General features: G+C 41.1%; 5 protein-coding genes and 1 long non-coding RNA gene across 44 annotated transcripts in view; 2 read left to right on the plus strand and 4 right to left on the minus strand.

Annotated features, from left to right (window-relative positions):
• LOC121690036 overlaps window positions 1-216 on the minus strand; it is a 2,082-nt gene extending 1,866 nt beyond the window's left edge. The window contains exon 1 of the long non-coding RNA XR_006024975.1: window positions 100-216. This is a non-coding gene — a long non-coding RNA (uncharacterized LOC121690036). The remainder of the gene's footprint in view (window positions 1-99) is intronic.
• A 4,784-nt stretch (window positions 217-5,000) lies between these two features.
• Window positions 5,001-20,781, plus strand: dnajc15 (DnaJ (Hsp40) homolog, subfamily C, member 15). 2 transcript variants are annotated; one of them, XR_006024963.1, is made up of 7 exons: window positions 5,001-5,304; window positions 7,110-7,161; window positions 7,609-7,682; window positions 10,985-11,061; window positions 15,500-15,570; window positions 15,643-17,156; window positions 20,239-20,781. XR_006024963.1 is itself a non-coding variant. In XM_042070290.1 (6 exons), the coding sequence occupies exons 1-6, from the start codon at window positions 5,233-5,235 to the stop codon at window positions 20,307-20,309; spliced, it is 417 nt and encodes a 138-aa protein (XP_041926224.1). In that variant the 5' UTR covers window positions 5,042-5,232; the 3' UTR covers window positions 20,310-20,781. The 2 variants fall into 2 exon arrangements, 1 of the variants encoding a protein (XP_041926224.1); XM_042070290.1 differs by lacking the exon at window positions 15,643-17,156 and having other exon boundaries at window positions 5,042-5,304.
• Window positions 20,782-24,004: 3,223 nt separating this feature from the next.
• Window positions 24,005-85,494, minus strand: enox1 (ecto-NOX disulfide-thiol exchanger 1). 2 transcript variants are annotated; one of them, XM_042070091.1, is made up of 16 exons: window positions 85,348-85,494; window positions 65,871-65,953; window positions 63,014-63,159; window positions 62,769-62,900; window positions 60,908-61,045; window positions 51,888-52,055; window positions 50,275-50,481; window positions 49,907-50,140; window positions 45,279-45,491; window positions 43,751-43,857; window positions 38,276-38,393; window positions 37,020-37,192; window positions 34,077-34,238; window positions 27,986-28,088; window positions 25,409-25,494; window positions 24,005-24,832 (listed from the first exon to the last, which is right to left on the minus strand). In XM_042070091.1, exons 4-16 carry the CDS (start codon window positions 62,776-62,778, stop codon window positions 24,701-24,703), a joined length of 1,851 nt encoding a protein of 616 aa, XP_041926025.1. In that variant the 5' UTR covers window positions 62,779-62,900; window positions 63,014-63,159; window positions 65,871-65,953; window positions 85,348-85,494; the 3' UTR covers window positions 24,005-24,700. The 2 variants fall into 2 exon arrangements, with proteins under 2 accessions (XP_041926025.1, XP_041926022.1); XM_042070088.1 differs by lacking the exon at window positions 65,871-65,953.
• A 5,786-nt stretch (window positions 85,495-91,280) lies between these two features.
• Window positions 91,281-95,895, plus strand: lacc1 (laccase (multicopper oxidoreductase) domain containing 1). 3 transcript variants are annotated; one of them, XM_042070186.1, is made up of 6 exons: window positions 91,282-91,565; window positions 92,082-92,225; window positions 92,479-92,657; window positions 94,364-94,529; window positions 94,905-95,130; window positions 95,379-95,895. In XM_042070186.1, the coding sequence occupies exons 3-6, from the start codon at window positions 92,508-92,510 to the stop codon at window positions 95,560-95,562; spliced, it is 726 nt and encodes a 241-aa protein (XP_041926120.1). In that variant the 5' UTR covers window positions 91,282-91,565; window positions 92,082-92,225; window positions 92,479-92,507; the 3' UTR covers window positions 95,563-95,895. The 3 variants fall into 3 exon arrangements, with proteins under 3 accessions (XP_041926101.1, XP_041926110.1, XP_041926120.1); XM_042070167.1 differs by having other exon boundaries at window positions 91,281-92,225; XM_042070176.1 differs by having other exon boundaries at window positions 91,281-92,225; window positions 92,479-92,651.
• A 6,763-nt stretch (window positions 95,896-102,658) lies between these two features.
• Window positions 102,659-118,793, minus strand: tfcp2l1 (transcription factor CP2-like 1). The gene is given in 16 exon segments (XM_042070143.1): window positions 102,659-103,291; window positions 103,740-103,791; window positions 107,647-107,789; window positions 108,042-108,124; window positions 108,848-108,938; window positions 109,242-109,281; window positions 109,283-109,336; window positions 109,466-109,517; window positions 111,127-111,224; window positions 112,574-112,684; window positions 113,828-113,980; window positions 114,421-114,527; window positions 115,352-115,457; window positions 116,803-116,876; window positions 118,062-118,213; window positions 118,574-118,793. Coding segments are annotated over 16 exon segments (1,410 nt in total). The 5' UTR covers window positions 118,630-118,793; the 3' UTR covers window positions 102,659-103,253.
• A 572-nt stretch (window positions 118,794-119,365) lies between these two features.
• The window catches only part of clasp1a (cytoplasmic linker associated protein 1a), a 127,215-nt gene continuing 102,401 nt past the window's right edge, over window positions 119,366-144,179 (minus strand). For 20 of the 35 annotated variants that reach the window (XM_042069736.1, XM_042069701.1, XM_042069693.1 and 17 more), the window contains 11 exons: window positions 143,157-143,300; window positions 142,803-142,909; window positions 141,766-141,891; window positions 140,172-140,319; window positions 139,266-139,512; window positions 136,636-136,692; window positions 135,571-135,755; window positions 134,376-134,504; window positions 132,423-132,629; window positions 131,220-131,336; window positions 119,366-122,759 (listed from right to left, as the gene is read on the minus strand). In XM_042069736.1, coding sequence (XP_041925670.1) covers window positions 122,673-122,759; window positions 131,220-131,336; window positions 132,423-132,629; window positions 134,376-134,504; window positions 135,571-135,755; window positions 136,636-136,692; window positions 139,266-139,512; window positions 140,172-140,319; window positions 141,766-141,891; window positions 142,803-142,909; window positions 143,157-143,300 — 1,554 coding nt within the window. In that variant the 3' untranslated portion in view covers window positions 119,366-122,672. The remainder of the gene's footprint in view (window positions 122,760-131,219; window positions 131,337-132,422; window positions 132,630-134,375; window positions 134,505-135,570; window positions 135,756-136,635; window positions 136,693-139,265; window positions 139,513-140,171; window positions 140,320-141,765; window positions 141,892-142,802; window positions 142,910-143,156; window positions 143,301-144,179) is intronic. The other 15 variants (XM_042069855.1, XM_042069796.1, XM_042069979.1 and 12 more) reach the window with 2 other exon arrangements.

Consider the following 144,179-nt stretch of genomic DNA (forward strand, 5'->3'; position numbering starts at 1 on the left):
ACCTTATGCTCATTAAATTGCAAGCCATTCGAGAACAATGCGTTTCAACTGTTCCAAGACTATCAAATCACACAATTGCTCAAATGTGTTGACACTTACGGAGGAACACCAGCGGTTAAAAAACCCAATTTTTCGCCAATTTCTGATCTGTTGACTATAGAACTCCAGGACTTAAAGGCACACTATGGGGGTTCACTCTTTATTACGACATCCCGTTATTACGACAACCCTCTATTACGACATACCGTTATTACGGCATGCCTCTATTTAGACATGCCCCTACTCCGATTTTTTTTAGTACCCCTATTCCGACATTACCAATCCTCATTTTCAATTTATCTCTGCAGTTCCTGTATCTTATCAAATTCCAACATCCTAGATGCATGGATGAGCTGTAGTCTAGTCATGTCATCTGCACCTGCAGCTACATCAACAATCCACCCGCCATCCACTCCAAACAATGTTTTTCCCAATAATTGATATCGGCACACATTTCAGTCAAAACCTCAGGTGATTTTGAACTGGCCATGTGAATAAATGTTACACATTATGTAAAACACAGGTAACTCTCCTCATTTTATTCTCTAAGCTCTCGGGGGAAAACGGTCGGAAACTCCATGCATCAAACAAACTCTGTGTGTGCAGGCCACCTATATTAATTAATTAACGGCCGTCAATCAATGGCCAATTGCGCAAAGACGGGCAGAATTCTTACGCCCCAGTAAGCCACTTCAGTGAACGTTCAAATAACCCCCAGAGTTCAGTGTCCATCAGGGTGTTCAAACTGGATGTGCGATATATTCAAGTTGCTTAGCCTATATTGCATTTTAGAGGACAATGATAAAGCCATGTGCAACGCATTTTGGCTTGCCAGCAGGTTGGATAAACTCAATTTACTAGGCTACACAATAATGTAGGCTAGGAATATATCTTTTATATGTCATGCGTGCAGTTGTTTAATTGCACATAACATGTCTGCATATTTATTTAGTCTTCTTTCTCTCGACTCTAGGCTAGCGCATGCATTATCATGGCCCTATAATTGTGCAAAGACAGGCGGGATATCCGACGCTCCTTTTACAGTAAACCACTTCACAACGAACGTTCAAATAACCCCAGAGTTCAGTGTCCATCAGTCCCAACATTTAGAAGCATTATCCTGTTCAACGGAGCTGGTGTGTGTGAGGCGCACTCTTGGACTCCTTGAGACGCGACTAACCTTTCGGTTGAAGTTATAGGCTATTATAGAATCCAATCCTGTTGCCCCTGCTATTTATCAATGTAGCCTTTTATTGTTTTTTTGCCATGAATCATCTGAGCTGTGATGAAATCGTGTGTTGTTTAAAGTTGGGATTACTGTAGGCCTAGGCTATACTGCCCATATTGGAATAAAAAAAATAAAGGCCCACCCTAGGCCTACTTTGCAAAAGTCCACTCTGTTGAAAAATCCTGTTAATGACCTTGTGTCGGAATGGCAGGATGTTTGAAAAAAAAAAGGTCAAGTGTCGCTACTCCGACAATGGGAAAAGAAATTGTCGCAGTAGTGGGACGCTTGAAAAGTAATGTTAATGCCGCCACTTCGACAATTACACGCCAATGTCTAAGTAGCGGCATGTCGGAATAGCTGAATGTAGCCCACACTATGCAGGTTTTTTAGCTTAATATGCAAGTTTTTTTAGCTTAATTTACCTTCATTTACCAGCTTCAGAGTCATTGGAATGGTAATATGACTTTTTTCGGGTTGAATGGTGGCCGTCTCGCTTCCCTCTAGCGCCTGTGAGCGGAAAAACCACCCTTGCAACTGTGGGCCAGCGGGCCGACGGCCTCAGTGTCAGGAAGTATAACGAGTGTAACGAATTGCTTTACTGCATTCAAATACACATACACGCCAGGCATCGGCTAGAAAAAGGTAGCGATGGAGTTTCTCAGCCATTTGTCATGACAGACCAAACGAAAAATAAGCAAAAACCAAAAAAAACAGTAAGGAAATTGCCAATACTGCATAGTTTACCTTTAAGCCCGCAGCACCACTTCTTTAACTGACCTGTAACTCCTCCACTCAGTCACCTACAAAGCAATATATGCATCTTGAGCTCGGCCCGATAAAACAGTCTGGAGCAACATGGTACGCTTCGAATCACCCCAACCCCGCTCATCTGCAATGCCCTCAAAAAGTGAGAAAAAGATGTTGGGATCACGGTCACTAAATTTGGGTAAAAACCTAATCATATTGGAAAGGCTCCTGTCTATGCCATTAACACCCGAATCGTTCTGTATTCTCCCTTCAGCAATAGGTCTTAAGCGCTCTCTTTGGATGTCGTTTTCCCTTTCCTCCTGTCGGGTCACGTAGTTTCATCTTTTCATATTCACACTCACGCTCCTTTTCCCTTTCAATGCGCTGTTGCTCTAGTTCATATTCCCAACTTTTTTACGCTCTGCTTCTATTCGCTTCAGCTCCACTTCACACTCCTGCTCACGTTCTAAACGCTTTAATTCCAACTCTTTCTCACGTTCTGCTGCCTTTTGCTCCAGTTGTAGTTTCAAGAGCTCCATTTGTTGCTCAAAAGTTAAAGCATTTGCCTCAGAACGCGACCCTTCATTTGAACGGGTAGGAGTAGAGGCCGCTGTTGGAACTACAGGCTCAGGGGCTAAGCCTATCTCTATAATGAAATTGGTAAACATATTTACCAATTTTGATTTTACCTGATCTTTTAGTTCTTGTTTCTTTAACTCTTTCGGCAGAGTCTCATCAAATTGGTAATGCTCAGCAACTTTGCGCAACTGAGCTATAGTTAATCCATCCAAATATGCCTCCGATGGAAGCGCAAATATCCCGAAAATGCCTACCAAATCAGATTTTTCTTCAAAAAACCATGGCTCATACGAAACAGTGTACAATCCGCCGATAACCTAACACAGGTGCAGATAACCACCCCAATAACCCACAAGACTAGAGCTGCCCCGCATCTAACTGAAAACCACAGCCCTGAATATTTCCACTGCCTAGTCTTCAGTGTGCCCTCATGCAATTGAGTTGCAAGCAGCGCGTTCGACACACCAAACACAACAAACAAATACAAAATAACACCCAAGCGTAAGCGCTCTTCACCTTGCGCAGGGTTTCACATCTGCTCAGGTAGGCTCTAACCTACCATCCCCCCAATTAGCAACTAAACTACACCTGCGCCAAATTACCATGCATACACGTCTTACCTGCAGCGAAACGTAACAAAAGCTGCAATTAGCCCCTAAATGGCTCTCCTCCACGGCAAATCAAATAACAAAACCTCAATCAATTAGATTGCCAACCGAAATCTCAGTAAATTACCAAATGCTAACTTGTCAATTGAATGTATCAAATAAACAATTTCAGCGTGAGTCTCCCCAATTTACAATTAACTGCACAGGCAATTTACGCCCATCAGTAAGGCCAATTCAAAACAGTTTACTTCACGGAAAATTAAGTTACCTTACCAAATAACGGAAAAAATCCCGGACGAGCCCCCATATGTGACATGCTGGCTCGATGCATGAAACATGAATGGGGAGGCCACACGCTGATTCCAAAATAATCAAGATCATTTATCAATTAAAGGTAAAGTTAACAGAGACTAAATGTGACCCGCCATATGAAAACCAGCAGCAAGATGGCCTAGACGAAATCGGGCAAAACACAATTTAAGCTTTTTTTTTTCAAATTAGTGATTTTCGTTTTTTTGCACAATGTGCAAGTTGAAGGCATGAAGAAGCCACTCAATTGAAAAATATAATGTCACTGCTTTTGACTCCCAATTATTTAATGCAATGTTTTGACCCTGCTGGGACTTCTGCAGGCATTGAAGAGATCACGAATAAGTGCAAAAACAATGGGGGTCTATGGAGCTAAATGGCTAAATTTGTCTATTTCACCTGGTTGTCGTTGAAAAATCGAAGATTTGATTGTGGTTTCTGCAAGCTCAATATGGATTATAGGTCAAAAGTTGAATGAACGAGTACTCACGTCCTTTCGATTTCTTACAGGTTGGGTCGTTGTTGCCCACAACACACTAGCTTTCTGCCGATGAATGACGTCATTGACACATTTGAAAGGCTTTTTAGAACAAATAAGTGACTGAAAAAATATAATACTCAGCGGTGTGTATTTTCTCTGCCCCCTCTTTCGAATGCAACATTCAAATTTCTGGGGAAAAATTATATCCCGAGAAAAGTGGATTTTGAGAGGTACAGCTCCATAGACCTCCATTCATTCTGCACTTATTAGTGAGCGCCCTCACGTGGAACCAGAACTGGAACTGCAACCAGTTCAGAAACCAGAAGTTTCCTGAGAGTGGTGGTTCTCCCCTTATTAAGGGGCTATCACATTGTACACGGTATGCGCTGCACCCGCCGCTAGATTGCTCTTGGTTGAGGTAACGTCCCAAAGACTTTTGTTCTGCTTGCCGCTGGGCTCAGCGCAAAATACCAATGACTTACAGCGCGCCGCAGTCAAAGTTAAACCTGATTGAACTTTGACCGCGGCACGCGCAAGAGCGGCAAAGCGGCAAAATGCTGCACTTTGCTCAGCGGCAGACCAGTTCTTGCGCGCGCAAGCCATTGCATTTCATAGCGCATGCCGCGTGTAATGTGATATTATAAGTGTGAATGGACAGAAAATAACAAAAGTGACTTAATCAGTGTAATGGCATGTTGGCATGTAGGCTATGTGTGAGAGTAAGATACTGTGTCTATGGTTAGATCGTCGTGGGTGTGTGTTTGAACTTGCCGCTTGTTGTGGCGTTCTCATGAGCGGCTGCGGAGCCGCGGCTCTCCGTAAACCGGTTCTGCGCATATGCAAATCCCACTTTTCATGCAGTGCAACTTGTTTTCTTAGCCACACAATTTGAACAGTGGGCAATAAGGTAGAAATAAAATAGCATTGTAAGGTGTATTTTCGATATGAATGTCTTATTTAGATATCACATTTTGTAACACATCGACGTTTTAAATGAATAATTTTCCTCGAATTGAAAACCTGATGTAGGCCTAAGATTGGTAAGGTGTGACTTTTATTTTGAAGGATTAGCGAATGGCAGCCATATTGGAATTTGTGTTACTGTAGCTAGTTTCACGCTGCTGCTGTTCCAGTCGGACACAAACTGAAGTTGAAACGATAGGCTAACGATACGAAAGTGATATACGTGTTGTAGCGAATTTGTTACAGTCTGTGGTTGTAGCCACTCTGTGGTGGCTGTAATGGAGTCTGACATGCTAAAATCTGCAGAATATGCATCTATGCGCCCCGAAACTGACATCGACAAACAACTGGTGAGTATGAAGTTTGGCTACCGTTAGTACTGTGAGTTCGCAATTCTGATTATGGTCAATACAGGCAGCCGGTGTCATATAGCTAGCGTCGACACTCTGGATAGCGTGTTTTGTCTTAAATGTGGCAGTTAACCAACCTCGTAGAGGTGAGAGAGAGAGGGGGTTGCAGCAAACATAACCAAACTAGAAATTGTACGTTTCCAGTCTGCTGTCCCCGTGTCGTTCCCACCAAACCACATGGTCGCAGTCTCACGGTTTTAACTCCCGGCCAACTCTACCTACGTACCGATAATGAAAATTAATACATTTGCTGTTTCTCTGCTTGGAAATGATCCAAGCATGACACAAAAGCTGTGTGGTGTGTGCTATAAAGATGGCAGAGGTCAAATGAAGGTGGCCTATTGCCAATTTGCCTGGGATAGCCTAGAACTGCTTGTGTTCCGCAGTGACAGATTGAATAATTCCTATTGTGGGGTAGGCTACTACGAAGCGCGCATACCCAGGCTTTCTTTGGATATAACCTGGATCGACAAATACGAAACTCGCAATCAGAGTTAAATGGTACTAGGCCTACGAAATTAACGAATTTGTCAAGCCAGGTTTTCCTCTTTAGTTTCAATGCGCGTGAAAGCGGCGTTTATCGCATAATTTTACTCACCTTTACAAAATGGATCTATAGCGGTTTATTTCATGCTTAATGCACTCCTATGATGAATTCAAGCAACAGACCATTGCTAGGGGCAACACAGTTGCACATAATAAGGCTAGGGGTGTGCTGGCAAAAATCAGCCGATCGTGTAAATTAAAAGATTCTGCATGTTGTCTGAAAAATAAATATGCCACAGGCTGAATTGTTCGCCATTAATTCCAATAGAGTAATGGTGATTTCAAAATGCAAAAGCAATGTCCAACTTGCTTTGGGGAAATTAATTTTATTCTATAATCTAGGGAATTCACTTTAACTTCACCCTATGCAATAATTGTATAGCTTTATAACTTTTCAACAGCTGTGAGGGAGAGGCGGTGGCGTATATGGAAGATGAACAAAATTTCTGTCTATTGTAGGCCTATTTTTTCTAAACAAACACAAAAGATTTATTGAACAAAGAACTTCCACAAAAAGCAACATAAAACACTTCCTTCGTAGAGGACACCTAAAACATATATTAAAAATCCACCTACAAATGAAACAAAAAGATTAAAGGAGCTTCTAAATTATTAAATGCTTGTTCCATGTAAACAGACTAAATGTCAATTAGATTATTTAGTGTTCATGTAAACAGGTCGGTTGAAATCTTTAATCAGATTCATTTCAATCGGATTGAAATAAAAATGTGACATGCACACATGGCTATTGATTCCAATGGGAAAGACAGCTAGTCACACGTTACATCTAGTTATTGATCAAAGTAGTGACAACTTTTTTCCCCTTGTGAATATTGCACAATTTCTGTATAAAAAGACCTGATGTTAGAGAGGTTGGAATAATTTCCCCCCAGAAGTAGACCAAAATTACATTTCACTACACAGATGGTAGGCTTTTAAGCTATGTGTGTCTTTGCCCTAGAACATCTGATCTTACGTCAAAGTAATTTTACAGTGTGTCTCCTGGGTAACATAGAGGTACCTGGTCATTTTTTCAGATTTTTTTGAGACCTAAGTGCGTGGGCCCTGGTTGAATTGACATGGAATGACCCACTTGCTGGAAAAAATAAACCTGTAATATTTTACTGTTGGGCTGTCTTTACTGTCATTGTGCCAAACAATGGGTGCATGCAATAAGGCATATTTCTTTTCACTTTCAGGGTAGAACTCTTATAGCTGTCGGGTTGGGTGTTGCAGCCGTGAGCTTTGCAGGTAATGTGCATTAGAGTAATTTAATTGATGGGCTGAGATCTGTCATTGAGGGCTGTGATAATTCTGACTTAATTCTTAATCAGATCAACATTTTGCCACTTTTTGAGGTATGCTTTTATCAGGCAACTAATTTTAGTGTCATCTTCAAATTCATGTTGATGGTATGAAGGACAGATAAACACATGTGTCATTCCCACCAGCCATCCAGAATATGCACTATGTAGTTTTTTGTTCTGGCTAGGAACATTACACAAATGAAAAAACATTTCACTGCACTTCCAATGCTAGCCTTTAGACCAGTGCTAGCTTTTAGACCAAAACCTCCCATGTTGGTTTAACATTAGCCTTCCCTAATGCCAGTACATTCTATTGTTTGTTGTGAGACACATTAATGCAACCAAACATGCCCTGAATTAATGTTATTACTGTCTTGTGTTAAATTTTTAGGTCGTTATGCATTCCAGTTGTGGAAGCCTCTAGGACAAGTCATCTCAGAAACGGCCAAAAAAATTCCCACTTCTGTAAGTACAAAATATCAGCCTTGACTTACTGTATCTTGTCTGCCATTATTTGACTTATTTTGTCTGCCATCTTGTCTGTCAGTTAGTTTATCAATCTGTCAGTGCTTGCAAAGGAGCGCTAGATATAGCCTATAGCTCAGGGATGTCAAAGTCAAATACATTAGAGGGCCAAAAAACAAATTTGCTACAAGCCGAGGGCCGGACTGGTTCAATGTTTATTAAAACATTAAAATGACTGCACGTAACCTATTAAACCAATGAATAATGACTGTGACTGAAGTGCGGGCAAAGTTTGCACAGAAATGTACGATTTTTCCCATCCTCACCGACCTTGTCATAAAACTTGTTTAAATGAACATACGATGCCTCCTTGCTGCTTTGTCGTCTGCATCAGCCCTTCTCAAACTTATTTGACCTGAGGCCCATTCAAGGCATACTTTGGGGTCATAGGGCCCACCTACATGAACCCACCCCCTCCTCCCACCCCCCATCAAATTATCATAATGATATCACAATTATTATTATTTTTAGGCTATACTATATTGCTATACATGCACTTCAAAACAGTCAATGTTTAAAGTGCTAAGATTGTTCACAAAAGTTTGTGAAAACATGGACATCCGAGTACTGCTTTACTAATGTAAAATATAATTAAGCCTACAATAGTTTCATTGTTTTTGCATTGTTGCATGATGCTTGCATGAGAAATACTTCTCAAAACAACAGCAATTATATGGGTGCCGTTGTTTTGGGATGTTTCCCTCATGCAAGCATCAAACACTGATAGAATATATATATATGCTATTTAATTTGAATGCCTGAATGTAAGGATTCAGGAAACACAATACCAGCTTTTGTGAATGGTAAATGGCGGATCAGATCATGCGTAAATCACTGATCTGGAGATCTTTAACTAAGACTAATTAATAGCTTTTGGCTGACTTTAATACTTAATGCCAAACAGTGTTTTATATAGTCTGTGCTCTGTTTTTTATGGAAGTTGCATAAATCCACGTCATTCTATTAAATGTCGTTTCATAATTAAATAGCCTTCCAATAGGTTGAAGCTTAGCTTTGCTACCAACGTGTACACGCATGCATTGAATAAACGCTCATACCACGACTTAATTCTATGCCTCAATGTTTGATGACACCAAACAAGTATTTCCTAATTGCGGAAATGTTTGTTTTCTTTTTCTGTCCGCGCGCGGCTCCTTGATCAATTGCGCAGCAAATTATCAGATGATGGCCCGGGAATAATTTCACTCTGCAGACCATTGTCCACATTGCAGACCGTGGCCCATAATTTGACAAATGGTGACCTGCATGCTGCCATATTAAGGCCTTTTTACGGTGTATTTTAGCCGGGTTTTCGCGTGGAAGGCTCTGTAGAAATTTGGCACCCTATTCAACGAAGTTAAACTGAAAGAGCGTGCCGTTCACAGACACCAGAATGAACAAGTTCACAGTAACGTTCATCAGGCAATACAGTACGTTCAGTTCACGTTCGCTCAAAATATGAACGAGTTCAGGCACAACACTGGGGAGGGGGGTAGCTGAAAGTTGACATCTGCCCTGACTGAATACTGATGAATAATGAAGCCGAGGCCCACTTGCGGCGACGCAGAGAGTTTGTGCGGGCTACCGTTGCATTGTGGGGAATGGAGTATTGGTGAGTGCAAAACAGCAGCCGGCGGCCTGTGGCCTGCGGGCCGGTTCTAATACTAATCAAATATCATCCCGGGGGCCGTAGATAATTCATTCACGGGCCGGATCCGGCCCGCGGGCCTTGACTTTGACATGTCTGCTATAGCTCTAATAGTAGTTAAGAAAATGTATGCGGGGGTTGTTTTACTCTACTTTTTCACCACACGTGTTTACATCCCTGGTCATAACACTTATGACCCCATCAACAGGTAACAGTGGGACATGTAACAGCCTTTTAGCACTGGATACAGTATGTGCAGCTCTCCACTAGGCAGTGCTGCCTCTTAGTATCACTTCTGTTTGAACTTGGAGATGCACAGCATTTGGCTTTTCTGTTCCTCTGTCACCTTATCCATGTATTTGCCATGCAATTATTTTAAGTTATACGTTTATTATAAGGTGAAATTAATCTAATTAATTGTGTAATGACATATCTGACATATTTGTACTACTGTCATCAATCAAAGATTAGGTTCAGATCAGGGCTTTGAACCGGTTCAAGGAACGAAAACGAAAACCGGGAACTTTTTGTATTTTACAGGGAACAGGAACGAAACCGGAAACGTTATTATTTTTTATGTTCTGGAACAGGAACACTTATTTTGAAAAATAATGGTAACCGGTTAATACCGGTTTTATTTCGTTCCCCAAAGTTTTCGTTGCCTAAAAAAAAAAGTAATTATTTTCCTGCGCACGTTACCATGACGGCTGAGGTTCACTTCCTGTGTGACATCACATCAGACATTCGCTGACTGTATGGAGAGAGAGCGGTGGATTACAAAGTCTCCACTCCACATTTTAAATAAGGGGTAAATTACGATCCATCGTTAATTAAAACGTTCATTCCAAACACAATAACAATAGCTATATTTGTCGACTCCACGTTAATGATGGACTAGCGAACATTTGGCTAAATGGCGCCAACACCTCTGTTTGCCTAATGCACAGATGGCTTGTTACGGTATGAGTAGGCCTACTGGATGGCCTTTCCCCCCGACAGTTGGAATTTGTTGTTGCCCCAGTGGCATAACCACGTGTCTTAATAATGTTGTTACGTTTGTGTGGACATTTTCTCTTTTAACAATAAACTACACATTTGAAATAATTGTAGGCTTATTTAATTATTATTATTAATAATATAATTATTATTATTATTTAATAATGGTTGTAATATTATTACATTTGGTTTAAGCTGGATGAGAAAGATGTGACATAATTCTATAGCATTAAACAGCTGACAGGAACGAAATTAACTGTTCCGGGAACAGTATTTTTTTGTTCTAACCGGTTCGGGAACGTCAATTTATTGGTGGAACTCATAACCGGAAACGTTATAATTCCGTTTCTGTTCGGAACGAACTGATTGGGAAAAAAAATTGGTTCAAAGCCCTGGTTCAGATAAACCAAATGTATCTGAAAGGATTTTTTTAAAATCAAGTTTGTACAATATGCTCTGGTGTTTTACTCTGACTACCTGCATCATGCCACGCAACATCCTGCTGAAAATGTTCCATTGTTATTTAGATGTGGTGGGGTAGTGTGAGTAGCTGACATACATGTGAACGCTCCTCTTATTCTTCTGTTTTCCTCATCAGTCATTCTCTACATACTACAAAGGAGGGTTTGAGCAGAAGATGACTAAGCGTGAAGCCAGCCTCATCCTTGGTATTAGGTAAAAAAAATCACTATTGATAAAATCCAATATGTCGGATTATCCAATATGACTTTATGGTGTACATTGAACTCTGCTTGATCTAAGGGTTTCAACAGTATACCTTTTGAAAATCAGGCATACGAGTAAGAAGTTACAAAACATATGTCCAACTTTGACCTGGTGGTGGCGCTAGAGCGCTCTAGGTGCAGATATGAATCTTGGTGAAATCAATCATGGGACTTTCTCAAATCAGTGTCTCAAATTTCACAACTTTTTACTAGACGGTTCTATGGGCTGCCATAGACTCCCATGGTGGAAGAAAGACGTGTAGGATTCTATATAATATATATCTTATAATAATAGGAAGAGGTGCCTTCGCAGCTTCACATATAAATATTAAAACAGGTTTTTCCCACTGCCTATTAGAAAAACTAAGATGAATTAATTGCTGCCATATGGCAACTCTATACAGTAGAGGGTTAGAAGGCATTTGCAATGTATCTATGATACTTGTGAGAATGAAATACGTTAAGACATGATTTGACATGACATGATGTGTGGTGAGGGGGGGAAGCAGGTAGCTACAGTGCTACACTCTGGGGACATGTCAGTGTCCCTTACGTTCATGCCCCCAAAGTGTAGTGCTGTAGCTGCCTGGCTGCTTTAGCTGTTGAAACTAGCAACTGGAGCTAGGTAAAACCGGTTGTTTCCATTTTTTTGTACTGACAGTACTCGGTGACCTTGAGAAACGGAGAAGTATAACTGGATTTCTCCTTAAGAGTACATATAGTGATATATGGAAACTAACTTATCAATTCAGGTCATGTATTGGGTTCTTTGGGAAACACACTTGGGTCATTCTACGCCAACTCGGCCACCCATGTACATGACACCTCTCAGATTTTGCTGAAAAGCGGTGAATATATGCCTTATGTTACCAAACAAAGGAATCTGAAGTTTCAGGTCAATAATAACAGTTTGCCTGTGGCGTCCATTTGAATTCCGGGTGCCACGGCCCTAATTGACACATTGGAATTTGGAAAAATGTCCAAAATGGTGCATTATGAAGAATAAAATTCATATTATGGAGCTTCATAGTCAAAAATGTTATTTCATTAAAAGAAAGAACAAATATGTATCTTTATCTGGTATAAATCCCATTAGGATCATCAAGTGCTCACATGGTCATTTGGGAGTCCAGGGTTTCCCGCAGGAAATGTGTTAGTCAAGGTGGTAGGTCCTAGGTCCTGGGGGGGGGGGTTCTGGTATCTTGCCGTCGGTGGGGGTGTGTGGGTGTTGGTGTCTTGTTTGTGCGATACACTACAGACTCTGTAACAATTATTTATTAAACACTACATTATAAATAAATAACCAGTTTCTCAAAATAACAGTTAACAAAGAACAAAGTAACAACACCAAACAAACTATACAACAGTATACAAATATTTCAAAATATTTGTGTAATTTGTGCAATTTTAACAAAGACTATTACAAACTATAGAACAAGTGCAAAAGAAAGTGCAAAACAACAAAATGTGCAAATGTGATCAGTCACTACTTATGGCAGAGCTGACAACTAGCATTGTTACAAGCCACCCTCCTTGGCTTTAAAAAGATAATTTTAAGGGCCCTTTGGTAATTGCACTGTTTTACTATTGGACCATTAATGCTTATCTTCATGCAGGCTGTCAGACTGTTGACCTGCAGCCTGTTCCGCAAGTCTGTCCTGATCTATACACCGAGAGTGAATGAAGTTTAGATCATTTTATAGTTTTGTGTAATATGGATGGAATTTGAGCGCGGAGCGCTTTTTAATTTAGAGGCCGGAGTGGCCGCTCTGTTCCGCTCCCATACCGCTCACACCATGAGTCTGAGGCATGCCCACTAATAAAACCAAGACCGTTAAATTTCAAAGATAATTGGCCATATAGCCTAAGTTCGTTGATGGGGATGGAGTTTAGATTATTTATTTCTAAATAATTTAGAAAGCATACGCGTAGGCACGGATGGGCCTGGACGGGCCTAGGCCCGTCTATTGTCAGTCTTGCGCGTCTGACTAGACACGCAAGTCAACACTGCGAGCAGGTGACTGTTTACTCGGCCGCTTCTCCGGTCAAATTCATGTCAGGTCAATTTAGCTCCCGGTCCCAAAGAACTAAGAGCAACGGCAATATATTTCACTCAGAACATTTATTTTAAAAGACTGCAACACTGATAGTGCAACAACAAACAAGCTTGGCAACGTTAACTAAAGGGATCAGTCGGGATTAATTGCCAAAAGAACGAAAATGACAAATCACGCAGTCGGCTAAATATTTTAAACTTGCGCCAAACGGATGAACCCAGCATCGGTTCGTCGCATAAATGAAAACACAAATTGAAGCAACAACTTGATCATTGGACAACCCTACCACAAAACCTTTCCATAGGCCTGCAACGTTTATGACATAAAAAGTGGAATATGAACGCATTTCATCACACCTGACAATTAAACGGAGCTGTGGCTGTTCGCGATTTGACTGATTTTTGAGAACGAGGAGCGAGATATTTGCACCGCTCAGCTCCGCTCACTATCTCTGATTCGGAGGCATATCACATATGTAAAGATTATAAAATCTGATTATTTTTCGATTCATGACTCGTTTCTTCTTATTTTTTAATGCGTTCTGCGGAGAAGGGAGATTGGCGTTGGTCACGGTTTGGAATGAAAGGGAGAAAACGGGACAAAGTGACACTGTTTTTTTTTTGACGACGTAGTTAAGGCGGCAGGCTTGTTTTGCCAAGGCGGCCGCCTTGACTGCAAAGTGCTGCAGGAAACCCTGGAGTCCAAATATGGGATTCTAAGAGTCACCTCTGCCGGAGAGGGTTTTTGGACCCCCATGAAACCCCCACCAGTGGTACCATACCCTTCAGATAAATTTTGGCAAGAGCAAGGTTCCCACATATAACAAATAATCCTGTTTAGAATAAATATGATCATTAATTGTGGTGCTACGGCCACCCAAAAAGTGAAAAATCACACATGCCGTCAACATTTTGTATGACTTTGGTGACCCACCTCTCACCCAAACAGTAAGGAATGTTGATTCTGCCTCCAGAATTGTGTAGTACAGGCTACAGTGAACTACCACACCAGTTTCCAGCCTTCTACCACTATTAGAACAGACGTTATGGGCTTCCAAAAATGGCAAAGGACGAAATGTGAAATTCCAATGTGTCAATTAGGGCCGTGGCACCAGAAATTCAAATGGACGCCACGGGCAAACCATTTGAGATATTGACCTGAAACTTCAGATTCCCTTGTTTGGTAACATAAGGCATATTTTCACCGCTTTTCAGCAAAATCTGAGAGGTACCATGTACATGATACCCCGATATTGGCTGTTTTCACATGGAATGACCCACTTACAACTTTTTAAGAGGCAGTTTACAGTAAACACTTTAGAAGTGATCATTCAACATTATTACAAATACCCCGTTACTGAGGATCAAGTGCATTTGTATGATGTGTCATAGACTATTATAAAAGATAATGAATTTTCAAACCTGTACCAAAACACATTTTTATTCAAACATCAAGTCTGCCTCAAAATACAACAGAGAAATCATGAACTCAAAATGTCATTGTGGGGAAAAAAAAACAATGACTGCGTAACAGTGCAAATCAGACCTTTCAGAATAAGGATAATAGCCTAACGTGTTGGTCTTTACTGTCGCGGTGTTGGCACAGTGTAGCTTGCTGCTAGCATGTAGTCTAACATCTGCCTCCCCTCAATGAGAAACACCAAACTCTCTTCTACACACTTTGCAGAATGCTTTCATCTCGTCGCTTAAGGCTTTGTCAATCCACGGGTACCTCCCCACCCACTCCTCCCGGTACCTGCATAGACGCTTTTGCTTTTTAGCGGCGTGTTGGGGTTCCGGTACATCAGCCATGTCAAGGAATAAATTAAAATTAGCTAAAATCAGTGCATATTCGCGCCTAATTATAGAACGTCAAAAAAGAAAAAAAGTAGCCGGGGCTGCATCCAGCTGCCGTCGGGGGCTGCATGCAGTCGACTCAACCTCTCTACGGACAGTTTTTAATGTTTATCAGAAAATAACTACTCACTATTCTGATTGAGTATAATTTTCGGGACAATTAGGGCTGGATTCGGGATTCGGGATAAACGCTTAGATTTCGGGACTGTCCCGAATTGCTCAGGACGTCTAGTCACCCTAGTAATACTTAATCATGTATGCCGAGCTCAGCAGTCTGATTTACTTATAACTAAATTTAGATTTTTGATTGACAATTCCTGGGACACCCTGACCTCCAGCGCACACTTATTCTGTCTTAAACAGTAGTTTTTATTTGCTGGGAAAATGTGAAAAATAATCAATCTAATAATTTCATGCTTTCACCACTAGATGGAACCGTGCTCCTCTCTCATATTTTGCCTACTCTGTTCCACAGTCCAACTTCCACAAAAGCAAAGTTGCGAGAATCTCACAGGAGGATCATGGTCCTGAATCACCCAGACAAAGGTGTGTTTTACTCACATATTACATTATGGTTTACCAACATGTCCCAAATAACATTCTCTCTGTAAATTACAGGTTGAAAGTAGATGCAATTTGAAAGAAAAGTCCAGATTAAACAGCAGATCATTTGAGTATCGATGATTCCTAAATGTGCAAATATTTAAACGTTATGCTTCCTCTGTGTGTTAAGTCCCATATGTGGTAAAGTCAGAGTACTTAAGCCAATTTCTACACTGTTGTGGTGTAAATAAGCTACAGTAAGCAGCTTAATGGCAATATATTTAGTTCTCCACAGCTACGTTCTACCCTTACTCCATGCACTGAAGACATACATGTAGCATGGTATTTTTACAGAAGGGCTTTTAAAGCCCAGTGTCATTGTACACTTTGGAGAATAGAAATCCCCCCACTGAAGTTTTTCAACCAGCTTCTGTCTTAAACTGTCCTTGAAAAGACACATTCAAAAGCGTCCCAGTGGGATGCCATTTAGAAATGATAGCATTGACAATAGAGCTGAAAAGGGGGAGGGGTTTGTTCAAATAACTGTTGGCTTAATCAGCAGGTCTTGTATATTGCCCCTTAACTGCTGGAAGGCTATGGCTGGCTAGAGTGTTGGCCCGTTTTATCTTGTCAAGGTTAATAATCTCCCCCTCCCCCGCTCACTGAGCTGAGAGATGTCTATAGCATGTGCTAGCCGTAGCCATTACTCCATATCACCGTCTGAATTTCGCTCACTGAAATGAGAAACTGTTTCAAAGATAAGAGCTTGAGGGAAGAGGGAAGCTTCCTGCAGTGGAGTGGGGGGTTGGGCCTTGGTGGTTGGGGACCAAATAAATGTCTTCACCTCCTCCCAGCACTGAGCTAACGGAGAGGCCAAATGTAGCCTTCATATCACACACAAACCTCTTTTGTACCATTTACAGCAGTGTTAATGTAATCTTCATATCATGTCACACACACCTCTTTTGTACCATTTACAGCAGTGTTAATGTAATCTTCAGATCATGTCACACACACCTCTTTTGTACCATTTACAGCAGTGGTAAAGCTCCCTTCTTTTTACTTCAACTTCATCGTTATTTCCTGTGCAGTGTGTAGGGAGGTAGATGGATGTTGGGATTCTGATAAGACAGAGGACCAATTGTTGGAAGGGTGCAGGTTTGGGTTGTACACCATTGGCTTTTGGAAATATGGGTCCATAGACATTTACCTCTCCAAGAAATTGCAATGAATAGGCATGGGATTTATAATCTGAAAGGATTTCCTCTTTAATAAAGCTAATTTTAATACTGGTAAAAAGTGTCATTGAAATGGTTTGGGAGTTTTTGCTGCCAATATGAAACTGAATGAATAATGAACAAGTCCTCAATAAAGTAAACTCTGTATTGGCTTAACATTACAGCACTGCATCCATGTTTAAGAGTGTTCTAGGGACATATGATGGGCATAGATGCCTTCTCTGCCTTTTCTCTTTTCTACAGCACCTGCTTGCTCTGACACAGCTAATGTATAACCCACTATGCCCCTGACCTGAGCAAAGCTGTGGAAGAGGTTTGGCCAGTTTGGTTGTGCCTGACAGAAACCCATGCGTGCGTGTTTTATATTATAAAATTATAATTGTAATTATTATTTAATATATATTACATTTATTTAAATGAATATAACTTAACAGAGTAGGTTAAGTAAAGTCAGTAGTGGTGTTGGATTTGGAAGTGTAAGCAATCAGTATAATGTGGTGTAGTGAATAATCAAAGCAACAACCAAAACGGTGCGGGAGAGATGGAGCGGCGCTTACACAACCTTAACACAACAAACACACACACACATATATCTCGCACACATAAAAATCACTCACAGAAATGTAAAAATTAAAGAACATGTGAAGTGATTACAAAGGTCTGGTATGGACAGATCATGTGATGCATTGACCATGATAAGGTGCTATGGTAGAGAGTGTGCAATGGAGGCAGTGCAAAAGTGAAGGGATTGAACAGTGCAATAACTTTGTTATTAAATATTAACTATGACTAAAAGACAAGAATGTAAACCCAATAGAATTGCTTAACAAACAAGAAAAAGAATATACTTCAAGAAGAATATGTAACGGAATAAGTTATAAGGTTGTTCAGATTGTGTGGAAGGGCTAATATAGCCTATAGTATAGTATATAGTGGACAGCAGACAAAGTGATATGATGGTAGGGGCTGAGAGAGACTACCCTGGAAATCCAGAGTTCTCGCGAGAGCACAATGGAATTGTCTCTGCGAGACACTCTGGCAAAAAGCAATGATTCACGTTACCTTTACCCCAACATTCCAGAAAACCAGCTAAACTGATGAAGACAGCACTGCAACGTTGGAGGACCGTACACATTGGTCGTAGTGTTATCCGATTGCGTCAAAGTCAGAAATAATTCAGAGTAAACATGGTCTAGTGTTATCCAATTGCGTGCAGTGAGATTTTTAAATGCATGCTTGTTGCCGCCCCTCGAGTTGGGCCATTACATTGTTCTTTGCCAGACCCTTAATCTTTCTAGATTATCAGGGTCTGGATTTTCCAGGCTAGAGAGAGACAGGCTCATGCTGAAAAGTCCATTTCTCCCCTCTCCTGTGTGGCATTGAAAAGTTGGATGGCCCTGGGGACTAAGGACCTGTTTGTTGAGCATGACGGTGACAGACGTCTGCCACTGAACTTGCTTGGTGGTTGGCGGTCATTGTCCATGATTGCCAGAATCCTGCTCATGGTCCGTTTCTCCACAGTTGTTGTGAGTGACTCTAGCTCAATGGCAACAACAGAGCCAGCTTTCCTTACCACCCTGTTCAGTCGCCCAGCGTCCCTTTTCTTAATGCTGCCTCCCCAGCACACCACAGCATAAAAGAGGACACTGGCCATGACAGACTGGTGCAGTCATTGAATGACCGCAGTGTCCTCAGCAAGTAAAACCGACTCTGCCCTTTCCGATACAGTGCATCTGTGTTGGCTGACCAGTCCAGTTTATTGTCCATGTATATCCCCAGGTACTTATATGTGCTGACCACCTCCACATTGACCCCTTCAATGGAGACTGGCAGCATAGGTGGGCTTAGATCTCCTGAAATCCACCACCATCTCCTTGGCCTTTGTTGCATTCAACTGCAGAAGGTTGAGCCTGCACCATTGCACAAAGTCATCCACCAGGTTCCTGTACTCGTCCTCCAGTCCATCCCTGATACACCCCACAATTGCAGTGTCATCCGAAAACGTCTGCATGTGGCACAGGGGCGTGCACAGACATTTTGGGGGGCAGGGGCTCAAGAGAAAAAAGGGCAGTTCTTATCTTTTTCCAAATAAAAATGCTTTAAAACAAGTGGGTAATATAGTAGCAAATCTCAATTTATTGAAATACCATTATACTCATGCAAATATTTATTACGCAACATGTTTGATGTTTACAAAAAAAATCAGATCACAAAGACACAAATGTCTTCTTTATTATTAGTATTATACAATTCCTCCTTTCACATAAGGGAGGGCTCTGTATCATGTATTGTTGGAGATCTATTGGCAAAGAACAAACTAGAAGAATAAATAGCCCTAGTAATTAGATAAGGGGCCTACAATCAAAATTATGCAGGCACATGATGCAGGCTCTGCTTGAGAGGGACAGGATTCAGGAACTAAAGACAGGCCCATCTTCTATTTCTCATGTCACGTTACCCCAAGCATTAAATCACGTCACTGCTATATATATATTCTGTTATAGTCTGGAATTCACATTACTAGGCTATCACCGCAAGTGCATTCAAAATGTTTTTGGCCAAGTTTTGTGTCGTCCCCACATTTGCAAAATTGCTTTGATCTCATTTACCTTCGTTGCTACCAGTTGTTTTTTTCCTGCATCTAATCACGATTAAATGCACATTTAATGACACATCCACTCTCCAAGTTTCATTTTCGCTGTTGTTGCGAGCAAATAGGCTACGGTATGGGCAATACTTTGAATACAATCAGCTCCAGAAGTGAATGGATTTTCCTTAGCCTGTGCTACACCTTTCCACCAAGTTGTGCAAAAATTGTACCCGCAGTTATGGTGATGTTGACAAACATGCGTAGCACATGGAAGCTCTTGATAGCGTATGCCACTAACGCCTATATAAACAATATATTTATGGAATAAAACTAGATGGGTACCTTGGATTAGCAATGCTGTTTATTGTTAAACTGCAATTATCTGCAGCCAGTGGAGGGCATTTAGCCTACCATGCGTCCAGACAATATTGTGTGTCTGCCCTAATTCTGAAGCAGTGGCCACCGCTACAAAATGAAGAGGAAACACTGGGAAGAAAGTTAATGTTTTAAATAGGCTACATCAATATAATATGTAATATGTGAAGTGAAACTGGATGGGCCATAATAACCTCTGACTAGTTATTAGGCTACTAGGCGCCCTTAAAAGCAATGTCAGTTCTTGGCGGCTCAAGCAACTGGCTACCCTATGGATACATCCTTAAAGGTGTAGGTTACTAATGTTACATGTGCTATATACTGTAGATAGATGAATCTGGCTCATTTAGATCTAGCCTATCCAAAGTATTTGTATTTTCCTTATTCCTTGTGAAGTCTTCATGAGAGGTGTTTGGGTTGTGAGATGGAAGCTGACCATTGATGGGAAATTTGTTTTTCTTCACACAGGTGGATCTCCCTATTTGGCAGCAAAAGTCAATGAAGCAAAAGACCTCCTTGAGTCAGGCCTACGTGGTTGACTCGTTTTTGTGCTGTCTTAAGGTTGAACTGAATTCGAGGACCTTATTCTTATTTCTAATCCCTATTTCCAACAACTCTTTGCACCAGTTCTCAGTAGCACCAATGACTGAGTGAATACAGCTTGTATTAAGGATGGGGTGATAAGTACTGTTGATGTTGAAGGGGCCAATGTGTTAAAAACGTTTTCATTGTGTATCAAACTGTCTGCTTTGTTGTATTGTACTGAGCGTAAAGGGTGAGTTCACAGGCTCATTAAACCCATTACATGCTGCCTCAGAGGTTGCTATTGAATGATGTAATGTTGAAATGGCAGAAAAGTGTTGTGCACATCATATGAACTCTACTGTCCAGGCATATCTGTAACATTGGCTATATACAGTCATTGATGTGTACACGCATGCACACCTATTTATTTGCATGAGGTAGATTTGATTTGTATTAGATTAATAAAATGTTTTAGATGGTCTTTAATTGCTAACTTGCATATTCATCATTATTAACAGAGATATAAACAGGTTACTGAATACTTCAGTAGTTCCGCAGCTGGTTATCCTTTGGTCATATAGCTCTGGGTTAGACAAATTTAAGGACACAACATAGCACCAATAAAGGAACACGTGTTAACACTTTGAGTGCCAAAAACGCGATGGTGCGTTTTTAGCTTTTTTTATTTACGAAAATAGACACTGTAACACACCTTATGTGCGATTTTGGGACTGAATAGAATAGAACATTCTATCTGGACATTTTATCATAACTCTGCTTTTGATGGTTGCTGCTTTGGGTTGAATCAATGACGCACGTCAGGTCAAAACCAGGCCATTTATTTTGTGGGTTTACCACTAGGTGGCAGTCTCGCTAGGTCACTTCCCGGAAACTACACTTCTCAGGTGCTGAAGGGGAAAATGAAAAAGTTGAAAAAGATATTGCAACAGGTGCATTTTCGCCAGACAACGCTGGATGAGTCTAACCTGACTCGCCAGATGAATTTCGTTCCGCCTAGCTCCACTCATCCATCTGGGATCGATCCATTGGAGTGGTGTTTCAAAAAGCTGGACCTTATCAAAAATCCTTGCATATGATTGGATAAGCCACTTGTCTGTCATCTTTTGACGTGCTACTTCAACCACTCACATCGAAGCCAACCCGTGACGCTGAGAACAGTCTCACAGTCGCTTCTACGCTACGTCACATCTATGAAACTCCCGCCCTGCGTTCTAAAGACTCTACCATAAAATCTGGTGCCGAAATCACTCTCAACAAGCGATCCCAGATGGATGTGAGTGGAGCTAGGTGGAACGAAATTCCTCTGCCGAGAGTCAGTAGAAAGGTGGACTCATCCTAACCTAAGACAAGATGACTGACTACGACAATCAGGGGAGACCACACTCCAGGTCAAAAACATTAGAAAGAGTGACTGACCACCTTGCTGAGGAGCATCTGAGGCATCTCCACCCCAGGCCAGGCCGAGCGGAGTGGCTGATAGGCCGAGTCACGCTGGCAAGAGGGCGATAGCGACACAGACGTTACCGACCAAGAGGAGGAGGAATTATGGAGCCCCACAGCAGTAGAAATGTGGTATTATTGTTTTTAGCCCCCCCCCCAAAAAAAAAGACATTTGTGGTTTTGTGAACAGAAAAATTATATTTATCTTACACAAGTCCTTTGACCCAGAAATGTAAGTGTCAGAAGAGTGACAGGCTCAAACAGCGCATATTTCATAAAAGACGCTTTATCTCCAATTCTAGGGGGAAAAAACTGGAATTTTGATGAAAACTAGCCAGTGTTTAGCTTGGATAGGAACAAAGGCATGTAGAAAAATATATAAACAATCATTGCCACCCCTGGTAAAGAGGAATTAAAAGTCCTTTTGATGATTTAGCTTAATATCTCAATGAAACATGAGGAAAATCCAAAGTGAATTTTTTTTGTGGAAAGAAAATCTCTTTTTAAAATATGTTTTTAGAGAAAAATAAAAGTGCCACAGTTATTTACACCTAAACTTTCTATTTTTATTTAACTTAATCATTTTAAGTTAAATAAAAGTTAAATCATATCTATAAAGGTTGAAGCAGTAATCCATGACTTTCTGTTTCACTGGACCTCTGGAATGGGAATGACTGAAAAAAATATATTTCTTACCTGACAATGCCCATATCTGGCTAAAGAAAAATAATTAGGAAGTCTCAATTAACTGGAACTGCACAACCGTTTTTGCCATATGCACAGAGAGGGTAACAGCCAAAACATATTAAAAAACATAAGGATCACTGTTGTAGTCACTAAAAAAGTAGAATCCTGAGCTCACCAAGACTAAAAAAAAAATCATCAGAAGCGACTTCCATGCTAATAGATTATTTAGAAGGCATGCCAGGTAAAGCCTTGCATATCATTTAATTACAAATGTAAGTGGAGTTTGCTAAATGCTACTGGGACTTTGCCCAGAATCCTGCTCTATGGTCAGATTAAATTAAAATTCTCCCAGAAGAGCATGCTCCCCAATCCCCTTATGGTTGGTTTTATCGTTCACACTTTTTTACCTTTTGCATCCATGTTTATAGCTTCAGCCTCATCACATTTTAACCAGAGCTTTAAAGGAGAATTCCGGTGTGATATTGACCTAAAGTGTGTTGAAACATGATCCCGAGTGTGAACGTATGTCTCATAGCCCATCTCGGCTTGTCCCCTGCACTCTAAAATCTGGCGCTAGTTAGCCAATGCTACCAACAGCTTTTTCAATGGTGGTGCTTCGGCATCGGGCTAGCCATGCAAATAAATCACTGTTTTACACCATTTACGAGGATCAATGTATATCTCCACACTTCATTGGTAGACTTCCGAGGGCCCTGACATTTAAAACGAGACATTGAGAACTTTGAAAAAGCACTGGTAGTTTACTTACAAGACGATTTATGTAGACAGTATCTTCATGAAGTTTAGCATTTGCAGCCATCTTGAATTTAGTCACGATAAGTCGAGCAACAAGTAAGAATGAACAGGTATGATAAGGGATCAGATTCCAAAAATAATTCAGTGGAAATGCATGGATTCCAGTTTCCTCCAGTAGCAGCAACCGGAATCCATGCATTTCCACGGAATTATTTTTGGAATCCTACAATCAACACACTTTAGGTCAATATCTAAGAGACTTTTGTGTTGTGTTTCTACAGTCATGAAAGAGGGGAACCTGTGGAGATATGCAGTGGCAGTGGTTAGTTTAGAGATTCATGATTTCAGGGGAAATAAAGGGTGTCAAATTTCAATAAACTTTTGAATGTTGACTTTTGACTACCTGCATTGTGTATACTGTACATGTAAAAGGATATCATTTTCTATTTATTGCAGTACAACTCTGCCATATAAGATCTATTCATAGTAATCCGGTTTAACTCTCAAGACATTTGTATTAGTATGTGTTGACACAAATTCAATAGCATAGTCTTTGACATAAACATCTAAGGAATCATATTTCAACACATTTTTGGAAGGAATATTCCCTCCTCTTAATGAATAATTTACTATTTGTTATATTCTGAACACTTCGTCAGTTCTGGATGCTGTTCATGCAACCCCAATGTTTATCAACTCTAGATCAAATATGGATCTAAATTAACATGTCTGAAAAAAGCTGTGAGGGGGATTTCAACGAAGATGTAAACTGCAACCAAGCTTTGAACTCAGAAAAGGATGCCAATGAAATGGAAATGTCTCAGATTAAAAACACTTTATTGTGTTCTTGGATAAAAAACAATGTTTTTATTTACAGATTGTCAACAACCTATTAGAACACATTAGAATACACATTAGAATGAGTACATACAACACAACATGTAAGACCAAGGCATGGTGAGTTCTGAAATATTCAGGCAAGGAAATTGTCCACCTACCGAGACGATATTAGGGGCACCTTTCACAATATGCTGCTGCATAATGTAAAAATTTGAATAGCACATCTTAAGGGTTATTGTTCATCATCTGTGTACCAAGTGTTCCAAGCTTGCAGACGGTGTATTTATAATGAAATTCTACCTTATTCATTGATACCTTCCTCTGGCTGTAGGAGACTGTTAACAGTGGAGATACATAACTGGCCTAGAAGTCTGCAGAAAAAAAATGCAGTCAAATAAATCTGTCCTGATTTCTTGCAAATAATTCTCCTTACACCTCATATTTGCTGAATGTTTTGTGTCTCCAAAAAGCCAACTAGCTAGCCTTTGGGTGTGGCTACTCTGGCATAAGGTGTTGCCATGATGATCTGATGATCACCTCTACATCTTTTATTTTCCGTGGATTCTTAAAAGTCCAGTAGGATTTATACTTTTTCACCACTGATTCTCTCAGTCCTTTGTTGTGAGTGGTATGGGGGGGGGGGGGGGGGGGGGGGGGGGTGCTATGCCGAGTTCAGGTACTCAAACCCACAGAACTTCCAGCGTTTCTCCAATGTTGCACCCACACCGCTGAACTCCTGTTTGAACATATTTGGTAGTCGCAACATTAGGCGCTCAAGTTCCCGTGTGGAGATCTGTAGATATAGTAGTGAAGAACACTTTAAATAAAACAAACAGTGCATTTGACTTATCCCTAGTCAGCCCATAGGGTGAGGCTAAGGTGTGAAGTGAAAAAAAGCAGTTATACTCAAATGTAGTTTCAATTCAGCAGAAAAATGATGAGCATTGACAAAGTGTCAGTAAAATTTGTCAGCAATTATGCTAAATGAGATTAGGTCAAGGGGGAGCTCCTCTTCAGTTGCTCTGAGTCCAACCAGCTGTGTTCTCATCCTTAACATGCTAAAATCTACTGGTATTCACTTACGTACAGTTGAAATGAGAATGAGTCTGTAAATCTGATAAAGGCAAGCCTACTGTATGTCCCAGTCAAAATCCTGTTTAATCATTACATACAAACACCGTAATTGTTTTAATTTTCAACTACTCTAATTAATACTTGTTTTATCTTATTTAATGTGTTATTAAGGTATGTCTCACAACACACAATGTCACTGCTATTATGCTTTATTTATTTAAATTACATTGTCATGATGTTTCTCTCAAACAATCTATTAGATTGTTCCTAAAATTATAATAATAAAAAAACATGCCTTTGTGTCCAACCTCTGGATATATGACCACAGATACTCAATATTGGCTCCAAATGGGTGAACGTGGAGGAAAGTTGATATAATTCCTGCAAAGACAGAAGGGAGAGAGACCCAGATACAGTGAATGTGTATGTTTGAGCATTCCAATCTGCATGTTGCAAGACTACCCTCACAAATAAATACAGCCAGGACAAAAATGCTGATCCAAGCAGAAATCAGCACTTAAATTGAAGACTTTAGAGCGGCCCAGCATAAGGGAATATAGGAGGACCTCGGAGAGGGTAAAAAGCCAATTTTTTTGTTGATTTATGTGGTTTAACACTATCAGTTGTAGAAAGGTCTAATTCAGTTCACTCAATAAGGCTATGGCAACCATTTATCCCACCCCTTGGATTGAGCACTGCCAATGGTGAGTTCCCAGACCTTACATCTTGATGTGGGTCTGGTCAGGCTAGAAAAACATTTTAATATGACAATGCGGTGGCTGAATTGAGGGGTGGGGCTATGTCGTCATTAAAATTGCCGGTTTTGCTATCTACTTTCTAACAAAAGTTAACAGGTGGTTTCAAAAAATCCCACTTCAGAACAAAAAATATAGATTACAGCCTCCTTAAATGCCAGGGTCGTGTAGACACAGGGCCTAACCGATAAAATAAAGTCACCGTTTAAAAAAAAAACAGCGTCGTGTAGACGGGCCCTAGGTTAGCATTATCAGCACCACAGCGCAAATTAAGTTCGATAGGCTACTCATGCATGCAAATTAACTAGTTTGTTCTTACCACAACAAAGTCAATAGTGGAGATAAAATTCGTTAGACAGGCTATCAGCAGTTATTCGTTAGACAGGTTATCAGCAGTTAACAACATGCATGTAAGAGCCTAGGTGGTAAGGTGGCTGTGTTAGAACACAGCTGGGTTTCAACTCGCGAACACTACTCCCCTCCCGGAATAAAAAATATATGTTTACAATATGTTTATATAAAGTGATTTTTCAGCAGGGCATTCAAGTGGTTGGATTAGTAATACCACAAGGAGGGCTAATCATGAGAGATCAGACCATGGGAAGAGAAAGAGAAGATAATGAACAGAAATGACAAGATTTATTTAAATGAATTTTTAAAAAAAAATCTATTTAAAGCTAGCGTGGTTGGGAAGAATGTCCAGAGATTTTCCCAGTTTATGTTTTACAATCAGGTCAATGTATGCCCTTGCCTTTTTTATTTTGCTCTGCCCGAGGTTCCATGTCCTCGGCATCTACACATGTAGCTTGTTCCTGTCTGTGAGTAGGGTGATATTGCTGTCAGAACTACACTGAGAGATCATTTGTAATGGGCCTCTGCTGCCAATTCCAGGTGGGGCTAGTGACGTGTCTGGCAGAGATGAATATCTCCCTTGTGATCTTCCAATTCCCATTTCATATCCCACTGTCCCAACCCTACTTATGTGGCCCTCTGGGTCATCAGCCACAAAAAATGTTTCCAGGAGTATCCCAAGCACACATCACAATAACAGACATGGACCTCTCAAAGACTACTTTGAAATTTAAGTCTAGGCTGGTCTTAAGACCCTCAAAGACATTGTCCTCTGATAAATTTGACAATTACTAGGATGTCATCTTAGGGTGGGCATTTGTATTTAGGGTTGGATTTAAGGGCATTCTGGGAAACTAAATTTAACATGCATATATAACATCCAAATCTGACTTGTTTGATTATAGAATTAACTGACTTTATTATTAATATTCTTTCCATTGTACAGCCCCCATTTGAATATTTTTGTACTTGTGCACTTTTGTACCTGACAAATGAATTTCTTGAATCTTGACTCTTTTCATTTGATGAAGTCAAAAACTAACAAACTGTCTAGAACCACAGACAGACATGAAACTAAAGACCTGAACATGTAACATTATAGACACTATAGAAGTATAGCTAAAGCAAAACATAGCTTTTAAAGTCACAATTTCCAATCATAAGGAAAATATACGTTACCAACTACACAGGATTGTCAAAGCAATAGCACTTTATGACCAAATAAAACCTATAAGTCGTTTATTTGTCACTATCAGCAAAACATCTTATTAAAGCTACAAAGTTTTTTGTACCTTAAAATAATGTTTCCAAAATTGTTTCATCAAAATGGTTCATCAACTCGTAACAGGTTGAACGGCACTTTTGCATTCGCTTCACGGCCCTCTATCGGCTATAACCGCACTATGTAAGTTTGCCAGATCACGTAGAGGATCTATATTTCTAAGGAATGAGACAAAAGAAACTAAAAATTTGACTTGCTTCTGATATCGCAATACATCATATTTTCATAAAATCTTGCAACACACTCTACCATGTCTGTGGATTCTACCATGTCTGTACCACATCGTTATTTGCAAAGCCGGTGCTGGATAAACAAATGGCGTGCGTGCGGCACTAGAAAAATGCTTTAGTGTTGCTTTAACACTGCTAAAGGCTTGCTAACTGATTAATTGTCTTCTGATGAAAAAGACACCAATGTTGTGTTGTGAAAGGGTGGATACAAATGAAGAAAATTGGTCTGCTGGTTTTATAAACAATACAATTACCTAGCAACAGAGCCTCCTTTTCAGATCTCAAAGGGCCTCGGATGAACAGTTCATGGTTCTTGTCGTGCTGGTGGTAGAGGATGTCTGCACATCCGTTTACTGCCTATTTAGCAAAAAAGGAAAGATGCAGAACAAATAAATATAACACCAATGTCACAATAACACCAATGTCAGTTGACATTCTCTTGAGGAGGCTGTTCCAAATGCAAATCCGAAAGTTCCAAGTGCATGAGTTGCAGAGTGTTATTTAGTGAAGGAACGAGTTGCCAGGCTGCACAGTGCAGACAAATGTGTGCGGAACACTAGACGAGGTTACAAACAAACAGTTTTTCTTTTTTTTAGCAAGTTAAAGATTTTTATTACAAAAATTGAATGTTTGCAGCAGATTTGCAGCAAACTTGTGAGTGATTTGTGGGAAACAAATGAGTTCACTAGAAAATATTGCCAGAAGTTTGCTAATGTAAGCCGTTACAGGCAAACCTCCAGCAACAATGAGAAGTTTGCCACTAGTGGCAAATGTGTTTGCCAGTGATTTGCCACCACACTTATAATGGCAATAATAATGGCAAACCTCCAGTGAACTTCTGGTGACAAACCTAATTTGAATATCACATTCCTGCAATATTGCCAAAAGTTAACCGCAACTGTAACCTAATAACCTAATTTGCATGTGAAAATATGACCTTGCAAATTTGCGACAACTGTTCGCCAGAAACCTGAAATTTCTGTAAGGGTTATCTTTTTATCATTGACCTTTTTTGATAGCCTGGAAAATCCAGACCCTGGTAATCTAGAAAGATTAAGGTTCTGGCCACGAATAATGAAAATGGCCCAACTCGAGGGGCGGCACCAAGCATGCATTTGAAAATCTCACTGCACATTACTCATTTCTTTACAATCATTACTCATTACTCATTGCCAGAGTGTTTTGCAAAGATAATTCAAATTGTGCTCTCGCGAGAACTCTGGATTTCCAGGGTACTTTTTTGATTTATCAAAAGTAGTCTGACAGCCATATTCAGTTCTAGTCAGAATTTGAGTCTGATACTGCTCCATTGGGTCATGATTATGCCTTATGTTACGTTATTGTGCTGTCAATATCTTGTACAACAGACGCGATAGCGAGATCTAAATGTCTAGCTTCTCTAGCGACAGGCTTTTTTGTTCAACCGAAGCATGCTTATTGTGATGTGATAGACTATGGACTGCTCATTTGTTCATCATTGTACAAAAGCCCGCCCCGACAATTTCATTGGTGCGGTTGGTTCGAACGGTTTTAGCCTAATGGTACACTATGAAGTAGAGGTCTGCGGGACCCGCGGGTCCCGACGCAAAAGAGTACGGTGCGGGACAACTTTTGAAAGCTCTTTGCGGGAGCGGGCGGGATGAGAGAGGTGCGTTCGCGGGTGCGGGACAAACCGATGATTCACTGCACTCCCGCAAATTAAATATGTGCGTAAAATTAAATATGGAAATGATTAAAGTAGGCTACTGTTCATCACTATAGTTCAGCTGGATGTTCTGTTAGGCAGCATTAAAAACGGGGTTTAAGCATAACTGACGGATAGCAGGCCTATAGCCTATATTGTCGTTTACGTGGGTTAAATTTGTTCCTGCTGCTCATTGTCAAAACTCAAAAATCGAAAGCATGACAGAGGAAGAGGGCACCAGACTAAGCCTACATTCAGAACCAAGAAAGTGACATCTGGAGTCTTTCTCAGGTGTGTGTGCTCCTTTCGTGAGATAGAAAGAAAAACTAAATAGGCTATCCCTCCTGCATGCGGGCTTTAGCGGGCGGGAGCGGGACATCATGTTACAGATGCGGGCGGGAGCGGTGTCACTCCCTGATGTGAGTCGCGCGTGCGTCACTTTGCTACTTTGCGACTACCAGTGCTGTTAGCCACAGAATAATGACATTAGCCTACACAGCAGTAATGTATTATTTAGCGTAAGGCATCACATTTTCACGGCATGATCTCTAATGTCAGTTCTAGATTAGAGGCTGAAGTAGCCTGCTAGCGAGAGACTTCTGTAATATCAATAAAAATTGACCTACATAACGAAGTTTGTTCACTGCTGGCAAGTAACCAAGTAAGTAAGCAATCAAGCACAACAAAGACTGTCACTTGAATGGCGTTTGCTAACGTTAGCAATCACAAACAATCTTAGATAGCTAAAACGTTTTTGAAACAGAAAAGTGAATTATTTTATGAATTTCAGTCGGATCCCTTGGCGTTATGCCGTAAAACCTATCAATCTGAGCATGCGTGACTCACATCGGGTAGCGACTTACATCGGGGAGTGACAGCGGGATTAAAAATGACACATTAATGCGGGAGCGGGACAGAATATTGCGGGAGCGGGACTGAAAAATCAGTCACGCGCAGACCTCTACTATGAAGGTTTAGGTAATTTTGGCCGTAAAGCTCCCTCTAGAGTTGAAATATATTTATATTTTAGTCTGCTGTTCTATATAGCAAACTTCTCACAACGTATCCCCCGTGTACATGCTAATGCTATTGTTGTGGAGGTGAAGGATTAACAAAGAACCTCCGAATAACTATTTCTACTGACAAAGTAATGTTTCACGATTCTCGCAATATTTGTCAGGTCGCCGTTCTTGAAGTTGCATGGCTGTTTTTTTCGGTAGCGACATTCTACATCTATGCTGTATAGCTATGCCAAGTGAACGATTCACCTATTACAAGTTTGTTTACCATGTAATTGGCTTCATAAAGGTGAAAATCTTGCATAGTGTACCTTTAAGGGTCTGTAAGGAACATGTGGTTTAGCCTGTGCTGCGTCAAAATCCTAGCCTGGCCTCCGTCTGCCTACGTACTTCCGCTCGATTTCTTTTCCTTACAGTACTCCGTCTGGAATAGCTCTCGGTTCACTTTGTTTACTTCGGCAACTTGTCTCCGAACCAACCAGCGAACAGAGGGTGTTCCTGAGAGTGATTACGAAAGTTGCAAGCCTATCGTTATTGTTGTGTCCCCCGTGGTTAACTTACGTCATTACCAAACGTTAGTGATTGAAACTTCATGATTTCAAACTTCAGACAAGCGTCCACCAACCAGGAAATAAACGTCTACCAATAGGCCAGATTCTCTGCGAAGTCAGAGAGTCTGGTATCCAGGCTATCAAAATCCAAGCCTTATTGTTATTTAAGCCTACACAATTCCTCACTATACTCCACCTCTTTCTAATGTTCAAACGTCTTCTTCAGTGACATCCCAAAACATTATGGAGGCAGCACACACAGTGGGCACTAACAAGTAGCAAAGGACAGGCATGACAGATGTAGGCTTCTGAGTAGCCTAAGCATATGTCCATACATCATGTAACAAACATGAAAACGGTGAAACAATCTAATCTTAAAAAATTATCTGTGTGGTATATAGTTTGCTGGGGATGTTTACATTCAGGATGTTTACTATTTTCGTATTGAAGTGAATTAGCCTAATGTAGCCTAGGCTAGATCCAACATTTAAGTAGCTGTGACATGCCTGTACAATTACCTGACATCACCAAATTAGAGTATATATCAGAACTATTAACTTGAACAGAGAATGTTCGGGAAACAGTCGGAAAAATCAAATAAACGATCTTAAGATGAATCGTAGAAAACCCTCGTAAGTGCGTCTATCCATCGTTATCGGGAAACCGGGCCCTGCCCTCACAGTTGTCGCTTCAGTTGCTTGCACTAACTGAAACATGGATTATACCAGAAAACACTGCCACACCTGTAGCGCTGTTGACCAATTATGATTGTTCACATACCAGCACCAGAGTTGGGTGTAATGCATTACTGTAATCACATTACATTTGTCAGTAACGAGTAACATGTTACGGCGGCATGTCACTCGTATGTTGATACTGTCAAGTGTTACCGATAATTAGTGTCCTTAACTCATTGAATGCCAAGCTGTTTTCGGAAGTTTTGTCCTAGAGTGCCAGCAATCTAGACCATTGTTGATGATTTTTGTACAGCCACAGCATATTCTGTGTTATAGCTATGAACACATACAATGGCTCGTTTAAAAGGTGAGACTTTAAGCTAGTGGGTACAAACCGTGTATTTCTACACGCCTCTGTTCCTGAGAAATCCCAAGCTAAACAGTGGCTAGTTTTCATCAAAATCGCTGTTTTTTTCTAGAAATGGAGATATAACATCTTTCATGAAATATGAAGTGTTGCCTGTAAACTTTCCGGAAAGTGATCAGCGAGACCTGGCGAGACTGCCACCTAGTGATAGACCCACGAAAATGGCCTGGTTTTGAGATGACGTGCATGCGTCACTGATTTGACCCAAAACGGCAACCGAGTTATGATAAAATGTCCAGATAAAATGTCCAGATTGTGCGTTTTCATGAGTTTTCATGAGTTTTCGATCGTCATATATTTCATTTCCATTCATCACAGAGTTCCCAAAATCACATATAAGGTGTGTTAGAGTGTCTAGTTTCGTAATTTAAAAAGAAAGCTAAAAACGTAATATTACGTTTTTGGCACTCAACGCATGGGAAGGAAAAACGTAATATTACATTTTTGGCACTCAATGAGTTAAAGGTTGGATTTTTCCTCATTTTATTAATTAATATCAATTTCCAGATGATTTTTTTATTCCTCTTTTTAGTCAACTTTAGCATGTGTATTTACAGGCTATGTAAACTTATGAGCACAACTGTAAGACATGAAAATATTATCACATCAAACTTTCCCAGATATGGGTAACCCAGACTGTCCTGAAAAAGAAAGATATACAGTAGCATGTAAAAAATGCCCATTACATTACAATTAGATTTGCTGAACAACACAGGTTACCACTTCTGCATAATTTAATGGAGTGGTGAAATGCATACTATTTTTGACTATTTCTGAACTGTGAAACTCAGCACATATGCTTTGTGATTGTGCGCTTATTGCAGTATCATCATAACTATTCCACTTGTGTGTGCATGGTTAAAATTCTGAAGTGCAAAGTAGTTTAGGCTACAGCAGAAATATTTCCATCCATAAATAAAAAATAAACAAGTCTAACCTCTGAATTTCTTTTCAAAGTGTACCAGATTGATGCATCGCGGACTTCCCTAGTATGACAGCATTGGAGGAACACAAGTTAAGACCATATTTTAAAATTTGTTACAAATGATGAAGTTCCGGCTTTGCTGGCTGAAGCGCATGGAGTTGTGCTGAATGTCCTAAGTCTAGTACCTCACAAGTGATGCTGCTGGTTGCTAAGATGGTGCTCAGTTTATTTTGACTTTGTATCTCGAAATTATTTTCACTTTATGTCTGTTTTTTTTAAGTGGCTGAATGGGCTTCCATAAAAAGAAGACACAATAAACCGAAATCTCAAAATGTACTAGTAGCCTACATGACAGAAATGTTGTGCCTGTGTCCTGCCTTAAACATTAGCTGCATCATTATGATTGTAGGCTTCTTACCCAATAACTAGGCCTAGTTTGTTCTTTGCCAATAGATCTTCATCAATACATGATATTCGGTTATTAAGTGATGATGCAATAATGGGATAATACATTTCTGGCCGCTCATTTTTCTCCATAGACAGTAAATAAACTATGTTTTCTTCTATTCAGAGTAGCCTTTAAGAAAATCGTCATCCTACTACTCACTTGTTGCCTCAACCTAATAAAATCCTATTTTTTTGCGGAAGCCTAGACGTTACCCCTGATTGTATCATCGGGCTGCACGTCATTACCAAAGTAATTGTTGCTGCTGTCACCTGGTCGTGTTGCTTTGCAGTATCCAATATAAGGATAATCAGACGGTTGTACCTAACCCAACACGCCACTCAGCTCCTGGTACACACTATGGTTATCTCACGCCTTCTGCGACACCCTCCTCGCCTTCAACTTGTACAGTGAAATCACTACAGATGGTCCAGAACGTTGCAGCCCGTCTGGTCTTCAATCAACCAAAAAGGACACACCTATACTCTAGTAAGTTTTGATAGATGCAGTGGTAATTCCAAGCCATGGTCTCCTCTGCACTGTAGCTTGAATGTTATTCTCTTGCTGTAAGTCGCTTTGGATAAAAGTGTCTGCAAAATGAATAAATGTAAATGTACCTTATCAGATCGCTCTGTGTCGGCCCCCTCTAGACAGTCCATGTTGTTGAGGAGTTTCTCCCTGAGCGTGAGGACTTCTGCTTCCAGGCATCGATGTTCATCCTGGGCCTGCTCAAGCTCCAGCTCCTTACTCTTTAGCTCCTCTTGCAGACTGAGCAGTTGCTGAGGTTAAAACAATAAAGGCAACAGCATCATCAACTAGAACTCATGCAACTCCGAGGAATTACACGAGGGCATGCAATCGGCTGGCTAGGGTGTTGGTGGGCCATTGAGCAGGCTGCTAGCTAGCTGGTTGGTAGGGTATTTGTGATACCTGCAAAGGTGCTTTTGGAGTAACCAAATTTGAATCAAGCGAGCTGAATTAAGCACACAAAAAGGTAAAAAGAATAATAATAACTAGAAAATGTAATTCTGAGGAAGTCATAGTTGATGATAACTGACAGTTGGAATGGCTGAAGAGTTAAATAGTTGGATAGTTTAAATTGTTAAATTATTTAAGAGGGAATTATTGTAGTGAGGACTTTTATTTGGAAACAGTTGTGGGCAGAGCAGGAAACCGTTCGTGGGAGTCACAGTTGATAACAACTGACAGACAGTTTGAATGGCTGACCAGTTACAGTTTTTCTCAGTCGCTTTGGTGCTTTTCTCACATCACTGTTAACATTTGCACAGCAGTTAGTGCATTTCTCAAACCAATTAGTGCAAAACTGCAAAACCTAGTGGAATCACAAAAGCATGTCACTTGCACAAAATGGATAGACCATTCCTCAAAAGCAAGTATTCATGTCAATGAACAGTGTCATCAAAATGAGAAGTCTTGACACCATCGTTTATGAACAAGATAGTCAAATGGCTTTGTCATGTTTTCATTATGACAGTTTATTCTCTCAGTGTTTTCTATTGGGAACTCAGTGACACTACCTAAACATGCTCAAGACAGCACTATAGACTGCTTGTACAGCCATTTGAAAACTACAGTAAAGTTACACATTGCTGTAGTTAGGGGAGTACAAGACCCTAAATACATACATTTCACATTTTTGCTGTATATGCTCTTTGCAATTCTACAGCATTTTGTGACAGAGTTTGATAAATAGTTCAACAATTTTGTATGTAATGACTCAAGCAATGAAATGAAGACTGTTAATTTTATTGGTACCGACTATTCAGCATCAATTTTATTGGGAACGACTATTCAGCATCAATAAACAGTTAATTTTTGACTGACATGACATAAGCAAATGATAATGTTTTATTCCACTGCTTGGTTGAATTTCCCATTGTCCTACGTAATTTAGAACGACCATTAACCGTATGTTATTTGCACACCTATGAAGTAGATCCATTTTTTTGGCCGTACCACACTTGTATATTAATTCGCCGAACTCGTTGTCAAGTTTAAATGAACCGTCACGTTGCATTCGAGCTGTAAAATGCAGACGTTCAGAACATAGTAACATTGTAGCATATGACGGAGGTGGCTTTTAGCTAGATGGATGACAGCAGGCTAGGTAAAATAGGGATGTTTCAAAGCTAAAGTTCATCAGAATCTTGGGATAGGCCTACGCCCGCTTGACAACGGGAGAGATAGAACTAATGACTGGCCTTTGGCCGTAGCAACTATCCATTTAGAACTAGAACTTTAGAACGGCAGTTTGTCCTGCAAGTTGAGAAATTAGTTGATGTGTGTCGGAAGAAAGTAGTTCTACAAACAAGACAGTTTTAGCGATTAAAACGTTTAAATTGTAACAGGAAATGAACACAACGCAAGTGGCAACAGTGGAATAAGCGGGATAATGTACTCCACGGTGGTCTGTTCACAGAAGTTAGGCCTAATGCACTTACGAGGTTTAAACGGCCCTCCACTTTGCGTCGGGCCCATTTTACAACCTCGACCGTGCATTAACTTCTGTGAACAGACCACCGTGTCGTCCATTATCCCTTACATAAAACAGCAGAGAATTGTATGAAAGCAACTGATGCATGTCCAAAAGCATTTGCAATTTGTTCAGAGGAAGGAGAAATTGCTACTATGATGTGCACAAATGACTAAATGTTATGGAGGTTGAACTATGAGAACTTTCATTCTGATCTGAGAAAAGCACCAACAGGGTTAAAAAACAGTTGGATAGTTTAAATTGTTAAATTATTTAATAGGGAATTATTGTAGTGAGGACTTTTATTTTGAAAGTTTTAGGCAGAGAGAACATTTGGCGGGAGTTATAGTTGATGACAACTGACAGTTGGAATGGCTGAACTGTTCAATAGTTGAGTAGTTTAAATAGCTAAATTAATTAATAGATGTGCATAGGTATATAGTTTAATGGATGATGATAGACAGATAGTTTCATGGATGAAGTGAAGAAAAAGAAGTGAAAAAAAATGTGAGGAAGAGAAAAGTGAGCTATCTAGTTCAGTGGAGAGAGAGACACAGAGAAGAGGTTCCTTTGAAGATGCTGCAGTCAGTGAGAGAGCATAGGTGCAGTTGATTGCATTCTAAGTCGTTAATAGCCCTTGAAATGTGCCTTTATATCCTTGTAGAATGGAGAGACACAGAGAGAGTTGGCCTAGTTGAGGAGAAAGCAGTTGATACAGGTGCAATGAGTTTAATTGGCTCTGTAAGGGGGCCTAGTTGAGCAGTTGATGGTAAAAATCAGTTTTATTTTATTCATGGGTTTCACCAGGTCCCTTTCCACAGGTGTATTAATCAACCATGCAGTTGATTCATAATCTAGGTGCTGTGGAAAGGGGCCTGATGAAACCCATGAATATTTAATTAATCTAGAATATATAAAATATTCACTTTTTAAATAAATTAGGGGGAAAAATAACTTTTCCATGATATTATAATGTTTTGAGTCCCACTTGTATGTCAGTGTATTTGTATGTGCATTATTTTTTGTCATTTAGAATCTCTGCTGTGAGTATCAAATCAGGGATCACCTGTTGCATGCTCTGCATGGTCTGTTGAAGGAAGTTTAGCTGCTGTTCTTGGGTGTGATCCTCCTCATTGCGGTAGGATTTGCCGTGTTCCTTCTTGAGCAGTTCCACCTCATTTCGATAAGCATCCAGCTGCCATCGTAGGCTGTCATTCTCCTCCTTTAAAGCAGCTACAGCTGAGCACAGACAGACAGACAGACAGCAACACAGCCAAGGAAACAGGGAAAATGGACAGAATTAAAAAAGAAAAGAAGGAAGAAGAGACTTTATATGACTATGATAACATGCAAGTACTGTTACACATACACTGAGGGTATTGAAATGAAATCAAAATGACCATTAACACATACTGTACACACATGCACACACACACACACACACACATTTATTAATTTAGTAGATGCTTTTATCCAAAGAAACGTACATATGTCAAATATATTACAAGGGACATTGTCACCAGAGGAATTTGGGGTTAAAGGCACTCTATGCAGTTTTGGCAATTTCTTCGCTTTTTTACAATTACATAATTGCAAAAGGGTTCTTGACTGTTGTAGAAAGAAATGGCTGATCTTTAATGCTATATCTACATTGCCCATTATCCATACATTAACCATTCATCCAATGTTCCAAAGGCACATTCTGTTTACTAACCTGATATCATTTTTTTTAAAGGCTAACTGACAAGACATTGGAGAACCCTTTTGCAATTATGTAAGCACATAATGTAATTTGAAAACTGCTGCCCTGATAAAAAAAACAAAAAAACAATGCAAATGATCTCAGCTGGTATTCTGTCTATAATGGAGTGGAATGGAAATTTCTAATGACCCCACTACTTTTGACCGGTGGTGTACATGTAACCAGTGTTAAGAGATGCATAGACCACTCTAGACCAAAACCTGAGGCTTTGAGCAGAAAGTGGATACGTCAACAATATGTCTCTTAAAGAGGAAGCCTGCCCTTTTACACTCGCAACACAATCCACAGCCATGAATTGTACACACACACACGCACACCTAGCATACCTCCACACATACTTCGTACCCACTGACCTTGATTACACATCAGGTACACTGTACAGTCACATACACTATACAACACTACAATATGTTTACAAAATATTTTAATGAAATTGTGTAACTGTGTCACAGTACATCCATTCAATGTACTTTAAATATATATTTTACTCTCAGTGTGAAGTCACAATTAATTTGAATAAACTACAGAGACATGTGATAAGAAATTGTGCAACATTTTACCCAAGTCATCAGTGCGAAATCTCTTGGAGGGGTTTTCTTCAGAGTCATCATCAGACATGTCCATCTCTTCCTCTCTGCGTATTCCCATAATTTCTTCACTGTGAGCATTCCTCAACTCCTACAATGACCAGAAAAGGTGCCAAAGTATTTGGTATGTGACTGTTGTTATAAATTACCTTTATAAATAGCTTTTAAAATGAGCAAATAGCAGTAATGATAAAAAAAGATAATGTGGATTGCATGTGTGTGGAATTTTCCATTAAAATATTGTGTGCCTATGTATGCATACAAAAAACATATAATGTCAGTATTATCATAACATTATAGACATCCATTATGGTATACATAATACAGTGTGGTCACATTTACAAGAACATTGTAAGTTAAGTCACATTTATTTGTGAATCACAAAATACATTTGTGAATTGTGTGCCTCATTTGTGAATTAAAGGATAATTCCGGTATTTAGCACTTTAAGTCCCTTTTCTGGTTTGTTTTGGATAAACTAGAGTGGTGGACACCGAAATTTTGACGACGGGTCCTGTCTCGACTTTGCTGACTCGTTTTGAATCGCCTTTGACTACTTCAGAGTGGCTGCCTATGGGCATGCACAAACATGTCCTTAAAACAACCCTTAACGTTCGTTTTCAAAACTGTGCAACTCACCGAGTGGTTAGTGGTGTTGGTTGATGTTCCAAAACAAGTAGTGTATACTACTACAATACAGTTTCTGTTGTGTTTTATTTGCCATTTTGTAAAATCCCAATGATTTCTGTTGGAAGACTCATTGCACGTTGATATTACTGCGCCACCGGAAACGGAAACGGGGGCTGTTTACATTTGGTTGGTCTATGGTTTGGTTTGTGCTGTTTACATTTGGTTGGTCTTTCAGCGAGACCTTCTTTTACTGTCTAGGCTTAAGGCTCAAATATTGAGCGGTTGTGAGGTATCTGAAAAAAATTGTTCCACAATAGCAAATAACACGACTGGAAATCATACATTGGGCCGATATATTTGTTTTTAATAATCAACAAACATCACTAACCACTCGTGAGTTGCACAGTTTTGAAAACAAACGTTAAGGGTTGTTTTAAAGGAAATTTCCGGTATTTAACACTTTGAGTCCCTTTTCTGGTTTGTTTTGGATGAACTAGAGTGGTGGACACTGAAATTTTGACGATTGGTCCTGTCTCGACCTTTCTGACTTTGAATCGCCTTTGACTGCTCAGGGTGACTGCCAACAGGCATACTGTAGTAGGCTACTCAAACATGTCCTAAAACAACCCTTAACGTTCGTTTTCAAAACTGTGCAACTCACCGAGTGGTTAGTGGTGTTCGTTGATGTTCCAAAACAAGTAGCGTAGCGAAATACAGTTTCTGTCGTTTTATTTGGCATTTTGTAAAATCCAATTGATTTCTGTTGGAAGACTCATTGCACGTTGATATTACTGCGCCACCATCTACCACCTGTATGCTTCAGGTTCAAATATTGAGCGGAAGTTTATACACGTTTGTGAGGTGTCTGAATAAATAGTTCCACAATAGGCCTAGCAAATAAGACGGCTGGAAATCATACATTGCGCCGATATATTTGCTTTTAATAGTCAACGAACTCCACGAACCACTCGGTGAGCTGCACAGTTTTGAAAACGAACGTTAAGGGTTGTTTTAGGACATGTTTGAGTAGCCTACAGTATGCCTGAGCAGTCAAAGGCGATTCAAAACGAGTCAGAAAAGTCGAGACAGGACCAATCGTCAATTTCGGTGTCCACCACTCTAGTTCATCCAAAACAAACCAGAAAAGGGCCTTAAAGTGCTAAAAAATGGAATTTTCCTTTAAGGAAATGTTTGTGCATGCCTGTAGGCAGCCACTCTGAAGCAGTAAAGGCGATTCTAAACGAGTCAAAAGTCGAGACAGGACCAATCGTCAAAATTTTGGTGTCCACCACTCTAGTTCATCCAAAACAAACCAGAAAAGGGCCTTAAAGTGCTAAAAAATGGAATTTTCCTTTAAGGAAATGTTTGTGCATGCCTGTAGGCAGCCACTCTGAAGCAGTAAAGGCGATTCTAAACGAGTCAAAAGTCGAGACAGGACCAATCGTCAAAATTTTGGTGTCCACCACTCTAGTTCATCCAAAACAAACCAGAAAAGGGACTCAAAGTGCTAAATGCCGGAATAATCCTTTAAGAAACTAATCTGACTATACAATATATTTTAAAGATGTTTTCTAGCATTCAAATTGGTGTTGTACATTTAAAGGTGCTCTAAGCGATGGTTTGTGTTTTTTAGGCTAAAACATTTTGTCACTTACTGCAAACATCACCTAACCAACCGCTAGCTGTCTGTGTCCTGAACACTGTAAAAAAACGCGATCTCTGTGGACAGCTCCAAAAACGGCAACAAAAACAACCTGGGCAAACTGTGAGGGACGCAGCCGTGTCCTCACACTCACGCCAGAGCCTACCTGTCGGTAACCCCTCCTCTTTACACTCACTCACGTTTCTTAAGTTTGTACATTTATGCATTTATATTGTTGCATTACGCATACATACACTACATACATCCTACATAACATCTTAACATCTACATCCCAAAACATCCGAACATGCCCACGTTAAAACAGTTAAAACCGACACATTTGATTTCGTTACACATTCGAACTTTCTTAAAATTCTTAACATTACATGGTCACTAAAATGAGTGCACGCATTTGGTTGATTATGTATTATTTACGTTATCACTTTCAGGTATCGCCAGAGTATCGCCAGAGAATGTCTAATAAGGGGAGAACTGCCACTCTAGGAAAACTTCCGGTTTCTGAACTGGTTGCAGTTCCTTTTCTGGTTCCACATGAGAACGCTCACAAATAAGTGCAGAATGAATGGAGGCCTATGGAGCTGTACCCCTCAAATCCACTTTTTTTCGGGATATCATTTTTTGCCCAGAAATTCGAATGTTGCAGTCAAAAGAGGGGGCAGAGAAAATTCAAACCGCTGAGTATTATATTTTTTGAGTCACTTATTTGTTCTAAAAAGCCTTTCGAATGTGTCAATGACGTCATTCATTAGCAGAAAGCTAGTGTGTTGTGGGCAACAACGACCCAACCTGTAAGAAATCGAAAGGACGTGACTACTAGTTCATTCAACTTTTGACCTATAATCCAGATTGAGCTTGCAGAAAACACAATCAAATTTTCAATTTCTCAACGACAACCAGGTGAAAGAGACAAATTTAGCCATCTAGCTCCATAGACCCCCAATTGTTTTTGCACTTATTCGTGATCGCCCCTAGCGGAACTGCAACATATTGCAGGTACAATGGAGTTAATAGGGAGTGATCCGGCTCTCCGTAAACGGGCTCTGGTATCATTTCACTAATTTATGTCGAGTCTGGCCAACTTGCCGGGTGCGTCAGGATGTTGTCTCCGGGTGGAACATTGGGTTGTCAAGACGGAGCCAAACGTTCCGCTGTCTTCAGAGCGCTCCAGCCAAGTCCACCTTCTAGTCTAGTCATGGGGAAGTTTAGTTTGGATTTGGGATTTTCTGTCTCTTTTTTTGTATTACATAATTTTGTATTTCTTTATTTATTTCATTTAATATAGTTTATTTCATCACATGAATTATTTGGGTTTCTTTGAAATGGTTTTATTATTTTACAGTCTTAATTGATTTAGTCATTTCCCCTTTGTGATAATTATGGTTTTGGTCACTAGTATTTAAGTTTGCCCTTTGAGACAGTGGTTAGGGTATCTTGTGTTTTGTCTGCTTAAGTTTAGTTCTGTTTAAATTCCCTTATTTTGGGCCCAGAACCTCTATGTTATTTTGTCAGAGTAATTTTGAGAAATAAATTCTCTTTTTTGGTCAACCTTTTGCCTCTGCGTCCCATGCCGACTGCTTGATCCCTCACACAAACCTAGCTCATAAAAACATAACAAACTGCAAATCACAGACGAGATGTGCTTAGGCTTAGCTAGGAGAGTTTCAATTGCACTGGAGCAGCACGGGAGGGAGGGGGAGGAAGCCTCTTTGTAATATATTGTCTTCTGTCATGCTTGATACTATCTTTTGTGGCTAAGTTTCATGTTTGTCTGTTGATGCTTTATGTCCTACATGTATATCTACAGTACATGTATGTATTGTTTCTGTCCTTTGTATGCTGTCCTCCTATACTTAAATGAGCTGCCCAGGGATGCAAAAAGAATTTCAGCACAAACTGACAAATAAAGTTGTTGTATCGTAAGTAGCAAGCTAGCTCTGTTTTGTTTGAAAGTCAACAGAAGTGACGTTACCCAGCATCGCTTAGAGCACCTTTAAACATTACATCATTTCTTACCAATCCTCTGAGTCAAAAAAGGATAAATTCTAAACAATGTGCTCTGCTGTGTGTCTATATGATCCACTATTTTCATTGGGGCTTCTGAACTATCCCATCCCACCCCCAACCAGGGCTGGAATGTTTCCATCTTGGAAACTACAGAGAAAAGTCTGGTCATATACTGTACATCTACATGGGCATATACATCTACATGGGCATATACTGTACATCTACATGGACATATACATCTACATGGGCATATACTGTACATCTACATGGACATATACATCTACATGGACAGAAATACAAAAACAACAACTATTGGCCTTATTCTGAATAAGGTAAAAATGCTGCATAAAAACTCTTATTCAGGTTAAAATTTGACTATTGCTGACAATGTACATTTATTCATTCTTAGTTCAGAGAAATGAACTGCTTTTCTCTAATTCAAGTTCAGAAAAGAATAGATTTTCTTTAATCATAAATACAACACAGTACAAATAAATACATATATGCAATGCAGTGGCATCTGTTATGATTTTGACCGGCTAAAAATGTTAAATCTTCAAACTTTAAAGCTTACCTCTGGTCGTAATGGACTCTGAAATGGAATGATGCCTTTCATTGACTTGTCTCTCCAAAATGAAAAAGCACTGCATAGTGCACCAGAGACTTCACTGACTTTTGGTCCTCACAGACAAACATTCTTTGCAAAGTGCTTATGGATTTTCATTATCATTTGTATATAATACAATGAATTTGTTTGTATGTCAAACACATACATTACATGCAGACATATAAATAATTCTTAATTTGGGGAAGCAAAAAGGGCACACACTATGTGTCGCAAAGGCTTTTTGCAAGTGGGTTAGACAATGTAATCCCACCAGACCCTGGAACAAAATTTTTTCAGAGATATTAATTATTAATATTACTATTAAGCAGTAGGTTAATAGAAGTGATGTCAAGGCTGGAACATTCTTCTGGTCTTACATTGTTGTCAGAAGATGTGGAGTACTTGGTATACTCATCATGCATCATTTTGGCTGTTCACTTGTGAGGGCCACAATAAGACTAGGCACACAAACATGTTCATATCATCTATTGCCTTAAGTCTGTACTGATGTCAGCATTATGAGAAGGGAATAAAAAGTACCAACCTCACATTGCTTTCGCCAAATGTCTATGTTCTTGCGCTGTGCTTTTGAGAAATGGTCCCATGCCTTTTGCCGCGAGGCAGCCGTGAACACAGCCGCAATCTGCTCAACTTTGGTGGATAAGGCAGACAAGACAAGCTGTTTATGTAGAGTTCTGCACTGCTATTAGCTGGAGGGAGACACACCAGGACCCCAACTCAAAGTTCTACAGCTGGGGATCCTGGGGCAACTCTGCTCCACTGTACTTACAGTGCATTGCCTGATGGTATACTCTCTTCAGGACTGAGGATTGCACAGGGGATAGAAAGGTTATGCAATTGTCTGCAGTTGCAGAATGTAGAATTTTGTGTATTTACACAATTGTTTTAATCTTGACTGATTCAATCTGTATTCATTTACTATACTTATTTGATGTATAAATGATACTTTAAGTGAAATGAAGCACAATTCATACATTGAATTTTAAAATTTGATATATATTTGTAACATGACTGTCAATATAATAACCTTTACACCATGTTGGTTGTTCTTTTGTGACAACATTTGAAACTCAACAGTGCAGTTTCTAGCATTCTGGAAATTACCAAAATGTGGTCTAAGTATCAAATATGAATCAAATGTAGCTGTCTATGACCTGTCCAATCTTTCCTTTCTTATATTGCTGTGGTCAGCTTTTAAAAAAAAAAAAAAGTTTTGAAAATCAGAAGTGCTGAGATAGAATAGATAGATGTTTTTAATAAATGCACATTATCTGGACAACACTTACTGTACGCTTATGTCTCCACCTTAACCCAATGAAACACCAGTGGATTGTCTCCAGACCAACATACTGTATTCTAATACCTGGCTATCAAAATGGATCATGACATCAAATGATAAAGTGGCTGAAACTGAAAAACATTTCTCTTACAGCTGACCAAAACAAACACTTACGAGAAAAGGGCTTGCAGAAGTATGATCATCATATGGTGGCCTACCTGCAAACTGACTTGAGCGGTTCCACTCCTGTGGTCATACTGATTCCAGTTTTACTGTACTTACCCTGAAGCTTTTGTCTGAAGCACTGTACTTACCCTGAAGCTTTGTCTGACCGCTTGGAATGTCCTACAGAGCTAGTCTCATTGCATTCACGGCAACAAGTTTTATGTATTTTATGGAATGGCGTGTATGAGAATGCTCTAGATAACATGTAACAGATAACATTGTAGATATTGTGATTGAGATGTTAGAAATGTCTCTCACAGGATATGACTGACCAAACAGCAGGTCTGTTTTTAAATACAGATATTGAAGTCACTCTTCTCAGCCGTTGTCGTGGCAACAGAAGCACAAAATCTCATGGCAGCTACTGACGTTATAGCAGTGTGGTGGAGTCTATGCAGCTACTGAGGCTATAGCAGTGTAGTGGAGTCTAGGTAGCTACTGAGGTTAAAGCAGTGTGGTGGAGTCTATAGCTACTGAGGCTATAGCAGTGTGGTGGAGTCTAGGTAGCTACTGAGCTTATAGCAGTGTGGTGGAGTCTAGGTCTTACATTGTGTGAGGATGGCCAGCAGGGCGTTCTTGAAAAGCTCCTTGGCCTGTTCCAGTTCTTCCTCATGTTGGGCCTTTTCATTCATTAGGCGCCGCACGTGGCTGTTAGCAGACTGGATCATTGAGTAAAATTGGTTGGCAGTACGGCGGTTCACCTCACCCCGGTCAATCCATGTAAAAAGCACAGCTGTAGCATCACTGAACTTGTTGTCATCTTGAAAAATAAAAAAACTTAAATGATATCATATAATATTTTGCAATATGATCCATTTTATACAAAACAGCTATCACAAAACTGAAGCATGAAATATTACCATATTTATATTTAAGTGCACATTATACATAAGAAGTTATTGTTTCACTGTTTTTCACAGTGAAGTGAGTGGCCATACGGTATGCCCATACATTTTAGGCTGTTGTCACGTATATCAGCTAACTTTCTGGGCTTGAAACTCAATGCACGTATAGTCACTATTATGATTAAATTGATTTGACGCGCATTCCGAATTAAATCAAAAGCTTTTTGCTGTCTGGCTATAATATGTGTCTACACTAGGGGTGGCACGGTTCGGCTCGGTTTGTATCACGGCTTTAGGGTCACGGTTTTTGGTTCTGCACGGTTCTTGTTCTTATTTTTTATTTTACTCTTTAACACTTCAGAAATACCATACTTCAGCAGAATTAGTTATATCATGTAATCATGCACAAACTGAAAGAATTTGACTTGACTTCAAGCACATCATTGAGACCATCTCTGAGGAAAGCTAGGTGAGATTTTGATACAGCAAGAGTGAAGACATTGATCATTTCAACATACTTTTCATTTATTTGGCAAAAAAGTAGAATGTGTTATTGCTATCTACAGCCTTTTCAGCAAACTAAGACTGACTGAAATATTACAGAATATTTTATTTCTACACATGGCGTAGCCTACCCGAGCTATGCAAGATATCTTCTAAGCCACCACATAACCTTGACAAGCCCTGTAAATGCACCCTTTCTCTCCTCACTCCTCTAGTTTCTCTCAGCAGGGCTATTTGCTCACTGAAACTGAACTTTAGATCGTCCATGTGAAAAGGACTCAACACACATTTTAATGATATTTTATTTTCGAGGGCTTTTGACATCTGGGGTTATTACGTTACAGTAAAATAAATTATTATTAGCCTACTACATGTCTCCCCTGCACGGATAAGGAGTAGGAGCTTTTGACTCCCTTAAATCAGTTTGGAGCAGCATGTAATAGGCAGACTTTTTACATACATTCACACACATTTTAATGATATTTTATTTTTGAGTGCTTTTTTAGATTATTACCTTACAGTAAAATAAATGATTATTAGCCTACTACACCCTGCACAGAGGAGCGGAGGGGCGCTCATATATCCTCCTACTCCCCTTAATTATTGCAAATATAGACTTGGTTGCGATTTCCAAACAGTTATTGTGAGGGCTGCTTTGTTAATGTTTGGGAAATTGAGTAAGGGGCTGCAAACGCATAGCCTAAGCTGCTGAAGTGCTGTGAGGGCGCGGCAAATGAACTTCAGAAACAATACATTTAAGCTCACAATATTCAGACCTGCCCATCCTCCCGAAGCTCCCGATTAGCCACTCCAGGCCTGTACTAGCATAATGAATGTTGCACAATGCTTGCACACAATCGCCAGCCTCGAAATCCAGACCCAAATCCAAAAGATTAAGGGTCTGGTATTGAGTAATGAAATGAGTGTGATTGGAGCAGCTCGGCTACAAGGGCATAGTTAATGAGCATCATTACTGAATGCAAGTCAAGTCAAGTTTATTTATATAGCGCATTTCATACACAGAGGTCATTCAATGTGCTTTACATAAACAAAACCAAATAATAATAACAAATAAAAGCATAGAAGGGCAATATAGTCAAAGAATAGTTCAAAAGGTAAAGATCATAATAAAAAGAAAACATAAAACACAAGGTAAAATCATTTAAAAAAGAGAATGATTAAAAAGACAAAATAAAAGACACAAGGTAGAATAATTTTCAAGACAGATTCAGAAATTATAACTCAGTGCAGTTAGCAGAAAGCATCTGAGAACAGTTTGGTCTTAAGTCTAGATTTAAAACTGGCTACAGTTGAGGCCTTTTTAATGTCATCCGAAAGTTGGTTCCAGAGCTGAGCCGCATAGCAGCTAAAAGCTGCTTCATGTTTAGTTCTAACAGCAGGTTTCACTAACAGGTTTTTCTCCTAAGACCTGAGAGGTCTGGAGGGTGTGTACTGCTGAAGCATGTCTGAGAGGTATTTAGGTCCTGCTCCATTAAGTGATTTATAAACAAGTGATAAACAACTTACTGATAGCCAGTGCAGGGACTTAAGAATTCGAGTAATGTGGTCAGTTCTTTTAGTTTTTGTGAGAACCCTAGCTGCTGCATTTTGTATCACCTGAAGCTGTTTGATAGTCTTTTTAGGAAGGCCTGTGAAAAGTCCATTGCAGTAATCAACCCTGCTGGAGATAAATGCATGAATGAGTTTTTCTAAATCATCTTTTGACATCAGCCCTCTAAGTTTGGCAATATTTTTGAGGTGGTAAAAAGCTGATTTAGTTATCGCTTTCATGTGGCTGTTGAAATTTAGATCACTGTCAATTAATACACCAAGATTTTTAACAGTATCCTTTGCTTTCAACACTTTTGTGTCAAGGACAGTGGCAACCCTAAGTCTTTCCTTCTTTTTTACCAAATATAATTACTTCAGTTTTTTCTTTGTTCAGCTGAAGAAAATTTTGAGACATCCAGGTGATTTGTTCTATACACTGAAACAGTGATTTAAGGGGACCATAGTCGTTTGGTGACAGAGCTAAGTATATTTGTGTGTCATCTGCATAGCTATGATATGAAATCAAATTATTTTGGATGATTTGTCCAAGTGGGAACATATAGAGGTTGAATAATAGTGGCCCCAAGATCGACACCTGAGGAACACCACAAGTCAAGGACATTGGTGTTGAGGTACAGTTTCCAATGGCAACAAAGAAACTCCTTTCTTGTAGATATGATTTCAGCCAGTTAATAACTATGCCTGTAAATCCAACCCAGTGTTCTAGTCTGTGTAATAAAATATTGTGATCAACAGTGTCAAATGCTGCACTAAGGTCCAATAGCACTAGGACTGATGTTTTACCTGAATCTGTATTGAGGCGTATGTCATTGAAAACCTTGATGAGAGCTGTTTCAGTTCTGTGATTTGCCCGAAAACCTGACTGAAAGTAATCAAAATACCCATTTGATGTTAGGAAGGTGGTTAGTTGATTAAAGACTACTTTTCAATAATTTTGCCAATAAAAGGTAGATTGGATATGGGCCTGTAATTGTTTAGCATGGAGGCGTCCTGGTTATTCTTCTTGAGAAGTGGCTTTACAACAGCTGTTTTCAGTGACTTAGGAAAAATGCCAGACAGCACTGATGAATTTACCATGCGAAGGACATCTGCTGCTATAAGGTGAAAAACAGTTTTAAAGAAATTGGTTGGCAGAATGTCTAAGCCACATGTGGAAGAGTTGAGCTTCTGTACCGTTTTTTCAAGTGTGTCATTCCTCCTCCTGCCCATCCCTGATGCACCCCATAATTGCAGTATCGTTTGAAAACTTCTGCATGTGGCATGACTCTGTGTTGTAGCAGAAGTCAGACGTGTACAGGGTGAACAGGACTGGAGAGAGCACAGTTCCCTGTGGAGCTCCGGTGCTGCTGATCACAGTGTCCCAGTGTCTTTCCACTGTCATCATAGGTAAAATTAAATCCAAAATGTTCCCACACACCAGACTAATGTGACGTTGGTGCATCCTCCAACTCCGGACTGCCTTCGTTATCTCTCCCACTTGCCATTTCTACATGTGACCCGCAACACTCCACACCTCCGCTTTCACACGAAAGGGAAAAAACTGTCTGAGGTCACATATGGCCATGAGGCTACATTACGCATGCCATGAACCGTCAAAACCGTACGATGCACACATTCCCCGAACCGAGACAAGCAAACTGAACGGTTCAGATTTTTTTCATGAACCATGCCACCCCTACACATACTGTATGCTTGTACATGTGCCACCCCTAATCTACACATACTGTATGCTCGTACATGTGCAGCCCCTAATCTACACATACTGTATGCTCGTACATGTGCCACCCCTAATCTACACATACTGTATGCTTATACATGTGCCGCCAGCTCTGCCCCCATTGGTGGGCTTTTTGCTATCTGGGTGTTCTACAAACCAGGTTATTAAGTAGTTCTCTGTCCAAAACTCTGACATGATGCACTGACTGACAATGAGTCACAGAAGCTGTGAACTACAAAGATTCTAAAACCTTACAACTATGATTTGTCACAACAACAAATCTTTTGCAATCACATCAGACAGCTTACAGAGAGTTGCAATGATTACTTCACTCCACTAAAAATCATCTCAGTGATTTTGTCGTCTCCAGAATCATTTAATTGGTGTGAATTGGCATGTATACCCTTTGTTTGACTACACTGCCAAGACATGTCTTCAAGTAATGTATCCATTGAATTAGCATTTTTTTATGAGTGTTATTATTGGTCTTATTCCTATAAATAAAACAGAGATTTATAGTCCTGTATGGTGATTTACCTTTTAATCCTTCTGACAATATGGTTGCCTCATGCTCGGAATAGTGCATGATGGGAGGGGGAGAGGGAGGTCTCAGGCGATCCTCCTGGATTTTGCGCCGATGTCTCTCTTCACGTGCAAGCAACCTCTGCTTACATTCCCACTCATATAGGTCATCACGTGCTTGGGCAAAGTCGACATGTATGCGGCCAGAGTCCTTCTTGTCTGTGCTTGAACCAATACGTATTCTATATCCTAAAAGACAAAACAACAACCAATCCTACTGTTTTAAATAACTACAATTAAATGGCAGCAATGGATACCAATGTTATGATGCTAAAGCTTCATGCTATGTGATGTTTCAAGAGTTCATCAAAAATGTAGCATACCAGACAGATAAATTGCTTTGTCCACCATGAACTCCTCACTGAAGCGGATGTGACAGAAGTTTTTTTTGCTCTTTCGGATAGCCACAATTTCCCCACACTGGTCAAAAACCTCCCGAATGACTTCTTCACTGGCATTCTCTGGTAGCCCACCGACAAACACAGTTTTACAGCCAGGAGGTCTTTCTCGTGTGGATGGTGGAGGCAAATCTGGAAATATACACAACACGGGAGATTTGAACCTTTCGTCATTTGGTCTAGAATAGCTTTACTGGTATGATTAAAATAATGGCCAATCTAATGCAGTCCTTTCTGACATAATGACTCATCTGCATCTCATTTTCTGCATAAGACAGACACACTGTCTAGTGGTCACAGAGGATGACCATGAGCTGACTGAATGAGACAGAGTGGAAGCATCAAAGTCCTTTACAAAGGTTAGGTACACATCTTTTAATGATTTTAAAGAGAAAGGGGTATTTAAATAGTGCAAACCTGGAATTTCAGCAAAATGCACGTCTAGCACTGACACTCTTGTCATATTTATTCATTTATGTAGCCCTGCTTTTTAAAAGCAATTTTTGGTCAATGACTGCCAACAAAGTAGCCTACTGCCAGCTGACGAAGCTCTCATTTTAAAACATTACTGAGAGACAATCAAGTACAAGTACAAGTACAATCAAGAAATCCTGCCACTGAATCCAAAAGTATGTTTGACATTATGTACAAAGCTTATAGGCTACAGTGGACTAGCATGTTGCAGGGGCTGCTAAAAACACCGACAAACAACACACTGAAAGCTCAGCCAACCACAGCCCTTGTTGTCGAACGCACCGTCCGGTTTGACCGCGGAACGCCACAGCGGACTTATGCTGCCCTCAAGCGGCTGCAGTTGTACTTACATTTCACGTAGCTGCGTGAATCACGTTTTTTGTGAGTGAAGTGTCATTTTTAACTAGTACCCACTGTATAACCAGATAAAAAAGCTCCCTTACACTGGTACCAACAAATACTGTACCAACAAACACCAACTAAATTCTTTTGACATTCCTCTTTGTTGCTGTGGCCGTTTATGATCTAATCACCAACATAACTTGACACACATAAACCCACACTCACACACTCACACACACACACACACACACACACACACACACACACACACACACACACACACATACACACACACACACACTTCAAGCAGTTCAGTATATTGTTGTCTTGTTGTCTGTCTTGAATTGTTAAACACTGATTGAGTAACCAAGGGGAGAACTTGTAAGTGTGACTTGCAGTTTACAAGGAGCTGCTAGAGTAGGGCATGGAGAAAATATGGGAAATTAGCTTTATTTTCTTTGCAACGGTCATACATTGTACCACTACGGTAGACTAAATCTAGTTAGTCACAAGCTTGCTTGCACATTTAAAAAGCTTTGGTATACTATACTATTATTTGTTGGAGTTACACTTACTCTCTTTATTGACTTTACTGATACACATATAGAGTTAGGCTGGCCTGAGGCAAGGTACACCTGCCATTTTGTGGAAAGTGTACATTATATGTTGTGTTTATCATGAGTTGTGTTTACATACAAATTTGTAATCACAGTTTGTCTTACTGGGGTTCTGTGGGAAGAGAGTACAGCTCTTGCAGTGAATGATCTCTTTGATGACTGGAAGTTCGAGTGGGGCAGGTGGAGGAGGAACCAGGCTTATCCCTGCCATCATAGGGTTTAAAGGGGTGATGATGCCGATGTTGGGATCGAAACCCTGGATACAGATAGAGTCTGGGAATCACAAAGACAGATTAAAGCTTTTGTTTTGAATTCATTAACCCTAAAGAGCAACATGACAGAGCTGCAGAGAACAGAGACATGAGGGTGGGGGGGGGGGGAGAATAAAAAGGCAGCAAAAGAGATATGGTGGAATGGCCATTGCAACTTCATAACAGTAAAAAGATAAGAGAGATAAGAACAAACTTGTATCACAATTTTATTGCACTAATCCTGGCAGGATTTTAAACAGAGCAAAAGCCCTATATACAGCTCTGGAAAAAATGAAGAGACCACTGCACATTTTTCTGATGTCATCCTAGGTTGCTGAGTGACATTCGAATGAGTTGACAGTCATATTCAAAATGAAGAGACCACTGCAAATCTGAATATAATCGTCAACTCATTTGAATGCCACTCAACAAGTGTACGATGACATCAGAAAAATGTGCAGCGGTTTCTTCATTTTTCCCAGAGCTGTATATGAAAAACAAACCAATTTGGTAAAACTAATCAGCTATTACAATAGATAGAGGGTCCAGTTTTGCCTCTGCCTATCTAAAAACAATGGCAATACATTTCTATGTTAAAAAAAAAAACATTATTAGTATTGACTTAAAATATCTTATAAGATTATTTGCCACAATCAAAACACTGCTTACACCCATGGGCTAAAGTACCTAGTCATCCCTGGTCTAAAAAGCATTTTTAGCTAAAAACACATTATTTACACTATTTGCTCTGCTACTTCCTTTTCCAGTCACATTATCAGTGTGGAAATAAAATAAAGTTACAATAAGTTGAGAAAAACTGTTACATGTGAGTGCATCCTTTTGACTAGATTCTACTGTCTTTGATGTGATGTAAGGCTTTATTTGAACAAGCTCACACAAATCTATGAGTCCATGTATCATGGGATTTTGAGCTTACATAAATTCTGAACAAAAAACCTGCCTATGTGCTCATTTGTTAAACTCACAATACCATTTTGACAATAGAAGCTCCAGTGGCTTGGAAATCCTCTATGTTTAGAATGTAATGTGTTTGCTGTGGAGCTTTACAAATCCTTGAGGATAATACAGTGTTAAACCTGAGTCACAAACAAAATGCAAATTAATTCTTTGACATTTACCATCTTGTAACTATTTAGTTAAAACATGCATCTACAAATAGAAATTGTGCTCGATTGCTCCCAAATAGATTCTATAGGTGATTTTAAGCTATTTTTAGGGGGTCTCATTACATCTCAGCACCCCTGAAAAATTGTGCTCAAGCTCTCTGACTTGCAATGAGTTCAGTTTCACATTTAGAGGTTGTGTCAGCGATGGCGGGGTAACGTCACTTCTGACGTTCAAACAAAACATTATCATGCGTTCTTTAGATTGTGTAATAAGTAAGGGACAATGGCCACCGAGGTGTCCCGTTATGTGAAATTAATGGACGAGGCGGAGGCAAATAACTCCCCGACGCGCAGCGAAGCGTTTAAAAAGAAGCCGTTCAGTTTGTTGTACAACTATCTTTAACCCTAACAGTGTGTGAGCGACCGCGGCAGCCAGCCCACCAATTGGGATGTGAGCTTGGGGTTGTAGGTGGAAAAGGAGGTGCAGGAGAGGTTTTCAGCGTGTAATACTATTTATTAAAATAACCAAAAGAAAAACTTGCAGGAATAGCAATAGGCTATTATTTAACAACAACAAAAAACACTTTCAAACAAACAAACCAAAAATAAGTTGAGCATTCCAGTTCAGTATTCCAGCCATCAACAATCGCAGAGCATAAAGCTAAATATCTACCTCACAACAGGAGAGCTGCTCTCTCTTTGCTCTCCAGGGGAACTGAGCTACCCCTCTTAAATAAGCCTACCAATTGGCCTAAATTAGCCTAAATGAGGATATTGGCTCAAACCACCCAAATAGGTAACCACTTTCACTGAACACTCACTATTAACAAAATAACTAACTATTACAAATATATACAAAATGACAATGGTGCATATTACTACAAAAATGTTAATTGTTAATTACCATAACCAATATTCCCCACATACATAATAATAACAAGAAGACAAACAGACAAGGCAAACACCCATGTATCATAATGCCCCACTCCCTCCCCCTGTGGGATGTTGGTAAAAGCACTGTCCCAATGCGGAGCGCGCTTCCGCAATGGGACAGTAGCTGGGAAGCCGAAGCACCAGGAAGTGTTGTGAGTGGTGAATGTTAACCGGTTTACAGGCGTTGTACAGCGAATGCAAATGGTAAATGGAATGACAGTGGGTACCACACTATGTGTTTAAGTTACCGGGGACAAAGAAAGACATTATTATGACCGCCGCGCAGCGAAGACACCCTCTGAATGCACACCCTCTGAATCCACACCAAGTTTCATGGAATTCCGTTCATGAGGGGCCACACAATAAATTAATTTATGTTACTATACACCAACTGGCCTGTAGGTGGCCGGAGACAGTTTTCTGTGAATATCTCGAGAACCGTAGGGCCTAGGAGGTCCACCTTTTTTTTGTATGTTGGTCTTAAGGGGGCATGTCAACCCATCCCATTACCACTTATTTCATTTATAGCGCCACCTAGTTAAAAATTAAAAAGCAAAAAATTAGGTGTTTTCATCACAATATCTCTGGCTGACATGGTCAAAACTGCACGAAATTGAAAGTGTAGGATCATTATGACACCCTCCGAATGCATGCCAAGTTTTGTGAACTTTCGTTCATGGGGGGCCTTACAATAAAATAATTTATGTGTACATTTAGTGACCGTACACCAACAAGGATTCCCGGGACACTGAAAGACCGGGGTACACGAAACTTGGTGGGCATGTAACCCCACATGGATAGCATGGAACCATCGTTTTTCGTTTTGATCTGTAGCCCCCCCGCTGTACTGGACCCCCGAAAGGAGGGTAGGGCAGACACAGTTTTCTGTGAATATCTTGAGAACCGTAGGGCCTAGGATGACCAATTTTTTCCGTATGTTTGCCTCCAGGGATCATGTTAACCCATTCCATGTGCACACATGTGCATAAACAGATACACATGCACACACATACATTCACAGTAACCATACGTATGACACATACTCACACAGTAGACATATGTACGCATGCATGCACATGCACAAACACACATACGCAAGCAAACACACAAGCACGCACACACACACACACACACACACACACACACACACACATAGACATAAACGTGTACACGCACACATGCACACAATTCAAGAATTTCTCAGAATTATGAACAGGCAAGATGGGGGTGGGGTTGTATAAAATGAATTTTACATGTGAAATCTATGAACTTATCATGTTTTGGTACTTGTTGTCTAGCAGATACCAGTGAGAATTGAGTGTGGATAATGCAATTTAGTGAGACAGTTAGAATCATATAGGCCTTTCAGCGTGATTTATTTTTGTGGAAAAAATGTGCTGGACTGGGCGGCGGTCATATTTTGTAGCGCTCTGCGGTACATCTAGTTATAATTAACGCCGCTTTTGGCAAAACTAAAGAAAAATCGCAGCAGACCAAACATTTGGTCTGACGCATGAATGAACGCCAAACTGGCGGCAAAACTCCCGACACTAACGATTAGACAAAACTGTAGGCCTACACCAAACACACTTTACACAACATGAAACAATTGGCTACTTCAAACAAACACAACTACGCCAGGGAGATGTGGCGGGTGACTGTGTGCGTATGGGTGCATGTACTGTATGTGTGTGTGCAACCGAGTGGAGTCTCTCCCTCTCTCGCATTTTAAGTGGCGCACCGAAACGTCTTTAAAGTCCGATATAGGGAGAAGGGGGAAAGTTCAACTTCTCACACAGTGGACAGTTAACTTGTTTACAGTTGATACCATTGTTGCGAAGCCTGCTTTTCAGGCTCAACCGTCATTCTACTACGGTTGTTATAGTTACCATTCAATAAGCATTGATATGGACAGGGCCGGAGTGGGGCCACTTTTCAGCCTGGGAGTTTCACGCCCAAAACCGGCCCACTTTTTTAGTGGTAGTGGAAATTAGATAAATAAAGCAACATTTCAGCTACTATCCTGTAGTTTTTATTATAGGCTACCAATATTCCACAAGGATAGGTTGATCAGTTAACAAAAACAGGAAGGAAAAAATAAAGCATTTGAAATGTAGCCTATTCCACAATTCCACTAAGAGGCATATTGAACTTGTTTTCATGTTTTTCTGCATGGGTCAGCTATCATGTTGTTTGGTGATTTGCTCCTTTACTACACCCACTTCTGAGCAAACAAGGCATATAGGTTGATCACGTAGCTACTGCTGTCATATACTGTTCTTTCTTACATAAAATAACTTTAATCAGAAAGGGTTAAAGCGGAGCGAGAGACGCAAACGTTCGATAATTTCCGCGTTCGATTATTGCAAGGGGGAGGGGGGGAAATCCCCCTTTATGCAGACCAGAGTGAAAGCTGCACTAATGTCAATGGAGACTTGTGGAATTTTACCAATAAATTGGTCATTATGTCTTTCTGGATTTGTTGAGGGTTTTTTGGAACATTTTGTCATAATCTGTAAGTGTTTGGGATCATTTCAAGCCTAAAAGTGTAATTTTTTAGTGTTCGGATTTGTAATAAAATAACTTAATATCAGACCATGCTGCTGCCAGTTACTGTCCAGTTGTTAGCATGCTAGCTAGCCTCTTAGCTAAGGTAACATTTTAAACGGAGAAGTGTAATTTCTTTGAAATGACAACTAGCTGAATAACATTACTGACATTAGTTAAAGTAGATAGTTTATACTCAAGCGAATTTGGAACAGTATATTAAGTTTAAGCGAAGTCCTTCAACTACTAGTCTACTTCCTTCGCTCGGAAAACTGAAACTGAAAAATATATAAGCAGCACAAACCAGCGCGAAATCATTTCCAACCGGCGACAGCACGCGAACCCTTTCCTCCTGGTTTTATGTAGTTAATAGCAGTTATTTCAGGAGTAATCGTGTAAATTATAGTGTTTTGGTATTAAATGTTATATTTACCATCGTGTATTTTATATCGTGTGTGTGAAAGCGGTTAACGTTAACGTTAGCAACATTGTGCAGTGCTTCGTATCTGACTGCCATCCTGATGCATGGTCTGGACCACCATATTCAGTTTATTAACTTGCTGTGAATTATTACACAGAATGTTCATTAAATGTACGAAGAAGTATTTCTAGGTTAATGATTGATGATATGGCTCGTACAGTATGAAGGCTACAGTAGCCTAGCTAATGTTAACTAGCATTACCAACCTCCCTGCAAAACTCACCACACAACTTTGTAGGTTTGATAGGTCTTGTCCCTCATGCTGGCCCATACAAAACCCACAAGCTGACCCTCGACACACAACAGTCAATAATGTGACCCGATTTAAACTGGTTTTCACCCCTTTGGACACTGAAATATTCACGGGGGCATGGACAGTTTGCTAACCATTTTACTGCAGTGTCTACCCGGTGGTACAGTAGCATCCAGCTTTGCTATCAGCTAGCTAGCTAGTTCAAAGGTTTAAGTTCTTAATGGGGATATACAGGGCTTTTTATGCCTCGACTAAGTTGATGTTTCATATAAACAACAATTCATGTTCATAGAAACAACAAGGTCACTAAAACATAATATATTTCATCCCTGTATTGCAGCATGTAGGCTAATGTTAGCAGCATTATAATGACATTCTAATGTCTGAAAGGCTAATGATTAGCCTATCGGCTACCTAAAAAGTTAAGTGTTCAAACTAGCATTTGCAGTGTTCTATTTGATGGTGTATTGGCCCTGACTAAGTTCGTGTGATATATAAACCACAATCCTTGTTGATACAAGTACCAATGTTCGTCTAGAAAGTTTTTATTCACATTAAGATTTTAGCCATAGGCAGTAAAAGACTCCGCCATCTTTGTCAATAATTTTCGCTGATAAAGCAGAGCCCGTTTATTAGACATTCTCTGGATAAAGTTTAAACTATACTTACAACCGGACCCGCGTCACACAGAGCAGGTTGTTTGCGCCATGCCCCTTTTGAGGGGAAAACATTCCCTCAGAACAAGCCAGAGTGAACCGGTAGACATGTACCAACCACACAGCTAAGAACCCCTCCCTGAGTTTCTTTTGCCTACAATGTCCTCAAAAAAAATACTGACAGAAGAAAATTATGACTACAAGCCATAAGAAGAGAAGACCGTATGACACTTCTGGTCACTGAGTGGGGTTGTTGCACCACTTCGTACTCGGGAGACTGAAGGGACATGTTTTTATATTAATTGAATTAAGCTTTTGTAGATATCTTTCACGGTCAACGACCGGCAAAGTGGTTATGTATTGAGTGGTCATATTGATTTGTGGTATTTTTTGTTATTATTTACTCCTGCGATTTCTGTACGAATTACGTTTATTGACCCTAATTTGCGTTGGAGTTAATGAGAGGGGTTGTTTGTTTTCCCCCCGAAAGGGGCGGGAACGTTTGTCACGAGTCAAGTTCCCGGATGTGCCGGTCTAACGTATGACCTTAACGGCCTTTCCACCAATCAGAGGCATCACTGTGGGATTGTTCAGGATTGTGGGTAATGAAGTACTTATCCAAGACATCGCGAATAAAATACATTTATCTCAAAACGAGGTTAGTGCCCCGTGAACTTTTGGCGTCTATATGAGCATACACAATCGCTTAGTACAGCTGTAGCTGGTTTTGAGTCTACCATGTGCAGTTAAGTTTTTATGGCTTATACCCGAATTGTCAATGGAGAAATTGCATTGAATTCTTACTTCCGGAAACTCCTGTGGGCGGGACTGTGATGCTCTATGGGGATCGAATCCTGTCTGCATAAAGAGGAGTGTCGATGACATATTGATGAGCGTACTTGCAACCGGCCAACAGCAGCGGCATAAATAACCAGCGCACACCCGATATAAATAAATTTTCTCCAGACTGGAATGCTCAAAAATGCTAAAAATGTACCTGAAATGTTCAGAAGGGTTTGAGGATCATGAAAATGTGCCCGAAATTCACATTCCTAACTCTATAGAACCAAGACCTTAACATATGTGGATATGACTATTTGCATACTATGAAGTCTATGAATCGCCATATTTGATGATACTTACAACCGGACCCGCGTCACACAGAGCAGGTTGTTTGCGCCATGCCCCTTTTGAGGGGAAAACATTCCCTCAGAACAAGCCAGAGTGAACCGGTAGACATGTACCAACCACACAGCTAAGAACCCCTCCCTGAGTTTCTTTTGCCTACAATGTCCTCAAAAAAAATCCTGACAGAAGAAAATTATGGCTACAAGCCATAAGAAGAGAAGACCGTATGACACTTCTGGTCACTGAGTGGGGTTGTTGCACCACTTCGTAGGCTACTTGGGATACTGAAGAGATGTGTTTTTATATTAATTGAATTAAGCTTTTGTAGGTATCTTTCACGGTCAACGACCGGCAAAGTGGTTATGTATTGAGTGGTCATATTGATTTGTGGTATTTTTTGTTATTATTTATTCCTGCGATTTCTGTACGAATTACGTTTATTGACCCTAATTTGCGTTGGAGTTAATGAGAGGGGTTGTTTGTTTTCCCCCCGAAAGGGGCGGGAACGTTTGTCACGAGTCAAGTTCCCGGATGTGCCGGTCTAACGTATACAAAAAGTCTAATATTTTAATTAATTTAATAGCCTATGTTGCTTGTGAATAGGTTGACAACGCTACAACGTCCAGTATTATCCCAATAATTACATGGCTATAATCATGGCTCTCTCTTTACCAGTTGCCACTTATGTCTGTCCTCTTCAAAAAAAATCTGGCACATTTGGCAGCATTTTCCTCCAATACTTTTCGTCTTTTTTACCTGGCCCTTTCAGTCCCTCATTGCCTCTTTCTACCATCCATCCCCCCTGACGCTTATTACTACGGTAGGGCCGGCCCGGCTGGTATCTGAGAAAACTTTTTAGAAAATACTTTTTTTTTAAAAGATTATTTTTTATACCTGTTTTTAGTCAACTTTACCCAAGGTGCCAATAATTCTGGAGGGTACTGTAAATGTTGTGTATTCTTTTGTCATTTCCATGTTGAAAAATTACTAGGGGATTTCGCCTCTGTGTTAGCCTGACGAGCCAGACCCACATTAAAATGTAGGGTCTGGACACTCACCGTTCGCAGTGCTCAGTCCGAGGGGCGGGATAATCAGTTGTCTTTCAAATTCCCTCTGCACGCAATAGGACAGCGGCAGCGCTATGAGTCCCATGCGTTTCCCACCAGCAGAGCTAGTTGGCTAGTTCAAACGTTTGCCAACTTAATAAAAGCTTAACTCGTGTCACACTGTTCACCAACAGCAGCATCCATCTTATTTGTTTTCAAGTAGCAGGGAATTCAAGCCAAACCGTTGCAACTCTGCCATCAATCATTATGTTAAGCCCACCTAACGACTCTATACACAATTTCATTGGCCTGATTCAGTTTCGATTTCTGGAGCTCATAAGCCAACGGAGAGTTGCTAGACTAGCCCTGGCAGCAAGATTTCTAGGCTACCTCTGTGTCACTTTATTTCCATAATGAAAAAGAAAGTCTTGAACTACTTCTGAAAGTTCACAGTTACCCTGATAAACTTAAAGAAGTTGAATATAAATAGGAAAATGCATCTGTTGCAATTTGTATAAGATTTTGTAGGGGTGGCAAATATTGTGGGCAATTATGGGCAAATATTTATTTTTATCATTATATATCATTATCAACAGAAGTGACATTACCCAGCATCGCTTAGAGCACCTTTAATATGGTCTTGTTTCTTTTAACTTTCATAAAACACTGTCCTGTGGCTTCAGCTACTTGACGTGAGGCTTACCTGATACTAGTTGCTGTCCAGTTAAGCTCATGGGTACAATGCCCAGGTTGCTCATGGCAGTGGCCCAGGCTCCTGGGTCTGCAACAGGCACACTGAGGTGCCTCTGCTCTGCACCTACATTTCCAACCCCATCTGCAGCTGTAGGAGGGTGGAGATGACAATAACATCACGCAAAAGCATCAGAAGCCATCTTGGAGGACAGAGACTATCAAATGAAGTGATAGAGTCAGATGATAATCAAAACTGAGAGGAATGTCAGGTACAGAGTCAAACCCATCTTGTAGAGTGACAATGTTGCAGGCAGCAGCAACAGCAGTAACAACTAGGGCTGTCAAAATAACTGATTAATTTCGATTAATTCATTTGAGAAAAAATAACTAATTAAAAAAAATAACGCAGATTAATCGATTCCGTATGACCTTTGACCCCGAGCCGTTCTAGTCAGTAACCATTAGACTATAAAATGAAAGAGAGAGAAGAAAATGTGCTGCCTAGATCATTGATTGGAACATTTACTTTTAAGTCGCACATCAATGCAAAGAAATAGTATTGACATAGAGGGGAGTGTTAATTTGTTTTCATTGTGTCCCCTAGGTTATATCTGTGGCCTGAAATGCCTTGTATGTGGAAAAAAAACTTTTTCCCGAAGCACTTTTGAATTTATTTCCTCAGCATATTAGGTCATATCATAGATTACTATGGCCATTATTTGAACAGTGAAAATAATAATAAAAGAGTTTTTGAACTTTAATGTCACTAATGCTGATTATTCAATGATTCATTTGAGTTGAAATATTTAAAATACTTTCACAAATATTTCAGCAAATATTATATATGCGATTAATTTAGATTAATTAATCACAGAGTATGTAATTAATTTGATTACATTTTTTAATCGATTGACAGCCCTAGTAACAACACACAACAGCAATAACATTACAACATTACATTTATAGCAAGTTACCTATGCACCCAAAGCGCTTTACAGTAAGGAGTTTTAATCTAAAACTAGTGATATAAAGGAAAAACCCAGATGAAAGCTTACTAAGTGGGAGTGAGGTAGTTGGCCGTGTAGTGCTGTAAGATCTTCTCTTACATGTATATTTATATTATGGCGTTTGTGACATGGACCCAGATTCACATAGTGCACAGCTGGACTACTAGTTGGGCTGACAGGTGTGTGTATCTTCTTGTCTTCCATACACCATAGAGATCATTTAGAATATATAAATAAGGATAATCTTTATATGATCAACTTTAGTCTGATGTCACATTGTCCATGTCCTAAACAATTTGACTTTATTTTGTCACATGTGCACGTGTGTACAATTCTATCTATCAGTATCATTTCTAAAATAATCATTGTTAGTGTTTAGGATGCACTGAATCTGCCAAATACCAAATCTATTATTTAATGTTTGGCCGAACCTGACACCAAAAACTGAATCCCAGTCATTTCTGTGATACATGCATAAATGCGGTAAACATCACCAAAAAAGAGTAGGCTACATTAATACATAATTTATTTGTGACTAGAGATGTAAGTATGAAAACTTGATAATTACGGTTATCGGTATTATTGCATTATTGTTAATATGTACAGATAAGGTTTTTAAGCCTATTAAGACTCATTGGCTGTACTCCATCCATGTGTAGTGGCAACAAGACTAAAGGTCAACAACAGAATCCCATAATCACATGCAAAGTCATTACAGCGGGATGCATAGCATTCGGTTCGGTTGTTAAAACAACGTTAGCCAGAAACCGAACCCCATCAAAAAGCTGACGATTGGGCCAAATCCGATGCTTCTGTATTAGTGTTAGAGTTGCACAGCAAGAAAAGCAGAGTGTTTGTACTTACTGCTGGTCATGGCAGGTCTGCTGTAGCTCTCTGTCTGTGTCCCACTGCTGTAATCAGATCTCAGGCTCCCCGGTGACTTCTAGGGGCAGGCAAACATCACCACTCTCCTCAGCCCAAAGACAACAGAATGTGCTCAGAACACACTCTTGATGGTGTTAAATCGCCGGATGACCAGACGCAAAACCTGGCGGCAGGGGGGAGAGACAACAAAGAACACACTGGTTGCAAAGCAAAACCTATTTTACACACCTGCCAGCAGTGAAATAGAATGGAGTGTCAAGATGGCATTGGCCTTGTTCGGTGACCAGTGAATTAAGATTGCTCTAGACCCTCAGGGACATACAGGTCTGAGAAGTCCATCTGGCACCTCCTGTTGTAAACAGCACGTCCTCTGTGGTAAACAAGTTACAGCCAATTACAGCTGACTCAACAGTTCTAATACAAAGCACACAGACAGATGTCATCTTGCCATATTGTGTGAAGGAATATTAAAGGTGCGATTTGTAGGATTGTTACCGAACGTTCTGTAGGCCAAAATCAAAACACTGGTGAACGTTCTCAAGACTACCAGACGAGCCTCTGCTGGGTTGCCAGATGTACAGTAATGAAGACTTAGCTAACGTTAGTTGACCTGCAGCTGCTTTAACGTTTCTCCAACCATGACCCAGCCACACATTACGGAAACAGTGAAAACAAAACATACCTCTCTAACCAACGTAACATATTTAGCTGAAGTTAGCGATGCAGATGTTTAGCCTATAGGCTACCTGTTGTGGAGAAATATGGCCAGCTCTGCGCGTCAGAGTTGATATTCTTCGTTTGACGAAGACGTCACCATCTCAGGAAGCTCCTCCGATGTCCACTTAATTTGTTTCTTGTTTTAATTTTGGAAATGTGCCTGCCTCTCATAGGCGTTCATGACTACAACTGACAGCTGTTGACAGTTGGCCTTTGCTAATTTGGCAACCCAAACAGGAGGACGCGCTAGCCCATTATTAGGTTTAGTCAGATTATTATTATATTTTTTTTTTCGCATGCCCAAATTTCCGTCAATGAGTCCCGGGACACTGAAAGACCGGGGTAACCCCACATGGATAGCATGGAACCATCGTTTTTCGTTTTGATCTGTAACCCCCCCCCCCCCCTTGACTGGACCCCCGAAAGGAGGGTAGGGCAGACACAGTTTTCTGTGAATATCTCGAAAACCGTGGGGTTTAGGAGGACCATTTTTTTTTGTATGTTGATCTCAAGGGGCCATGTCAACCCATTCCATAACCACTCATTTCATGTATAGCGCCACCTAGTTAAACACAAAAAAGTAAAAATGAGGTGTTGTAATTGAAGGTATCTGTGACCTAACATAGTCAAAACTGCACGAAATTGGAAGTGTATGATCATTATGACACCCTCTGTATGCACGCCAAATTTTGTGGAATTCCGTTCATGGGGGGCCACACAATAAATTAATTTATGTTACTATACACCAACTGGCCTGTAGGTGGCCGGAGACAGTTTTCTGTGAATATCTCGAGAACCGTAGGGCCTAGGAGGTCCATCTTTTTTATGTATGTTGGTCTTAAGGGGGCATGTCAACCCATCCCATTAACACTTATTTCATGTATAGCGCCACCTAGTTAAACACAAAAAAGTAAAAATGAGGTGTTGAAATTGAAGGTATCTGTGACCTAACATAGTCAAAACTGCACGAAATTGGAAATGTATGATCATTATGACACCCTCTGTATGCACGCCAAGTTTTGTGGAATTCCATTCATGGGGGGCCACACAATAAATTAATTTATGTTACTATACACCAACTGGCCTGTAGGTGGCCGGAGACAGTTTTCTGTGAATATCTCGAGAACCGTAGGGCCTAGGAGATCCATCTTTTTTAAGTATGTTGGTCTTAAGGGGGCATGTCAACCCATCCCATTACCACTTATTTCATGTATAGCGCCACCTAGTTAAAAATTAAAAAGCAAAAAATTTGGTGTTTTCATCACAATATCTCTGGCTGACAAGGTCAAAACTGCACAAAATTAAACGTGTAGGATCATTATGACACCCTCCGAATGCATGCCAAGTTTTGTGAACTTTCGTTCATGGGGGGCCTTACAATAAAATAATTTATGTGTACATTTAGTGACGTACACCAACAAGGATTCCTGGGACACTGAAAGACTGGGGTACACGAAACTTGGTGGGCATGTACCCCCACATGGATAGCATGGAACCGTCATTTTTCGTTTTGATCTGTAGCCCCCCCGCTGGACTGGACCCCCCGAAAGGAGGGTAGGGCAGACACAGTTCTCTGTGAATATCTTGAGAACTGTAGGGCCTAGGATGACCATTTTTTTCCGTATGTTTGCCTCCAGGGGTCATTTAACCCATTTCATGTGCACACATGTGCACAAACAGATACACACACACACACACACACATACATTCACAGTAATCATACGTATGACACATACTCACACAGTAGACATATGTACGCTTGCATGCACAGGCACATACGCAGGCACAAACACAAGCACGCACGCACACACACACACACACACACACACACACACACACACACACACACACACACACACACACATAACATAAACATAACACAAACAATCAAGAATTTCTCAGAATTATAAACAGGCAAGATGGAGGTGGGGTTGTATAAAATTAATTTTACATGTGAAATCTATGAACTAATCATGTTTTGGTACTTGTTGTCTAGCAGATACCAGTGAGAATTGAGTGTGGATAATGCAATTTAGTGAGAAAGTTAGAATCATATAGGCCTTTCAGCGTGATTTCTTTTTGTGGAAAAAATGTGCTGGACTGGGCGGCGGTCATATTTTGTACCGCTCTGCGGTACATCTAGTTAATACACTATTCTAGAATTAATCGTTCAAAACATAAACGAAAATTCCAAGAGATTCCGCCCCCCCCCCTTCCTTACTCTCATATGGTGATCATTTTTGGAATGGTTACAGTTTATTTTCCATTATTTCCTACATACTGGACCTTTAATGTATCTATCCATCTATCTATCCACAAAGGTGGGGAGTGTAAGTATGTCAGTCATGCTTTCTGTTCACTTACCCTAATGCAATGCAATCATTAAACCTCCCTCCATTGCATTTGCTCCTCACTCTGCGTCATCAGTATGCTTGGCATGCCTCAGCCTGGCAGTGTGGACCGTGCAGGAGTAATGATCATTACTCAAATATGACATGAGGAAATAAACTTACTCAGAGAACAGCATTTCCTTTTAATTGAGACAGAATTATATCAATGTCTATTCATCAAGGCCATAATCATATTATCTATTCTGCTAATGCCATTGTGAATAAAGATGCATTTGCTGGCTAGACTTTTATTCACACTCGTAAGAATTCAAGCAACCCAAATAGCCATGCTCACAAAGAAACTTTAATCTACTTTATCATACAAAAAGTGAATAGTTTATTGATTGCCCTCAGATAGGAAACTAGATCTGTTTGTACACCTTAGCATGCCTGTATTATCCTGTAATGTACAAATGGGCCAATTTTACACATCAGTTGAAAGAGAATACATACACAGTGAGTGAGGTGACTGACTTCTTTATCCATACAACAGATAATGATGCAACTCGATGAGAAATTCAGTAGACAGAAGAGATATTTTTGACAGAAGAGACATGTTTTTCTCCTGTGTGTGTGTGGGGGGGGGGGGGGGGGGGGGTCTAGGACTGTCTCCTTTCTATAGACACAAAACTATCTCTGAGCAACTCAAAGTATTGGACTTTGGATTGTAGGTGTGGCAACATAGTCTTATTTAAATATGTTTGTTTATGTCTTGGTGTCACAGGTATGCTGACAACTAGTCCGCTACACCCGGCATCTTTTGTCTTGTGTGTCAATGTCTTGTGTGTGGAGTGCTTTGGGTTGCACTCTGTGCATACAAAAATGTGCTACATAAATAAAAGTGACTCTACTTGACTTATTTGACAGGGAAAATGTCAATGTGCATATCACAAACTACCACTGAATTTACAGTTAGTCACCAGACAGTGTGTGTGCATGAACATTTCACTAGTTCGCCATTCGGTATGATTGCTATACTGAATGTATAAGATAAGCGCGTGTTTGGCTTGTTAGCTGGCCGTGGTCCTGGAATGCCTGAAGCGGAGATCGCAATAGAGCGATGGCCGCTTGCACCCCCCAGTGTAAGGAGGATGTGTAACTGGACTATCAGTGAAATGGAGGAGTAGGGGGAAGAGGAGGGATAATGTTGCGAGCGCCGCAGCATGTGACGGATAAGGAGGCCGGCTTAAATATCCTGGCAACGGAAGACAGGTGAGTTAATTGCTGTCAATCATCCCTAAGGGCTCCTCCCGAACTTTGTTTAGAAAACATCATGAAGTGGCAGAAGGAAAAGGCTATAACTCAAGATCTTACAAAACCCCAGACACATTGCCTACACTATGTACTGTATAACTGGCACAGTATTGAATAGAATCAGGGATCATCTTTTTGATCTTGCTTGTTAGTTATTTTCTTGTAATGTCTGTGGTTTCAGAAGCTCCCGGCTGACTACTGCTAATACAGGACCTATAGGCAGAACTGCAACAACATCAAAGTAAGAAGAGGTCATGACCACAATATCAGTCACTGCTTGTAGCAAATTGTTCCAGTAATGCCTTTAGAAAGGCACCATTAAACACCAGACTCTTCACTAAGAGGGAGTGAGGCCATATACAGTAGTGGAGACTGAAAAATGCTATGCACTTTCAATTCTCCACTCCTATAAGACACATTAATGCTGGCTGTCACTTTAGGTAAAGAGAAGAGAAAAAAATATATACTGGGCAAAAAGGGGTTATGCTGATTTTTAAAAAAAATTGTATTTGCAAGCAAGTGCATTTAGTAGTTGTAGTATTTAGAGGTCTGATTCCAATCCGCAGAAAGCACATATGGGGGCAGATGTATTAACATTTTTGCACCCACTTGAGGCGTGTTTTCTTCACAACGTGCGCGTAAAAACATGGCGTGGTAGCTTATGTACAAACAGGCGGCACTTAGGTAAAACCACAGACTGCCTGTCGCAGTGCAGAGAATGGCAATTTGTGCTTTTCCGTGTCATACATACATTCAAAGGGGGATCAGAGGGAAAGTGGGAGTTTCATGTAAAAAGATAGGAGGAGAAGCCTAAAATGCGTCTCATTATGTATTCCCCTGTATGTAGGAAAACTGCCTGTGAAACAGCACATTTGTTTTGAGGTGTAACATTTCCACCTTTTAAAAGCAGGTGTAATCAAATTGCAGTTAAATGCATCAGTAAGAGAAGCGTTCAAAGACAAAAGAACTGGTATTCAGAGCACCAGTTTTGCCTCTTTGTACTATGTCAGAAGCAACCTTAAAGGAACCGTATGTAAGAAATGTATTTCAATTAATCATAAAATGGCCCTGATATGTCACTAGACATTAAGAAATCATGTTCATTTCAAATACTTATATCACTGACAACAGCAGTCCGGCCAGGATATTGTCATTTAAAAAGTGAAGTTGCAGGCTTCGACTGATGTTGATGTTGTCATGTTGTGTTTTGGCCTGATGCGCCACCCTCCACCTTTCTACTAATCACAAAGTCAGTAGTGTTTCGGCATCCGGGTTGCCAGCTCTGCCAGTCAGGGGGGAGGGGAAGGGGATACACCGCTCTACAATAATTTGAAAGTGATTGCAGTACCAATTTTGGCCACAATCTTACATACAGTTCCTTTAACTTTACAGTAACTTACGCCTGACTGAGAGTACAGTTCCATGTCAAATCAGCCTAGAAAATCTCCACGTTTCCTTTCCGTTAGTCTTATTCCCTTTCTTACTTGAGAAGAGACATGTTTTAAATAGGAAAATTACCAGAAATCTTTTAAGCTTGATGCTAGCAGGTGAGATGCTAATGGTCTAATCCGATTCAATGATCTATCCTAGGCTGGAGCTAAAAGTGGTATCGCCCGACTTAGAGAACGGCTGGATGAACTGGAGAAAGGTAAAAATCAATTGTTTAACTCGAGGGGAGGTGGAAAATGAGTGTAATTCCCCAAATGGTGGAATATCCCTTTAACATTTCTTTACTTTCACAATATACCCGTGTCAGGCTTTGCATTATAGTCAAGCGTAGTTCAGTCTTCTTTTCATAGAAAGCCTGGATGCCAGTCACACTTAAGTGTTCAGTACTGAATCTCAAATGCAGTGCTTTAGAGGAAAAAAAAGACCAGAGTTTTGCAGAAGAGGGAAATATGTGTATGTAGAAAAAGAAATGGCTGGAAGGTAAAAAAGACAAGAGCTGTGAAGACTGTTCAGTATTCACTAACTTTAACACAAGCCAACAGAGTGGAAACAACACTTTTTGCATCCATGAGCATGCCAGAATCTTCATCATCAGAGGCCAGTGTGCTGGCATCCTTTGGAATACTGCATTAACAAAGAACACAGTACAAATGTAGGTATAAGTATGCATTTCTGTGCAGCTGTGAGTGGAGCTGAGGATATGTGAAAGATGCCAGAATCAAATGGTGTTTCTCTAAGATGAATTGAAGTACTGGCATGCCATCAGATTGCTCATGTATTGACAGAATTTACATTGGTGATGGATACAGACCGTTCTTTGGTTTCGGTGAACTATAGTACTGCAATACATATTGAGGCCTGAGGGTTAATAACAACAATGTTATTGTTACAACTGTTACGTTTTTGGTAGGCTATCTGTGAAATATGTTTTTTGTATATGGTTATGGTTATGGAATTAAGCAGACACTTTGGTCAAAGCGACTAACAATACAGTAGTTAAATATTAACAGTAAATTGTTTTTAAAAGTTGGTAAGATTACATTATGGAAATTAGCAAAAATAATAATGTCAATGCAATATCAACAATCAATAACGAATATAAACAATACAATAAATTTAAAGTTTACAACCTTTCCCGAAGAAATTACAGGATCTTATATTTTGAAATAAATAATATCAACATATTGCATTTACATGTTTGTTCAATATCTCTCACTGAGTTTATTAAACAGAGAAGTTAATTTCTAGGTTTCATAAGAATGTAATTTTGTGTCAAAAGTGTGGACATTGTGCAGACCAGACTAAAGAGAAGCTTGTAATTACAATCAGCCGAACTGCACGGTGTGGCCATGTAGGGCAATACACAGCAATGGAGACATGCTAATGAGTATGACATTTAAGATCCACCATCAGATTAAAACTGTCCGTGGGTATAATGAAGACAAATACAAGCAACTATGTGTGGAGACACACAGCACAAAGTCCCCAGTAAGAGATAGCTGCTTCCTCTGCTTCCCACTATGTGTGGAGACACACAGCACAAAGTCCCCAGTAAGAGATAGCTGCTTCCTCTGCTTCCCAACACTTCTTACAAGGACCAATATCCCTTACTTCTCTGCATAACCAACCATTTCCCCTACACCCTCTCCTCATTTCTCTAAGCCTTTCTCATTTCTACTCTATTTCTATTTTTTGTCTTAGCCTACCATGGGAGATTGTGTCCGCCTCTCTGTGCCACCCCAAGCCCATCCATCTGCTAGGCCTTTCCTTTCACACCTGCTATGCTGTGCTGCATGAGGAGAGAGCACAGTTGGCATGAAGATGGGTGAGCAGGGTCACACATTGCTATGTTGTAGTTAAAGCATCCATCCAAAAGCTCACGTGTTTACCTCTCCCTGTGGTGGCGAATAAAGAAATTAGTTGATGCTCACTGGAATGTGGTATTGCACCTGAGGTATGATGTATTTTTTTTTTTTTGTACAAGCTTACCCAACAAAGATCAGTGATTTTGTTATTGGGTAAGCTTGTACAAAATATAGGCATGTAAGTTAAAAAATAACAATTTTGTGAAGGGGTAATGGTACAGTAAAAAAAAACCCAGATGATTGTGTTTAGAGGTTTGAAATGTGAATTTGCAGTTTGGACAATAGGGTGCAGTAAAAGAACTGAAACAAGACTACTACAGCCTGAGCAATTTACACCAATGCATCTCCCCATCAGCTTGCCTCTACACGACCAATCTCATTATATCACCTAAAATTATACAACAACTAATTTAGTTTTACTTTAAGCCAGCCTATAATTCTGCTCAATTATGTACACATTCTATACATTTGAATGAAAGGAGGACATCTTCTGCAGTTTTCAACATAGCCTCTATTTTCTTAGCCTGGGTGAACCCTGACGAAGCTGTAAGCAAATTTGCGGTGCTTTGTTTTACCTGATAAACCCATTTATGTTTACCTAAATAATTGTAAAGGGACTGCTAAAAACAATTATACAGAAACAGGAATTGAAGTACAGTTACTATCCATGTTGCCAGACACTCAACATTTTGAGCCTGTCAGGTGTCAAAACCACGCAGTTCACTTTGATGTGCACACTTACCCCACAGGATTCTATTGTATAGCTACTTTGATGTTGACGGTTATAGAGTTCTAATACAACTCTAGATCAGAAAACTTTGTTTTTGTCCCTAATAAAATTATAAATAATAAAAATAAAAGCAATAGTGCCCCCTGGTTTAGAAATCCAAAACCTTTCCTTTAAGAGAAAGCAATAAGGGTAGCATACAAGACTTCTGCAGGATGTACTTACTGTTCATGGATGAATGTGTGTGTGTGGATGTGCATATGTATATGTGCAAATCTGTGTGTGGGAATTTAATTTATTTAAAATGCCTGCAAAGCTGTATACATCTTTGTGCTTGTGTGTGAAGGAGGTCTCCCCCCCCCCACCTCTCTCTGTGTGTGTGTGTGTGTGTGTGTGTACAGTATGTGTGTGTGTGTTTGTGTGTGTGTGTGTGTCTGTGTGTGTGTGAAGGCCTGCAGCATGTTAGGGGTTTATAGCTCTGAGTCACAGTGAAAATGACCAGATGGCAGGAGAGAGCTGTAGCATTCTCCCAGTCTTCACTGCCTGCATTTAAAACACTCTAGTCAGCTCACATCTCTCTCTCTCTCACTCTCTCTCTCCCTCTCTCTCTTTCCCTCTCTCTCTCTCTCTCTCTCATTCTGTAACACACAAACACAGTCAACATTGTGCAGTATTTCACACTCAGCCTGCAAACCTGAGCCATGATGAATATTCAAAAGAGGGAGTTCTGCTGTCCTTTGGGAAATAGCATGAAATGTAATTATCCCCAGTAAACTGAGAAAACATGTAGTTGATTTTTCCCTTATTGATAATAATAATATATAATATTGATTGCAAAAATGTGAAATAAGGCAGAATGGCTTTTCGGGTGTCAATAATACTTTCACACAAAACCATCCCCCATGCAGAGTGTCAATACAGCAGAACCCCCTGTAGTAAATAGCAGGAAGCACAATGGAGGATACAAAATCATTACATGATCTCCATCACAATGGCTGTGTATTGAATGATATCTTGCTTGTGGTGCAATTGTAATGGATACATTAATGCCTTGTGCAGCCACACAGACTTTCAATTCTCATAGTCTGGCAGTCTGGAGGAGTGTTTCTCTACTTTCATTAGAGTAAGCAATTAGAGAGTGTTTGCACATGCCTGACGCACGGTCCTGTCTGCTCTACTCTGGCATAGCTCCATAACAGGGCACAGTGGTCAGACTGGGCTGAGGATGCTGGCTGTGTGTTTACAGACTCCTGTCAGAATTCCCCTGGCGTTGCACCATTGTTACCCAGAGGCATGTGTGTGGTGGGGGTGGGGCTAATGTTTGTCTCCCTCTCCCTCACGGTTTCTCCCCCTTCCCTCTGCCTGTCTCCCTGACTAAAAGCTCTGAGACTTTCCATGGAGCTTTTGTAGCTATGTGACCCAAAAATAGGAGGAAAAGATGGCTCTCTGATTGGTAGACAACCATAGTTGCAACTTGGGGTGTGCAATATGTATAATTGTACACAATAATATCTCAATTGTTTCTAACAATGTGCAAGCTGACATTTTCAAGAAGCATTTATCTATGGTCAGTCCGCGACAAGGACACTACCAGTCTTCAGAGCCTTCCACTGCTAAAGTCAGATTATGTAACATGCGGTTGAAAAGAGGCTTCAAGAAGTGTGTTAAGGCATCAGTTACTGCAGGGTTGTCACAGAAGTGTATTAGAATGAAGCACTGTCAGATTGACAGGATTTTTCCGTATGGCTGGGTAGCGAAATACAGTCAGGCAAAAACAGACTGTCAGACATTATTATGTGGATGCCCCATTTTCATACACAAATCCACAAGAACCATTTCACCATGCGCTTGGGCTTGGACAAGAAACAAAGGGAGGCTGGGAAACAGAATGAAAGGAGAGGGATGGAGGGAGGGAAAGAGAGAGACGTGACAAGATAAGGAAGTTCATGTAGCACACCTGAATACAAATTAGGGATAGATGCACTACAGCATGTGAGTCTTCCAGTAAGGGCAATACACCCAAAGCCATTCTAAAGACAGAAATATTCCACACATTCGGACAAGACATATCCATGAATCTTGTCTGTAACCACTCACCCTCTGTATTTGTACACTGCTAGAGGACAAACTGAACTAACCAAAAGTGGTGAATTTTGTGAGATGAATTCACATAAAGCCCTTTTACTCACTGGAGTCACCATCTCTAAAGGCATGTTTTCTTTTGCTAAAAGGGCTTGATTGACAGAGTCAGTGAGCTACAGCAGTACCATATGTTCTCTTCCCTTCTAATTATGGTAATTCAACTTTAAACATAAATTAGTGAGGCTCTACATTTCTGTTTAGAAAATGTCTGTGATATAGCCTGACGAGCCAGACCCACATTAAAATGTAGGGTCTGGGCACTCACCGTTTGCAGTGCTCAGTCCGAGGGGCGGGATAATCAGTTGTCTTTCAAATTCCCTCTGCACGCAATAGGACAGCGGCAGCGCTATGAGTCCCATGCGTTTCCCACCAGCGGAGCTAGTTGGCTAGTTCAAACGTTTGCCAACTTAATAAAAGCTTAACTCTTGTCACACTGTTCGCCAACAGCAACATCCATCTTATTTGTTTTCAAGTAGCAGGGAATTCAAGCCAAACCGTTGCAACTCTGCCATCAATCATTATGTTAAGCCCACCTAACGACTCTATACACAATTTCATTGGCCTGATTCAGTTTCGATTTCTGGAGCTCATAAGCCAACGGAGAGTTGCTAGACTAGCCCTAGGGGCGCGTCTAGATTTCTAGGCTATCTGTGATAATGAGCCTCAGAAGCTGGTATAGTTTTATTAAACATACGCATGGTCAAATGTCCAGATAGCCTGCTCACACACACACACACACACACACACACACACACACACACACAGAGAGAGAGAGAGGCACTCCCCTATGAAACATCATCTTTCTTAGTCACCTTCCTCTCCCATCCATGTTGTGGATGTACAGTATTATAGTCAATGGCGAAACTAGCAGTTCACCTGGACATTTCCTACATGCCCCATAAGCGTCCTATACTCTTATGTGTTGGTTAGCTTGGTACAATGTATTTCTTTGGTTATCTAAATCTCTTGCACAACTACCTTTTAGTTATATCTGTAAAATTGTAAAACACAGGTTACTTCTTGCTTACTCTATTGTCTCCTATTGCATTATAGCTACCATTTGTGAGTGGCTTTGGATAAAAGCATTTGCTAAATTAATAAATATTATGCAACGCAAATACAGTCTAAACTTACAAAAACCAAACAATTTTTATATATTGTGATATTAGACGTTCTACAAGTAAATACTTTCAATTTACCAATAATCTCAGTACAGTACTGAGTACTTGTACTTGCTTACAATAAAATTGTTTCTAAAATTATTCTGATTATTATTATTAATAATGTAAAATAATATAATGTAACAATTCTGTATATCACTGACATGTGAACTGTGAAACATTTGAGGACTAATGCAATCAGATGGGTGCAGTAAACAAAAGCCTACTCTACGTGAAAGAACAAAATATATCCTTGGGGCAAACATCTCTGACAATATCTATGCCAAAATAGCACATATAAAAACCAAGTGCCATGTCTATGCATGACTACACATTTGAAAATGACACGTCCTTGTCTTCCCCACTGGTGCTATATAAAGTATTAACAATAAAATCATCTCTGTCAGACACTGTCAGGTTATTGCACTGGAAGGAGGTCAAATGTGTGGAAAGCTTCTGGCATTCAGCACCACAAATCAAAATATATTCAGGATATTCTACTGGAGAGGGAGGTTGTGAGTAGGAGAACTGAGGGGTGGTGAGAGAAAAAAAAGCAAAAAAAACTTTATCAATCAAGATGACAATGAGGCTTCACTGTCACTCTCAGGCTTCCAGAGGCCTGTGATCCCCAGATTTACTGTATATGGCATATAATGGGAACAGGACAAATGCGTCTTCTGCAAAAGCAAGGCCTGTGTTCCCCAGGTCCTATGTCCTTGAGCTCTGTATAGCACAATAATAGGTGTGTGTGTGTGTGTGTGTGTGTGTGTGTGTGTGTGTGTGTGTGTGTGTGTGTGTGTGTGTTTCACTGGTCCATGGGTTTGCGTATATATTGTACTGCATCCTTAATATTTGTGTCCCTGTACCATTTTCTTCATGTGGACATAAATAAATAGTTAAAATGTGTGTCTGTGTGTGTGTGTGTGTGTATGTGTGTGTGTAATCATGTGAAAATATAATGGCAAGCCACTGTTATATTGTGATGAACTGATCCTATCATCATTAGTAGCATAGCTGTCAACACTCAACATTGAGCTTTGAAAAAGTAAGGAGATTTCCCAGGTTTCTCAACCAAAAAACGGGAAAATCTCAACATTGGTCTTCCTGTTGCTATCCCTCTGCCATCAATATGACTTGAGATTAGTAAACTGCTGCACTAACTAAACCAGGTGTGAAACTAGGTCGAACGTGACTGCTTACAAAATGTGCTTTCGCAACAACCACGCCGTTATCTAAAATAGGCACTCTAAGGTCTGCTTCAAGCAAGAAATATTATGTTTTGAAAGCATCTGTTTCGCTGGAAGGGCAAGGGGGTAGCAACAGGACAACAGTACAGAGACTGACAGGTCGTGTGGTAGGGCTAATGTTATGAGAATAACATTTTACGGGAAAATATTGAAATGGAAAAGAGTTCAAATATGTGAGAAACTCGGGAGAAAAACGGGAGGCTTGTCAGCTATGATTAGTAGTCCTTTCTTTGGGGGCTACCTATAAATACCTAAGAAAGTTACAATTATAATTCCACCAATAGGCCTATCTTTTGGCGAAGATTTCATCCTCAGCCTTGGTCGCATCTGAGGTATAAAGCTTTGTACACTGTCAGGCCTTAGGGGGTTCTAGACATGCACTGTTATCTCCTGGAGGTTTCTCACAGAATTGTTGTGGCTGTGGAATCAGCTGCCCTCAGAGATCCCTTTCCAGCTAGGGAAGCCAGATTTGCCTCCTCTATTGCACAATGTGGGGGAATAATGCTCCACATGCATGCACACAGAAATAGACCAGCATAATTTACACAGATGTCAGAGGGGTCAGATGGGGACCTTCAGATGTCGGAAGTGGAGGGTGAGGGTGAGTACATTTTACAAGTATTTTATAATAAGATGAGTAAGATGGATTAATGAGTAAAATTAATAAGATATTAATAGAGGAAGACAAACAAACAAAAAATACGATAACAAATAAATGAAAGAGCAATAAAACAATAAGATAACTAAAACAGTCACAAGCTGGTGATGAAAGGTTTGTGATAATGGATTTAAACTGATTGTAAGATGACAAAGTCCTTAATTGCAAAGTGTGCTGGAGACTGTTCCAAGATGTGGGGGCATTGGAATAAAAGGCTGACTCTCAGTTCAGTACGGACGCATGTCAATTGTCCAGATATATGATAAGGTATTTTTGTGTTTTGGTGTTTTACTGCCGCAGTACAGTCCAAATGAGTGACACCGGTGATGACCGGTTGAGCTCTCCCTTACCACTGCTGTGGTAGGCCTCTAGGCATGACTCATGGAAATCATATTCATGCCTGGGCCATAGCTCGAGCAAGAAAAGAAAGCACCATGCTGTAGTTTGGCAGAGACAGATGACAAAATGTGTTGTAAATGGCCTCTTCCCCAGCTTGCCCTGTTGCTCAATATGATGGCTTGGTGCTGTACTCCAATATGGCCTGCATACTCAATTTCACTCTCTGTCTGTTTCTCGTGGCCATGTTCTTTCTGTTGCGTCTCACCTCCTCATCTTTCTGTCTCACCTCCTCTTTCTGTCACTCTCTACTGCTTGTTCCCACTTGCCTTGGTTGTCCAGAATGTTTTCCCACAATACACTTTCATCGTGTTTGCGGTGCATTATTCCCATGCTGTTTTTCCACTTTTACTTACTCTTTATCTTTCCCCCACAGTCGTTCCTTTACCTTCAATATATCAGTGAGATTAACTGGCCTTACAGTGACCATCTCAGGCTGTAATAGCCTCCGTAAATCACAGGCAGTTCAGTGCAGCACAATGTGGAAACAGAACTATGTGTCATGTGTTATGTGAGGATCGAGATATATTCTAGATATAAGAATTACCATTCTTTCATTTCCACATTTCCTTATTATGTGGGGCCCTGAGCTAGAAGAAGTGAGTTTAATGAGGCAAAAGGGGTGGAGTGTTTCCTGAGTGCAGAGTGGTGGATGAGCTAATCCACTGCTAATCCACTTGCTTTGCTTTCACATATCAGGACCATTGTGTTGCAGGATGTTGCATACACCTGATGCGCTTCCCGTCAACCCCGCCTTGTTTATAATGCTTCTGCTCTTCTACTCAATGCTGCATCTTCACAGTGTCTAATGATTGTGAAATCAGCTATTTTACTGCAGAAATAAGGCATTATTTTATGCCAAGCAGGCGATTTTTACATCATTTTAGTCCTGAATCAGTTGGATCCGACACGTTTTTAATTGGGCTGAATTCCTGTCCAATCTGTTACGCAGTTTAAACAGGCTCATGGGGCTCTACTGTATCTTATACCCGGCGCAACGTGGCACCAAGTGTGACGCAAGTCTTACAAGTCTTCGCCATGCGCTCCAGTTCAATTGCGTCCACAGGCGTGTCAATGAAAAAATTAGGTGTGGTCAGGCGCATGATCCAAAAATCTCTATCTTACACCCACTAAAAACCATTATGCCACTGACCAAGAAAAACCTGGTCTACAGCGGAAGGTGCATATAAAGCACAGCTATTATGGTTATGGTTATGGGATTTGGCAGATGCTTTTGTCCAAAGCGACATACAAATAACAACAATACAACAGTTAAATTTAACAGTAAACAATTTTAAAACATTGGTAAGACTACATTAAGGAGAATAGCAATAATAAACAACAATGTCAATTCAATCAATAGCCTAATGAAAATAAACAAATACTATAATATACAAACCATAACGCATAAGAAACGCTTAATAAGCTAAGTGCATGTTGAGCAGATATGCCTTTATACCCCTCTTGGAAGACCCAAAACTATCACAAGAATAGTGATATCCATTATAAAGACGAGATGTAAGCAGCCCTTAGCAACGAGTCCCAAGTAACGATTCGTCTGCAGGATAAATCCTTAAGATTTTTATTGAGTCATTATTGGGGTAAGTGTTGCTTTTTTCAGGCTGTTTTCTATTGTAACCCCTTGTCAAAGTGCAAATAATAGACGAGTGCAGATGCGTGTAGCCTAATTATATGGTAATTATATAATGAAACTATACAGTTAATTACTTTCACTATTGAATGACTGACAATGGGTTACCATCGAAAACATAGCCTGAAAAAAGCAACACTTACCCCAATAATGTTCGAATGACTGAATAAAAAACCTAAGGACATTTCCTGCAGAGGAGTTGCTGCTTACATCTTGTGACAGTGTATCTTCAGCTGCGCTTTTTGCTATAGACCAGTTTTTTCTTGGTCAGTGGCGTAATGCTTTTTAGATGGTGTAAGATAGCGATTTTTAGATCACACGCCAGACCATACCTTATGTCGTTAATTGCCACACCCTTGGGCGCATTGTTTTAATAAAAGAGAAGCACATGGCGAAAAATTCGAGTGTAAGATAGGAATAAACTTTGCGTCGTGATAAGAATACACTATGCACTGTGTTTTTGATCGTCAAATTGGAGCCAAAAGGCTGATTAATAAAATATGATAAAGGATGGGAGTGTACCATTGTAATAACACATATTGCACATGTAATGACATATATTAGCTTTAACTTCCCTGTGGCCACCTGCTCACTACATAAAGAGAAAAACACATGATCCACAGGAAGCTAATGTGAGGTCCCCAGCCCCTCACAAGTCCCATCTATCATGCTGCCTGACAGAGCGTCTGCAACTAATGAGACCAAGGTTTCTGCAGATGCCCATGACTTTCTCACAGCAGCATAGTTTAATGTGGACATTGGACTTCGCTTTGATCAATTATCCACAGAGAAAGTGGGATCTGCACCTCGGTGCTCTGATATTCGTAAACATTATGTTGCAAGGTTGTACTTATTCTCACAATCGATGACTTACTGGGCACGGAGATCAATCACTCTCTAATGATACAACCTGAGTTGTAAGACATGCATTTGTTCACCCAGGGCAAGCAGCACATTAGTCCCTTTTCCAAGTACTCTTTCATTTAGAATATCAGTGAACATGAATCAGTAAACTAGTAATCAAAATGATGTGACATTGTGTGCTTAATCTAGGGATTCACACACTCAAGGGAAATCAAGCCACTGAAATGTGCTGAATGAGTTCCATATTGTTTTAGAAAAGACAGCTCAGCTCATGCAGCTCAGTTCTTTGCTGTTTCAATACTGTTAAGAAATGGAAAACGTTGTCACACTTTTTGCTGAATAGCAGTACAGTAGATCTTTACATCTACTTACATCTTTAATTTTACATAACAATTAATGGTGCAGTGTTTAAATCAATGGTTTATATGTGCTGCGATGTGCATGTGTAATATGCTTTCATTTCACCATTCAGCTCCAGGGCTGTGAGTGATCATTGCCATCAGCTACCCCTAGACTGCAGTATGCATCAGAAGAGTTCCTGCATATTCATATCAGGTAACATAACAGCAAAAAACTGCCATCAAGAAATCCACTCTCTTACTCTTATTTTATGTGCTAATACTACAGCTCCCTTTTGAACCAATGCTATTATGCAACTGGAATGGACCTCATTAGAGGAACTGAGGCACTCTAAGCCCACATTTAAATATTAATATCAGCGATCATGACTGCAATTAGAAGTGTAAAATGAAAGAAGCTAAAACTGCTCCTCCATTGGATGTTTTCAAACCATGTTTTTGTAGGTTGTTAGAATATTTCTGAAATTACAGTTATTGCACAATAGTGTCCATACAAAATATGCCCATAAGCACACTACTTCAGGTGTCAGTTAATGTCACAATATCTTTAGTAGTGAAAAAACACACACAGGCAGATTCTTCTCACTTTATAGATAGACATCACCTTATTCTATGTAAAATGTTGCAACAAAATGATATCAGATGTACCATGGTAATAAGGGATGTTTCTACTGGGGGAAAAATAGCTCCGTGCCTGCCCCTCCCCCTTCTCCCCCATCTCACTAAATCCCACAGGACTGGACAGAGGTTCTTTCCAATAAATGGGATAATACATTTCACTCCCAGCGGTTGTTCCAGTGAAATAACGGCCTCCCTTTCTTCTGGATACCACTTGTCCTGTTTACATTAGCATCAGAGAGCATGGGAAACAATATAAACCTTAACAAAGTATACTGTTTAAAGTTGTGTTAATGTAATTTCTCCACTGACTATACATGCTGTGTCAGTTATGTTTATGATAGCCTATTCTTAGCATATGGGTGTGTGTGTCTTTATGTGTATGGTCAGTCTAGAATGTGTCTGAGGGGATGACACTACACAGATATGGAGACTGACTGATGTTGGATACAGATTTCACACAAGCATTACACTTTAGGAAGGATGAACACCAAGGAGAGGGGATATATTTCAGGCTCTTGAGAGATGGCTGATGAATCTTTAATGGAAGAACAGTAAACACCATTGCAAGAGCAGCTTCTGGAGGGAGGCACAGTGTGATTGCTTCTGAGATTTTCTTGGTTCCTTAAGGCATGTAGTGTCTAAACGTTCTAGTATCATGGGTGACTGCACATGTGAAATGGAATGGACAACTCTGGACTTTAAATGTTGATGTAATTTTTGGTATAATGAAAATGAGGTAATCCAATATAAGCACCATAATGACTAAAACCTTGCAATGATATCCGCCCAAATTAATTCAATTGTCGAAATCCTTTAAGAGAAATTGCAATTGGAAGAGAAATAAGCTGTTAAATCACTAAGCCGTGGTGGTGAATATTTTATTCAAAACTGCAGGAAAAATCTGGTTCTTAGGGCTGGTTCTTTCCCCAGGGTGAGATTTGAGTCTGAAGTCTGAGAACATTACAGAAAGAAACAATAGACTTTCTCACCAAGCGCTGTCACTCCTTCATGCTTGAAGGTAAGCTAAGAGTGTGTACATAATGGGACTGTGCTTGATTGGCCAGGGAAATGAGGCAGTCCCTGGTTTCATCAGGTTTTGCAGGGAATGGAACAGATTCAGCCTACAAACATCTTCACATCAAACGTCACAAAAATGTTTACCTCACCTTCACCTTGAGCTAGATTTGACATATAATATTTTGGCAATTTTCTTGTATTCCTTCATTTTAACTCCAGAATAATAGCCCTCATCTAGTCACAGACAAGGGCAGTTTGCCTGGGAAATATAATGAAAGAAAAGGAACAAAATCAGTCAGATTGTAGCATAGCCTTCAAGATAATTTACAAGCTACATCAGAACTAAAAGAGGTATCGATTTAATATATACCATTGGACTTTATGTTTCTTATATTTGTCAACTGACCTAAATTTGTTTATATATATATGATAGATAGATAGATAGATAAATAGACCAATTACACAGACATGCTAGTACAGTACTGCTCTCGTAGCTCAATGTGATTTTCTAGGGTCAATCGTCCCCTCCCCCATCCTCTTCTCTAAGACCTTGAGTGGAAGAGGAAGAGGCAGGACGAGTCTGTCCTTGAGAATACAGATGGGCTGGCATACAGCGTGATGGAGGATGCCCCATCAGGCATTGTGGATGAGCTTTACTATGAAACATCACATCAAAGCACTCACATGTTCCTCCTCACTCTTGTAATAACAAGACAGATTAAAGCTAACCTGTCTGTTGTTCCCTCCAAATAAGGTGGAGAAAAAATCATCAGTGTACAGACACCATCTCCCATAAAACAGAATCCATTATGAATGCAGACACAATACTGTAGACTGGGCTCCCCAGCAGAATGCTGAATGAAAGAAGAACTGAATATACACACACCTATGGTAGTATTTAGTTTTCTTGGGAAACCACATCTTCAAATATTGTACAACCAGACAACTTCTATCCGCCATAATATGGCAGAGGCTATACAGCAACATATGGCAAGGGCCATATGGATGAATGGAAGTCAGCTACAGAAACCTATTCTCTGAATGACTTCATGCAGGGTGAATGTTACTTTGTAATCTGTCTGTGTTAATGTGTCTGTGTGCTTGTTTGCGTGTTGGCATGTGGATACAGGGTATGTATGAGCATGTATGTGTGGTGGTGACTGGTGATGTGTGAGTGTGCTCAGCAAGCCCTCTGCAGTCAGACCATGGTGAGGTTAAGATGAAGGGCTCTGCCTCTTATCTGTGACAAGACCGTTTATCCCCCACATTTACCAAAGGCCTCCTAAACACACCTCTAAAGACAAATGAAAACATAATTGAGGTCATGTGGCTCCACTTCGCAAGGGTTTCAAACCATCTGCCAGTGCCAGGATTTGTTAATGGACTCAAGCCATTTTGGAGAACAAAAGAATATAACCAAGACTTATAACAGACTTGTGAAGACATAGTCAGAGTGAGATATACTGCATAATGGGCTGATATCGATTCTGTATGAAAATATCATCATAATATTCAAATATCATAATGAAAGCACACGTTCATACATGGGCTTATTAGGAGTTTATCTCACACTGGTGGCATTAAATGGATACCTAGTAGACTACTGTACCCTTTGCTCACGTACTTTGGTTTCATTGACAATCTGCTGTGAAACCCACTGCCTTGAATATCAGTTGACTACAATAGTTGGCTTTATCTCTAGAAAAAAACATCTTTTATATGGCAAGAGAACCAAACAGTATTTCTATAGCCCCTGAGCTGAAAGGCTAGGCTGTATCGGGACACATTCTAATGTACACAATGTGCAATCACAGATTCATCTGTGTTGCTGCTGACTGCAACATAGAATACAGATGTCTGTGATGCAGTGACACAAATGCCAAGACCAATCACATCACCATCCAGCCTCACAAGTGACGTGTTTCAAGCGAAACAAAACCAAGCCTCCACTCTAGCTTCCACAAATGAGTCCCGACTTTTTGAGGTAGCAGAAAAAAATCATTTATCAGGATGAATTGAAGAAAAGAAGCAGCTTGTCAACGTGTTTTGCTTTTTTTTTGCATGTGCATTGATTGACACACTGTCTATGAATTCAAAATAAAGCATAAAACAGCCAACACATTATTTCTGCAGAGCAGCACAATGAACTAATTGTACATATTTGAGATCGATGGAAAACACTGCTTGGTGTCTTTTTTCACTGCTGCTTTTCAGTGTGTGTCTGAGAAAAGGATTTCACATTTAAGCAGATGAAGTAATGAGCTTTGAAATCCATATCCACTTAAATATGATGCTTTAAATCAAAATGCCACAGCATTTATCAACAGTAGTTTACATTTTGAAGAACTGTGACAGAGTTACCAGGTTGTTTCTTTTTTATTTTTAAATAACTGAAATACAACTGCAAGTCCAGAGGAAGGTTTTGACTGACCGTATGAGTTTTGTCCTCTCGGTCAATGCTGATTTGTGATATATCCACCACCACTACAACAGCCCTTTTGTGCATGTATGTTGGCATAGCAGGAACAAAACATCCCAATATAAATAGTGTTTCCCTGTATCAGGATGCTTTGTCACTGATAACAGGACTTGATCACGTGGATTTCAACAAAATGTGTTGATATGTCACTGCATTTATAAAAAAACTGTTTGTTAAAAAAGTCTTTACATCTTCATTCAGACATAGATGAACATACATCCTCACTTTCTGTTTTATGTAGCATATCTAGTTGCAAAAATGTTGGTGCCATGACTGCCACACAATGACAGTTTTTTTTTTTTCAAAATTCCAAAACACACATTTTTATATTAGTAGCATACCTTAAAAATAGCTATAGGCTATAATTAGTAGGCTAACTGTAGTTAGGCCTAATGACCAGTGCCACAAAACGGCTTGCATTAAAATAATGAAGCCTAATTTGGCTAATACCATGATAGATGGTATTAGATAGATACATAGATGTTTGGCAATTTAATAGCCTAAGAAAATCAGGACACCAAATTCCAGGTGGTTCACTTAAGTAACACTATCGGTGGAACACAGATCCTTCTGCCATTCTCGCGCAGCCTGTCCTCTCTCCATGGTGCTGAAGTGGTTGCCCAGGTGATGTTACATCCAGACATAACACCAGCAAGGAAAGCAATGAAACTGTTTTGCCTTAATCGCTTAGAACTGATGCATAGTTATTCTTGGCCCTTGTTCAGGATATCTCCCAAGAACATAAAATAAAACGGACCATTCACATACGTCACAAATTGGGTTTTGTTAAGGATTGAAGGGACGTCTGTAGCCTGCATTGATGGAAATTGCTGCGACGTAGGCCATCGGTCTATGAAATATCCTTTGTCTTGATGAATTCTCAAGCACTTACAAAGTGTCCTAGCCGACACAATCCTCATCTCGGCTGTTCACAGAAATTCATTCAGTCATTAAATTACACTGGATGGCAGTCCACGTTTGGCATTGCTATACATTATATAGCCTAATCAGATGGATGTGTTCTTTATTAATAGCTAATTAATTTGATTGTTTTAAGTTAAGGCTTTACATACTTTCACGCACTAAGATAAACAAGACAGAAAGGGGACGGATGAGAAATTAAATGTAGGCTACACAACTGCAAACTCCAAAAAGTGAAAAGAATGCATGCGATGAATGCAAGCATAATCGCCCACACTTCTTTATGTTACGCCAATATTGCCAATTTTCCTGTAGCCTATACTTCCATTGCGAATTCCACTACTTCAGTGTAGCCTACCAAATTGGGCATTCAACATGTTAAGCAGTCATTTTGCAACCTGTACGGGAGCTAAACGTATATTTATCTCACAGAGCAAATATGTAGGCTAGTGTGTTATGTCATTGCAAAGTTATATAGCCTACAGAACAACAAGGAGGGGTTGCTTATATGCATTGCAATGTAAAATGTCCAGGTCAGTCTCTTCCATGCCTCCACATTTAACGTAACCCAGCATCCAGGCATCAAATCAATCAGCAGCTTCATAACACACAAATTCAAACAAAATACATCTGTCTCTTACCGTTATGACGAAAGAAGTTACGCACATCGAACAAACGATTCGTGACCGTAATTCCTTATCTAGCGACACACAACCGTGCAATGATGCTGCCTATTTTCCATGCACAGTCGATTCTATTTCCTCTTGCATACAGTCGGTGTGACAAGACTCAGGCGCGCGACACGGATCAGCGTGCACGATCAACATCCTCTTCCTTTTTGCAAACCTGAGCGTCAAGTGAAAATGTTGAAAAGCGTGTTCACTGTAGAGCATTCGTAAGCAATGAGCTGTCTATTTGAAATGTTAATGCTGGTTAATGTGACGGGAAGTCAACGTCTAGAAAGCTAAAATGACATGTAGATCATTAAAAAAAATAGGAAACTTCTGCCTGCCTCATTATACCCGATATTTCGATCTCTTTGTATGTCTGGAACATGTGAAGAAATTGACAATAAAGCTGACTTTGACTTTGACTTTGACTTTGACAATGATTTATGGGCAATCATCAGTTTTTTGACCATTTTTTTCATCATTACTAACACGGACGGACGCTGAAAAAGAGAGGTTACATACAACTATCACTTTTTAAGTTGCTTCATTATGCTTTTGAGATCATGTCTGTTTTATGTGCTAGCGCAGTGAATGCATTAGTCTTAACCAGCACAGAGCCTACAATATTTGAGAAAATAATATATCCTGGCAAAGACTTCAGCTTTAGTTACCACTGCATAGTTTCGTTGCTCCACCTGGTGGTCATGATGATTACCATGTCATTTTAAATAGGTAATGCACCATCCTCTACATTATTTAATCAAACTAACAGCTCTATTCCCTATCTTGAACGCTTTACTCCTCCAAGAAGCATTGTCTTTCCTCAGAAGGAAGCGATCACGGTGAATACTCCCTTGGAGTGATAACCAATTGGTTCATTCAACACCTGTCTAATTAGTTAATTTGTTTGAAGCAAACTTCATATAAAACATAGCATATTATAATCATAGCTTTGGTATTTGTTTTTGTTGTTATTGTTGTAGCAACATTTCATGTTTTATTTCTTTCTGCTTATAACTTAATTTTCTTTCTGATGTTTTCCCCATTATTTCTTAAAGCAACACCAAAGAACTTTCCCTCTGTCGCACGCACGCTATTTGTTTATCCAGCTCCGGCTTTGCAAATAACGATGTCCACAGACAAGGTAGAATATTTTGCATGGCTTATAAAAGTACGATGTATTGCGACATCAGATGCAAGTCAAATTTGTAGTTTCTTATGTCTCATTCCATCGAACTACATATCCCCTACCCGATCTGGCTAACTTAGCCTATAGTGCGGTTATAGCAGATAGAGGGCCGCGAAGCGAATGCAGAATTGCCGTTCACCCTGTTACGAGTTGATGAACCACTGAAACGATTTTGGAAACATTATTTTAAGGTACAAAAAACTCTTTGGTGTTGCTTTAAATGTATGTGTTTTGCTGATGCTTTTATCCAAAGGGACTTACTGAGACCAATTGTAGCGTCAGTCTGCCTACAGCAAATTGGGGAGGCAGGTTTGAATGTGGCGGGTGACGTCTATGCGAGCCCAGTTCCACTACAGCCCTACCGCCCTCACCACCACCACATTTTTTTAATCCAATGTCTAGAATTCTCATAAGGTTTTGCTAACCACAACACCATTATGGCCCTGATCATCAACAATAATGAGACCGCTTACAGAAAACAGGTTAGGCTTGTTACACAAACTTCTTTCTCTCAGTATCAGTAAAAGGAGCTGGTTATTGACTTCAGGAAACAGGATACAGCTCACATTACCAGTTGTTGCTAGGGTATTTGAGATGGTTGCTGGGGTGTTGCTAGGGCAAACATAGTGGTTAGTTTCCTATAAAAAGTGGTTGCTAGGTTTTTGCTATGGTACTTGAGATGGTTGTTAGGGTGTTGCTAGGGTAGATATGTAAATGTAAATCAGGTTTCTAGGCCAAGTATACTTGCGTATTCCAGGAATTTGGTCTCTGCATTAATCCCATTCGTGAATTAGTGAACACACAGAGCACACAGTGAACACACAGTGAGGTGAAGCACACACTAACCTGGAGCAGTGTGCTGCCTTGCTACAGTGGCGCTCGGGGAGCAGTGAGGGTTAAGGTGCCGTGTCAAGGGCACTTCAGCCGCTCCTACTGGTGGGGGTTCGAACCATCAACCCTTCGGTTCCAAGCAAGTTTGCAAACGGAGTGCATTACCACTATCTGCTGGACTGAAGTGTGATGGCAAGTGTACCCTGTAGCCTTGTTCTGGCCGCCATGTGAATAAGGCAAATATCTCAAAAAGTATAAATCACACAAATATGACAAAAATCATAGCAGATTAATTGGATTGAAGAGCTACACGTCAAAGTTTGAACCACATGTTAATTATAGACATAATAAAAATAATAACAATAATAATAATAATAACTTGACATGCAATTCCAAGGAATTACCAGTGCATGAAAATGTAAAAATGGTAATGTAAAATACCATAGAGTAAAACTGATAATGCAGAAATAGTTACTATGGTGTTGCTAAAGTAGACACGGTGGTTGCTATGCTGGTTGCTAGGGTAATCATGTTGGTTGCTATGGTGGTTATTAGGTTGACATTACAGTTGTGGTTGCTAGATTGTTGATAGGGGTAATTAATATTGTTGCTAGGGTGTTCTAGGGAACATATGGTGGTTGCTATGCCAAATAAAGCAGTTGCTATGCTGGTTGCTAGGGTAATCATGTTGGTTGCTAGGTTGACATTATAGTGGTGGCTGGTAGGTTGTTGGTAGGGTATTTAAGATGGATGCTAGGGTGTCGCTAGGGTACATATGGTGGTTGCTATGCCAAATAAAGTGGTTGCTATGCTATTGCTTATGCGTATGCTAGGTAAAAGGCATCGTTGAAGTTCTATTCGTGCATAGTGCACAAGCCCGTTGACATTCAGCCATCCTTGCATAGGCCTACGGAAACTGTCACAGAGCTAAACAAATTTTGTGAGCACAGTCTCAACTGGGCGAGCTCATGAATAGTAATGAGCTCAATCAATTCCACGTCAAACTGAAGAGCTTTTGCAATTGGTCTAATTTCTCCGCTTATTTCTTTTCAGTGGCTAGAGCTGACAGAAGAGGTAGCTGTTCATTTTCACATTCCTGACATAGCACAAACAAATATAGACCTAACACATAAAAAAAATAATAAAAATGGTTTTGTGTGGCAGGGCACCTTTAATGGATGTTGATAGACAGATTAATGGATGAATGAATGGTTTGAAATGGATGGATGAGAGACAGTTTTACGGGGGGAGGGGGGTGTCGATTTTGTTCGGCCTCTTTTTTTTGCGCATAGCGCAAGAACTAAACTATGTAGGAGGCTCAAATTGTGCATGCTGGTACATAAATAGGAATAGTATGTAGCAAAATCGTCATGTTTGGTCTGGATGATCCTGCATGTGTAACGGAGGCGAACTGAGCTAGCGTGCTAGTTGCCCGTGTAAATCCTCACAGCCCTAACCTTAAGAACGCTTCTAACCGCTGAGTTGGAAGCCTGGGCTTTTAGCTCAGTGTTTAGAGCGTTCGACTCCCATGCCGGTGTGTGTCGAGGTGGCGGGTTCGAGGGCCGTGAGCGGCGGACGAATTACAACCTCTGTTACACATGGTCATAGCTGTCTCTCAAAGTTGATCAAAATGTTATTTGAGTTTTTGGCTGAGCTCTGTTTAGGCCTTCAGAAGACATATTTGTACTCCACATAGGCTCTTAATTTATTTTCCTTATTGAGGTAAGTAGAAACACTCTCACAAAAAGCAATGAACAAAGAAGAAATCCCTTCAGCAGACCTCACAAGTCTGAAAAATCATTTTAGTTCTCATTTTCAGAGCACCCAAACACCTTGTGGAAATATACAAAGATTTTTTAAATATTTTTTTCTTTATTATCCATGATCCCTTCTTTTAAAAAAAAACACCAATTTGATTTGTCTTATGCAAATCTTTCTTTTTTATTTTCCACCCTGATCATGGGCAAAATGCACCATTGAGATCAATATGTTTTGTATAGAGTTACCACATGGAATGACCCTTTAGAGCTGATCAGTGTTGGGCAAGTTACTTCAAAAGCGTAATGCATTATTTATTACTTGTTACTGTCATCTCAAAGTAATTTGTTACATATTTGTTACAATATTACTGTCTTTGAATTGTAAGGCATTACACTACGTTTACATTACTTTCACCAAAATAACAGGAAATATGGATTTGGTGTTCTCAATAGATCTTCATGTGTTTAATGCAGCTCATTACACGGCAGGAGGGGATGTGGTATGGCATAATGACTGAGCTAGGCTTAAGGCTAACAAAAGAACAATATAATGGTTGCAGTTATGGCTCATGGGACAATGTAGGCCCCAAAGGCCAAAGGTCACTCACAACTTAATATAGTAAAATATAGCCATAGTGAAATTGTATGTTGACTTTATATGGTTCTCATCATTGCTGGTTGCCTTTCCTTCCACTTACAGTGGTGTAGACTTAATGCAAATAGTTTGAGAATAATGGCTATGATCTTTGTCTGTAAAAGAAACATTTTAGTTATTCTCACTGCTTGAAATGAGAAGTATAGCCTAACCATGTTAGATCTGTTGCATGAATGGCAGAGATAACTCAAATTCCCTTTCTACAGTCATCTAAACAAGGCAATCAAATTCCAGGACCAGCATAGATGACTTTTTTTAATTCTTGGATAATCTTCTCTGGTGCCAATTGAGCATTTCTCAATTTTAGATTAACCTTTAAACACTGTTTGTTGCTACCCCCCTTAATTTACTGTTTGTGGTCAATTTTGACTGGACAGTTTAACTGCTCTACAACATGTGTGTTTGTGAGTGTGGGTGTGTGTGTTTCTGTATGTGCGTGAATGTGTGCGAACACTCACTGGTGGTTCACATGACAACATGAACTGACCACATGAACTGTGTGTGTGTGTGTGTCTGTGTGTGTGTGTGAGAGAGAGAGAGAGTGGGTGTAAATGTGTGTATGTGTGTGTGTGTGGGTGTGAGTGTTTCTGTGTGTGCGTACATGCATGTGTGTGCAAACATTAGTGGGTCACATGCACATGTGGCAACATGACAACATGAACTGACAACATGAACTGTGTGTGTGAATGTGTGTATGTGTATGTGTGTGTGTGAGTGGGTGTACATGTGTGTGTGTGTGTCTGTTTGTGTGTGTGTGGGTGGGTGTGTTTCTGTATGTGCGTGAATGCATATGTGTGAACATTGGTGGTTCACACGCACAAGTGGCAACATGACAACATGAACTGACAACATGTACTGAGTGTGTGTGTGTGTGTGTCTGTGAGTGGGTGTACATGTGTGTGTACTTTATGTGTGTCTGTTTGTGTGTGTGTGTGTGTGTGTGGGTGGGTGTGCAGCTTCTGTGTGTGCATGCATGCATGTGTGTGGGAACATTGGTGGTAAGTTGTAGGAGTGTGTGTAAGGAGATGTCTTTTATCTCCTGGATGAAAATTATACTTTTTCCCAATCATTTCCTATGGTGGTCATTTTTGACCGTGAACAAAAAAAGTGTTTCTAAGTTGAAAAAATCACTCAAAATTCAAAGAAAGTAGTCACAACAAATGCTATGTGTTTAAAAGCCTTTTGTGAAGGATATCATAAGATCTTGAGGCAATCTGATAAAAAATGCCATATGATACAGGGAATGTGTAAATCGGTCATTTTTGACCGGAACAGTGTTAGAAGGTTAAAAAGCAAAGTAACTTCAGTTACTGAGAATTGTACCGAGTAAAATATTACTGAAATTGTATTGGTAATGCCTTACATTACTGCATTACAGCAAAAAGCAATGCATTACTGTAATTACATTAGTTTTGTAATGAATTACTCCCAACACTGGAGCTGATCAACTGTCTGCTTTCACTTTTGAATGAAGTTCCACTGCAAGAAGTGACTGACTACTTGAGTGATATGAAAGACGTAAATAAGAAGCAAAACCCATTTCCCTTGATAACAATACAGTGCATTGCTTTGCTGGAGTACCGGTATAACAATACGATGTTATGAAACACAGCCTTGTTTATCTTCCTTGAGCCTTGTTTGTCTCATGATCTGGAGTTTCCACTGAGGTACACGGCGGTACGACGTCATTCAGGAAGTTTTGAGCTTGTCCTCTACACTGCAGGCTCTCCGGTAGGCTACATTGTTTTCTAAGGTAAAAGAGCTTTTTGAAGTCCTAAGTCTAATCGTTCAGGTAAAGCAAGTAAGCGACATAGCCTGTTGACGCTTGAATATTTTGCTCCCTCCGCCTTCGCTTGTGCTTAGTAAATACCCGACCGCATGGCTAAAGTTATTGTCGTGGATCTTGGCAGCGATCCTAGTTCAGAGTACAGTAAGGCTTGTTTTGAAGCATTTACAGGAAAGATATCAATGATTCTTGGTCAGGCTGATGAAATGCACGAACCTGTTTACCTCATTGGTTGTCTGCAGCAGAGCTCAAGTGCTCTAGGCATAACACCTGAGAAATTTGTCAGCTTAAGGAAACAGATTCGTGTCTTACTGGACAGCTCAGTTTCTGCTTTGCTCTACACAATCAAGCGAGAATTGGATAGTCTGGACTTGAGCAATATTGTGGTAATTACGTCTCATAATCGGATGATTATCCTGCAAAAATACCAAGAACTTCTCTTTACACCTGTGTACCTCTTTGAATATGTCACCGTGTTCGAAGATCCGAGCACTTTCGGTAGTGCTAGGCCTGGTACAAACATTACCTCTAGAGAGATCACAGACGTGACAGAAGAAGTGGGTACATTTCTTCGACAGCTCCCAGCAGTTGGTGAAATTACGGTCCTTAAATCATCCCTGGTGCCTGGTGAGTTATATGATCATTATTAGCGCTTTCAATTTAATTTGGGAAGAATAGTTAGACGTTTGGGTAGAATATAGGCTAACTTAGGCTACTCTTGATTCTCAAGATCACACAACATCAAATAATGATATCGCCATAGCCTATATGAACTATCCTGAGGGAAAAAAAATCTGGTTGATTTATGTTTATATGACTATATTCCTTTATGATATGTTATATAATATTGTTTTTAAAGCAAGTCCTCTCTGTCCTCTAGACTGCTTCTCCCATGGTTTCAGTACTAGGATGGGAGGAATCTCCTACATCAGCACTCTAAGCTCACTCAACCTCTTCAGCAGCTCCAGGCGGAGAGACCCCAAGGCGGTTGTGAATGAGAACATCAGGCGTCTTGGACTCCAGATGGGCTTTCAGCCTCACCAGTTCCACCTGGTAAAGGTGAGAGGGTTAGCCTCTGTAAATTTGCCTTCAGTCGCATTGAAATGTGTGCCCAGAAAACATTATTTTTAATGGCCTAATCTTTTAAAGTATGAGCAATCGTTCATCTCACTGCAGATTTATTCTGTCAGTTCTTATCCTTAGAATATCTGATATATGAGGTATAATTTTGTAGATCATTTGTGTTTGATGATTTGTAGAAGTGTTGTGTACCTCCTTTAGCTTTCTCTAAATCAGTCCATGTCAGTGAAACAGACCTAACCATTCATTCATTCATCCATTCAATCTTTATTTATTCTCGGAGGTTAATTGAGGGTAGTCCTCATTTTCAGTGAAGCCGAGATTACAGTAACAATGAAAAGAGATATAGTATAAAAATTGTGGTAAATAAAACAAAAGAAAACAAATAATAAGATAACCTACATAACATTATTAAGGAGGAAGGGAAAAATAAAAATACTGAAAATATTCACAATAAAATAATAACAATAATAAAATAACGTTTACATAAAACAGGTACAATTTGACATAGGAAGGTTTGTGATTACAGATCTGGGCCCAGTTTCCCGAAAGCATCTTAAGCCTAAGAGCGTCGTAAAGTCCCTCTTACGAACGTCTTAAGATTTGCCGACTGTTTCCCGAAACCATTGTAGCTTAAGAACGTCGTGAAAACACTCGTAGATCTACGAGTGCTCCAGAGTTCTCGTTACCGGCTAAGAGCGTCTTAACAGTACTTCTCACTGAGGTCACCAACAGGACATACAGAGTAATTACAACTTAGAATACATAATCCAATTTACGTTCCCATTCTTTATTGTGTTTATCTGTGATGAATCAGATTTTAACGTGCAAAATAGCATAGCCTACATTTAATGGTCATAATAATGTGATGAAAAGCGGACAAAAATGCAATCAAGTTATGAAACGAGACGTTGCCAGAATAGTTTGCCATTATCTTTGCTAAGTGAAGGCTATATTTTATTAGGCCTATGAGGTAAAAGCAGAGAAAGGAACATGTGGTTTAGTCTGTAGGCCTACTGCATCAAAATCTAAGCCTACACATTTCCTCACTTTCTTACTCAACTTCTTTCTTATCTTCAAACGTGTTCTTAAGTGACACCGCAAAAGATTATTGCATTGTGCAACAATCTAATGTTAAATAATTACAATTATTTATGTTTGTGTGTGGTATATAACCTAGACTAGGCTACTTGGGATGCTTACATGCAGATGTCAAAGTGTTTCTATTTCCGTATTGATGTGAATTAATGTGTAGATCCTAAGTTTGAATGGTAGGCCTGGCTGTGACGTGCAGTCACCTGACATCACCATCAAATTAGAGGATATTTCAGAACTATTAACGTGGACAGCTCCCCTTAAGAGCATCTTAAGCTCAGTGCACGCGCGTTCACGCTACGAGCATGTTCAGGAAACAGTCGGAAAAACCAAGCGAACGATCGTGAGCGTGTCTCCGTCGTTATCGGGAAACTGGGCCCTGAATTGATTATAGGAAAGTAGAGTTTTCATTTTTATGTTACATTGAAGATTATTCCAGGAAGTAGGGGCACCATAACAAAAGGCCAACTAAGTGTGGATATGAGGAACCAGAAGTCTATGAACCGGAAGCAACAACAATTAATGTTTGTGTACAGTAACACAAACTGTCTTTGAAGAAATGACAACTTAATGTTTTTTTTTTTTTCTAGACAAATCATGCCAGTGATGTGTGGGTGATCGGAGAAGAAGCACCTGAGAGCTATGATGGAATTGTTACCAATCAAGTCAACGTTGTCATAGCAGCACCAGGTGCTGACTGCATGCCACTACTCTTCACCGACCCTGTAGAAAAAGTTATTGGAGTGGCTCACGCAGGTGACTATTTCAAAACTATTCACTCACTCTTTGTTGAAGTTACCAAGCATTGTGGCAGAGTTAGTCTGGTGAATTGGGAAGTACATCATTTTCATAAGGTAATAGGGATCACGAGGGACAGTTTTCTGCATTTGCCAAAATGTAAAGGCTATTGGATTGGTTTTGACACCAAAAGTCTCATGTGGATATTTTCTCCAGTAAGGCCATATATTTTAGCAGTCACCAAGCCTTGACAAATAATTGATTTTGGTTCAACTTAACCATCAATTTGTTTTACACTTTTAAGGCAAAAGTTAATATTTAATTCAACATAATTTGCATAATCCAGTGTTTTTTTTCTTCTGTTTTTCGGTATGCTCTCCTCCATTAATGAAGGCTGGAAGGGTACACTAATGGGGATTGCTAAGGCAACAGTAAATGCCATGGTGTCACGATTTGGTAGTAAGACGGAAAATATTTTAGCTGTGATTGGTCCATCTGTTGGTTCCTGCTGCTTCAAGCTTGACCAGGAGTCAGCCAAAGAGTTCCATTCCATTCACCCACATTGTGTCAGGAAAGATGGGACACCAAAGCCCTTCATCAATATCAGGCTGGCTACAAGGTAAACCACCATGCAATGAGTGTTTATCTATGATGGTTATTTGCAGGTCAAGAAGACAAATGACTCCTAATAAAGTCCCCACTCCCCACTGTCACAAGACAATTATTCAAATTTGATTGTTAGAAATACAAAAAGAAACAGAAGAATATAAACAACATACATCCAACCTACCCCAAATTAGGTTCATTCATTTGTTGAATAAGAAAGTCTTTTTTTTAATCATTTTGTAAATGTGTTTTAACTTTCAGAGTTCTGCTGGAGCGAGAGGGGCTCGTCTCTGAGCACATTCATGATGACACTGTTACAGACATTCCAAGTGTAACACTGTGCACCTCTTGCCACTCAGACATGTTCTTCTCTCATGTTCGAGATGGGACCAACTTTGGCACACAAATCGGCTTCCTTTGGATAAAAGATGGGGGGAAAGTATAGCAATGTTTTAATGTTGTTATGACAATGTTTAGGCCTGTTGATATGTAAATGACACTCAGTCACTCATGAAAGCATGACATTTGGTACTCTTGTACAGTCTTGTATGTCCCTGAATATGGAGCCACAAAACCCCTCATGCCAGCAATGGTGGCCATTTTACTTTCGCCCATAACCGAATGTGTTTTACATCATGGGTGCAAGTTTGGCAGCGAAGCGGTAACAATAACGATTAAGTATAGCCTACGTCCTAGCCAAGACCTCTGTTGAAGTGAATTGAAAAAACCAATCACATGCAACCCCAAATTAGATTTTGATCTGTCTATAGGCAAATAAATGAAGAGTTCAGATGCAAAACCCTTGAAATCCGTCTGACCACTTTTCTTTTAAATGAGCATTTAAATTCAGGCTCCTATAGGTTTTTGCCTATAAATCGATATTTCAGACCAGGAAGATAGTGGTATTTAGGAGGTTTAGAAGTTAAATTATTTGATTAGCGTATACTATGTGTGAAGAGCATCCCCTCACCATCTTTATCTCATTTTTGACATAGGTGGCATTTAGAGGCTTTTGCATCTGAACCCTTCAAATACACACATCTCTTTATCATAAGAATGGGACATTCTGCAGTGCCGTCCTAAAACTAATGAAAAACTATCAGGACAGTTACTGGCCATAGCCAAAATACCTAGGCGACATTGGGTGCAAATAGCCTATCATTAACATGTAATGGCAGGGTGTTAATATATAATATGTCATTGTAACATTAACGTAATTTAGTAGGCATGGGAAAAGGTGGTCTAAAATGCAGGGTGGCCGGTGAGGGATGCGATAGGCAATTTCACATATTAAAAGGTTATTCACAGGAATTTACTATACACCAGTCAAGCTTCATAAAACGGATTGATGAAGGACAATCTGTGTTAGAAGTGTATGAATGACACAGGCTCCTACCTTCATCTTTTGTGGGATTGCCCCTGGTTGGTTAGCCACACCATTGCCAGAGTCTCCCCAGCTGTGTCTACTTGGAGATGGGTCCCTTTTGCAACCAGGGGTTTCTAAAGCGGAGTCCGCTCTGACACTAGCTGAGCATTCTTAGACAATGGAAAAGAATGCCACACACAGCCTCATTTGAACATTCTACCAGGTCTGGTCTCATTTCCTGCATTTTATTCAGTTTGAACTGACTAGTGCCCCATAAATAATATTATCATCAAGTAAAGCTTGTTTTTTCCCCCTATTTTACTTATTTATCTTTATGTGTTTTAATTGTGATTTGTTTTCTCTGACTTTCTCGCCCAGATTGCTGTATAGTGTGTGTTTAGTGCTGTTACATTTTGTTATTAGTGATTATAAAATTATAAAAACATTAAAGTAATTTGATGAATTGATATTTGGAGTTCAGAGAGGTTTCAGTTTATTATTCAAACTAATCTCTAATCTCAACTTCATATGTGACGGATCCTTAATTAAACAGGCCTATCTAACTAAACTGACAGTTCAAGTTCATGAGAACACAGCCGGTCTTATTAGGCCAGGGGTTCCCAACCACTACAATATATTTATGCAATAGCTTATTTTGGATTATATACTGTATGTTTAATTATTTAACATTACTTTGTAGAAATTTGCTTTCACTTTGACATTAAAGAGGAGATTTTTGTAGATGATTGTAAAAAAGGGCCAAATAAAATTGATCTACAATATACAAATGTATAAAAGCAGTAAAAGGGGAAATATCCAAGGGGGTGAATGCTTTTTATAGGCACTGTATATTCCCGCCCTCTATTTCCAATATAAGATACACAATTTGCTGGTATCTCTAGTACGCTAATGTGCAAATGATTCCCTGCAAATTCCAATGATAGATTATCGTGTGATGGAAAACAGAACGACCATGGAGTCTATGGCACAATTTTGTTCAAACCTTGTCTATATCATGAATATCTATGTCTTCTTATTTTTTCAGCCCTTGATATTACTTTAGCTTTACAGCCTGAAGTCTCATTATCTGGGAAGCAATGTTTTGCTGTACAAACTTGTAATGGTATGGTCATACTGATTATTGTCTTGTCTTGTTTATCTTCTATCCTACAAAGTTTGGGCAGGCTGGGAATTATACTTTTAAATATATTAATGGCAAAGCATTTTTTAGTTTATTTCATTGGGCTGTTTGGCATTTTATTGATACAGGATAGTAAAGTGTATCTCTTATTTCCGTGCCAGCTAGCCGAGATGTCAAATGAGCTTGTTTCAACAGCACCTTTCCCGTTAGCACTCTCCCATAGAGCTGTGATTGGTGGAGAACCTGCATGCAACAGTTGTTGCATACTCAGTCTCTACCTTCTCCACCACAGAATCTTGTAATCCCTGTATTGTCACACCGTTTTTGAGGACAGCTTTATGTCTGTGCTACTGTATATGCCTTCCACGTCTAAACTATACTAAAGAGAGTGAATTCCCAAAAATGTTGAGCCAGGCCCCCAAAGTTTTCCTTGAAGTTTTCTTAAATGTTGTATGTCTCTGCATTTGAACAGATAAATAATGAATTTCATTGATCAGATCAACTTTTACAGTTAATCTGGTATAGGTCCATTGTGAATTTGGTTGGTTTAATGAGGGGCACAGAAGATATTTTCAAAGTGAGGGGGGCCAAATAGTGGCCAAAAAGTGAAATCAGGCTTCCAGATATCGGACCACCACTTCTGACCCATGCACTGTCCACCATCATAATACTGCTCAAAAAAACACTTCAATCCTACACTGGATCAGTACTCTGACACTGTTTGGTTCTGAGCACAAGTACAACTTTTGAAGCCATTGTTTTATTTTGCAAGAACTGTCAGGCATTCTGTGAATGTAGTTTGAAAATGGAGAAAAGGGTGGAAGGTTTCAAAAATGTGTTTTAACAATTGTGGAAAACTGTAAGTGTTCCCTTAATTTTTTTTGAGCAGTGTATTTTAAACTTCCCAGACTATTAAGATAATAACACTGATTGTTTTAAAAATATGCGTAGCAGGGTAGGCTATTAGGAAAAACGGATATTTCCCCTCCGTTTTTAAAAATAATTCCGTTGAACACCGATGGTGCAAACATGTTATAAACAGCTGGGGAAGGGTGTCGCAAATCCATCGAGCAAACAGGTGGCCAATCAGAGATTTCAAACGAACGAGGGAACATGTCACAATGCAACACGCTGTTTTCCCTTGATGAAAGTGAAACCATGAGTTGTTATATGTTGATATATCAACATATCAACTTTGGCAAACGTTTTCAGAAATAATCGTTTTCAATGATAAAACCTCATTATATATATATATATATATATATATATATATATGTGCATTTCCCATATAGGGTCTTAGAAGCCATCTGTCTCCTTCTAGCCACAGTGTGCAAACAAAATCAATCTAAGCGTGCGTGCTCAGATGACGTGATAGACGAGGCACTGTTGCTCACCTGTCCATTATTGTAAAGCCCAATTTTGATTGGTCCAAATAGCTCTGGGCCCAGTTCCCCGAAAGCATCTTAAGCCAAAGAGCGTCGTAAAGTCCCTCTTACGAACGTCTTAAGATTTACCGACTGTTTCCCGAAACCATCGTAGCTTAAGAGCATCGTGAAAACACTCGTAGATCTTCAAGTGCTCCAGAGTTCTCGTTACCGGCTAAGAGCGTCTTAACAGTAGGCTACTTCTCACTGAGGTCACCAACAGGACATACAGAGGAATTACAACTTCGAATACATAATCCAATTTACGTTCCCATTCTTTATTGTGTTTAGGCCTACCTGTGATGAATCAGATTTTAGCGTGCAAAATAGCATAGCCTACATTTAATGTTCATTATAATGTGATAAAAAGCGGACAAAAATGCAATCAAGTTATGAAACGAGACGTTGCCAGAATAGTGCCATTATTGTAGGCCTATTCTTTGCTAAGTGAGGGATACATTGCATTAGGCATTTGAGGTAAAAGCAGAGAAAGGAACATGTGGTTTAGTCTGTAGGCCACTGCATCAAAAGCCTACACATTTCCTCACTTTCTTACTCGACTTCTTTCTTATCTTCAAACGTGTTCTTAAGTGACACCGCGAAAGATTATTGCATTGTGCAACAATCTAATGTTAAATAATTACAATTATTTATGTTTGTGTGTGGTATATAACCTAGACTAGGCTACTTGGGATGCTTACATGCAGATGTCAAAGTGTATGTGTTTGTTTTCATTCATTATTATGATAAAGTGACTTTCAGAATTGGATCCTGTATCTAAAAATCATGCCTGATCTGATTGGCCACATTGGTAGAATAGGTCGTTATGTAATTTACAGTGGATGCAGTTGGCAAATTGGCACTGTATGATATTCCTATCCGACTTAGTATAGAACTTTTCATCCAAATGATTCAGAATCTGCAGACTGTGATGAAATGTAGCACGGCGTACCACTGTTAAAGTTTTGGGTAACACTTTACTCGACAGTATCGACATAAGAGTGACATGACACTGTCATGAACACATGAAACCTAACCCTAACCATAACTCTAAACCTAATCCTAACCCTAACTTGTTATGACAAAAACCGAATGTCACTTAATAACAGAAGCGTTATGTCATAAACGTTTATGACTTGTTTATGACACGTTCATGACAGTGTCATGTCACTCTTATGTCGATACTGTCAAGTAATATGTAACCAAGTTTTGTACTCATACCTGACATCTCAGCCTCTCTGCTTGGCCCACAATTCCTAGCGTGAACAATGCCTTTAATAAGTGCCATATTTAAAGTGAGACCTATTACACCTGCTGGAGATCTTAAGACTTGCGTCTCACCTCCTCCCCTGCTGTTCTTATGAAGGACTGTCCTCCTGAAGGCCCAATCATATTTGAAACATTTTAAATAGAACTCATAGCAGTTCAACATTCACTTGTCATTTAAGTAAAGCGCAAGATACATGCACACACACACACACACATCAATGCAACACAGCTTCATCACAGGATTACGTAATGTAATGGTTTAAAGATTTTCATAATTTATCTTAATATTAATCATCCATGTGGGAGATTAGTGGTATGTGTGTGTGTATGTATGTATGTGTGTGTGTGTGTGTGTACAGTACACTATACTATACAGATGTGAATGCAATACAACACACACGTCCTGCTTGATGGATTCTAAGTGTACATCCTGAAATGTGTTATAAGCAAACCCTATTAACAGAGGCATTCATTAATCATATCTGTAAACATGTCATCAAAACCTTATGATCATCTTATGGTGCCATTTTTCAATTCAATGCAGTTCAGAGTGTTAGAGCATCCCTGTGGTCATTCAATAGTGTTAGATGTACACTTGCCACAGAACACGGGAGCAAAAACAGTGCAAAATTGTTTATTTTGAGAGAATGGGAAAACTTCACGATCAGCACACCGTTTCTCACTCCACTCAAAACATTTCCAATAGAACTCATGACAGAACATTTAAATGCAAGTAATTTTGTTTTACCGTAAAGCACAAAATACGCTTTTAAATCCACATGCTCAATGCAACAGTATGCAGCTTCATCATGTGATTGTGCAATTTAAAGATTTTCATAATGTCCCTAAATATGAATCAATCTTCAATGCAGGAGATTAGTATAAGCACAGTGTACATGGGCATACGATCAAAAACATTCAAATAGACCAAATGCACATGCTCTCTTGCACACAACCACATACATAGGCTAGACGCACACATAACATCCACACATGGCCATACACATGATTTGTTCATTTGCTTTAGTAGTAATAAATGTGGTATTTTCTTTTGGTATTTCAATTGTAAGCCATGGGGTAACATAAGTACACTTTAATATGCTTTCATCTTTATGTAGCTGCATAACTACTGTTGTTACTGAATGAATACAATTCACAAATGGAAATCCAAAGGAAAAACATTGAAGCTCATACCCATACACTTTAAAAGAGTAATCAAAACATGTATCTTCTTCTCATTCACCAAGTTGAATATAAAATATTTATTTGATATAAAATGTTTTATTTCTGACAGGCCAGGTAAAATCTGATCAAAACTGATCGGGTCCTTTCTTAGCCATCTCCTATAAGAGTTCCACACTTCTTACACAGGCTATAAAACATGTTGTTATATAATGATGTAGACCAAGCTCTCAGATCTCAGGAATACAATGTTACTTGAAAACACAGATAGAGCCTGTTATGGCATTAAGGCTTGATTAAGGCTTGATGTTTCCCCATTCACAAAGCAGCTGTAGGCTGCATAAGAAAACACCATACAGATCATATTTATCATAGAAGCTACAGAGGTACCACCGACTAGAGCAAAAAGTAAAGTAAGACCTCTTAATATTGCCTGGTATTGGACTGGTCCAAATCATTAAAGGTATATCAAAATGTTAGAGCATTGGCAGAGCATTCATCTACACATGATTATTATCAAGCCCTGCAGCTAGTTCTGCCATTCAATGGTTAAGATGCTGAGCAGAACAGATCTATTTACCATACAGCCTGAAACAAAAGTTACATTAAGACAGTAGGACAATAGGGTGACTCAGAAAGTGTTTGCATTGTGTATGTACTGTAGAAATGTATATGTACAATGTGTATATATATATATATATATATATATTAGTGTATTGTGTATCTATATAATACTGTGTATATACACTACCTTTTGTGTAAAGTTTGGGGTCACTTGTTTTCCTTGTCTTTGTTTTCATCATTAATGTTGTAAATGACTGTTGTAGAAAGAAATGGCTGATCTTTAAAGCAATATACATTGCCCACAATCAGCAACCATTCATTCAATGTTCCAAAGACACATTCTGTTTACTAATCTGATATCACTTTAAAAGGCTAACTGAGAAAACATTGGAGAATCCTTTTGCATTTATGTAAGAACATAATGTAATCTGAAAACTGCTGTCCTGATTAAAAAAACAATGCAACTGATCTCAGCTGATATTCTGTCTATAATGGAGTGGAATGAAAATTTCTAAGTGACCCCAAACTTTTGACCGGTAGTGTGTCTATATATATACACACAGTATATGTATATAAACACAAACACGCATAAACATACATAATTTTAATTTATTTGTGTATACAAAATATCATGTATTATTACTATATTATTATATTTACAATTTACCTCAGCAATTGAAAAAGCTGACTTGCAACAGCTGTGCTGTGAAGTTGTCATGCACTGGTGTTACTGCAGCCACATTAGCAACCATTAGAAGGCACTAGTGCAGTCACGTTTTGACCCACCCTTGCAATTGTATGTTTTTGTGCATTTTCCAAACATTTTTCTCAAGCTAAAAGCTATATGATGTGTTACATAAAAAGTTAAGAAAGCAATACATACTCATTTCATTTAAGACTGACCATTTTCTTGCGCAACACCACGCAACACATTACATGTGCTTATTTTAATAAGCAAATAAGCAAATTACATATTCCATCAAGAGAAACAAATCAATCAATAAGTTAATATAAAAAAAGGAAATTGAAAAACAACTTTCTTTCATATAACTTTACAAAAAAAAAACAACCCTTCTGTAAACTAACAATTGTATAAATATATCTGAGTGCATTGGCACCTTTCCAGATCATTAGACACTTTTGGCAGATAATAACCTGACATCCCTCCTCTACAGTAGCTGCCGATCTGGTCACTTCAGAACAACATGGTAGCCATCATTACCTTCATCTGTCATCGTGAAGGAACAAATAAGGGTCAATAAGGACAAACCGACCAATCAGAGATGTGTGAGAGTGTGCTGTGGAGATGGCTTGCTGATCAGAGAGAGAGAGAGAGAGAGAGAGAGAGAGATGGTGGTGATAGATATATTATGTGTGTATGTTTGTGGGTGGGGGTATGTCTGTGTGTGTGTGTGTGTGTGTGTGTGTGTGTGTGTGTGTGTGTGTGTGTGCGTGGGTGCATGGGGGAGGGGGAGAGAGAGAGAGGAGAGATAGATATATATGTGTGTATGGTGTATGTTTGAGGGTGGGGGTATGTCTGTGTGTGTGTGCGTGGGAGAGAGAGAGAGAGAGAGACAGAGAGAGAGAGAGAGAATAAAAGCTGTGGATGTGCAGCTGGGATTGTGATTCCAGCTGAAGTAGAAAGAGAAAGATGTCGGGGGTCTTTCTGAAGTTACCTTTAAAGGTGCTGATGACGAAGCTGGCCTCCTGAGAGAAATTTTGCACCATCTGGGTGGAAGACAATAAATACTGTGAGCGCACTGGCCAGAAGGGCTATTCCAACACACACAAGACTGTTTCAGTTGCACCTCAGAATAAGAGGATGAAAATAGGGTGTGAAATTTAGCCAGATGATTAGTTATTAAACACATGGTAGACTGGGTGCACCATGCTGGGGTTCATTTCCCAAAAGCTGCTAACCTGTTAGCAACTTAGTTGGTTGGCAATGGAAAATTGCATCGCAACCAACAAAGTTGCTAAGTTTTGGGAAACGCACCATGCTGGGTAAGCTACTCCTTGTGTTTTTTACCTCACCCTCAGAGAGGTACAGTAACAAGAACTCACCAGAAGGTGGAGCCATTTACTAGAAAAAAGCTGGTCATTATTCCTACTGTGTGTCTGTGTGTGTGTGTGTGTGTGTGTGTGTGTGTGTGTGTGTGTGTGTGTGTGTGTGTGTGTGTGTGTGTGTGTGTGCGCGTGCGAGCATGTATGTTGGTTGGTGTAAACATGCTTGTCTGTACGTCCCTCAAATGTGGCTGTGCTTGTAGTTTTGGAGTTTGAAGTCTTAAAAGATTATCAGGACATAGCGTTCAGACTGATGTTAGCGTTGGACCATGTCACACCCAGATCCAGGCACTGATTTTCAGCAGTGGGCTCCTGCGACTCTCACCTTACCAGTGACCAGCTGACTGGCCGAGGGGCCTTGTTTGCATTATGTTAAAGCAAATGCAAGTGCTGAACTAAACAGGCCCTGATGTCATTCCTGATCCTGCCCCATCTGTCTCTCTTTCTTTACATTTATTAGTTTAGAAAATGCTTACATCCGAAATGACTTACATATGTCATTTATATTGTCCCACGGAGCAACTCGGGGTAAGGCAGGGATCACACTGGCCAGCGGCAGCGGTAAGCGTAACGCAACGCTCAGACCGTAATAAGTTCTATCTCCTTCCTAAGTAACACAAACGGTTTGCATAAACTCACAATTGCAAACGCTCATATTGCACCTTGAAAGTTGAACCAAGTTCAACGCTCAGCTTGTTCAGCGCTAGCGTTACGTAGGAAATAGGAAATGCTGCTGTTGGCCAGTGTGATCCCTGCTTTAAGTGCTTTGCTTAAGGGCACAACGGTGGAAGCCAGGAATTGAACCCACAACTTTACAAGCCACTGCTTGTGACTGACTGTTGTCTGGGGCTCACTATGGGCCTCACCCCTACAACTTTACATGCTAAATTTGACTTTTCATTTGACATAGATGTAAATGTCTCAAATACCCAAAAAGCACAAGTTAGCAAATGTGTTTTTACCTCACCTACAGAGATACAGTAACACAAACTCATCAGAAGGTGGCACCATTTACCAGAAAAAAGGCTGGTCATTACCACTACTTACTGTATGTGAGTGTGTGTGTGTGTGTGTGCCTACGTGTATGTTTGCATGTGTGTGCCTGGAAAGTGTGCGTGCGTGTGCCTGAGGGCAAGGGCATGTGCGTGTGTGTGTGTGGGTATGTGCGTGCGTGCGTGCATATTGGCTGATGTAAACATGCCTGTCTGTACATCCCTTGAATGTGAATGTGCCTGGATATAATCAACTGAATTTACTGACTTAAGTACACATACATCCTAAAAGATTACCAGGACATACTGTAGCATTCAGACTGTTGCCAGCTGTGGACCATGTCACACCCAGATCCAGGCCCAGATAAGAGCCAGATCTGCAGCCCGGGATGTTCAGCAGTGGGCTCCTGTGACTCTTGTTACGACCCCCTTCAGGCCTGGCATGGCCAGTGCATGGCCAATGCCGGCCTAGCTGGTCTAATTGGCTAATCACGCACACCTGGTGAAGAGGTGTGGGTATTTAAGGGGTTGTTCTCTCTCTTGATTTGGGGCACTTTTCTGTTAGGCACATTCTGTTGCAGGCACCTTTGGGTTATCTCTCTCCCACTGGCACTTTCTCTTACTATCTTTGAACATCATACTGACTTTGGCATACACGCACCCACATGATACACACTTCTACTTTCCCCTAGACATTTTTTGGTAATGATTATTTATTGCTTTTGGTTACTCTTAAATAAATACTTTATTGGTTAAAGTTATCTGTGTTGTCCCGACTCCCTCTTTATGTTGCGGCTTAGAGCCGGGTCCTAACACTCTCACCTTACCAGTGACCAGCACGTGGGTGGCCGAGGCGCCTTGTTTGGGCATGTTAAAGCAAACGCAAAAGGCCACTCAGAAAGTGACTGACTCTAGACTAAGCAGGCCCTGCTGTCATCCCTGATCCAGCCCAGGATCATCCCTCTCTCTCTCTTCCCTCTTTTTCTTTTCTCTCTTTTCTCTCTCTCTGAGCAGCGGGCTCCTGTAATTCTCACCTCATCGGTGACCAGTATGTGGAAGTCCCAGGGGCCTGGGCCCTGGCTGTAACTCGAAAATCAAACGTAAGTTTACGTGTACGCATGGCCAGAGACTTTCTAATGAGGAGACACAGCACTCAAAAAATCCTCCATAGAAATGCATGGGGCTAGTTTGTAACGCCATTGTCTACACATATCCCACCCCTTCCTCAGCAAAACGTCGACATGTGAATACATTGAGCCAATCATATGGTGTGTTGTGAAGACATCGTGCCAATCATGTCTTGTGAACTCGCCGCTGGAGCAAGATTGGTGTCGTGAAGCCTTGCGCACGCGCGTTTCTGTTGAATAGGATGCCCGATGAGTGCCCAAAAAGCGTTGCTATATGGCCGCCGAGTGGAGGGACTTGCCTAAAAGGACTTTGGCATGGCTTACGAACTCATAAATCATAGCGATCCGGGTGTAACTGAAACTTGTCGAAAGTCACGCAAGATGCACGGAACTTAAACTTTAACTCGAAAGAGAAACAATGTAAATGTTGTGATAGCTAGGGAATCACCGACGTTTGAATTTGGCTATCACTGTCTCTTCAGCTGGTCTGAACGCAACGAGAAAACCTAACTTAATTATTATCAAGCTGACGGACACAATGATACATTCTACAAAGATCATTTGGGACGCGAAAACAGTAAAAGTAAACACGCAAGACACGACAATAAGTGGCAGGAAACGAATGCTTGCTAAAATAACAGAGGTGAAGATAAGGCAAGACAAGGGCTGGCATGAATGCAAGCGACAGTCATAGGCTATCCTAGGTTGTTCACTTACGACAGTGTTACGTGTGGTCTGAGGCGTAATCATTTTGTCGTAATTTTTGTCTTAAGTTACGTTACACGTAGACTTGCAAATCATTTGAGTTACACGCGCATCTTTTTGCGATAGACTTACGATATGCATAAGGTCTACGAGCAGCTAACGTGTGCTTCGAGTTACAGGGGCCTGGTTTTGAACATGTTAAAAACAAAGTGCTATAAAGGCCACTCAGAAAGAGACTCTCTCTGGATTAAACAGGTCTGGATCTGATTCCATATCCAGGCCAGGATCACCCCTCTCTCTCTCTCTCTCTGTAAGGGTGGGGAGGAGGGGCAGGTTGTTTTTTAAAATATGAAGTTAGTATGAGTATTTAAATATCCATTACCGTAATTTCCCAACTATTAGCCGCGGTTTATACACTGATTTAGCTAAATTTCTTCAGCTATGAGGTTAATACACAGGGGCAGTTAATATGCTATTAATATGGTTTTGTTTTTTTAACTTGCATAAAACACTGTCCTGCAGCTTATACACAATGCAACTAATACACAGGAAATTACTGTACCGTTTTAATAAAGGTGTGTTAAGCCTCTCTCTCTCTCTCTCTCTCTCTCTCCATCCCTCTCTTTCTCTCTCCCTTTTTATCTTCCCTCTCTCCATCTCTCTCTCGCTGAGTGGCTGGTTCATGTGGCTCTCACCTCATCAGTGACCAGCACGTGGATGCCCGAGGGGCCTTGTTTGTAGGCGTGGCGCAGCTGCCTAAAGGGCACGCTAAACAGGGCAGCGATCTTCTCCATCAGCTCCACCACTGTCAGTTCCTCCAGGAAGAGAGCGTGGTACACTACAGCCACACAGACCATACACACACACACACACACACACACACACACACACACACGTGAGATTCAGCTCCTCCAGTAAAAGAGCGTGGTACACTACATCCATGCAGACCACACAAACCCATGAGATTTATCAAACAAACAGAACGATAGTTCTAATGCCAGATATGCCAAAAGTCCTTTTTAATCTTTGTAGAGTTACATTGACACTATCATAGTTCATTTCTTGTTGATTTGGATTTTTGCATTTGTACCTTCCCCTCCTCCTGGTTTGGGCGTCTGCTGATTGTGTCCCTGTTGCTGAGACACGTAGATTGTGAGACGCGGCTGGACACACCTGACGGGAGAGCAAACGGGCATTAACACACAGAACGCACGCACTGAAGAACTGTCACGCACACGCACGCACACACAAACACATACACACACACACACACGCACCCATAAACACACAGAACGCACGCACTGAAGAACTGTCTTGCACACATGCACACACACACACACACAAACACACACACACACACGCACCCATAAACACACAGAATGCACGCACTGAAGACATTCAACATAGAGGGAAAGAGATTTAGGAGGCATTTAACAATAACACGTGGAGTAATTTTTTCTACTTCAAAAACAAATGTAAAATTGTAGAAATATCAACAGATTGCACAGAAACAAAAAGAAAAAGGTTTTGATAATGTCAAAATGCCTATGCTATGTGTCGCTCCATACTTATGTCCCAGCTAGCGTGAGCTGACTCTCTTGTAACATCACTTTGTGCCATACAGTATGTGTATGTGCCGTGTTACATGCAGTGCAGTGAAGAGAACTGTCATGTTCAAGTGCAACTCATAGTCTACAGAACTCTCCATATGATTGGATCCTTAAAGGAACAGTCAGGGATTTCACACAGAAACTGTGGCATTTCCAAGCAGCAGTATTCCGTGGCTATTCACCAATGTAAGTAAATATCTGTAATGGCATGCTGATGTGTGTGAGGTTCAGATTTTTCACGAAGGTTAGGTCAAGTATGTGGTCATTGGTTTGGGCAGATACTCACCTTCCTTTTATAGCGTTGAACAGTCGAATCCCATCAGCTGGACCACAGATCTGAATAAAATCATCTCTACTCAACTTCAGCAAATCTGCACCTGCAAATGTCACATGGAAGCAATGGATCAAATGTGCTGCACAAAAAAACATCACAAATTTAAATTAGCTGTGCTCTTGACCCTGCAGTTCTAAAGAACATCTGGACTTTTAGAACCTTGAATTGTTGCGGGACAGAACCTTTTGTTAGAATGTTGAAACCCTGATGAAGGGTAGGTCCTATTCATTCTTTTACTAAAGCATGGTAAAAAAACAGCACTGTTTTAATTTACTTCTCTGAAAACACTGAACGCTTTTCTTTGCTCTCTCTCTCTCTGTCTTGTCCTTGTAGTCCGAGCGTGTACCTGAGAAGCTGGAGAAGAGGCGGCAGAAAGGGGCGAAGCGGGTGGCGCTGCAGCCACTGCTGGGTGTCCTGGGGGGAGGACGCGGGCAGCAGGCTCTGCACGGACAAACACAGACAGGACAACAGACGTCACTTTTCTGGCTCAAATCAGCTAAACGCCTGGAAAGACAAGAGAGCACTGGGGTCGACGTGTCATGTGCCACCGCCAGCGCCAGCTGTACTTACGTCAGAGCAACCGGGCAGGAACACCTCCCCCTGTTGGCCTGGAGAGCAGTTTCTATGGGGGCAACGGCAACAGAGGAGTGGTGAAAAAGCCGGGTCACTTGGCATTAGAGAATGGTGCTTCAGTGGTGCCAAGCGACATGCATTTGTTGTGGTTACATTTGGAATGTTTTATTGTTGGAAAATTAACAAAACACAACGCAATTTCACAACATTCTATACAACATTCTGCATGGGCCAGCTGTCTGCTATCTAACAGCATTGCTGCTTGAAATGCTTGGCCTATTGCACTCCGTATGAAGTTTTAAGTGACTGATATAACAGATAATTCCAGGAATGATTTCTGCTTTTCTTCAACACTATGAGGGTTGAAATATTCATATTAAAAGTATTTCAGTATTTAAGCCCTGTCAGTAAATGAAGACTTGAGGACTTGAGCTTGATTCAAATTGGGTCATTCCATGTGAAAACAGCCAATATCGGGGTATCATGTACATGGTACCTCTCAGATTTTGCTGAAAAGCGGTGAAAATATGCCTTATGTTACCAAACAAGGGAATCTGAAGTTTCAGGTCAATTTCTCAAACAGTTTGCGTGGCGTCCATTTGAATTTCGAGTGCCACGGCCCTAATTGACACATTGGAATTTCACATTTCATCCTTTGCCATTTTTGGAAGCCCATAACGTCTGTTCTAATAGTGGCAGAAGGCTGGAAACTGGTGTGGTAGTTCATTGTAGCCTGTACAATGAAGGCATTGCCTGCTTTATCATCACTAAATTCTCCCTGATCTACATTCCAGACTTCTGGAAACAATGTCCAAAATAGTGCATTATGAAGAATAAAATTCATATTATGGAGCTTCATAGTCAAACATTTTATTTCATTAAAAGAAAGAACAAATATGTATCTTTATCTGGTATAAATCTCATTAGGATCATCAAGTGCCCACATGGTCATTTTGGGGTCCAAATATGGGGTTCCAAAAGAGTCACCTCTGCCGGAGAGGGTTTTTGGACCCCCGTGAAACCCCCACCAGTGGTACCATACCCTTCAAATTAATTTTGGCAAGAGCAAGGTTCCCACATATAACAAATAATCCTGTTTAGAATAAATATGATCATTAATTGTGGTGCTAGGGCCACCCAAAAAGTGAAAAATCACACATGCCATCAACATTTTTTAGAACTTGACCCACCTCTCACCCAAACAGTAAGGAATGTTGATTCTGCCTCCAGAATTGTGTAGCACAGACTACAATGAACTACCACACCAGTTTTCAGCCCTCTACCACTATTAGAACAGACGTTATGGGCTTCCAAAAATGGCAAAAGATGAAATGTGAAACTCCAATGTGTCAATTAGGGCCGTGGCACCCGTAATTCAACGCCACAGGCAAACCTTTTGAGATATTGACCTGAAACTGCAGATTCCTTTGTTTGGTAACATAAGGCATATATTCACCGCTTTTCCGCAAAATCTGAGAGGTGTCATGTACATGGGTGGTTGAGTTGGCGTGGAATGACCCAATTAGGACTGGGAACACAAATAGCATCATCAGTACTTGAGTCATTTATTCCCTTGCTCATGCTGACCCAAGCATGGCCAGCCACCAGAGTGACCTAACTACAGGAGTGCAGACTCAGCCGCTGGCCTTGACACTCACCCTTCTGGGAAGCTGAAGGAGGTCGGGGAGCTGTGATAGACAGGAGAGGGAGTGCTGCTGGTGCTATTCACACTCGGAGTATCTGGCCAGGGGCAACACTGAGGAGAGCAGAGGAGAGGAGAGAGAGAAAGAGAGATAAGGAGGACAGGAGAGGAGAGTGAGAGAGAGGAGATAGAGAGAGGGGAGAGGAAAAAGAGAGAGATGCCAGGGAGAAATGTAGAGGAGAGAGAAAGAGAGGGGGGCAAGGGAGAGAGCGAGAGAAAGGAGAGAGGAGATGAGCGAGAGAGAGGGGCAGATAGAGAGATATTGGGGGGGGGGGGGGGGTATGAGGAAAGAGTGAAAGAGCAATGGAAATGGAGTGAGAGAGAGAAAGACAGAAAGAACCAGAAGAGAGAAAGAGGGAGGGAGACAGATTGGTTATTGCTCCACATTTCTGGTGGTCCGAGGCTTCCGTAATCCCATATTGTCCACTGAAGGTTTCCTTGGCTCCACAGCCAGCCCTACAATAAAACACTGGGAGCCCACGCCAGCCTGAGACACAGTCCAGTCCATCAGGGTTACTCTTTCACCAGGACACACACACACACACACGCATACACACATATGCGCACACACACGCACAAACACACACACGCAAACACATAGAAGCAAACACACAAACACAGTGGCCCCTGTGCAAAGACACACATGAGTGCAGATGGCCGGTCGGCCGCCCTTAGTGGAACTGGGCCCAAGCGGTCTGCCAGAGGCTCTCCCGACTGACGCAGGTGTTCCAGGGCACTGCAGGGGGGGGGGGGGGGTTGGCAAGAGGGTGATGGTGGTGAGTGGGGCGTGTGGACGACAGCCACCGCCAGTCCCAACCACTTCAAATCATTAACGCGTGGCTGCTCAGTGGGTCAGTTAAACACAGACCGTGCTCAGGCGGCCAGAGTCGAATAATACAACCCATTAACAGCATGTGACGCGCTGGATGACACAGGGCGCTGTCTGGGTTTTCTACTTCAGTGTGTCCTGGCCGAGTGGATGTGCCATCTCAGTGAGCAGCCTGCTTTCGTTTCATTCGGAGACAATCCACTCCCCTCCTCTCCTCTCCTAACCATCCCTACAGCGGAACTCTGCTGTTAAGTGTTCTGGACACTGCCCAAAGACTTCTGGGACATTCTACAATACAGATTCCATTACAATTACAACAGCTGCTGTGTTCTACGCTACATTCAGTAACCATCTCAAAACAACTATCATAGTTCTACTAGACCCCACTGGGTTCATAGTTTCTCAACTTTTCCCAATTGCACCAAATACTCAGTGATCAATCTAGATCAATCAGCTTTGCTATAATGTGCTGTGTTGCTATTTAGAACCACATTTAGTTCTACCATTTTGTTCACAGCACTGAACAAAACTATTCCTGACCTCAATGAAAGTGACACCGCCCTCTATTACTTACATCTGTAAGCAAGGTAGTTTCAAACGAGGGCTGATATTTCTCTTTGTCCTGGAGGGTCTTCTTCTCAATTTTCTCCCGGTCTGTCTTCAGCTTGCGATCTGCTCCTTTAGGCTTCAAAGAAAAACAGACATCATTAGGACAGACTCACAGGTCATACTGCATACAGGGCATACAGGCACACAAAGCTTACACTCTAATTCAACTCAAGGCATTTATAATGCAAAGGCGCACAAAAGCCCTTTAGATTCCCAGGCACAAACTAGTGGGGCTGACTGAATGGTGGTAACATTTCAGTGAGGTTATGGTTACGGTTTTGTCCAAAGCGACATACAAATACAAAACAATATAATACTTAAAACATCTAAGTATATTTTTGGGGCTTTTTGCCTTTATTTGGACAGGACAGTGGAGAGTGACAGGAAGCAAGTGGGAGAGAGAGAAGGGGTGGGATCGGGAAATGACCGCAGGTCGGATTCGAACCTGGGTCCCCGTGGGCACTCGGCACAGCGCCCCACATAATACTTAAATTTAACAGGGAACAAATTAAAATCTTGGTCAGACTATAATAAGGAGAATAGCAATAATAAACAACAATGTCAATTCAATCAATAGCCTAATGAAATAAACAATGAAAATGAGGGAAAAAAGCAATAATAAACAATAATTCATTGTCAATCAATAATATAATACAAAAACATGGTAAGACTACATTAAAGGTAAACTATGCCGTATTGGCAATTTCCTTACTGTTTTTTTTTGGTTTTTGCTTATTTTTCGCTTGCTCTGTCATGACGAATGTCTGAGAAACTCCATCGCTACCTTTTTCTAACTGGTTCCAATGACTCTAAAGCTGGTAAATGAAGGTAAATTAAGCTAAAAAAACTTGCATATTAAGCTAAAAAACCTGCATAGTGTGCCTTTAAGGAGAATATCAATAATAAACAACAATGTCAAATTAATCAACAGCCTAATGGAAATAAAACAATACTATACAAACCATAACGCATAAGAAGCGCTTAATATACTAAGTGCATGTTGAACAGATATGCCTTTAGAACCCTCTTAAATGACCCAAAACTATCACAGGAATGGAGAGCACTGGGCAACTCATTCCACCAACATGGCACCACTGAGGAAAAGAGTCTTGAATTTGACCTAGTGCTTATGACTGGTCGACACAACAGACGCTCATCAGAAGACCGCAGTGGACGAGTGTCCCTCTGCACTGACGGGCTTGTCGGCAAAGACGCTCACCTTGAAGACCTTGACCTGACAGCTGGAGGAGTGCACATGCTCAGTGTACTCCCCGTGTTCGCTGGAGCTGAATGTGTCGATCTGGATGCGGAAGGGGACCCCTTTCTCCCCGCCATGCTTCCTGGCTGTGAACTCAGTACTGATGCAGTTGACCTGTGCAGATGGCCAACACAATATTAAACTCTTTAACACACAGCAAGCCAGAACACTGGCTTCTCTTCCAAAACTAATACACATCATTTATTTCAGGGACTCCACACTGCAGATAGCATCCCAAAGAGTAATATATCAAGCGTGCAAAGCAAAGAGAAACGTCATCTGGCCTCTTTTTTAGTGATATTGTTGGCAACATCATGCAGCTTAGGCTTTTCTTTCATGCTCATTTAGCAAGAGAACTACATAGTGCATAGCCTGGACAGTTAGTCGGAATGACAGGTGTGTATATCTGTATATGACCATATGCCAAGTTCTTGCTCATCAAAAATATTTCCATTTGTTACTAAGTATTGCATTGCAATGTTTTCTGGTGCTGTTGTATATAACTGTTGATAAAACAAATCACAGCAAAAGCTAATGAAGAGAACACAGCATACCTGAATGAACACAGAGGCATTCTTGAGAGGATCCCAGAGGAACTCAATGGTGTTGAGCTGCAGAGGGTGTGCACGAGGCTCAATGATGCCCACAGAGAGAGGGATGTCTACACAAGAACATCAAAATCAGAATCATTTTAATTTGTCATTGTAAAAACATTGTAAAACATTGTCACAACGAACTTTAAGTGCTACTCCTTCTGGTTCCTAGAAGTTTACATTTATACTCACACGCCATACCCTTTCACAAAACCATACCCACACATAATGGGACAGGTGCTACACCGACAGACAACGTACCACAACAAATCCTTTAAGAGACCGGCAGCATTTCAGCAGTCCGTGGCAAGGTTATTCAGGAGTCATTTGGCACGTGAATGTGTTACGTCTTATAAGTGCATGATGCAGATTGATTAAACAGTGTGGTTCTCACATCCATATGACCCCCAATTCAGAGTAGATTAGGAGGAAAACAATTATTTGCAACACAAAATGTTTTCTTCCTTCATTTTCAGAATCTTTAATTTCAATTCAATCAAACATTTAAATATCACATTCTCAACCCTATGGCTGGAGTATCTCTTTCAAAATGAATAAATATTACTGATGATTTCCTTCAGGGACTCCACGCTGTATCTCATGTCCTGGAGGATGGATTAAGTGTGCAAAGCAAAGAGAAACAGACTGACTGGACACATTATTTATAGCAGCATTATTAGTTATGATCTAAAACTAGCAGGTTAAGCATCTAAAACACACGTCTTGCAAACCTTTCAAACACCATCAACATCTCAGCTGACAACACATAATGTTCTTGCTTAATTATTCACAACACAAAAAGTAATCTTCAGAATCTTTAAATGCAATTCACTCATCACATTCTACAATTTCAATTAGTTAGTTAGTCTCAGCTCTAAGGCTCGTAGCTTACCAATGTCAAGGATTCTGTCTCCCGGCCGGTTCCACCTCCACCCTTCCAGGTGTTGGTGTTCCGTGTACTGCAAACGCCGATCGTGGAACACCACGCGCACCACACTCTGGAAGCCAGCGGGCATAGGGACAGAGCATTAGCCAATGGCGACAGTGGACAGACATGGGGCACCCCGCAGTTTGCTGTCTGTGGCCGAGACCACACAAGCAAACTCCGGCATGCCACACTCCAGTGGGGTCCTCTGTAGGACAGAGGCCTCAGCACAAACACTTACACGCACAGCAGCAAATATCACAACTCTTACACAGCCTTTTTAAATGCTTTATCTAAAGATACACTTATAATATAACTTTTTAGGACATGGTAATTACATAGTCTTATGTATATTGGCTATATATATATTTATATAATGTCATGTGATGAAATTTAACTTGCAAAAGGCGATCTAATTGCCATAAAACCCATTCCACTTGGCTGCCCTGACAGCAGGACTTCAGGGCAGTCTTGGCCTGTTTGAGGAGATGGCACCCAGTCGATTCTTGTGTCGTTAGGCTGTCTGACTGAACATCAGGGGACCATTCTAGCCTTACAGCCTGACGGCAAAGAATTCTTGAGGGCAAATAAACTGAGCCGCAGACTCATTCAAATGACTCATTATTTCCAAAGCAGCATTGAGATGGCTTTAGTATTTCTGAGCACCTGTTTGCAGAGACTTTCACTAAATAAATAATGAGTCCTTTGACTGAACCGCACCCTCACGAGCGAGATGCCAAAAGATTTAACGTCTAACAACATAGAATGACAAGTACAAAACTGGACCTGTTTGCATGACAAAATAAATAAATAAATAAATAAATAAATAAATAAATAAAAAAACAACTCTGTCTCATCTTTTCTCAGTATGCAGGGATTATTCATAAAAGAATGGCATCTTGAGTCATTTCTTACTCCTGTTGAAATATCAAATTGTTTAATGTTTCCTAACATAAAGTGACCTACATTTTCTTCTTTTTTTCTTTTGTTAAACAAAGTCAAAACCTAGCGTGTATTTGCTGCTACCCCCATATTCGTAAAGCTGAAAAAGGCAGCTGGAGTTAAAGAAGCGAAGATGACATAAGTTTATGAATAAGACCCAGCAGTACGTCCGCAAGCTGAACTGTTGGCAAGTTGAAAGGGTGCACAAGGAGAGCATATGAGGTGGACAGTGGGGAGGTGTGTGCGATATCAGTGGGTGTAAGCTGAACGTGTTGGTGGGTGTTCAAGATGAAGAAACGTGGGGTGATAGTACCAAAGTCGTCAAGGACAGCACCCCCCCCACCCCCCCAGGAAGTGCAAAGAGGGTTGAACAGTCACCTGTGTGTTGACAAACTAGGAAATGCATACACAAACAAACAAACAAAATAAGGTCACATCAAGGTCAAAGAGACATACACACAATACCTTTAACCTACCTTTACACATTTGCTGCTTAAATCTGTATACTCCACTAGTTTTCTGTTAAGCATACGGATTTCGTAGGACTGACCTACAGTGCATTAAAACAAACCTCATTAAAATTGAAAAATGTGACATCAATCAGTCAGAAATAGATGGGCATGTGTAGATTCAAGAGACGATTTTACCTAACCCATTTAAGAAGCCCTTACCCTGAAGGGCCTGCAAATACCAAATACAAATCAATGATTTTTTTCCTTTTAATAAAATTTGTCAGTAGTTGTTCAAATATGTGTGATTTGCATGTCATACATTCAAATGTACATAAATAATATGTATGTATATGCTTATTAAAATTGAGGCTCTTATAAAAATAAGTCAGTGCCCATGTAAGAGTGCCCCTGTAGAAGAAGAAACTGAAGTTATTGTGGCATGAATAATGAAGCTTTTCCAATCACATTCTCTCCCCCAATCTGTGTGGTAGTACAGTAAGCTGAACAATGCTGAACACTGGCTGGGGGCCATTCATGCAAGTCTGCTGTGGACTCAAGTCAGAACTTTGTATAAAATGTCTAATAAGAAGAAGTAGTCCAGAGATCTTAATCCTGTCCTTAAAAAAGCACAGTTCTTTGTCCAGTGCTGTTATGTTAAGAGTGAAGGGTTCTGCACTGGACTACAAGTCAAGATGAACAAGAAGGAACAAGGGAGGAGGGGAAGTTATATTCAGTGTATGCTAAAGATCAGATCGGCACCTAGGATAGCCTACTTATCTGTGTGAGTGTGTTTTTCTAAGGGGGCTCTAAAATGTGATACGAATTGGAAGGGTTTTATAAGTAGAAAAGCTGAATAAGGAATGTGTGCATTGCATAAGACCTGCCACTGACAGATGAGTTGTGACCAAATGCTGAATGTGAAAGGGAAGGCAATCAAGACATCATCAAGCGCTTTTGTTCACTGAGGGGATTACATGTTTTTACAGCTTGCAGATCAACAGACAAGTCACTTGACCCCAGTGTCAAGAAGTCCTAACAATTATGCCACTGGGGTGAAGTGTCTCAATCGAGTTTGGGACAACAGGTAGGCTGATTTTTCTTTCTTTTTTTTTGCTACGCCTGTATAGTCCTGTGTTATCTTTTGCAAGCTGGGAATAGGCTACAATTCACCAAGAAGGCCCAAGCTGTAATTATTCAAACACTTTTAATTTACAAGCCTAGACTACCTGTAGATATAGGCCAATAAGACTGAAAACATGTAACAAGTAGGCTATGATATTTACCTTGGTTGAGATAGGTGAGAGTTTCTTCTTGGTGCTTTACCGCTGGAGAAGTTGCCGCACAGAGAACATACTGAAAAGGTGACATGTTAGTGGCATCATTCTCCGTTGCCTGCCGCACTTCTTCGTTTTTCAGGAAAGGCGCAAGAGCATCTCTGAGGAGTGATGACAGGTTAGGTTATGACTGTTAACTCTCACGACTTGGTAGGCCTGTTTGACCTTTTTAAACCCCGAGTCTTGTTCATGGCAATAGTTAGGCTATTCATAATATGCGTAGTCAAGAAAAACGTGTCAAATAAACCATACAAGGGAAATAATTCAAATGGCACGGCTCATTTAGATAATTTAGGTAGGGTAAAACAAAGGATAATAGTTCAAATTGACTCACACATATGAGCAAGCAGCCCAAATACATTTGATATAAACCAGGTTATTTACTTGTTACCTGGCTTACGCTACGGATGAGGCTAAACTATTTGGTCCACTAAATTTGTCCATTTTGGCACTGAACTTACCTAATATAATTCGCTTGAGAGTGGTAAGTCTCGGGCTGAGAATGCCAAAATAGCATTTTCTCCAATTCGGCGCTGGTATCCAGGGCGGGAGAATAAAGGGAGGTGTTTGCGCCTCGAAACGGCTCCAGGTGAAGATACGGTGTGACAGTGGGTGTTCAGTCTCGTGCGCTTTTTATGTGTGGTATGACGCGCCACCCCATTAGCATACCTTAGCTGACCTTTGAGTCAGCCCACCTGGATTAACAATACCCGTATTTCCAGGCAGCCTATGGACCAAACGTGACATTTGAATACTCTGTATTCAAATCTGAACGTTGCGCTCCTGAACGCGGAGCGAAAGTCTTGATTAGTGTGCAGGTGTTTTGAGAGGGCATCATTATTCGATTTTAAACTAGGAAGAAGTTTCAATTTCGAAACACAGTTGCTCCAAACTACATTGCCTTAACTAGCCTTCACGAGTAGCAGAAACTACTGATGTTTCTTGGTCATTAATGAACAATTTCGAGAGCGTGCGGGAGAGGCGGGGGCTCAGGCCGAGAGCGTCCGTGCAACCACCGCTCATGCCACAGCGCAGGGAAACCTTGACACATGTTATGTGTCAGGGCGAACTCAAGTTTCCGCTAGTTAATATTAACCCTCAGAGCTTAGCATAACTAATCTTCCTGATACGTCGACGATGAGTCTGTGTGTAAAGACGAAATCGAAATTCTGAAGTGTGTGCATGGTGATAACGCACTCAATGCCCATCAGTAGGCTACTACAAGTGCTGTGAATAACAAAAAAAGCCTCAGATAAACTTTGATCCTTGTTTATTTCTAGAGCAAACAAATGTATATTGTTGCAAATCTATCACAGGTGGATTTCAACCATTCCCCCAAATCTGTACAGTGGATGTGATAAACAGAAAAAAAAAGAAAATAACGTTATTTTTTTTTAAATACAGATATGAATGACAAAACAAATTCCACTCACACAAACACAAAAATGTATAGGTCTACATGCAAAGTGAACATACTGCTAAGGGGGAAAACATTTCTGCAAACAAAGGCAAACCTAAACCTCATAAAGCTGCAGAATGTAAAAATCAAAGAGCCACCACTGCATAAGGGGCTGTTGGCTTTCCCTTACTTCAGAGAGAACAGGTTGGATATCAAATATAAAAATGGACCTATGGAACAAACTGAAATATTTCTGACTGCCACATTCTGCTGTTACCTTCACATCACAAACCAAAAAGGAAGATACAAATGAACAAACCACACAAACAAAGGGAACAGTATGTATTATGTACTATGCCAGGTTCTACCAAAAAGGCACACGCACACACCAAGTGCCCTCTTATAGCCACATGCTGCTGTTCACAGCACTAACATGACCGAGAGGGCACTTTGCAGTAGGGCATCATGGGATATCAGATGGGTTCCGTCCAGAGTTGGTCCAGGCAGAAATGGATGCTTGTTTTGGTCATCTTACTGGGCCTCTATTAGCGTAACACTACAATAAAATCACTCCACCTCTTTCCCCAAAACAATAATGAATAATAACAATAATAATAATAATAATAAGTCATAACAATAATACTGTATGTACAGGCTGGCCAGGCTGGTCATAGCTGAGGAGACGAGAAAGCTCCAGCAGCCTGGGCAAGGCCAATGGCGGCAGCACGCCAGAGTCACTTGGGCCCAAAACATGCGGGCTATCTGCTAACGTGCAAAAGGACTGAGACATCCAACTTGTGTTGTTGTTATTTGTTTTTCTTTTAAAAGTTCATGACGATTTGATGTTGGCGTCCTTGGTTCTGTTTCAGTGGGTTTGATGTTGTTGTTGTTGTTGCATCATCGCTCTCAAAGGAGGGGGTCAGCAGTGAGTTATGTACAAAACACGAGGGGGGCTGTGTATCAGAGGAGCATTGGTTGTCTGTGTGTGGAGGGGGGCTTTTTTTGGCAAAGTGGAGTTGGATGTCAAGAGCAACAAAGGGTTACAGTGTCTTCAATGGTCCTTCTCACTTGGAGCCGAGGCAACTGGATTTCACATTTGAGAGAGAGAGAGGGAGAGAGAGAGAGAAAGAGAGAGGGAGGGAGAGAAAGAGAGAGGGAGGGAGAGAGAGAGAGATGGTAGGAGGGGGAGAGATGAGCAGCGCTAGGGGGAGAGAAATCAAACAGCACTACGACAGAAATGATTGTTGAAGGCCCCTCTACCTGACACCAGCTTTTCACCTGTGCCACCCGACCTGCGACATTCAATTTATTTACAGGTGTGTGTGTGTGGGGTGGGGTGGGGGTGGGTGGGGTTGTGTCCATGACTCAGAGAAAGCAGTTAAAAGGCCAAGAGTCACTTTGAGGGCTCCGTCTTACTATGATTCCGTCTCCTCACTGCTCATGTCCATGTTGTTATTTATTATTGTTGTTGTTGTTGTTGTTGTTGTTGTTGCTTCTCCATCCTATTGTGACAGGCCTGAGCATTTGCCCGATTGCTGATTGCAGTGTAGTGTGTGGATGAGCTGGACTTGAGCTGGCACTTTTAAGAATGGGCTGGAATCATCTTCAGTTACAGAAAATGCTTTTTTCCACATCACAGATTGTCTTTTCAATTTATTTAGTCAAATTGTCCTTTAGGGAAGGCCAAGAAGACTCCGCTTTTATTTTTTCACAGGTTTTTGCAAAAACAAAAAAAAAGTCTACATTCTCCAGTAGTTCTGTCCTTGCTTGCTCTATTGTGGCAACAGTCACACATAGGCCTTCCAATCAATTAATCATTCATTCATACATAAAATGATGAAAGTCAATCTGATTAATTTACAATCAGGATCTAATAAGTCCTAAAACCCCAAACTAATATCTGCCAGCTAGCCTTCATAATGAGCGACAATAAAATGGAAAATAATATTTATAAGAATCGTTTTTTTTTTAAACAAGATTTTTGCAACATAAATCGTGGGCTCAAATAACCTAAGGTTGCTTAAATTAATATTACCTTCTTAAATAAATGTAACAATTCTAAACACAAATATTACTACTTTGAACAATTTTTGGTAGTCTTGGTACTCAAAAGTTTTCTTTGAGCTTGTCCCATTGCCTTATCTGATCAAAATACTAGAAATCACTGGCCCAGCCAAATGATCACCTACTTTCCACAAATCCCACTTAATGTTTTAAAGTTTCTCTTGGAAAAAATGGAGAACTTAAATGGAGAACACCTCCTACTTAAAACTAGGGTTGTCTTGTGAGAAACAGCACTTAAGTGAACTCCCTCCCGCCCCCGGTTTACTGGTCCGAAACCTAACTAGACCACATCCACAGCCTGTGACAGAGTGAAGGACGCTTTCAAAGGCTTTCTTTCTGCCTTGTTAAGATCAAACGACCAGGTTTCCCCTCGACCAATCATTTTACAGTAACACTATTTCCCCTCTCGACCAATCATTTTACAGTAGCACTATGCCCTGCTGGGACAGGGAAACGGACAAAGCTCAACTTCACCTGTTGACAATAAATTCCAACTGGTGGAAGAGCTTCTACCCAAACATCAGAATCTCCCTATACATTCAGAATATACCCTCCACACAAATGAATGAGGGATGCTGAACAACAGAGAGAGAGAGAGAGAGAGAGAGAGAGAGAGAGAGAGAGAGAGAGAGAGAGAGAGAGAGAGAGAGAGAGAGAGCACGATGGAGCTCATGGTATAACAGGGAGGTCTCTCTGAGCGGATTGGTGGAGGATGCCAAATGTGTAACAGCAAAAATGAATGGAGCAGAGAGAAGATAAGAAGAGAAGAAAAGAGAGGAGAGAAGAGAAGAGAAGAGGAAAAGAGAAGAGGATAGAGGAAAGGAGAGAGGAGGAGAGGAAAAGAGAAGAGAAGAAAAGAAGAGAGGAGCGGAAAAGAGAAGGATAGAGGAAAGGAGAGAGGAGAAGAGAAGAGAAGAGGAGACTCTGGGGAAAGGCAGAGGGGGGCACTATTACCACCCCCACCCCACACAAAAAAACTGAAAATAAAACGCGTGTGGTTGGATGAGAAGGCAGCAGGGTGCAGCGGGTGGGCTGGCTGGCCGGCGGGAGAGTCCGTGCTAGCGTTGTGCCCGTGTGGCAGCCCTGTCCTGTGGTGGCTAGCTGTGCGACGACACATCCGACGAGCTGCTGCTGTTGCTGTTGGTGGTCTGGGCCCTCTTGATGTACAAATTCAGCAGCTTCATCTGTGAGAGAACACACACACACACACACACACAGCAAAGCACAAAGATTAGGATGAGGTCACATCAACAGATGCCAGAGTCACTTTTGTTTTTACAGGGCAGCTGATTGCCTCTGAGAATTAGCAGTGAGTGGAGGACGCTTCATGCTTAATTAAATCAGGCACGCACACACAACCCATTGTCTCCAAGATACTCAAGGTGTGTGTGTGTGTGTGTATGTGTGTGTGTGTGTGTGTGTGTGTGTGTGGCACTCAAGAGCTCAGAGCTCACAATACTGTTTGCTTTTGGGTCTGTCAGATGCAAATCAGGGTTGTGGAGCTGTCCTGCAGTTGGGAGTCAGTGTGTGTGTGTGTGTGTGTGTGTGTGTGTGTGTGCGCGTGTGTGTGTGTCTGTGCGTGTGTGTGCGTGTGTGTGAGAGAGTAAGTGAGACAGAGACAGAGAGAGAGAGAGAGAGAGAGAGAGAGAGAGAGAGAGAGAGAGAGAGAGAGAGAGACAGTGGGTGGGTGAATAACCTTGACTACCAGCTGTCATATGACTGTGAATGCAGGACTTTGGAAACCCTGGCTCCTGTTCAAGGCTTTGCCTAGAAACTGAAATGGTGACTATGACCTGAACCACTACAGAGGTGCTTGAACTCTTCAATAATAAAGAGTGCATACATACACATGTGTACATTCATACAAACATACAATAGGATACACACACAAACATACATACAAACTTGTATACATAAAAACATACAAATGATATATGTGCTTTGCTAACAATGCAAACCTACAACACAAATCGTACCTATAGCACAACAATGCAAACCTACAGCTCAACAACCAGGAAAGCGTAAAGCATGGCATCGATGCAAACCTACAGAATGCCAAGGCACACCTACATCTTAACAATGTTAACCTACAGTGGGCGTTGCTTTCAAATGGTCACTTCAGTCGCGCATTACGCGGCGTGAAGCTGCGTGAAGCTTTAGTACCACTTTCAGCCACTGTGCGTCGCTCTGCCACTGTACATCGCTCTGTCAGCCTGCCTGCCGTCCCTTCTGAAAAAGCAGGACGCTACCATTAAACATAATTGTTGCCGAGAGGAATCCCAACCTACGAATTCAATAACAAAATAAATCATGCATAATTAAACATTACCTCGATTTAGGCTACTTGGGTATGGCTTAAGGCTTGACTACACGGTGGTAACGATAATCGAAATCTGCTTTTGATAGCCTACCAGTGCTGCTCCACAAAACGAAAAAATATCTTAATTTGCTGTCTACATTATTGTCAGTGTTGGGAGTAACGTAACTACGCAAATCAAAACAGTGTCTTGTGTGATAATTGAGCCAGTAGAGAAATAACTGTTCAGAATTAATCTGTAGCCTTGGGTAGGCTTCTGCAGAAAACAATGTTGTTGGTGATTTAATACTATCTGGCGACGTTATTAACAGGCTACGCAATAGAGGCTTAGACAACTATGACCCACGTTTTGGTTTCGTAAATTAATTTGCCCTACTTCTTGACTGCAATGTAGTCAATTGACTGCTTGACATGTCATTTTTATTTTTCTGTACAATAAACAAATACATCTGCTTTATGCCGCAGAATGACATTCATATTTGGCTGACTTCTGCAGACACACAAAAAAACACTGCCACTTCCCTCCCCATATTCCACTGATCACACATCAGACATCAGGGGTGCGTTTCCCAAAAGCTAAGCTAACTACGCTTAACCCAGATACGAACTCTTGTACAGGGGACTGATAACTGCTGCGTAACGGCGGCTGTCATCAGTCGGCCTTAACGCACTGCGCCATAGAATTGAGGGCGTGGGTGAATAGGGGATAAATAACAATAGAGTACACAACTGTTTCACGAGCACATTTAAATGACACGTGTTAAACATTAATTCAAAGCAGTGGTTAATTTACAAGGTCAGTCTATATGAACCAATGAATTAACTTGATGACCCTGTGAAAAACAGATTTCACGGATTAAACTAAGGTAGTCTATCATTAAGTCTCTGTTACTGTATGTGCAGGTGTGCCAGTCACGTGCTACTAAACATCATTAACCACCTTAGTCCAGACTACTAAAGTTTGGAAACTATCATGGTCCAAACTTACAAGTACTATGTAAGTACGACAGTTTTGGGAAACAGTCGTAACTTACATGTTGGTTAGTTGAACGATGCTTCGTACCACGTTAGTAAAAAGCTAACCTCCGTGGTTGTACGGGAAACTCCCCCCTGTTTATTTTATTTTATGAAGCCTATAGGCTACAGTAGATCACCTGCCACATTCTCACTTGTAATACAAAGATGCAATAGCCATTGGTCAAGTATTGAGTATAAACCAATTAAGATAGTAGCCTATACAAAAAGTACTTCATACTATCATAAAAATTCGTTAAAACGAATAGCAATTTGACAAAACACTGGATTAAATGTCGGAGGCACAGGAGAAAACTTGTACATCCATTGGCCCGTGGGGAGATCACATGCCAGTTGCCTCTCCCTTCAGTGCTATGACTCTGTTGGTGACTTTGTCCAGGCCTCAGGCCCCTCCTCCTCCTGGACAATAGGCCAGAGGTGGAGAGGTGGAAAGGTGAGTTGTTGGGGGCAGGGCCGGATTAACAATTCATAGAAACACACACACACACACACAGACACACACAGACACACACACACACAATGACACAGAGCATTTCCAATTCAAAAGGGAAAGCACTGCTCATTGCAAAATGCAGAATGCAGAACCTTTAAAGGTAAACAGGCCTATAACTTGACTAAAACCGGCTTATAACTTGACTAAAACTGCAAAACTAGAGGTACAACTGTTATCTGAGCAGTCTGTATGTCCTCATTTTGCGAATGCGAGGACGATATGAGCCTGTTGCATTTTGTTAGATGTCCGAGTCATGCATAATGTTTGAAAACCACTGGCTCATAATCACAATAATTTAACACACGACAGTTGGATACTTCATCATGTTCCCATGCCTACATTTTGGTGAGTAGCATAGAGATTGTTAAAACAATAAAGTATGGCTCTCCGTTTGGGACATCGAAAACTTTTTAATAGGGTAGACTACCGTCGGAGATGCTGACTTGCAAAGGCCTCGGGATAACACGTTATCTCCACTATCATCAGTCAATGCCCCCTTGATCAAAGTGGTAAATAAAAAAAAGAAAAAGTTTGAGAACCACTGGCTTAACAAGTTACCTGCAGTCCAGAACACACAGAATATTGCAACAGAAAGTTGCCTTTATAATCAACTACTATTTGTTCCAACAGCATTCAAATAAAGCCTTTATAAAAGTGAAAAAAAATATTCCATAAGAAGTAAAATAAAATACTGTTACTGTAGTAACTGTACCACATTATCCCAAGCTTCAAAGAGCTCCCCACGTCTGTGACAGGCAGACGTGACACCGCTAAATTCTCAGCTTGTTTATTCCCCACACTGAACGCGTAAGACCGCTAGGCCCATCACTGTGGGGTGCGGTAGCCTACTCTCTGAGATTTAATTCAAGCAATATAACCATACAAATGTTTCAAAATGAGTAATTTCGGCTTTGTCTGAACTGGCCATTGTAGGCTACGTAAAAAATAAACAAGTAGACCTATCCCCTATCCATTGATATCGGCAAATGTTTGTTTTCCAAAGTAAGAATTTCAACATGCACCTTCGACAATGAATAGCTCATTACACTTATGTTATTGTTAAACATAGGCCTAACTGGTATCATTACAAACATTATTCTGTGTCCTAAAAACTGGCATTTTATGGCATTGTGTCATGTAAGGTCGTTGCAAAATCTAGAGAAATGTGTGAGGTGGTCAGCGGGGGACAATTGAGACACACATTGGATTGTGTTATTACTTGAACATTCCACACTATCCACAGCTGTGGTATCGGGGGCAGGAGATTTACTGTTAGCGCAGGCTTTATATAAAAATCTTCAACAGAATGCCTGCCTCGAATGCAGGCTTGCCCAAAATAAAGGCCTGTGGTTTGCGCAGCCTACAGTAAGTAGGTTAAATAACAGACCCGCCACAATGTGCGGTATGATGATTTTTTACGAGCAAGATGTTTTTGGTGCCCTACGCGCACTGCATGTTCTTAAATAACAATGATCATCAGTAGCCTAATATTCGACCATTATTTTGTGTAAATGGGCTATGCATTGGGTTAGACACCAGGGGCCATATTCACAAAGCCTTTTATCTTACCACTAGGAGTAGGCTACTCCTAAATAGCAATAACATATTTTAGCTAGGAGTTTCTCTTATTAAGTTATTCACAAAGCCTTTCAGACCTACTCTTAGTAAGGAAAAATGACAACTCCTGAACAGATTCTGGAGCGGAGCGCAAGAGTGAGTGAGTCTTCGTTGCTATGGATGACGTTATTACTCATGCACGAGCTTGACTGAAGTGACCACCTTGATTGGCTAATGATTGTAACGCGGGAATGATTCCAAACACCTCCCTTAATGAGCGGCAGGTGACAGGTCTGAGAATGCGTGCGCTACACAAGGACGGAAGATGATGAATAACTGAATAAAAAGGCCTAGCCTAAATGAATCAAGAGTAAGGCAAAACAAATAGCCTAGTAGCCTAATGAAACATACGGATTGATGTATCTTTGTAACATTATTAAATTAATCTGTTACTATGCCTATGCCTGCGTTTGCAAAAGAGAACATTTTAATTTGATTCACAATAATGTTACATTTAATTTACATATTGACAATGAGTAGCATGAGTTTTGGTTGTTGTTAGTGGCGTTATTGCATGTTAGTTATGCCTGCACTGCAAAATTGCTTCCTCACGATTGGAAGCTCCTGTAGCCGCATAGGATTTCAAAACATGGCGAAATGCCACAAAACCGGTTTGTGAGTCCTCTCGACTTCTTTTAAGCTGTCACAGAAGTGGGAAGGTGTGATTTGTTGCCAACGTGAATCGGGCGGTCAGTTAATAGGCCTATATCGTGAAGATTTTTCTTGCCATCTAAGGCACGAGCGCATCTGTGAGGCCAAGCCTCACCAAGTAGCCCGTTTGTTTACAACTAACATTACATTTAATTAAACTGCTTATAGGCTATGCCGAAATAGTTTTCAACATTTTGAATATTAGTGTCGGGTGAATTAGGAAATGTTCTCAAAGTAGCCTTATGGCTGAAAGACGTAGGCTACCTGCAAGCTGGCCTATGATTTCATTGCTGAGTTTGCGGCAAAAAAGCAAGAAGATGTTTTTTTTTCTGAGTCAGGATATGGCGAGTCAATGTCATTTATTTGTCCAATGGTAGCCTACAGACCAGTGTCCATAGTGCACAATGTATCAATAGTTTGAATGTCATGTGTGTTTCAACTCATTGACAAATAGCGTTCAGCATGATTCATGCCTAATTAATTCCCCCTGTTAAAAGTGTTCGCCTTTGTAGTTTGGTTTCGTGATAGCCTATGATAAACGGCTTATGGCCAAATATGTGACTCAGCTAATGTTATAGGCTATACAATTTCCCCTCTTAAAGACAAGATGGTGTAGCCTTTAGCCTAGGCCTACTATTAAAATGCACCGTCAACAGGCTATCGCATGATTTCATGCAAGAAAAGGGTGAAAAGGGCCTCGCACCTGTCAAGTTCGCACAGGGCCTCTCACCCCCTTGCGACGGCCCTGCAGCTCCTCCTAAGACGGGGAAAAAAGTTAAAATACAGTATGTGATAACCTGGAAAAAGTTGACAGGTAGGCTACGTTTCGGTCCCTGTGATTATTTATTAAATTGTGCAAACGACAGCCTTTTCAAGGCATTTTAAGAAAGGAGTGGTAGCATGCAAGCTCCCAAATTGACCCAGTAGCCTACAGAAGGCATCAATAAATTGAAGGGGAGGGTCATGCGTTTTTTCATAATCACTTTGGAGGGTCATAGAAAATGTTCTTGCTGTCGAGGGAGGGTCACGTCTTTTTTGACTAATGCTCCCAAAACTCCTCCGGTAGTCCCTTAAATAAATAACGAACAGTTCCTAATGAAGTAAACTTGTGACCATCAAAAATCGTTTATCGCCTGTAACTCTGTGATAACAGGACGCATTTGGCTGAGCAACGGAGGTCAATATGCTCTATATTTTGTCCAAATGATGTCTGTCTATCATCGTTGCACTCGGAGAAAACCAGAATGTTTAATTTGTCCTGCGTTTCTTCTACGGCTGCAAACGGGATTCACTCGCTGTTAACCAAATATTTCTTTATTAGGGCAGGGCAGGCATATTTCTGGCTATTAAATTATTTCTAAACCAGTCTGCTAAAGTCTGTAGTGAAGTCTGTGTATGGTTTTCCAGGCTCCATTTCTTTTTACGAGACACCCTGCTCACTTGAGACATCTGCCGGTTGTTTGGGTTGTTGCAGCGTCGTTGCAGCGTCACTGGAAAAATACAAATTAAAGTTGCGTGATAGCGCGTGATCCCGCGCGCGGACCGCGAGGGAAGCTGGCCAAATCGAAGCACTGTCCACTGTAGGCTACATTCCAAAACAACTTATTAAATATTATACCATACTTTAAATATTAAGAAAATATCTGTATTTACTAATGTACATTATTTGCCGTATATTATTCCTATCTTTTATACTGCTTATTAAAGATCACGTGTATCCTCGTCAGTTGTTTCCAAACAAAAACAGGTCATGTGCTTCTACAATGAGCCACTGGGTTCACAAAGGCCTTAGTAAGCATACGTGTCTTTGTGCTGCTGTGATTGGCTGGCTGCTCACTCACTCCCCCAGCTCCTCCCCACTCTCTCCCTCCTTCGCTTCGGCTCTACGGCTCTGTGACTGCGATTTCTCAACAGAGTCAAGGTCTCCAAGCAGCAGGCTCAAGCCAGTTGGCACACTGACTATCATAACTACCCCCCCCTCAAATTCACAAGGTAGATGCTCTCTGTGTGTGTGTGTGTGTGTGTGTGTGTGTGTATGCGAGTGTATGAGTGTGTGTGCGTATGTTTGTGTGTGTGTGATGAGTTTGAGACGATAAGGGAGGGGCTAGAGGCAGAGAGAGAAAGAAATTAGTAAGAGTGTGTGTGTGTGTGTCTGTGTGAAAGAGAGCTGGCTAGACAGAGAGAGAGAGAGAGAGAGAGAGGCACAGAGGGAGAGAGGGTGAGTGTGTGTGTATGTGTGTGTGTAAAAGAGAGCTAGGGGAGGGGGGTGTTTGTGAGTGAGTGAGTGAGATTGATGGCAATATGCACAAGGGGTCAAGAAACACACACTGGCTCAGATCCAGGCCTCTAGTGCCTTATGCAAGCGGTGAGCGTCCAGAGTGTCCAGTGGAAGTGGGACAGGTGAAGCCAAGGTGGCACTGATCCAGCATCTCTGCAGACCAGTCACGACCAGCGCAGCGGAGGAGCCACCCATAAAACACACACACACACACACACACACGTAGCTGCAGCAGCGGCGTCGATCGATCGATTCACAGAAACAAACACACGATTACGAGACGCATCACTTCAATATCTGACAAAGGGACCCTGAACAAACTGATCAACATCTTAGACAATGAGTCTCACCCACTCCACAGCACTATTGTTAAGCAGAAGAGCCTGATCAGCTGGAGACTTCGCTCACTGCCTCGCACAACAGACAGACTGAGGAAGTCATTTGTCCCCAGGGCCATTGAACTGTTCAATGCTTCACTTAAGGGAAGAGGAGAGACAGACTTCACTGCATAGTCTGTCTGCCTCTTCACCCCCTCCATGTTTGGATACCGCCACTTTTTACCACTGTCTTTCTGCCTCACTGTTTGCGTGCTATATTAGCACATATGCATAACCCCTCCCTCCATGCCACAGCCGAACTGTGGCCACACTTACACCTTTTCTTAATATAGTTATATATAGATATATAGACTTTAAGTCCAACAGTGCAACAGTGCAAGAATACTCATTTGCACTATCACCATGACACTCATTCACACAGAGCACCTTACCTTACCTTACTATGCACAGAGAATCACAGGCTCAGTCCCTGCCTCAGTCATTGCAAGCGCCTCTTGATTGATTAATCACCCACTATGTGGATACTGTTTTTAGAATTGATTTAGGTTAAGTGTTAGTTAGTATAATTTGTATTTTAGTGTATTTAGTATATTCTTTATCTTCTATTGTCCTTATTGCTTAGTTGTGTTTTTTATATTATATACTTTTAATTACTTTTTCTGCTGTTAGTGAATGTGTGTGTATTGTCTGTATGCTACCTTGAATTTCCCCTGGGGATCAATAAAATATCTATCTATCTATCTATCTATCTATCTATCTATCTATCTATCTATCATTTGTGATGTGGGGGAAAGGTCACAGAGGCTGAGGAGTCTTCAAGTGTGCGTGTATGTGTATGTGTATCTGTGTCTGTGTGTGTATCTGTGTGTCTGTGTGTGTGTGTGTGTGTGTGTGTGTGTCTGTGTGTGTGCCTACCTTGCTCCCTGTGAGCTGGGCCAGGTGAGGCTTGAGATCTTCTCCGATGACAGAGTAGATGGCCACCAAGCAGAACACACTGGCTTTGCGGACGCTACTCTCTGTGTTGTCGTAGCCCTGGAGACACACACACACACACACACACACACACACACACACGCAAAGGATACATAAAAAGGGGGAACATCTCCAAAACATTGAGATGCATTATAGGGATGCATCTTGCATACATGCACACACACTCAAGCGCATGCACAACTCTGTGCAAGTGAAAATGATACATGAAACATACAAAAGACACATAAAATAATGCTCATGAAATGTATAGAAAATGCATCTTTTTAGAAACACATCCACTCACACGCAGCTGCATACAACTATCTGTGAAAACATTCAAATTTACATATATACATACATACGCATCAAGCAAACTTATACAGACAAGCAAATTAGATGGAAAAAATGGACACAACACACACACACACGCACGCACACACACACCCCTTCGACCACTCCCCCGGTAGGGAGCTCAGCTCTGTTAACTGTTTTAACTGTTTATGTCTCTGTGTCTGCATAGTTTGTGTTTGTGTGTGTGTGTGTGTACGTGTGTCTGTTGAGAGAGCAGGGGTCAGAGAACTCAAACATTTCCTGGTACAAATAAGGCAGAACGTCCCTTTCCCACTATCCTAATATGACTAAGACTGAAGTCCAGCTCACCTGGGCAGACCAGCCAGCCCGCCTCCCCGCTGCTGGCCTGGGGCCCAGGACACACCACACCTCTGACCCGCTCTTTAGGTTTTATTTTATTTTTTTATTTAAAAAATAAATAAATAAATAAATAATAATTTAAAAAAAACATTTCTTTTTCTTTTTTCGGTCTGCTTGTTGATTCACCTCCAGGTGTCAGCTTATGGGTGTATGGGTGGGTACTACAGACTTACCGGCCTTGATTATACAGTACACATATATACACACATGATCAGAAGTGACAGAGTATCTGAAGACTCCCATACAGTACTTGACACCAGGGTTGTGCACAATTCGAATTGAAATTCTGCTTTCTGTTTGCTACCTCAATTGAAATGCAAGTGAAATTCAAGAATTGAATTGGAATTTAAGAGCCAGTTTCAATTCAATTCTGGAATTTTGCACAAGCCTGCTTGACACAGACACAGACACACACACACACACACACACACACACCTGCAGCAGGCCTGGGATGATGTCGGGCAGCAGTGTGATGAGCGAATCCTTGGCGATGCGCTCGATGACTTTGGTCTGCATCTTGATGGCGGCCAGGTTGATGGGGTAGTCGGCCGTCTGCACGATGGGGCACAGCACCTTGATGCACTGCTCTGGGTGGATGGAGCTGGCCAGGGTGGAGGCGGACTCTTCTGCCGCCCGCACCACCTGCAGAGGGATGGAGATATAGAGGTCAGAGGTCAAAGGTCAGGGGTCAGTGTGTTCAGAGGAAAAACAAACTGTGTTTTAAGCAAGGTGTGTGTATGTGTATGTGTGTGTGTATGTGTGTGTGTGTGTGTGAGCGCACACATGTGTTGGTGTTGGGCAGATGGCCTCTTTGCAATGCTCCAGTGTCTCCTTTATTTGTAAATGAAAATTTAAATCAGGTCTATAGGCCAAGTACACTTGTGTATACAAGGAATTTGGTCTCTGCATTTATCCCATCCGTGAATTAGACAACACACAGAGCACACAGTGAACACACAGTGAGGTGAAGCACACACTAACCTGGAGCAGTGAACTGCCTTGCTACAGCGGCGCTTGGGGAGCAGTGAGGGGTTAGCTGCCTTGCTCAAGGGCACTTCACCCGTGGATGTGGGCATGGGAGAGTAGTGCTCAACCACTTCCCCCCGCCCACATTTTTCCTACTGGTCAGGGATCAATCCGGCAACCCTTCAGTTCCAAGCCCGAAGCCCTAACCAGTAGGCCAAAAGCAAGAGAGCCGAGCAGCTACGGTGTCTGTGGCGTGCCATCCAGCCGCGTGAGTCTGAGTCCCCATTCTGTCCTTACCCAGGCCTCAGTGACATAGGGGCCCAGGCCTCAGTGACATAGGGGCCCAGCCCTCAGTGACATAGGGCTCCAGTTACTCTAGTCTAGTCCCTCCTCTCCTAAACTAGCTGATCTTAATCCCTGTCCACACCCCACCCTCCCACATGTGTTCTCTAGGGAATCCCTTATCCAGAGAAACTATAGTGACACAGTCGGGGTAACTCCCTTTACATATGCGCACAGTCATGTGACTCTCCTTACATATGTGCACAGTTATGTGACTCTCCTTACATATGTGCACAGTCATGTGACTCTCCTTACATATGCGCACAATCATGTGACTCACGGCCGGGGTTAAGAAGGGAAACGCCTCTCTCGGTTCCGACTCTGCACCACGGCTCATTAGCACTCCTGATGAGACAGAGACCATCAGGGACACATCGGCTGATAATGATCACCACAGTCATCACCCGAGGGCTTTACAGCCATGTGACCTGTGCGTCTGTGTTGTGATGGGGCTTTAGGCTCATACTGCCATGTGACCTGTGCGTCTGTGTTGTGATGGGGCTTTAGGCTCATACTGCCATGTGACCTGTGCGTCTGTGTTGTGATGGGGCTTTAGGCTCATACTGCCATGTGACCTGTGCGTCTGTGTTGTGATGGGGCTTTAGGCTCATACTGCCATGTGACCTGTGCGTCTGTGTTGTGATGGGGCTTTAGGCTCATACTGCCATGTGACCTGTGCGTCTGGTAGTGTTATGATGGGGCTTTAGGCTCATACTGCCATGTGACCTGTGCGTCTGTGTTGTGATGGGGCTTTAGGCTCATACAGTCATGTGACCTGTGCGTCTGGTAGTGTTATGATGGGGCTTTAGGCTCATACTGCCATGTGACCTGTGCGTCTGTGTTGTGATGGGGCTTTAGGCTCATACAGTCATGTGACCTGTGCGTCTGTGTTCTGATGGGGGTTTGGGTTTTTGTGATTGTGTACAAAGACAAAGTATATATTAGCATATCAGTGACCGATGGATAAGTGTGTGAGAGTGAGTGAATGTGTGTGTGTGTGTGTGTGCGCGTGTGAGAGAGAGAGAGAGAGTGTGAGAGTGTGTGTTTGTGTGTGTGTGTGTGTATGTGTGTGTGTCTCACCTCCTTGTGAGAGTCTTTGTGGGCCTCGAGGGTCTTCATGATGGTAAGTTCTGCATAGTTCTTGAAGCGGGCTGGCTGGTTCCTCAGGATCTCCTTTAGAACCCGCAGAGCCAGAGCCCTGATAGTGTGCTGTGTTAGGAAAGTGGTGGAGAACCTATCAGCCTGCTGCACAGCATCGAGCGCCAGCTGCTCAAGGTAATACAATATTTACAGTCTGTGAGGTGGGTTTGGGATTTGGAGAACTTCTCAGCACAATCTCTTATCTGTCGGATTGATAGGTCTAGACGAGTGTGTGCGTGTGTGAGAGAATGTGCGTGTATGAGCAGATGTATGTGTGTGTGTGTGTGTGTGTGTGTGTGCGTGTGTGAGTGTATATGTGTGCGTGCACGCATGATTGGTTGTATGTTAAATTACATTACATTACATTTGGCTGACGCATTTTTAACCAAAGCGACTTACAACGTGGTAAACAGTTTAAAGCTTTTTAAAAACATTTTTTTTAAACAACAATTCTCCCAACAATTCTGGAACAATTTAAAACAATTTAAAAGGTAGAGTACAATAAGAGCAAGATAGTGCATCAGTGAGTGCTGTTTTTATACAGTCAGGTCAGGTGTCAGTTCTAGTCAGGTGATAAGTGCTTGATACCCCACCCCCCTTGGAGAAGTTCTTTATAGAGGTCAACATAGATAGCTAGCTGTGAATTCCTCTGCAATATTCTATGGAACTGCCATAGAATAAATGGTCCACACTTTATGAAATGGTGTTTTTCTGAAGAACCTCACAAATAAAACCTGCTTATTTTCAAGGTGGTCAATGCTGCTATTTTGCAATGCTGCATTCATGTGTGAGTTTACTAACAAACAAGCAGGACAAGGAGCTGGTCACGATAAACAACAAAAAATGTGATCTTCCCAATCAGTGCAAATCAAGAGAGGTGTCGTCTACGGCTTTACCGATCAATAAAGATCAGCTGAGGTAGTGTTTTGGGTTTGACCAATCAACACTGGCGTGGCTATCTTGTTTGGTTAGTCCGATCAACTCACTGGCTGGGATGAGGTTGGGAGTGGGTGAGAGATCGGCCCAAAGTTTCTAGTAGAAACAGCCCATCCTATTGGGTTAACACATGTGGGTTGTTCTGTGTCAGCGTGCGTGCATGCGTGCGTGCGTGCGTGCGTGCGTGCGTGTTGCTCACATCCTGGTCCCCCAGCGTCTCCAGCAGTAGCAGCAGGATGGTCTTGAAGTGCTCGTCCCAGACGGCAACGCTGTCCTCCCGGGTCATCTTTAGCAGCTCCACCAATGCCCCGCGGCGCTCATCCACACGCTCGTTGTGATTGGACAGCTCCTTCAGAAGCTCCGCCACCAACTCCGAGTGGTCCACTGAAAGAGAGAGAGGGAAAGAGAAAGAGAGAGAGAAACAGAGAGAGTGTGTGTGTGTGAGTGTGAGAGAGTGAGTGTGTGTTTGTGTGTGTGTGTGTGTGTGTGTGTGTGTGTGTGTGTGTGTGTGTGAGAGAAAGAATGTGTGTGAGTGTGTGTGTGTGAGAGAGTGTGTGTGAGTGTGTGTGTGTGAGAGAGAGTGTGTGTGAGTGTGTGTGTGAGAGAGAGAAAACAGGAAAAAGTGATGGAAGAGAGAAAGAGAGAAACGGAGGGATGAAGCAAAGAAAGAGAAACAATCAACTACAAACCAAACACCTTCATATGAAATATCTTTTAGTGTACGTCGACATTAAGCTGTATTCTTCAAAATGCCTTTTGAAGCCTTGAATGCACTTGAAGTGTAGAATGTGGAGTTCCCATTCTACTGTGTTTTAGTAAGATCGTAAATGTTTATTAGTTATTGTAAGATCGTCTTCACATGCAACAATCATATCTACTGTTGCCCTGACCATGCAGTGTATTCGTGCAAAAAGGAAACTTGGTGAAATAATACTGTAACTGTACATAATCATAACCACAACACACACACAATAAAAGTTAGCCCACAAAACATAAGGAAAGCGGCCCGTCAGTAATCTCTTGTCATGTCAAACTCCAGCCAAAAAGCATCGGAATCAATTAAAATCGTTATCAATGAGAATTAAATCGTTATCAATGACCGTTTGAGACGGAGTTGAACGCGAGACGTTTAGATAAGGGTTGGGGTTTGGAGACACACAAGGGAAAGCAGGCAGCTCGTTATTAAAGGCTACATGAGAAGCTTCCGGAAGAAAGGGAAGGAGGAAGGAAGGAAGGAATTAGGCTCGTTGGATGTTGTGTTTACCAGGAGCTAAGCCCTTGGGCAGCACCATCTTGTTCTCACCGCAGTCTTGACGACGGCCTGTGGGGGTAGGGGGTGGGAGAGGGGGGTGGAGGAGGTCACAGGACGTTGGTGTCATGACAACAACACACAAACACACACTACACTCAGGTCACATTCTTGTCTATCCGCTTTGGTAAGGAATGCCCCTCAGACAAATAAAAAATTGTACTTGATACCCCACCCCCCTTGGAGAAGTTCTTTGTTGAGGTCAACAGAGATAGCTAGCTGTGAATTCCTCTTCAATATTCTATGGAACTGCCATAGAATAAATGGTCCACACTTTAAGTGGTTTTCTGAAGAACCTCACAAATAAAACCTGCTTATTTTCAAGGTGGTCAATGCAACAGCTGTAGTGAAAGTCCTACACACCTATCTAATCTAAAAACACGGCTGCTGCTCCTCCACCTAGCAAGTGTCTACAGCAGCCTGTCATGCTAAAATTAGATCCCCTTTGGGCGTTGCTGCATTCATGTGTGAGTTTACTAACAAACAAGCAGGACAAGGAGCTGGTCACGATAAACAACGAAACATGTGACCTTCCCAATCAGTGCAAATCAAGAGAGGTGTCGTCTACGGCTTTACCTATCAATAAAGATCAGCTGAGGTAGTGTTTTGGGTTTGACCAATCAACGCTGGTGTGGCTATCTTGTTTGGTTAGTCTGATCAACTCACTGGTTGGGATGAGGTTGGGAGTGGGTGAGAGATCGGCCCAAAGTTTCTAGTAGAAACAGCCCATCCTATTGGGTTAACACATGTGGGTTGTTCTGTGTCAGATCAGATAAGGTTGTTGCTTCACTGTCTCAGATTTAGAACTGCGTCTACAGTACATCATGAATTTTGTGTCTGTCTATATCAGTGTTAAACCAAAACCTGTAGAATATGTCTTCATATTTTCTTCGGCCCCTGATATTTATGTAGTTTTACAGCCTGAAAAAAACACATTATCTAGGAACCAATGTTTGGGGCATTAATATTTTTTTTAAGTATTATTCATAGCTAGCCCAAACTTTGTAGGACAGAAGACAAACATGTTCTCAGTAGACCAAACTATTGAAAGTTTGTACGGCATGCTCATTGATTTTCAATATGGCCCTCGCTTTGAGAAAGAAACAAACTAAATTTAGGATATTATTGACTAATATTTGAGTTTTCTATATACAATGAGCATTAATACTATGGTTTCAGTTTATTGGTCAAATCCAGAACACTGACTCCATGGGAGAACACCAAAGGAGCTAATCTGCAGCAACTGGATAACGACAGATAGGTCACTTTTACATATTCCAGCATGCCGAGAATCATTCCACCAGGACACATCGGACACGGGGACGCTGGCGAGACACGCCGCTCCGTCTGGCTTCATGTTTTTGTTTGTTTTTATGTAATGTTCGTAATTTTATGTAATGTCATGTATATTTTTGTATTGGTTTGTCTAGTTAAATGTTTTCCCTATTTATTTACGCTATTTTTGATAGTTTTCGTGTTATTCTTAGTCCTTTTTACTGCTTCTAAGACAGCTGATGTCGTTGACATTTGTCCATTGGGAGCTTGCTATGGCTAGCTTTTGCCCTAGCTGGGCATCGGACATCCTTCGATCTATCCGTGAGCGGTGCATCACTTCACTATCTGGTCGAGGGGATTTCTCGGGACAGCTGGACCTAGGCTACTCTGCGAAAGATCTGCCGTGGCCGCCGAGCTGTTGCTGACCTGCGAGCTGCCATGCCAACTGCAGACTAACTGGGCCTCTGACATCCTTCCATCCATCCGTCCGTGAACAGTGCACTTCACTGTCTGGTCGAGGGGATCTCTCGGGACAGCTGGACCTAGGCTAGCTACTCTGCGAAAGATCTACCGTGGCCGCCGAGCTGTTGCTGACCGGCGAGCTGCCTTCCCAACTGCAGACTAACGTTAACGGTGAAGAGCTGCAATCTCACGGAGCAAACGGTCGCTGTTAAGTCCACCGAATTGCGGATCTACACGATCGCTCAGTACTTTGGACTGTGCTTCCAGTCATCTCCAGACTGCAGTCTAGCAGGCCTAGCTTCTACTGTTAACGTTATCTCCAGACTGCCAGTGAATTCACCGGGTTGGTCAGTTGCTAAAGAACTTTGGCATTGCAAAACGGATCATCATTGCCCTTGGACATTTTCAGCTGGTTTGGAAATTGGACTAATTTTAACACATATTTTCTTTTTTTATTTGTTTATTTGTTTTGTTGTCTGTCTTGTATGTCTTGGTGTCACGGGTACGCTGGCCGCTCCGTCCGGCATTTTTTGTATTTGTTATTTTTTAAATGTATTTGTCATGTCTTGATGTCATGGGTACGCTGGCGACTACGCCGCTCCATCCGGCATCTTTTGTCTTGTTGTTATGTGTCTTGTTTGTGGAGCGCTTTGGATTGCACTATGTGCATGTTAAATGCGCTTTAAAAATAAATCTGACATCACTCAATGACAAAACTTGACATCACTCAATGACATCACAGTGGAACAGACACACTTTATGACATAACAATGGAACAGACAGTAAAGGGTGAGGAGAAGGTCATGTGACACATAGAAGGCGAGGCCACTGTGCCCAAGCACACTCACTGTCTCGGAACTGCTCCACGTCATCGTCAAACACGGCCTCTTTGAGCGCGCTCTTGTCGTAGGCGCTGATGGTGTCTGCGTAGCCGTACGGGGCGTGTTCGCGAGCGCGGGGGACGCCGAAGGAGCGGGGAGAGGGCGTGTTCAGGAGGGATGTCTTGTTGTCCAGTGCTGTGCGGCCGCCACCCCCATCAACCATGTCCAGGCCCAGACGTGCATCACCGCCTGGAGACGCACCCTCACGACCCACCTGAGAGGGGTCACGGAGAGGAAGAAGGAACGGAAAAGTGACAAAGATAGAGAAGAAGGAATTGGACAGAAGGACAGAAACAGAGAATAAATACAGGGGACAGTTATCATATAACAGCTGTTGGTAACGACCATTCACCAATCAGACCATTTTATTGAGAAAGATCTTTAAAAAAAAAAAAATCTTCATTACTTAGAATAGAATAGAAATGTCCAGTGTCTTTCACATTGATATGGGTCAGAGAGGGCTCGAGAGCAAATGGTGATGAGGGGGGAAATCCCTGAAATGGAATTCCCTGTGATTTCCCCAGTGAGGGGCCTTATTGAGTGGACAGAGCGCAAGATGTCAATTACTGGGACAGAGAGTTGCAGGTACTTTTCCAGTTAAGAGTCCAGATAACCTCAAACACGCTCTATGGGCCACAGACATCCTTTCACTCAAACTCATTTGAAAAATGGGCAAAGTCTATATTTTTATATTTTTCTTTTCACACACACAGACACACATACACACTCACTAACTCTTTAGGCTTTGGGAGGGAGGTTTATAACAGTACATAACAGCTACGGACCAGCTGGCCACCGTTACACCAGCAATGAGAATAATGTTTGACCCTTAAGACTCCAATTGGCTCTCGGGACAGGGCAGACTGGACTCACCGCCTCATCTTTCTTGCCGTCGCGGCGCACAGGCTCGTTGAGGTCCTCCTGGCTGCGGTAGCTGAAGCTCTGGATGGCCTCGGTGACGCCACGCAGCGAGCTGTAGATCTCCTCCGAGTTCATGTTCTCCGTGTCGTACTCCAGCAGGCTGTCAATCACACAACACAGCACAGTGAGGGGTAAGAGGGGCGGGGGCAGGGGCAGGGGCAGCCAGGAGAACCAAAAGCATGAGACAGTCAGAGGTGGAAGAGGGGCAGATGTTTAAAAGCGATTGTGTGGCTACAGCACATCTGTACTCAAACCAAAATGTAAAACGTCATGTTAAAACATACCAGATTCTACTTCCTGTTTTATTTTGCTCTAATGTAGTGGTCTAATAGCCAAGCAGTGGCCACAGCAAAATCCAATTGCAATAGCTAGTTTGTTGAGAAAAGATGAAAAGCCAAAGGGTCAAAGGTCAAACCCCATATGATGTAATCTGCAGAGTCAGCACTTTACACATGACACCCAAATTCAATCCCAAACTGAACAGAGGGTCAAAAGGACAATAAACCCACAGGCAATCATGGCCGACATGAATTCATTCAGCATGGAAAGCATTCCTGATGCTTATGCAAAAAGGCACTGGATGGAGTCTGTTGGAAATGGATGACCATGCGATGGCTTCCAAAAGGAGTCAGAAAAGACAGGAGAGAGCGCAGTCCAAACAATAAAAGCAGCATTCTTGGAACTTTTTACAACAATACACTCCAAATCAGATATTTTGATTTCCAGTAGCAGAAAGTCATGGAACCCTGGAACAGTTTTCTCAAGCTGGAGAGGCAAATTTAGCCAACCAAGACAGAGTTTAAAAATCAACCATGCAGGATATCAGAGTATCACCCTGGAATTAGTCCCTCTGTCAGGGTGAGAGCTGCAAAAGAGTGGATCAAACAACTACTGGCACCCAATAAGCAACGCTTTCTTTAGCTGTTTACACTGTGACAGGCTTTTTAAAAAAATATATATTTTATATGTAGTGTATGACCCAGTCATAAGCTACATGAGATGGAGGCTAAGGCTTTTCTTTTCAATCAGAGTTGACTTTTTACAGTGACAGGAGGCCAGCTAGGGCGGAGCTAAAATAGACGAGAAGTCTATTTCATGCAAATGCTGAGCAATGTAATGCAAATCCAAGTGAAGTCAGCGGGACGTACGTTGCTTGAAACTTAACTTGAAAAAAGAATCCAAGATGGTGGAGCTAACTCATGGATGGCAGTATTTCTTTATAAAACAAATAGTTTCAGGATTACTGTCCTATTATTGCGTAAAAAATGTTAGGGAGAAATAAGCAATAATCAAGTCTATGCGTTAGCATGTTAGCAAGCCACCAGCTGTGAAACACAGCCTTGTTTACGAGCTTGTAACGCCCACTCAGCAGGAAGTTGCTAGAGATGCCTCTGTCTCTTGTAGCTAATGTAACCAAGGGGTGAGGCTCTCTGCCCATGCCTGCCCCCTGTGCCCTTTAACCCCTGTGGTGACCTTTAACCCCCATACCCTCAGTCCCCGACCATGGTGGGGCGAGTGGGCGGCGGGTATCGGGTGCGTTCGTTACCTGGGAGAGTACGCGCAGCGCAGGGCCCTGAGGGAGGAGGGGTTGGTGGGGAGGGAGTGAGGAGGAGGAGGATGGGGAGGGGAGGGGTGCTTAGAGAGCCCGTCCACACCCCAGCCCCAGAGACGACTGACCACACCCGGAGCAAGAGCGAAGGGGTGGCCAACGTGCAGCAGGAGAGAACGGGGAAGAAAGGAAGGGAGGGGGAGGGGAGAGATGAGAAGAGAAAGGTTGGGGGAAAAGGGTTACAAAAGATGGGAGAGGAGAAGAAAAGAGACAGACTACAGTGTGAGTGTTGGAGGTTAGCAGTATGAGTAATTAAGAAAAGACCGGACCGGAAACCCACGTAAACAAAGCCCCTGGAGCTGATTGCCCATGCATCCCAATTCTGTTTCTGTGGTAACTAACCCATGTGTTAGCCATCAGTAATCACTCAGAATTCCAAAGACATACAATCTGGGAAACTTTTTTTTCTTGCTGGGAACAGGACATTTTGAAGCCCAATTTCGAAAGGATGAATTGTCTGTGACAATTATAGGAAGACTGAGGGAGTCAATGGTAGTCGCAGCATTCAGTTGCGGCTGGAATCATTATGTGTCCAGATTGAATCGTTTGCTTCCCATTGTTGACGCAATCCAGATTCAAACATATTTTATATTTTCCTGACCATTCCGTTCTATGGTACATATCGTACAAGACTCCATCTGTAGGTTCGGTTTTCAGGTGCAACTGAAAAAATTGGGAGGTTTGTTCCCAGCTTTAGGTAGTATTTCCTTTGGGTTTCAGGTGGAAGTCTCAAACGGATTACAAGGCATTATTTCATTAGTGAGCCAGGAGTTAGAATGAGAACAGGAGAGAGAGAGAGAGAGAGAGAGAGAGAGAGAGAGAGAGAGAGAGAGAGACAGAGAGAGAGACAGAGAGAGAGAAAGAAAAGGTTAAAAGCATTTGGGCAAGCCAATGTGCTGGATAAGGTGGTGGGGGATGAGTGAGGCTGCTGAAAATGTCTGTGTGTGTGTGGGGGGGGGGGGGGGGTCACTCACCTGGGTGAAAGGCCGCCATGGGAGCAGTTTGTCGGTGATGTGAGCGGACTCGTCCGGCTGGACGGAAGCCTGGGAGGAGTGCGTCCAATGGTATTACTCGGAGAACTCTGTGGGAAACCAGGAGAGGGACAGAGGTAACTAGTGTGGAATGACAGACTATCTGATAACTTCAGCATGACAGACTATCTGATCACTTCAGCATGTCAAATTCACTCAAATTCACATTTAACAGAAACTTTGGGTGGTGAGATACAGTAAATATAACAGATTCTCCTTTTGGCATTGTTGTCTAAACACTACCAAAAATCAGTTCAAGACGTTCAAATCATAGATCTGCAGATGCGCAGGCCTCACCACGCCAGTGTTGCTGGAGTTCTTGAGGTGGTTGTGCAGCAGCTTGGTGGCGCCGTCCTGGAAGGTCTTGGGCAGCGCGCCCAGCAGCATGGTGAACTCCGGCGTGTTGAGCTCAAACAGGGCGATCAGGACCACCTGAGCCGCCTTCGGCACGCCGAGACAAACAGAGCGAAGGAGAGAGAGAGAGAGAGAGAGAGAGAGAGAGAGGTGTCAGGAGAGAGAGGCCAACACTGAGACGCTGAACATGCAGAGGAGCTGAAGACTAAGTACACGCGCAGAGCAGGACAGAGAAAAGGTCAATAACACATGCTGTTTTTGTTTGGCAAGTTATTTGTTGCTGTGCTGTTACAAAAAGAAAGTGAGTCTCTCAAGTCTCCTTTGGGTCGATGATCCGAGGAAAACAAACAGTGCAGGTTCAGAGACTGCTGCTGTCTGTGTGACAAGTAAAAGCTAGGAAATTTGATCTAATTAAAAATGAAAAGAAGATCACTAGAAACATACAGTGCAGAATGCAAAGCATTGTGTTTTGTTCACACAGATCTCAGCTGTCTGCAAGTTTGCTACTTTAAACAGAAAAAGATGAGTTTGCTTTTCACACATCCGCATGCATGTTGTTTGTGTAGCTGTTACCGAAAACTGTTCAAACATGTTAAGCAGAAAAATAAGACACAGCATTCAATGCTTTATAGTCAGTACACAACAACAGAGGGTGCCAGTGCTGGAGAGAAGAGACAAACTCCACACAAAGGTGGCACAGGGGGACCACACTAAAAACAACACACACACACACACGAGTAAGACAAGGAAACATCCCCTTCTTCCCTCCCCGTTCCTTCTCCAGGTAACAGCTTTTAGATGTTTTTTGTTGCTTTGCTTTGCTTTTTGTGTTGTTGTTGGTTTGTTTGGCTTGCAGTTGTTTCTGCATCACTGGTTTAGCAAGGCGCAGAGGGAGGTTAGAGAGCGAGGGTAAGAGAAGGAGAGCAAGAGAGAGAGAGAGAGAGAGAGAGAGAGAGAGAGAGAGAG

The sequence above is a fragment of the Alosa sapidissima genome, chromosome 2, assembly GCF_018492685.1.
Source record: "Alosa sapidissima isolate fAloSap1 chromosome 2, fAloSap1.pri, whole genome shotgun sequence".
NCBI lineage: Eukaryota > Metazoa > Chordata > Actinopteri > Clupeiformes > Clupeidae > Alosa > Alosa sapidissima.

Excerpts from the sequence above, each read along its gene's own strand:
- dnajc15 (XM_042070290.1), top strand. The coding sequence starts at position 5,233 with ATGGAGTCTGACATGCTAAAATCTGCAGAATATGCATCTATGCGCCCC. Across the intron at positions 5,305-7,109 it reads CTGACATCGACAAACAACTG|GGTAGAACTCTTATAGCTGT; the intron begins GTGAGTATGAAG and ends TTTCACTTTCAG. Across the intron at positions 11,062-15,499 it reads AGCCTCATCCTTGGTATTAG|TCCAACTTCCACAAAAGCAA; the intron begins GTAAAAAAAATC and ends TCTGTTCCACAG.
- enox1 (XM_042070088.1), bottom strand. Across the intron at positions 50,141-50,274 it reads CAAAGCAATTTATCTGTCTG|GATATAGAATACGTATTGGT; the intron begins GTATGCTACATT and ends TTTGTCTTTTAG. Across the intron at positions 45,492-49,906 it reads ATTGTCAGAAGGATTAAAAG|ATGACAACAAGTTCAGTGAT; the intron begins GTAAATCACCAT and ends TTATTTTTCAAG.
- lacc1 (XM_042070167.1), top strand. The coding sequence starts at position 91,691 with ATGGCTAAAGTTATTGTCGTGGATCTTGGCAGCGATCCTAGTTCAGAG. Across the intron at positions 92,226-92,478 it reads TAAATCATCCCTGGTGCCTG|ACTGCTTCTCCCATGGTTTC; the intron begins GTGAGTTATATG and ends TCTGTCCTCTAG. Across the intron at positions 95,131-95,378 it reads AATATCAGGCTGGCTACAAG|AGTTCTGCTGGAGCGAGAGG; the intron begins GTAAACCACCAT and ends TTTAACTTTCAG.